Raw genomic sequence first — 140458 nt, 5'->3', positions numbered from 1 at the left:
TTTGATGTTGACCCAGAAAAAAACCTTGACAAAATTTCTTACAAATCACTATCCTATATAAACAAAATCATAACTGAAAAGATATTTTTTGAGATATTTCTATACCTTTTATGTTAGAAATAATTTCTCAACCATTATTTTTAACATCAACCATTGAGGTAAAATTTGCAAAAAAAAGTAAAAAACTCCCTTTTGTTGATGATTTTTATCCTCACAGCCAAACCCACAGTTTTCCAATAACACGACCAACCACCCCCCCTCTCTCTCTCTCTCTCTCTCTCTCTCTTCTTTCTCTCTCATCGCCATCATCCAATCGTGACCGTTCGTTCAACATGGCTTCCGCGTTCTTCTCGAAGGTGAAACCCCTCTACCGGAATCCCTTCCCGTCGTCCAATTCCATGGCGGTGTGCCACCGTCACCGATCATCACGCGCCACCAAGGCCACACTCACGGAGATTGACGCCGAACACGAGGTTACCTTGAAGATGTTCGACGATTTGATTCAGAGGATTCTGGTCAAGAAGGCGACACCCGATTGGCTTCCGTTTCTTCCTGGGTACTCGTTCTGGGTCCCACCGCGCCCGTCTCCTTCCAGCGTTGTTCACTTGGCTCACAGATTCAATAGCTCCGATCAACCCCAAGATGCGCTCAACCTTGAAAGTCACCATGGTTGGCCTGACCCTAAGTACTTTCTTCAAGGTATTTGATGAATTGATGATGAATTGATGTTTTTCTTGGTTTTTTGGATGATGGGTTGTTGTAAAGATTGTTGCTTCATTTTTGTTTCAGTTGGTTTTTGTATCTGGGGTATTAGGGTAGATGAGATGATTTGGGTATTTTTGTTGATTTGTTGTTAGGAAGGTGTGGCAATTGTTGTTGAGATTCATGGAATGTGAGGTAGGTTTAGATTTGTGATGGAGAGTGGAGGAGAGTGGGGTGTGATTGAAGGGAATGGAATGGAATTAGATATTTAATGGTGTTTCATCTATAGTTATCAATAGCGCGACGTCGCGTAGTGTAGCGGTCACGGCAGACCGCGAAAGCCAAAAGCGGCCTTCCCTTGTATGGTATTTCATTTTTGGGGGTCATCCGCGATTGACTACTATGGTTTCATCTAATTTCTTCAACTCAAGAGGGGAAGAAAAATGTGGGGATTGGATATGGAACCAGGAAGAATGGATAAGGGGTGAAAATTAATCACCATAGGAAAAATTAACAATGGCCAATTGGAGGAGGTGGTATAGAATTTTCAAGGGAGGCGAATACAAACATTTGAGCACTCTCTGTTGAGGATAACTTTTCTCTTCTAAGGCTGCTACCTCAATATTTATAAACCTGATTCCACCTTGATTGGATTGAATTGTGTTATATGATATTGCGTTCCATTCCGGCCCATCATATTCTAAACAATGCAAAGTAATCTCTATTGAGATTTCGTTCAAGTCCATCTCTTTATATCGATCCAAATTCCCAACATAAATGCTGCCATTTGAAAATTGACAAACGTCTTGTTTGAATGAAGGAGCTGAGAAAGTTGTGACAAAGTTTTAAAGAAAAGTAATAAAGGAATGAAGACAAGGGGTGCTCTTTTTATTGATTTGAGGTGTGGTGTTTGGTTCTTCTTTTTGGTATTTAGAAGTTAGAACCTGGAGTTTTGGGTCCGTGCTGGAGCAACAAGCATACAAATGGATTCTAATAGCAACTGCACATGATTTTTCTTGCGGCTTGACTTAAGTGCAACTCATCCTCTTATACCTCTAGCAGCATGACTTGAGTGCTATGTATTTGTGAATACCTCATGTCTAGACTTCTGTTTAATGGAAAATGCTCAAAATAGTTTCTGCTATTAGTTTAGGTTTTAGTATTGATTGGCATGGTTGTGTCATTTGCATGTTTGAAACTTGTAGCTTGGAAAATAATAACTGATGTGTTGTGTTTTCCACATTCTTGGCCCTTTACTATTAGTATGCTTACAATGGGATGGATTGTTCCATGCACTCCAATGGCAATTGCTGGCCAGTGAATGGTATCTCAGCACATGATTATTTGCTATCCAAAACACTGTATAGAATTGTTTTCTGAACATTACTTCAGAAAACAATAATTATTCTACATCTGAAGACTGCAAATGAAACAATGACAACATTTCTCGCTTTGGGGTGGGTAAAAAATATAATGATATTTTATGACTCACAAGTTCTAATAATTGTTTTCTTGTCTTTGCAACTTCAGGGAATGCACCTGCTCACAGCGGGGAATCTGGTGTCGAGCTAAATCTCCCCGAAGAGGGAACAGTGAAAGTGAAGGTTATCACATTTTCAGATAATGTAGCTAATTCAGAAGATGAGGAAGGATAATCTCCAATTAGCTATGCCAGTTGCTGTGGTAAGCAAGCTTCTTTAGCTTGGACATTACTTTTTTTTTTTTATGATGACATTATACTAGTGGAAATAATTTTCTATGTTTTTATGGGCAACATTGGAAATGCTATTGTTGATGCATGTGGGATCAAAAGAAAGGAAATTTTTTTGGGGGGGGGGGGGGGTGATTCACAACTTGTATACTTGTACTTTACAACCAGCCTTCCTTGTTAATATTTGTGCTTGATTTCGATTTTCGACAAGAAAAGTATTAAACTGAATGGGGAGAGAGATGGATTTAACAACCATGAAACATGTATAGGGATATATTAAAATGTTTTGTTGGTTTTTTAAATGTGTAATTTCCTTTTTTTCTTTCATGTGGAGTGCTCTTTTGAGGCAGAGAGTACTCCTCTGGCTCTCTGATATACTTTCTGTAGGAAAACGAATTGTCAATTATCAATTATGCAGAAGTATGAACTATGAAGAACATAAGACACCTAAAGGGTATTTATAACTGAAAGATAACAAACATCCTAGATAAATAAATTTCCTGGATAAATCCTAATTAGATACATAAGAAAATTTAGATTTCTTTTCACAAATATCTTATCAAAGATAATATCCCTGAAAGTAAGACAAATTGTAATGGTCTTGCTCTCAGTTTGCTGGTAAAGTTAGTATTTTCCGACATTCTGACGCAACCTTTTTTGTGTGGAACTGAGCACTTCCCAAATTGTAAGACAAAGTAATGCTTCTGGCAATCATATGATTTTGTTGATAAGAATCTTGCGTGATTTATTTTGAGCACCCTCTTTAGATTGTAACTATTTGCATGCCCATATAATAATACCTTGCTGAACACTGACTATGTAGGATTTTCATGGTGCAACCTAAGCTTATGGAGAAGTCCAAAAACACCAAAGGAAAAAACAGAGGAGGAGACAGAGAGGGACAATTTGTGCAAATGGAGATTCCCGCTGATACAGCACTGGTGGTAGTTGTGGAATTAACCCTTCTCACTCTACATGGTCTCAACTTTGGTTTTAGTTTCAAACCAGTATATGTTGAATATTTGCAACGTTGTTATGTTGAGTCCTTGTAGGGTGAATGTATGTATTTATTATCCAACTAATAAAGCACAAACTTCGTAGAGGATTAGGAGCATGTGCTCAGTACAATGCATATATTTCATTGATGTACATATAATAAGACTTTTGTTGGTAATTTTTGCATTGCATTGAAGTTATATCGAAATAGTTTCCCAGTGAGTGGCTGCGGGGCATGCAAATAGTCAGTGTCATGAATCAAGAAATCCTTTACACACAATTTATCAATTCTGTTATGCTCCCTTTGTGTTTAGATTTCAAGTTTTACTTTAAGGTGTAAATCTATCTCAAATGATTGGGTGTGCTGGGATAAACAATTTAATTAAGGGCTTATAAGAATTAACATTTTTTTAAATGGAATTAACATTGATTCATAAGTTAATTTGATAAGCTTATTAAAGTAAGAGCTATGCTATTCATTACGAAAAAGCAAGAAAATGAGTTAGAGTTATGCTATTCATTACGAAAGCACAGAGCACAATCGTTTTGTAATGTTGAGAAATGCAGAGAGCACAATAATATTTCTCTTAAAGTAATCTCAAGATAAGTTATAGGAAGTCACAAGCGTTTATTCTTTATTCATAACATAATTTAGATAACTTATGAAAATACGTGTAAATACGTGTAACATAACTTGTACGCTATTATTTTTTTTGTAAGCAAAATCTTGTACCTAGTGGCGGATCCACAACCAGGCTTGGTGGGTCCATTGCCCTACCTCAAACAAAAAAAAGAAAATATTTCTTTGGATCAAGTAAGTTTTTGGGTAAAAAAAATGAGAGAAAATGAAAAATTTACAAGGTAAGACAAAATTTAGGGACTCAATAATAAATTTGCCCCAGCTTCCCAAAATTTCTGGTTCCGCCACTTATGTTACCTACATCCAAACACCTGCATATGTGCTTATATTAAAAGATTAGTTCAAATAATTTCCTCCAAAACGGTTAAAACAAAATGGTTTGGGTGAATGTAATTGGAAAATAAATACACTATTAGTGAGCTTTCATGAAATGTCTATTGCCCTAGTGAGGTGAGTCAACAAAATTGGGAATGGAATGACTCGTGCCACTTTTGGTTTTGTTTTTGACTTGCAAGTAATGAAACAAAGCTTATTATTTGTCTTTAGAAATTTAGCTAGGGATAGGGACATCCCTTGCTGATAGTGGTGAAATGCTCATACAATTTGCGGAGATACAACATTATACACATCTAGTGGCATGTTTGGTTACATGGTGAAATGGTCTAGAATTAATTCTCATAAGAAGTTACAAGTCTTAGCTTTTGAATAAATGTCTTGAATGATGTGTAAATCGTGAAACCACATATGCTCTAAAGTATGCATGTGAATCACAATGTCAAGAGGGAATAAATGATCTTTATGTAGTAATATATGAAACAACTTTGACTATATTTCCACGTTCATAGTTTATATAAGTGACCTTTTTTCATTTATTTGTCTAGATAATAAGAATAAAAAAATTACATATCTTGTTCACTGTTCAACAATTAAAGAATTTCATCAACAGAAGGTGATGCTACACAGGAAAACAAAAGAAAACTTTCTGTTTGGTGTGGGAAGCTTTGAAGATGAGAGGGTAGGTAGGTTTAAGTAGAAAAAATGAACTCTACATTAAATTGTAATTTCCTTGTTGAGGCAAGGAACTGTGAGGATAGCTAGGCACAGGTAAGGGATCTCCAAAAGGATTGTTAGGATCCCCACTCTGCATCTGGTGAGGGTATTGGGTATGTTGTGGGTGAGGGACCATCATCATGTTGTGATGTTGTGGTTGGAACATCATGTGTTGTTGTTGTTGTTGAGGCTGCTGGTACATCATTTGGTGTTGTTGCTGTTGTTGTGCCAGTAATGCTAATTGCACATTGGTTGGAGGTGCTATGTTGGAGGACATTGCAAATGGATCATGCTGCTGATTATAATGATCAAATGGATTTTCCACAGGCACTCCCCCATGTCCATAACCAGCCATTTGGAGTTGATGTTGTCTCCTTGCATTATCATCTTCATACAAACTGTCTAGTAATAGCTTGTCAAAACCACCAGCCTGACTCACCGAAAAAAGAAAATGTCATTTTCTTGCAATGAGACATGTAACTTGGAATTCATATTCCTTACAGTCTGAGAATCATGAACTCGGTGAAGTCAGGGAACTACAACCGTCCGATCAAGATCCTACCATTTAGATATAAAGAGACTATTATAAGGTATAATGACCTCTTTAAGTCTGAGTCATCTGTGAATAAGATCGGATGGCTGTGGACTCTTGACTGCCCCGAACGCAAGATATCTTGAGAGCAGGTTCAACACTCTCTCTATGAATGGTCTATTTTTTTACTCTTACCTGAATGCAAAATTATAGCCTATGTTGTCCTTAATATCCATGAATCATTGATCTATATGGAAATTTGGTAGTACAACTATTTTCAAACAAACTTACATAACATAGATAACTTACTTGAAAGTGTATTTGTAACTTATTTATGTTGAATGGAAATCATGCCAACTCATCACAGATCTGACTGGTTATGTTATATTTATACAAATAAATAAAGATAGGATCTGCAAACTCAACGAAGATAAGCAATTCGAATTAGTAAGGCAGAGAAACAAACCATTTTGCGATCTGGTGCTTGATTGGTGTGGTTACTTGGTGCTGTGACGAGTGCAAGCTCCCAACCAGTTGTCCCACCAATGCTACTTAAAGCAAGATTGTTTGGATTATGGCCTGCATAAAACTTTCAAAATCTTAGAATTGGATGAGGAATCAAACAAGTAAACTTTAGTCCATGAATTCAGGCCTGATTGATACATAGGTCGGTGTATTTGAACTTTGGGAAGACATGTACTAAAACAATTAATATTTATTAGAGCGTGTTTGGCTGTAGAACAAAGAGCACTTATTGGATCTTATTCAGCGGTTTTTTAGTATATAAGCTCCAATAAGTGCTCTTTGGAACGTATCCAGACAGGTTAATCAATCATCATTTATCAATTACTTTAGGCCTTACCATCAGGTGGTAAGATTGCAAGGGCCATAGCATTGTTTTGCTCCAGTTCTGCAGCTTTTGGATTTATTTCATTTAGACCCTACAGAAAGGTGAACAAATATACTCTATCAAAGTCAACATCATAAACACATGAACATTATTATTACCAGATAACCAAAACATACCAGCAAATCTGTATCATCAGTTGATATCAAAGGAGGAGGCTCAACCTCCTCCTCTTCCTTTGGTTGTTGTTCTTCCTCTGCTATTGGTTCTTCCTCCTTAACCTCCTCTTCTTCTTTCTCACTTTCTTGAGGCTCTTCGGGTTCATTGGATTCTGATTCTTCTTTCGGTGATTGATCATTTTCTTGATACTCCTGGTGTTGAGTGGAATTCATTAATGAACTAAATTATACAAATGTATTGTGGCTTGTCTGAAAGAATACCTATTTAAATTGATGAGAACAAGTTCTCTCATGGATTCAGATTCCTGTAGTCAGGGATAACTATATCTGTATTCACACAGTCACGCAATCTGAGCCGCCAGATTAAGAACAGTCGTTTCATATATTTCATCAAGATCTAACGGTAGATAAAAATTTAAAATCCGAACTGGCCTATCTTGATCGAGCGACTAAGATTGGATGACTGAATGTAGGGAATCCACTTCCATACTAGTTCATTGAAGATTTTATACAAATCTAAGAATACATGTAATACAAACGTTTTCTTAAAGAAACTTGAACATTACTTTTTCTTACCAGTCTCTTATTTACAGAGCCTGTTTGGGGTGCTTCTCTAATGTATTCCTCCATTGTGGCAAGGAAAGAGGGAGGTGGCTGTTTATTGAAGTAAAAGAGCTCTATGAGATTCTTCTGCCCATTGTATCACATGAAGTATACACTAAGAAACAAAAAGAACCTGTCTCAGCATTGGAAATTGGAAATTTCTAGCAAGATCCAAGCCTTTGCAGTACTCATAAAATTCAGCTAGATTTTCAGCCTGCATAGTATTAATAAGAAAAACCATCAGTTCAAAAAAGATTCAACCCACATTCAATTGCAACAAGAATGTCTCTAAAGAAAATAATCAGTGTAAACCTGTTGGCCAGCTCTTTTATAAATATTTAGAGCTTTCACCGCGTCATGTCTTGACATATCGAAGAACTGCAACTCGAATCAGTTAGTACAATTTAAAATTCATGTGAAATGATCAAATAGAAAAATAAACTGACATGACACTACCAAGTCCACAAGATTGATGATTCCATCATTGAGTGCACAATATATCTTGAAGCTCTCCTTCAATACCTACATGACATCACCAAAAGACAAAAAGAAGTGACAAAAAGAGACACAAGCCTAACTACAGAGATCCCAGAAAAATCATCAAAATCTATTTCTTTTCAGGGAATTAGAACTGGTGTTGGGGATGAATTAGGCTGCAATCATTTTGAATTTCAAGATATACAATTCCAAAAGGGTAGAAATTACATAATGTGATTCATTAAGCCATTGTAATCTTTAATTCTTTATCTCTTATCAGAATCCATTTCTTCAATGGAGTGATATGATCTAGTAGCAATAATCATATGACAGGATTCTAAAAGCTCTTTATTGGAAGATACTAGTTTAATTGCATATATGACCACATGACTACATGTATCCGTAATTATCTAGTCATACAATTTCCACTTAATATAAGTCTTAAGCTGCTATTATGTGCTAAGAACAAATAATAAACATACATACCAGGGCCAATGCATACTGCACTAGATAATTGCTGTAAGCACATCCTTCAGGCTACAAGATATTAAAACAAATTAAATGTCATCTTTAAGTCAAGAATAAACAAACATAAACAAAAGTGTTATCCCACTAAGTGATCACATGATCCAAGCTTAGGACCGGCTATGACACTGCATAGGACACAACGAAACACATGTACCGAATCTTTCATACCTGACAACCGATTAGACGATATAGAAGTTGCTGCAATGCCGGTAGCTGCTCCAAAAGATCTTCAGCACCCGCTGACCGAGTTCTACTATGTCCCTGTTACGGCATGAAGTTAGTAACATTCTAAACATAGAAACAAGAAGCTTAGAAAATTTTGTGATCATGGAATGTCATATACTTTAGTTGCAGCTGGTGATGATTTGATTATACGCTCAGATTCGATGTCATATTTAAGTATTCTAAAACATTCAAGTCTTTCTTCTAAGAATAGTGCGTAGGTTCGAACCCAAGCTGAACAATCCCAAGCTGCACAGAGAAACTCAATTAGTCATGAAATGAAATGATGCTGAATAACAAAAGAGTTTATAAATAATCCACTGACTAAATTACCTTGAGGGCTTGAGTCATCTTTGAAATTGGATATTTGGAAAATATGTCCCCTACGTGTGTAGTTTAGAATCTCTTCTCTGAAGGTAGGATCACCTTCTCTCAAAGTCCTGTGAATTACTATCAATGTCTTTATAGCAACCTGTCATTTTATTACTCAGTTACATGGTGAAGAAAACACTTTATCATAGTAAAATTGTGTCCAGGTTCTATCTAAATCATACAAGGTGGATGCTAATTGATGAACATGTCATATCTTAATAGTTTTGAAATAGAATCAGAACCATAAGACGACGATTCACCCTACTAGCATGTTTGGATTAACTCCTCTTTCCTCGTAATTAATTAGGAATTCTAGAACAAAAGATTCTCCTCAAAATTGATTACGCTTTAGAATCGATTGTAGAAGGATTTCATGACATGCACTGCATGATACCAAATAAGCATGCATAAAGAGGAAAGCAAATAAAGCAAAACCTCCAACACCACTGTTCAAAGACTTCTAATGTGCTACCATGTTCCTATTAATTTGTTTTGAATTTTGGATTATCATTTAGCTCTTAGTATTTTCAAAAGAAAACATGTCAAACTGCTAAGTGTGAAAAGGATTTACTATCCAACTTCGTGTCTTGCCAAGCCTCTTGGAAAGTTTATGAATGCAATATGCCACATCTGCTCGTGGTTGGTGTGCTGATGTCGCATAGAATATTTCTGCAAACAATTTGAGGCAAGTTTTATATATATAAAAAAGAGTGTTGGAGAAAATAAGCATTGCAATTTAGATCAATACCTTAAACTTCACATTATTGTAACCATTTCAAATTTTTAGTGAAATAATAGCAAGGAAAATGAACAAGCATAGCTTGATAATTTGAAGCTTTGAAAAATGAATAACAATTCAGAGCTTATGCAAAACAAATTTCATGATCACACATAAAAGGTATAAATTAAATTTAAAAATTTGAGAATCAAAGATGACTAATGAGGTATATCAACTTACTTCGAACATGGCGTTCTTTGGGAGGATATTCCACATGATTGGTAGCCTTTACAATTGCAATATCCAACTCCTTCAAAAAAAATGGAACACCATCATCAAAACATAAAAAATGGAAGAATAAGAAAGCAATTGAAAAAATTACAACAATGAGCTAGAGATTGATCATATATAGATATATGTTCATGCATATGTATAAGTTTGTATATGCGAAAATGGGGATCAAAATCACCTTGTATTCGCTATTGACTTTGGCAAGGCCAACCTTGGTAGAGTCCTTAAGAGCTCCATAGGCCTTTCTGAAGCTCTGAAACGTTCCCATTACTCATGAAAAATTGTTTTGTTTTATGATTCTGATGAAGGGAAGAGAGAAAGAAGGAGAAACATGCAATAATGTGCTTTTGTTTCTTCTTGTTAATTTGTTCTATTTATGTAAGGGGCATTTTGATACTTTCAGATTGTGTCAGGCTTAACTAACTTGTGAAATTTGACGAGAAATTAGATCACATCCAAGGAAAGTGTCAGCAGAATCAGTTGATTGGTTTTCTAAAAATAGAAAAAAAAAAACGCGTTATTTTTGTTTCAAATAAGCTTACCAAAATACATTTCCTCTTGTAACCAAAAACAAATAAGCTTACCAAAATGACATTTTCATATATATATATATATATATATATATATATATATATATATTTCACTTTGATGGTATGACACTTTTGATTGCTTTGTGGTATTTTTGATAATTAAGAAAGTGATGATTTATGATTTTTTTTTGAAAACGATTATTTATGAAATTACTCTCGCATATATTGAGGTACACAAAATTTTTTTTATAGAAGAAAGTGGATTTGGAGGATTTTGTGCACTTCTTGTTGGCATGCAGGGATGCTTGCTTTATATATTCAAAATGTGAAACACTCAAATATATCTATATTTAGTATTTACACTTCAAAAGTATTTCAAACTATTTTGAAACTACTAGAATGCCATTATGGTCCCTGGATGTGTTTACTTATCACAATCTCATCCTCATACTTTGAAAATGTACTTTATGTGATTTGAATGTGTAAACATCGGGCAAGTTAGTTCTTGAGAGAGTTTTTTGTTAGGCCCTCAAACAAAAAAATCCAAATGGCTTATTTTTTCACGCAAGCGTCCTACGTTGCATGTTTTAGTTTTCCCTCCCAAAAAGCACGGTCAAAATTGTTACCAAAATCGGGCAAATTATTCCTTGCCACCTTCCTCTAGAAAACTTGCGTCTCTTCCTCTCTAACACATCATATAAGCAACCAAAAAATCTTGGAGAGGAAATTGAAGAGGGGTCTGCGAACCCTAAATTCCAACTCCATGGAGGAAACCTCAATTTAGAAAAGGATACTGGAGATTGGGGATATCATGGTGGTCAACTTTGTGAGGGAGGACATTGATTATGATACATTTCACATCTTCCTCTTAGAAGTCATGGCAATAGCTCATGGTTATCAAAACTTTCAAAACATGTGGAGAAACATTGGAGCATATGAAGATGGTTCTGTCAGAGACATGATCACACTAGCTAAGTACAATGGTGGGGACCTTGACACATACTTTGAGCATCCTGACTTTGAACCACTTGTAGAGGTGCTACCACATGGTAAGAGCTCTTGAATTTGATGATTTGACTGAATTCGTTGTGCTTGGTTCACGAAGTATCCACCTTACAAGGGATTTTGTGGCAGACAATCCAAATAATGAGTAAGATTTCTCTGTTACACTTTCTTTTCTCGACTTATATCAAAGTTTTGGAGGCTAGGTTTCTTGCTAAGCTTTGGCTATCATTCTTGTTGTTTTAAATAGGACCTTGAAAGCGAGTTTTCCATCTCATTTGATGTTTTTTACCGTAAGTTAATCAACATGTAACCCTATAAGACATCTAACTTGTATGTCATGTTTGGTTTTCTGATTTTGTAAATCACCTCCATTTTCTATTTTAAGTGAAAATGAAAACAGGAAACACACAAACCAAACAGGCCCTAAAATAAACTACTTTATTATGAGACCTACATAGTTTAATTTTAATTATTATTGTGCATACGAAAACACTTACAATCAGCAATTACTCTTTAGGGCGAGACAAGGGGTTAGAAAGAACCAAATTTTCTTCAGCACTATGGCAGTACTTAAGAGTCATTTTCAGTTACACTTTCTTTCCTCTCCTTACCTCAAAACTTGAAATTCCTCTGCTAATCAGAGTAAATTGACGAAGGGGTTCATGACAAATGGTTTTGGCTCCCAAACGCCGACTGTGTTTTTTCAGTTAAAACTTTTTACTCTTTTTTGCAGGGTCCCGAAGCACTTGCTCAAGTTCTTGGTTTTAGCCATGTGTGGCATTTTGCAGCGCCTTCGAATGTGAAGGCTTTCCCATGGAGGTTCTTACTGGTAAAAATTCCTAGTCGATTAAATCTGTGGAAACGTAAGGTGATTCAGTTCTAGAGTGATACTATGTGCAAGCTATGTCAGTCTGAGGTGGAGGTCAGTGTTCATATCATTTTATCTTGTCCGGTTGTTCTTGATATTTAGCAGTAGTGCTATGTTTGGCTGGGGTTCTAACAGTGCTTCTAAATGTCCCTAAAGATCACTTACTTCAATTTTCCTTTGGCTAGAATAAGAACCAACAGAGAGGGGCCTTCTCGATTTGGCTTTCAATAGTGTGGTCGATTTAGTTGTTGCGCAACAAAGTGGTGTTTAGCGATGGCAGGGTGTGTATGTTGTCCTGGAATTGATTAAGTGGAGGTCGTGGCAGTAGTTAAGGGCTAAATTTGGTGGGCTTAGCTGCTTTTGTTTGAGTGGAGTTCTCAACTTTTACTGTGTTTGCAACTGCTATGAATTACATCTGCAACTGTCATGACCATTGCTTTTCTGCCATTATACGGTGGGAGTTTGTGGTGACTATTTGGGTTTGTTGGATTGTCAAAATCAACATGGTGGATTATGATAAGGGTGTGTGTAGTTTTTCAGGGGTTGTGTGTGTAGCCTCACATTGTCATGTTTATTTATTATTTGCTGGTTGGGCTCTCTAGGTAGCATTTCCTTTTACTACATTATGTAGGTTTGGCAAGTCGAGTTAGTGTGTTTTGTTTTTTTTTTCTTTTTCCTTGTATTTTGGGATGTCGTACCCTTTAATGCTTGTTTGGCTTATAAAAAAAACCACCGCCTTCTTCTTAGTTTCCTAAATGACAATCAAATAAAGTTTCCTAATATGGAATCCTCACTTCAAACTCTTGCTGCAATTGTCGATCTTCCCACCACTTGTCTTTAATTTCATATCGTTATGTTTTCTACGGGTCTTGTAGGGGGTCGATGCTGGTAGTATATAGGGATAAAAAAGGTAGAAATAATGGTCATGTCTGGAATCCATTTATAAGTTCCCAGAAAATCAATTCGTAATTAAATTTTTGTTCAGTGGGTGCCACGAGGGGCTTAATTAGTTTTGGGTATAATCGATCAAAAGATGAGTTTTTGGTAGTTCTCATAAAACTATGTAACCTCCTCCATCTTGCTAAAAATAAAATCACCATTATTTCCTTGAGAAATTATGTCCGGGATTACTTTGACATCGCAGATACTGAGTATTATTTTTATAAGTTCAACTTAGACTATATTGGACAGTTCCTATGTGACTCTCTATATTGGTTGAAGACTAAGAAGGCTACAAATGTTCTTGTCGTTGTTCGGAAGCTAGGACTTATTTAGAGATTGCTATTTCACCTGATTTAGCATAAGAGTTTGCCTGTAAAAGATTTTGTTTGAGGGTTTTCGGAGGAAAGCTGTGTATTTGTCACCTAGATTCTCAGGGTCATAGTGCGGGGATCTTGGTCATGACTGACGACTTCGGAGGGCTTTCAGAGCTTTGTTTTATCGGTTGATGAAATTCCATCTAAATGTTTGATCCTGATAAAATTCATTGGAGAATGAGAATTAATAAAACCAGATGATGTCATTCCAATGGCCGTGGTGAAATTTGCATAACAAAGAGTGAGAATATTTTAACATTGAAAAATATTTTCTTATGTAAACAAAGAGTCTACTATCAATCCCACCACCTAATGTGGTTTTCAGGTGTTTTACCAATGCTTCATAAACTTGCTTATATTTTGGAATGATAAAACAGTTAGACTTCTGCTCATAAACAATGTTAAAAATGTATGGACGTTGATGTTTTTTACCTTCAATAAATTATCATATAACTCTATAAGACGTTGGGGAATGATTTTTAAACACCCAAAAATCAATATTTGCCCACCCAATATCCCTGTACAATTTTCTGGAAATTCAAGTTCCGGAATCTAATTGTGTTAACTTATGAAAGTTCAAGTTTTGGAAGTGTAAAATTTTTTTGCTTCCGAAAATTCAAGTTTCGGAAGTATAATGAACAGAAAAAAACAATTTATACTTCATTGGAGAAAAAGTTTATGTGTTGTATTGTTGTCAAGTAAAGCACTTATAGGAATTTATCATAAAGTCAATTACGTAACTAAGGGAAAGAGAGGAAATCATGGACAATCAAGAATACAAAATATGTGGCACTAATTTACAGAGATATGGAGATGATTTGTAATTTCCCGATATAAGCACAACTATTATTTCCTAATATAGAGACACCATCTCTAATACTTTCAGCTTCTGGTAGAGAATTATTTGCTTCTAGAAGTTCAAGTTTCGATGTGAAATTCGTAGAAAAAAAACACTTTTGGATGTCCATGTTCCTGAAGCCTTTTTTTACTTCCGGAGGTGTAAAGTATTATGTTACAGTGTAAATGTTTAAATTTAAGGGTATTGTGGTAATAAAACTTAAAACAAATGTTCGCTAAGATATGTGTGTACATAGATGAAATTCCTATGTTCTCTCCCATCCTTTCTTCTGGAGTATGAGATGAAATTAAATTTTTACACTGAAGTTGACAATAAGTTGAACACAAATGCTCGCTACAACTGAGATCTAGAGTTGATAAAAGGTGATGCAAAACTTGACAAACTCTGGAATTACCAAATGGTTCTGGATCATCGTTATAACCTTGATGAGTTCCTTAAGAAGGAGAAGGAAGGGAAGACGAGACTAAATTGTGATTTTTTTTTCTGGTTAGAGATCCAATCAGATTTATTCGAAACACAATACAACACAAAGATGAGAAATTGGTGGCGAAATTTGATGGGATTAATGGATCGACTCAAAATAAGATAGTTGCGTACTTTACCAAATGCTTTCCGGATCTCTTCATGAATGTTCATACATTTGTTGGCCAAATCTGGAGGAACGATGATGATATTAGGTCCTATTTTAGCTCTAATTTGTGAATGGAATAAATCAATTTTAAAAGCATCACACAAGTGATCTTATTTCTTAAATGTAACGTAGAAGCTTCTATCTTCATTACCTTGCTGTATATATTTTGATAATTTTATGTATTGCCTTTTTATAGTAGATAATTGAAATTTAAAGTTTTCCTTAAAAAAAAAACTTTAAAAATGTGTGTACTTATTAAATTAAGGTGTGAAAAACTCAATACCCTATGACATCGAACTTTCATGTCATGTTTGGTTTTCTACTTTTGTACGGGAGTCATTTTCTGTTACACTTTCTTTCCTTACATCAAAGCTTACGAGGCTAGGTTTCCTCCTAAGTTTTGGCTCTCGTTCTTGTTGTTTTAAATGAGACCTTGAAAGCGAGTTTTCTCTCTCATTTGATGTTTTTTACTTTCATAAATTAGCATGTAATCCTATAAAACGTGTAACTTTCATGTCATGCTTGGTTTTCATGGAATCAATTTTTATTACACTTTCTTTCCTATGCTTACATCAAAGCTTAGGAGGCTAGGTTTCCTCCTAAGCTTTGGCTGTCGTTCTTGTTGTTTTAAATAGGACCTTGAAAGCGAGTTTTCCATCTCATTTGATGTTTTTTACCGTAAGTTAATTAGCATGTAACCCTATAAGACATCTAACTTGTATGTCATGTTTGGTTTTCTGATTTTGTACCTAGGGAGTCATTTTCAGTTACACTATCTTTCCTCTGCTTACATCAAAACTTAGGAGGATTGGTTTCCTCCTTCTTGGCTACATTATTCACATTAATACTTTGACGCTAACTATTTGAGTGTGATATTTGTGGACAGGGTCCTTGTTGAGAAGGAAAAGAAGAAGACCAAAGAGTCAGAAGAACTGGCAGAGCCAAGATTTTTGTAGAGCACAGGCAAGGATTTTCCAAAAGAAATACCAGTGAAAAAGTGCCCTTCATGTATTTTCTTTTCTTTATTCAATTTTTATAATACAAAATTAATTCTTTATAATTTTTTTAAGTAGACTTTAAATGGTGTCTATGATTTATACGGCTGAGAAGCTTCAGACATTGAGAGAAATGGTACTTGAATAGAGTCTCAAATGCAGAAGAAGCTGCGAAAGCTCTCGGCTATAATAAGTCACATCTGTTGCAACGTCCCATGAGAATTGAGTTCTCAAAGCATAGGGATTATCTTCTATCCAACACCAAGAATACAACTGCTTTTGTGATTGGTTTTGAAAGATCTCTAAGTAAAAATTAGGTTAAAGTTAGTCTTTGTGAACATTTCTACCTTTCTGAAATCAGAAGAATTACAATTGTGGAACACAAAGGGTATGCCTTTGTGGACTTCTTGAGCAAGAGGGACATGTACAGGGCCCTAAAACTTGATGGGTCAGAGCTTGACGGGTATAAACTGAGAATAGAAGAAGCAAAATCAATCAGGTGATACAACTTTGGGTGAAAAAGAGTGGTTTTAATTTGATTTTGATTTTTTGTTTGATTGAATGGATTTTGGTTCTTCTAAGAAATTCAATATGACCCAGGATTATTGATTTTCAAAAAAATGTTTGGTTTTCTGATTTTGTACCTAAGTAGTCATTTTCTGTTACATTTTCTTTCATCTACTTACATCAAAACTTAGAAGGATTGGTTTCCTCCTCTTTGGCTGCATTATTCACATTAATACTTTGGCGCTAACTATTTGAGTGTGATATTTGTGGACAAGGTCCTTGTTGAGAAGGAAAAGAAGAAGACCAAAGAGTCAGAAGAAGTGTTAGAACTAAGATTTTTGTAGAGCTTAGGCAAGGATTTTCTAAAAGAAATACTAGTGAAAAAAGTACCCTTCATGTATTTTCTTTTCTTTATTCAATTTTTATAATACAAAATTAATTCTTTCTACTTTCCATTTTGACCTTGGATTTTCAAATTTTTAAGTAGACTTTAAATGAATGCCAAAACTTATAGTCCTTGTCACCTTAACAGAAGATCTCATATAATGGTTATAAAGCCTTTTTTTAGAGAAGTGAATCAAACAAAACATTAACCATAAATTCATTACCTAACTTGACTAACCAACATCTAAAACCCTACAAAACATGAGAAAACAGATATGATAGAAGCTATAAAAGTAATATACTAAAACCGCAAATCTTAATAATATATAAAGCCCATCCACCAAAGTGGGTCACATTGTTATTTAATTTCCACATGTTTTGATTCTATTGGTTGATAATATTGAATTTCCAAATGTCTAATTTTGATTGGTATCATATTGTTGACATAAATCATGGAGATGAAAACAAGGTGGCAGTTCCGTAAATAAGTAGAGTTTTAAGTGAAACAGGTTCTAAACTTATAACATGAGTCCATGATCGTGAGTTCGAATCTGGCTGAGATACAAAAATAAGAATTTTGACATTTGGTCCATTTACACTTTGCAGTCTACATCAATAAAAATATTCTTTTATACATTTTTTTTTGACAGCATGTATTTTTTTATATTGTTTTTCATGCTGTCATCGATAAAAGTAATGTGATTAGAGGACTATTTATACTGTTTTTGGTGTTGTCAATATATTAAATATGTATTATAAGTAGTATATTAATAAATGTATAGTACACAACAGTATTAACAATATACGTATTTGACCATCAAAAAACAATATACATATTTACTTTTAAAAAACAAGATACATATTTGCTCCATAGAAAATAAATATACTTTTTTCCAAAAAAATAGACCTAAACCTTTGATAGAGAAATATATTTATATTTATATATTAATAGAAACACAAAAATAGTTAATATCATTAAATACATATTGTAAAAAATCATTTACAAATTGTTCAATAATGAATAGACAAAAATATTATCCTAAAAAATATACAAAAAAATTATCATTATCCAAAAAAATTGAAATTTATATAAATTATTCATTATTTATTATATTCATTATCTTTTGCTAATATAATTTCATAAGAAACTGACATTAGTAGGTACATACCAGAATGTGCTTGAAGAAGTAACAATATAATAAAATGAGGCCCCCATTTGAGTTGTTGAGAAATGGAGAGAGGGTGTGATTGCCCATGTTTACTTTGTACTTTTCACTGTGGAATTCATATATGTAACTTTTGTACAAAGAGCTGTTAATTTGTTCAGATTTCAAATGATTGATTCTGAAAATATATTTAAAAGATATTTTTTTGGAAGATGTAAGATCACTTCTCTATTAGACCCTGAGAATTTGTGTTGAAGATAGTTAATTTTGGAGAGTACAATTGTTTTAGGAAACAAGGTGGTGTCTATTTAGTAGGAGCTGCTCCTGATGGTGTTTTTGGGGTTCGAAGTATTTCAGTTCCAAATTTGCTGGAAAATAGATTGATTAGAAATTCTTCCTCAAGTTGTTTAAATGAAAATGGGTTTGGGATGATTCTTTTCTATTATGATTATAATTGATGTATCAAATGATGTTTCACATTTTGTATATTTAATATAATTTCAATATATTTTAGAGTACAAAGACCTGGTGGAAAGGAAAATTTTAATGAAAATATTGTGATGTTAAAACTAACATGTTAAGCACATGTCATTGACTCTCGAGCTTTGCTCTTTTTTTTTAAAGTACCTTGACATTAGACAATTTATAAAGAGATTGGTTTTGACACCATATTGAGCTAATTCTGATGAAGAACTTGAGCTTTTCAAATCAAATTTGTTTTTCCACTACAAGCATGCTTATGTATAAATTTTGCGATTTGAGAAAACTTATTATTCGTGCTAATGTACTATAGAATAGAAAAGAATTTTATTGCTTTTTATGTCAGGAAATTTTCAAATTAAATTTTGTTTTATAGGAAATCGTAATGGCATTAAAGTCTCAATCAAAGAACTAGAACAAGAGAGAAATAAAGAAAGAATAAATTAAATTGAATAATCATAACATTAATTGAAATTTAATTTTGAAAATATCAACTTAACTACTTCACCGTCATATTTGTTAAAGATTCCATTTGTAACCCCAAGATAAAGAACACTTTAGTTAGTATTAAGAACAAACTCTATAAGGAAAAATAATAAATTTGGACTAACATGAGTTTAAGAAATTCAAAAGTGAAACTAAAAGCACCAGTGTATCACTTTCATTAACTAAAAGTAGGAAAAGAAATTCATCAAACAATATAATGTACTCTTATTTTTGTACAAATTACAGGGTTAAAAGTTCCAACGGGGAGGTACATTTTAAATGAAATTACTTTCATGATAAAACTAACATAAAAAAAATTCTTATAGTTTATGTACATTCTTTATAATTTTTCAGATAGTTTTAAGAGTAAATATAGAATAAGTATGAACGCACATATTAGAAAAATCGTTAATATCATTCCAATCCCTTTTTCATTATTGTAAAATAATTTTAGAAGTAAATTTTACATGAAAATACTAGAAATGTAAATTTTAAGAAAATCTCACTGCTTTGAAATATAATTTCATGTAAATATAGTTTTCTTTTATTTTTGTACAAATTGCAGGATGAAAATATCTCACAGAAGAAACATTTTACATGAAAGTCTATTCCTATTAAAACTATTAAAAATTATTTTTTCATAATTATGATATAATGAAAATGTAGTAGTAAAATTATGTTATATGAGGATTAGAAAAAAAATTCAATGTATATATATATAATTATTAAGTTTAAATTACATTGTTAAAAACTTTTACCATAAGATATATTTTCATGTCAAAAATAATTTTGATATAATTTCAATGTATTTTTTTAATTTTTCAAAATATTTATGTAAATAAAACTATAGAATATCTCCAATGCATGAATATGTAAAACTATAGAATATCTCCTATGTAAATATTTATGTAAATATTACTAGATATGTCAGATGAGCTCATCCCAATTAGTCTTGACTCAATAATGGAATAGATTAAATGTACATATCTTGACCTTCCGCACAGAATGAAAAACCCGCAATTCTTTCAAGATAGAGTAATATTAACCCCTACACTGGAGGCTGTTGAAATGATAAACACTTACATGCTTGGCTTGGTAGCTGCACCAGACCATGAATATCTGAGCTCCAACTCTGCCTTGCGATCTTATGAGCATTCTGAAATCCGAGGCGAGTGGTTTCCCACATAATTTTTGAACGACACTAAAAGTTAAGGAATGTCAAACCAAAAACTATTATTAAAAGTTGGTATTCCAATCATGCTTTTGAGAAATATAGACCAAGCAGCAGGTTTATGCAATGAAACCAGATTAATTGTTGATGAACTTGGTGAACGTTATATTGGTGCAACTATTATCACTGAAACCAATGCTAATGACAAAGTGCACATTTCAATAATGAACTTGGTTCCTTCTGATCCAAATTTACAATTAAATTCAGAAGAATACAATTTTCAATTGCAGTATGCTTTGCGATGATCATAAACAAAAGCCAACGACAAACACTATCTCAGGTTGGGCTCTTCTTTCTGAGGCACGTCTTCACTCATGGTCAGTTATATGTAGCTCTCTCTAGAGTACGCTCAAGAAAAGGTCTTAAACTTTGAATACTGGATGAGTCAGGCAAACAACAGATCAGTACTATAAATGTAGTGTTTAAGGAAGTTTTTGGAAATGTTTGATGTGTACAGCACAATTTCATTTATTTATTCTATTTTTCTCTTCATATATTTTTACATGATTGACTTATGTATAATTTAAAAATTACATATATCTGAAAACTAATTTATTTATTACAAAATTCTAACATAAAATTCTGTGCAGCGCACGAGTTATCGTACTAGTATAATCAATTGTACAAACTCATAACAGTAAATTATTTAAATAGGCGGTGTCAACCTTAGTAACGACCAAAGAAAGAAAAAAGAAACAGGGCACGCAGCAAAGACAAAAGAGGAAGAGAGCAGGGAAAAACCATGGAACATAGCAAAACAGGGGAGAAGGGTAGAGAACCGAGGTAGCAACCAAATTTGTGGTGCTTCATAGTATCCTTCAGATTTTAGTGATGCGCAATTTAGTGGTGCAGCCCTGTATAGAGAAATTTTAACACCACTGTCAACCCCATCATTTAGGTCTTGATATCTCTCCTAAAACTTTACTTTTGCTAAGACAACTATTATTATTTCTCCAAAACTAATAGAAACTTTTCTATCACTTGTTTACAAGCAGAGGCGAATCTATATGGAAAGGATATGGGGCATTTTCCCCACCATAATTTTACTTTTTCTTACAACTATACTACTACATAATAAAATATCATGAGTAAAATACACTCACCCCCCTCAAGATTTGCAAGAATGACACTCCACACCATTCTTTTTAAAAATCTACACTCCACCCCATTTTTAATAAAGGCAAAATTTAGTGACGAAAACAAATTCGTCACTACTAAAAACTAATTACTAATTAGTAAAAATTTAAATAAATTTAATGCATATACACTATCATACATTAATTTATGAAAATAATTTTACTGAATTAAATTTAAAAAAACCATCCACTCTGTCCGTTAAGTCCACGTCTCATCTATCTTCAAATCATATTTCTCACCACAAACGGCCACCACCAAGCCTTTACTCCCTTTAACACGGCTCCACTGTCCCACAATGTGAAACCCCATGACACCACCATGCCTCAAAGTTTTGTTGCGACCTGAACCCCAGAACGTGAATCGCACATCCCTAAAGCCACTTGTTCAACTATTTCTTGTGAATTTCACCCCTTTAAGTTGTGAGCGAACGCTCTGTTGGTCTAAGATATTGTTGGATTTTGTTAAAAATGATGCTCCACCGCCTCGTTGGGCTCTAATAACCTCAAATCCACTTCATATTTTCATAATTTTGTTTCTCTATTTTCTTCACCAATTTGTGTTGCTTTTTTGGCCTACAACCCAATTTTGAAAATTGGAGGTATAAGGAGATTATTTTGATTAAAATTGAATTATTACCAAATATGAAAACACAAGCATGTTTCACTATGTTCGAGATATAGTTTGTAAATCGGGCAGGTGTGTTATTGCATAATATGCATTGTGAATTTACGGAGGAAAAACGCGATTGAGAGAATGAGGAGGATTGTGATGTTTTCATTTTTAAATTTATTGGATTATATTGAATTTTTTTTTGAAATTATTGATTAACAATTTAAATAATAACTAATTATTAATGAAGAATATTTTTCGTCACTAAATTTTCCTCTATATAAAATGAGGTGGGATGTAGATTTTAGATAAGAATGAGGTGGAGTGTAATTCTAACAGACCTTAAGGGGGGTGAGTGTACTTTACTCAAATATCATATTTATTTCCCCCCACAATAAAACAATTGCCCCCATAGCTTTGATTACATGCGTAGATTAGTTGCCCCCATAATATATTCATTCATTATTTTAAATGTGTTGTCACTGTTAGAGTTTGATCAGAGTAGATTTAGGTTTGACAAGTTACTATTATATTACATGTTTAGATTTATGGATTTGCAGAGTATATAATGAGTATAGTTACTAATTTTATAATTAGAGCTAGAGGAAGTATGAAAATTCGTATAGAACAATTATGATATGTATTCAAACTTTTAATAATAATATATTATGATTTTAAGACTGTAAATTTATGTGTAAATTTTGCCCCCACAACATCAAACTTCTGCAGCCGTCACTGTTTACAAGCATATATATATATATGCTAACTCTGTAAGATATAACCAGACTGGAATAACTTTCTAAGAAAGATCCCTTGTTTAGTTTAAGAAAATCATAGTCACTCATCTCTAGCATGCTTAATTTGTCATGATCAAATTCACCCACATTGCATATTGGTTCTGATTATAGGTACAATGGTGTGGCTTTAGATCAGATGGATGCAACAACTCAAGCTCAACAAGCGAATGGGTTTATTCCTGGATGGATGCTTTGAGCAAAGCTCAGTGTTTATCTGGCTTATATCAAAGCATACACGCTACAAAAGGACAAAGCCATGTGCTTAAGGTTGCAATGTGTAAATGCTACTTTGCTTCTATTGTTATAAAAACAACTGCTAACCCTTTGGCCCTGGTATGACACTCTTAAGAAATTTATAATATTAGTATCATTGAGTATTTTTATCAAAAAGTATAGGCCATATGTTAGCACAACCAAAGAACCCTGAGGATAGTGTGAGAAAGTAACATCATCACTTTTTTCACTACTAGACGAGATTTTTAATTAGAGGGGATGAATTGTAAATCCCAACTTTTAAAGATAGTTATAAATTATAATTTATTCAAACACTCAAACACAATACTTTTTTTTTTACAATCCATCAAGATAATAATATTATCAACATAATATAATAAATTTAAAATCAAAGTTTAATCGTAATTAATGATTTTTTAATTTTCAAAAGTACCTAAGTTACAAAATCTTAGGTACAATAGAAATAGAGAATAAAGGTTAATTTAAGTGAGCTTCTTCAGATACTTATGGCTTGATTAGAACACCTAGTGATCATAAGATTTAATAATTTAACTCTTAAAAAGAGTTTACATTACAAGACATGTATAAAGAATCTACAAAAAGAACCCAACTACAAACAACTTACATTACCTGAGATGGTGATGAAGGCATAATGGCAGCTAGGGTGAAGAGGAGGACTCAGACCTAGCCGTCGTGGAGAACATACCTGAGTCGTCGTCGTGGAAGATATCAAAAAATCAAAATATTATGGAAAGATAAAAAAACCATAAATCAATTCGTGAAGATTTGAAAAAAAAAAACTAAATGAGAAAAAATAAAACCTAAATCAATTAAGTCTTAATTCAAGATGAAGATATCTCATTTCAAACAAGAGATGAAGATATCTCATTTCAAAAAAGAGATGAAGATATCTGAGTTTGAGCCGTGGAGAGTAGGGAGGTCGCGAATGCCGATGATTATAGTGCCTGTGATTTCTACAGTTGAGAAGCTTCAGACATTGAGAGAAATGGTACTTGAAAATGGAGGGTGTTTCATATGCTTCAGCAGTTCATGGTGACACCATCCTGAACAATTTCCAATATTGATTTATCAATCTTTATGCCCGCAAGCAAAAACCGATTTTGATTACTAAATAGAGCTAAAGAAAATAACACAAAATTACCTTGAAACTAAATCAGAGAAGGAAAATTAAAAAAAGAAACAGTTTTGTTGACAGGGCAGCAAAGCCCTTATCTTACTTCTACCTACCCGCGCTGAAACCCAATTGAGTAAACTGCTCCTCGATTCCCACCCCATTCCTATTCAGTTTTGAGGATGTATCTTGTTTCAAACACAAACGTAAAAACCTATTTGGCAAATACGAAAGCAGAAAGAGAGCATTCAAGTTCAAAGCCTCAATTATTTTTGCTCCTGTTTCCTTTTCGTAGTCTTTTGCTTGTAATGCTTTTCCAAATACATGTGAGGATTGACATAGAAAATTAGGGCATCCGAACTCCATTGTTTTTTCTCAATACTAAAAAATAGATTGTTAAAAAATAAAACCGTTATTTTTTATGTCTTTTTTGATTCTAACTTGTCTAGATACAAATCCTTTCATTTTCTTTATCATGCCCACCATGATGTCAAATGTTTTGATATAGTTTATAGTAATTTTTGGGGTGTGTCTTCTGTTTTATCTCAAGCTGAATATAAATACTTTGCAACCCTTATTGATGATTATTGTAAGACCCGGTTTTATTAGTTATTATTACTTAAATTATATTAAGTATTACTTTCTGTGAATTATTTGTGATATGTGCTCGATAGTACTAGGGATGCCTTAGCGAGGTAAGGTGTTTGATATAGGTGACGTTAGACCTTAGTAATATCTGAGCGACGACATACACTGTATTCCGAACGTTTTGACTATAAAATTGATTACCTTAGTAATTACAGTTATTTTTAGGGCAAACGATTCCCCAACTTTGTCGAAGAGTTGGCAATTCCCGACGTCGTAGAAGATTTTATTTAAATAAAATGTTTTTTTTTTTACTTCAATGGTAAAATTTATCCGATTATTTTTATGGACCAATTAATATTTTGTCCAAGGTTTTATTAAACATTTAAAATGAGAATATATTTTGATACTTAAGTGTGTGTGTGTGGCGAATATTTTTTTTTTGAAACTGTGTGTGTGCCCTGTTTGAATCATCATAATAACTAGTACTAACAAAAATTTAGATGTTGCATGGATTAAAATAGGCTCGCTTAGCAAAATAAATAAGGCAGTTATGGTTTCATCTAATAGGGATTCCATTTCATTTTAAAGCACTTCTACCAGCAAGATACAACATTCAATAATGAATATACCATTCCCTCACTCATAGAGAAAGATGAAATCTGGCTACTTGCAAGCTATTCATGTGGAGGAACCAAATCATCAATCAACAACAACAATACTCTATTGGAAAAAATGCACAACACAATTATGAGATTGATTCTTCACATATCCTTGAATCTTGATTCTTTATCACAATCATAAAATTGGACAAATGCACAATATAATTAAGGAAATGCAAATCCAAGAGCAAAAAACCTAATATCCCTCTCATCTTGCATCCTCGTGAATAAAAAATACACTTCTCATAAAATAAAAGCAAAAAGGACACAAACAAGCTCTCAAATTAGCAGCAGAGTTGGACCCCCAGATGCTTGAATGAGAGAGAGAGAAAGAGCAAGCAGACAAGTGCTAGAAGCCTTGAACGAGAGAGAGAGAATGGAAGCAAGAAACAAAAGATGAAGGGTAGGGCAGTTTGGCTTGCTTTTTTTTTTTGCCTAGGCTGCCCTTGTCTTTTTTTCCTAAAAAGGGCCCTACGCCCCAAATAAATTTTTTTTGCCACGAAGCGTGGGCAAGTGCCTAGGTTGGCCGAGCCCTGGATCCGCCCATGGTCTGAAGGGGTAGCTAAGTTGCTCCCCGAGTTGATAGAGAAAATTTCGCTTAAGTTACCAGTAAGGTCTCCCATTTTGATACTTCTCCACACGCTCATTCCCACCACCACCTTCTTCTTAGTTACCATAACAACACCCAAATAAAGCCTCTTAGCCCAGAATCCCCACTTTAAACTCCTACCGCTGTTATCGATCTTCCGACTTATCATCCTTCTACTATACCTACGAGTCTCATACAGGTTCGATGCTTGTAGGATGTGTCGATAAAAATGGTAAAAATAACGGTGATGACCTTGTATGAAATCCGTCAACAAGTTTCCAACAAATCATTCCACAATTATTACAAGCTTGATCTTTCTCATTGTGTTTGGGCCCTAATCTCCTTGGGCCAACCTATTGGCCTAGAATTTTTCACCGGGTTAGCAAAACCGGGTCGGGTCACAAGCAGAAAAGACTATAAACCACATGACACAAACCAAAACTACCCATTTTGCAAAATCGACATTCATTCGCAATCGAGAAATCGAGAGAGAAGAGGAATTTGGGAATCGCGTTAGGGTTTGGTCAACAATGGCGATGAGGAGATTCTACAACGAGATCAAGGGGAAGAAGGTGACTGAGATTCCTGAACACGTGAAGCCGATGCTGTCCTTCAGCTACATTCGGAACTCCATCAAGCGAGGCTTGGACAATTACTGCGAGAAGTACATCGAAACCAGTTCCCCTGAGCCTCTCTTCCATGTCTGCTATGGCGGCATGATCTTCTCCTACCTTGTTAATCTCCCTAAGGAGCGCCGCCATCTCGAGCACATGCAGGCGCACGCTAATGCTCATCATTGATTCGAATTCAGGTGAGGTTTTTTCCCCTTCTGTTCTTCGTGGATCTGCGTTTTTTGTGATTTTAATTTCATGATCCATGTTTCAAATTTCAATTTCTCTGATACCTGGATTTGATGAATTGTGGTGTTGTAGCTGTTGATTGAATAGATTTTGGCATTTTTCAGAATTTGTTATACATGTGCCTGTTACAATCATGAATAATTTGTTTCTGTTTTCATTTCTAGTTTATGTGTTTTCATTTGTGATTATAATTTGTAACAATGATTCGATGTGTTTGTTTTAGATCCCTAGTTCAGAATTTTGTGTAGGAGATGATGAAAACAAAGAAATGTTAGGGGATTCTATACTATGAAACACTGTTGCAGTCATTGATTTGAGTTTTCAGATATGTTTAATAGTTCTTAGTTACAAGTCTATCCATGGCATTGCACCTGAATTTTATTGCTTGTGGAAAAACTTAGAAATTTGTTTGCTGGTTAAGTTCTTGGTTAGTTTGACGCTACAAAAGAAATGATGTAGGGGAATAATAGCTTGCAAGAACATGATATCACAAACTACAATGTAGGTTCAAATATAAAATGACATTATAATATTTGAGTAATTTAAAGAATTCACAAGTAGAAGTAGGTTTTATTTCATTTGAATAATTGCTACTTGTAAAAGAACTCTCTGGGGAACTGATTGTTGCCGTAGTTATAGGCATCACTGTCGTACTAACTGACTTAACTGCCATGGAAATTGTTGTCTAAGTTCTTCCATAAGCAATAATATTGGGCTACCATACTAATCAAGAAGTTAACTACCATACAAATTATTGTCAAAGTTTTTCTACAATTATTATTGGGTTGATGCCATGAATAGACTTGTTTAAGTAAGCATTGTGAAGTAATGTTTTAAACATTAGATCAGTCATTAAACGAATGAAGACAATGTTTCATGGTTTATTGGTCTGATTTTTTTTTATCAATATTTTGGGATGTTGACATCTTACATAAGTTGTTTTGACCAACATCCTAAAATGGAGCCTTCAAATAGTTATTTTTAGGGGCAATTATAAATTCCAAAGTAACTACCCAACAAATTAGTTTTTCTTTATGTTTCAACTGTCAACACGTCTCATAGTTATTCTTTTAAAAGACACTTTACTCTAGCAAATTCTAGGTCAGTTATTACTCATGAAACATTACCACGACTCTATTGGTGTCAATGGATAATACTTGTTCTTAACTCTGTATTTACTCTATGCTTTTAATTTCATCTGTTTCATATTTTCCTTTTTTTTATTGGTTGGTTGATACATTTGCCTTTCTTTTAGCAGGGTCCTGGTATTTGAAATGGAGATGATTGGCTTGCTTTATCTTTTTTGTTTTAAAAACTGAAAAATCAAGGCAGAAGGACACTGTCAGCTTCAGTGTATTTCATTGTTTATGATAAAATAAGTTCTATTTGATACAATACTCAATTTCCTTGCACTTAAATGTTGTTGAATGTATGAAAGAAGAAGATACATTTTCACTTGGTTCTCGCGCTTGAGCTCTCTTGATGTGATGATTTTATCTTCCAACTGCTCATTCAGTTGGACGGCTTTCCTTTATGCTTAGATTTTGTGCCAGAATTGATTTACTTGGCAAAAACTGAATGTAGGTTTGGTGCTATTTGCATTCGAATCTAGCACATCATTTTGACTGAACTGATCGTGTTCGATTCAATAAAATAAGCAGCTCATGAGCTTCACACAACTGAAAGAATGTGTTGTATGACATTCTGTTTTTCCAAACACCTCATCCTCATATCTCTTACGGCTATTTAAGTAATCTTACATGTGCAAAGTGAAAGGATCATTGCTATAAACCTTTCTTGTTGGATGTCTGAAATGAAGTTCTGCCAAAGTTTTTTAGAAGTCAGGCATGGCGTTTTGTTCCTTATTAGTTATTTTCACCACTCCCGTCAATTGTGAAGAATTGCTAGAGATAAAACCAAAGACCAATTTTTGTTTTCGGTCAGTAACCAAGGACCATTTGACACTAATGTGAAAGAAGAAAATTTATCTACCAAGCCCAAGGACCTTGTTCATTTGAGACTACAAGAGTGTCAAAAAAATATATCTTATAACCATTAAATTTCTATGTACCTTAAGTACCTAATGTGAATTTTTGATGAAATCCCAATACCTTATAGACTTAAGATCACGATTCTCAATCCGTAAGTTTCATGATTTCATTTCGACGGTTGATAATCTCAATCCGTAGTTTCTTTCATCATTATAAATAAAGCACAAAAATAGACTTTTTTTTGGTCGCTTGGTCGCATAACACCGGTTTTGTAGACAATATTTCAACCAACATGAACACCAATCCGTTAGTTAAACGGAGTTTGGACATTCCTTTCCTGTTTCTGACGACGAGAATAAAATACAGGCACTAATGTTTTGGATTGGAAAACACAACATTTTAAAGATTCCACAATGCTCTATTTTCCTTTTTATTTGGAATATGATCTTAGATTCTGCCCAAATCTTTTTTTTTTTTTTTTGCAAATCTCACACGCACTCAAGCCACCTTGAATTTGTTCTTCCATCTAAATATTATTATTTTTACTAAAATTAATCGAAGTACGAAGCAGTCACTTTTGTTTTGCTTCCTAAAATAACCACTTCAATAAATGGTTGAGATTCGGTTCTCAACTTTTGCGATTGGAAAAAAATTCATTAGTCAGTCTCTTACCACTTAATACAGTGTGACGGGAGATTAGTCTGATAGAATGTGGGATACAAACTCAAATGTGATTGGCTGCACACAACTGACGAGTGACAAACAAAACAAATTTGTGGGAAATTGATTAGTCTCATCCCTAAATAGCAAATTTGTTTATTTTTGTGGTAAAAATGCAATTTTTGTTAAAACTGACTAACAAAACAAAACAAAACAAAAGGTGAACACTTTCCTGGGACTGTGTAAGACACACCAGTGATTTGGGAAGAGATACGAAGCGTAAGAAGCTTAACCATCGGTGACGCTTCGGATGCCGCCGGCACACCGGTGACTACCCTGTCAACATTGGGAATCTAAGACCCAATTTCACATTCAAAAGGGTCACTTTGTTTATACCGTCTTCCATTAAGTGGGAGCTTCAGAACTGTTCAAAGTTCAGATCTTTATCCATGTTTTGTCTTCAATTGCAGGTTAGTTTTCGTTTATTGCCCTTAAACTCATGTGGGTATCTCTTGTTTTGGCTTGGAACTTAGTGGGGTTTAATAAAGTCATGATCTTGGCATGTTTTGTCTTGACCAATTTGTCATAGTAATCACTAGACTTTTTGTAATTTCTTGTTTTATAGATTGAATCATTGTTCTGTTAAATATTAATGAAATTGAAGATTAAAGTGTTCACTGTTCAGTGTCTTAGAAATCATGCCATACATGTTTGTAATGCTTGAAATTATTGCTGGTTGGCTCATCTGTATGCTTGGTTATGAATGTTGCATCTGGCTATTGGTGAGCTGTTTCTGTATTTGATATGGTCTACTCTAATCTAAAGTTGTTGAAATTGTCTATTTTTGCGCTATTGAGGATTGCTTCTGGGGTATAGTAGAGTAGGTCATCACTCATCACTGCCCTGGGGTTAGTTTACTTCCCCTTACTATTCCTATCCTTTTCGAAAGCTGTAGTCTTTGTCATCTTTGTATGATTCTGTATCTTAATTAGTTTACTATGAGTCTAAATCATGCAATTTTGTCATTCTTAGTTTTTTTATGTATCATTTTTTCCTTTCATTTTGGTGGATTAGCATTAATGAAATAAACATAAGCTCTGCAAGACTTAACAATACAACTGCAGTTGCAGGAAACCTTTGGCGTTTCTTTCCAAACATGTTTAATATGTATGTTGAGTGTTGACTGCATATGGTCATATTGTCATTTGCAATCTAGTGAAATTTTACTAAACCATGAGGAAAAATTCACCTGTTTTCTGTTGAGAGAAAAATGTTATGCCGTTATGCATTCCTCGGGAAATTTCAATTTTTATTCTTCTAATGAAAAACTTGTACTCCTCTTACATTTTGGTCCTCACACGACGTGCTTATTTGCAACGATGTGGAGAAAAGTATAGAAGAAGAAAGGGGCTGAACCTTATGTGTGTATCTGTTAAGTGTTAACTGTTACCAAAACCCCTATATTTTGTTTAATTTTATCAGATGCGTGGGTGTTACAAACTCACAAATTATCATTTTCATTATCTTACTATTTGCTAATATTATGGGGGTCCATACATAAAGGTCCTAGTCATGTATCTAACTTCAGTGGTGTATTCTATTTTACTGCTCATGTTTTTTAATTAATAGGGACTGCCATATTCTGTGCGTTATAAATGTTCTTTCATGGTATATCTTTACAATGTGTATGAAATAAACTAATCCGTGTTTCAATGTACAATTCATGTTCTGTATATCGGACTTTCTTTACACAAAAGATCTGTTTGTGCAGGAATAATTAGTATGAATAATTAAGATGCAGGGTACTGAGAAGTTAAATGGCATAGGATCTACAAAATCCAGTAACTCAGAGGAACATGCTGAGTCAAAGGTAGATTCATTGAGATACAGAACAAATATAACAAAATGCCGAGGGAAGAAACAAAAACTGAAATCAAAATCTCATAAACTCAGCGGTTGCTTAAGTGCATCAGGGAGGACAGTTACCAATTCTTCCATCAAGAGACAAGTAAAGGATTCTTCTAATAAAAAGATTATTAGACAAAGTCTACATAAAACTGATGGCAAATCTTCACGGATGCTGTCTTCAACAATGATACAAGGAGGAAAATCTTCTCTTGGTTCTAGAAAGGAGGGCAAAGATGTTGATGGGGAGGTAATGGTTCAAAAAGTTAAAAGAAAGAGAAAGAAGAAAAGGAGACAGGATGATGTTGATCTTGATGATGCTTCACGCTTACTGAGAAGAACAAGGTACCTCTTAATCAAAATGAAGCTAGAGCAGAATCTTATTGATGCTTACTCTGGAGAAGGTTGGAAAGGTCAAAGGTATGGGGATTTTTTTTTTCTCTTGCTTTTTATGTTTACAATTGTTTGATAAATAATATACAATTTTTGGGTTGTGCCCTTCCCTTCTTCAAGTTTCAGGAGAATCTCTGAATGGATTTTTATTATTATAAGTAGGAAAAATATTTTCTACATCACATCAAGAATTTTTAATTATTCACATCAAAACAAAACAGTCTGGTGTCTAAGTTAGGACCAACTGTTGTCTCATGTTTTCTGTGGATCATTGCCTCAGAGATATTTTAAGGAATTTTTTTAATAATTCAATTTGTGATGGAATTATCAACCTCTATGGTGTGTTATTTGATTTATTTTATGGTTTTAGATTTTTGGGTATAGGGAGAGGAAAAAGAGAGAATAGAAACTGAAACTAATATTTACTTGATATGAGATGGTGTGTTGAGTGATATTACAAAAGATAAAAGTACTGATCCCTATTTATACTAATACTAGTCTGTTAATCCTAAAAATACCTTGACAGCAATGCAAGGTCATCTTAAAGGTAATTAATGAGTTTTTAAAACTCAAAACTTTCCCTTGACAGATAGTTTTGTGACTGATCACTATTCTCCTTTGTTTTTACTGGAATGCCTGTCACAGTCGAGAGAAGATTAGGCCAGAAAAGGAGCTACAAAGAGCCAAGAAGCAGATTTTGAATTGTAAACTTAGTATTCGGGATGCCATTCGCCAGTTAGATTCTCTTAGCTCATTGGGCAGCATTGAAGATTCTGTCATTGATCCAGATGGATCTGTTTATCATGAACATGTGAGCAAGTATCAAAACTATATATACTTCACTGAATTAAGTTATCTTTTTGCATTCTTTCCTGTTCAAGATTTGTTAAAATGCTTCACACCTTGTGTTTCTGTTTTTTCCCCCCTCTAATGGGGAGTCATTTATGGCAATGTTCTTATGTTTAAAACCTGGATATTTATTTTTTTCCATTTTTCTTTTATCTAGATATTCTGTGCAAATTGCAAGTTGCGTGAAGCTTTCCCAGATAATGATATAATACTCTGTGATGGCACATGCAATCGTGCTTTTCACCAACGGTGTCTCAACCCTCCTTTGGATACTGAAAATAGTGAGTTCTTATTCATGCATTTCTACTTGTTCAACATGTGCTGACTCTTGATTCACAAAACAAATTGTTTAACTATAAATTGCAGTTCCTCCTGGAGACCAAGGCTGGTTCTGCAATTTTTGTGAATGTAAGATAGAAATATTGGAGGCAACAAATGCCCATCTTGGGACTCAAATCTCCTTGGACAGTACTTGGCAGGTTTTTTACCCTAATATTATCTTACACCATCAAATTTTCAGATTTTCACTTCCCTCTTGATATCTTTATTCCTAATGGTCTATGTAATACTCCCTTTTCCAATCCCCACAAATTAAGGATGTATTCAAGGAGGAGGCTGCTATACCCGATGGTGATAATGCATTACTGAATCCAGAAGAAGAATGGCCATCAGATGATCCTGAAGACGATGATTATTATCCAGAGAGGAAAGAAGACAACCACAGCATCAAAGCAGAAGGAACTGATGATAATGCATCCAATGATTTAAGCAGTTCTTCCAGTCTAGGGTCTTTGAATGGTGAATGTTCTCCAGTAGATGAAGGCACGGGTCTTGAATATTATTCTGTTAATTGCTGCATAGATTCTGATGATTCTGGGGAAATAGCATGTGGCCGTAGGCAGCGTAAATCTGTTGACTACAAGAAACTATATGATGTGAGTATCAAATTCTTATTCATCATAAGCATATGTTCTCCAACTAAATTTGATAACCTTAGCAGTAATACAGAATTCACAAGTCAGTAGTGACCTTAAGTTTATACCTCAAAATTTAAGTTTATACCACAAAGTGTTTTACATCTCTGATCAGTCAAAATCATTTACTAAAAAGTGCTGCCTATTGATAAAGTGTATAAGCAAAGGAAAAAACGATTGATAAGAACCTTTGGGAGACCCACACCATGTAAGCTAGCTCTTGTAGTTGGAGTTAAGGCCCTATAAGCAGCCAGAGGCACCGGGGTTCGGTGTATGGTGGGTTGTTATGATCTAATCGCAAGTTAAGGGACTTGAGTTCCCCATCAGATGTATAGAATTATGGTCTGGGGTTAAGGCCTTGGGCTCTGTTAGAAGTCCCACATTGGCTAGAGATATGGCATAGATAACCTTTATAAAGGGTAGAGCAACCCTCAACTCTAGAGCTAGATTTTAGGTTGAGTTAGGCCTCCCAAATTCTAATAGGCTCTCCAACTATATCGGCTAGCTGTTGTGGTATGGTTCTTATCAATTAGTATCAATCTTCCTCCTTGTTTCTCAGCCGCAAACGAGTGTGCAGGTGTTGTTGTTGTCATTGCAATGTTGCCCGGGAACAGTCAACTGGCTAGTGCTAAAGTGATGAACTCAAGAATCAACTACTGTATTATTGAGAAAACAGAGTATCAACACTCAAGAATTGAGGTTGAACTCGAGATTACAACGATGGAAACTGGAATGCAACACTAACCCTAGCCTCTGGAATTCGAGATCCAGAATCTCCCAAATCCTAACCAACTCGATAACTCCTCAACTGAATGACCCAATCCCTATTTATACTAATTGCTAGCTGTCTAACAGAATTGTATTGCTGACATCAGCATAACAGCTAAGCAGCTATATTAGAAGTAACCTTCTAAGGCTTACTTCCCTTATGTTTCCTAGTATATACCTTTGTAAACCTAGACTTAGGTATTTTAGGGATAGAACTATCATCAATACCCCTCCCCAGAAGTACCACCTTGTCCTCAAGGGGAAAGGTGGGAAAAGCTTCATGAATCTTCTCAGCTGATTCCCAGCTATTCTCACAAGCAGGAAGGGACTGCCACTGAATAAGCACTTCCACAACTCCCTGGGTTAATTCTCTGACAGCAAGCACTTCCTCCGGTTCCACCAGCAGCTCATGGTCCTCGGTCAAAACAGGAGGCAAGTCCTGAACTTGGAAACCAGTACCAATTGCTTTCTTGAGTAAGGAGACATGGAAAACTGGATGTATGCGACTGGTAGGAGGCAAATCCAATCTATAAGCAACAGTACCAATCCTAGCAGCCACAGGAAAAGGGCCATAAAACCTAGGACTGAGCTTCTCATTAAGCTTCTTAGCTAGGGATCTTCTTCTATAGGGCTGAAGCTTGAGATAAACCAAGTCCCCCACTTGATATTCAACATCCCTCCTTGATTTGTTAGCATATTTCCTCATCATGTCTTGGGACTTCAAAAGATTAGCTCTCAAATCCCCTAATAGTTCATCCCTGTCAGCTTGTAACACATTCACAGCCTCCAACTTAGAAGGAATTGTAGTGCCATGGAGTAGCAAAGGAGGGTCCCTCCCATAAAGAGCCTGAAAAGGAGACATTTTTGTAGATCTATTGTAGTTGCTATTAAACCAAAACTCAGCCCAAGGTAAGCAAGTAACCCACTGTTTTGGTCTAGAGCCAGTCAAGCATCTAAGATAAACTTCAAGGCATCTATTCACAACTTCTGTCTGGCCATCAGTTTGGGGATGATAGGCAGAGCTATACTTCAGTTTAGTCCCTGAAAGTCTAAACAATTCTTTCCAGAAGCTACTCAGGAAAACTGAATCCCTATCAGAAACAATAGTATTAGGAAAACCATGAAGTCTCACCACTTCTTGTAAGAAGGCAGCAGCTACATCAGGAGCTGTGTAGGGGTGACTGAGAGGAACAAAATGTGCATACTTTGTCAACCTATCCACCACCACTAAGATAGTGTCCTTCCCTTTAGACTTAGGAAGCCCACCAATGAAGTCCATGGACACATCAGTCCACACTTGAGTGGGAATAGGCAAGGGTTGAAGTAATCCTGCAGGAGACAAGTTGTCAACCTTGTTCTGCTGACAAACCTCACATTGAGCCACAAAATCCCTGATGTCCCCCTTCATTCCCTCCCAATAAACCACTGCAGCCAACCTCCTATAAGTTCTGAAAAAACCAGAATGTCCTCCAACCAAAGAAGCATGGAATTCCTTGCACAAGATAGGAATCTTGTTAGAGAGTTTAGGCAAAACCAACTTGCCTTTGTAATACAATCTGTGGTCTCTCAAGGTGTATCCCCTATGAGAATCAGGATCCACAATCAAATCCTGCATAATAGCCTGTAATTTATCATCTTGCATGAGTTCAGCTTGCCATTCCTCTAGATCATTAACCTTAATGACTGATAGTGCGCAATAAGAACTTCTCCTGGACATTGCATCTGCTGCTGAATTGTCCTTCCCAGGCTTGTATTGAATCTCAAAATCATAACCAGCCAGCTTGGAAATCCATTTAAACTGTTCCTCCCCCAGCACTTGTTGTTCAGTAAGGAACTTAAGACTCTTTTGATCAGTTCTGATTATAAAATGCCTACCCATGAGATAATGCCTCCATCTCTGAACAGCTCTCACCACAGCCATCAATTCTCTCACATAAACTGACTTGGCCTGACTCCTATCAGATAAGGTTGCACTCCAAAAAGCCAAAGGTTTGCCTTCTTGAGATAAAACTGCCCCTAAACCAGTTCCAGATGCATCAGTTTCCAGGACAAATACCTTGGAAAAATCTGGAACAGCAAGGGAAGGTAATTCAGTGAGAGCTTGCTTCAAGGCTTCAAAAGCCTTTTGTGGTTCTGCTCCCCATAAGAAGCTGTCTTTCTTGAGTAACTGAGTCAATGGCCTGGCAATTTTGCCATAATCCCTTACAAATCTCCTGTAATATCCAGTGAGTCCTAGGAAGCCTCTTAAACTCTTCAAATCCTTAGGCACTGGCCACATCCACATTGCCTCAAGTTTCTTTGGGTCAGCAGCTACTGTTCCAGCAGAGAGTATATGGCCCAAATACTCAATTTGTTGCCTGCCAAACACACTTTTCTTTCCATTGATCTTTAGATCTTGCTGCTCCATCAATTGTAGTACTTGAGTGAGGTGAAAAACATGTTCTTCCATAGTGAGGCTGTAAACCAATATGTCATCAAAGAAGACCAAAGCATACTTCCTTAAGACTGGCCTCAGAACCTCATTCATTAGTGCTTGGAAAGTGGAAGGAGCATTAGTAAGTCCAAAAGGCATTACTATGAATTCATAATGCCCTTCATGAGTCCTAAATGCTGTCTTCTCTACATCCTCAGCCTTCATCATGATTTGGTGGTAACCAGATTTCAGGTCTATCTTGGAAAACACCCTAGCTGGGCCAATCTCATCCAACAGCTCATCTATCACAGGAATAGGAAATTTATTGGGCACTGTCACCTTATTTAATGCCCTGTAATCCACACAAAATCTCCAGCTTCCATCTTTCTTCCGAACCAAGATCACCGGGCTGGAATAAGGACTAATGCTAGGCCTTATTATGCCTGCATTCAACATCTCAGCTACAAGCTTTTCTATCTCATTCTTTTGGTAATGGGGATATCTATAAGGCCTGATATTAGGAATTTGAGCCCCCTCCTTCAGGTGTATGGCATGATCATGCCTTCTATTAGGAGGTAACTCTGTAGGAGAGGCAAAGAAAGTAGGGAATTGCCGCAAAACTGTCTTTAATTCATCTGGTGTCTCCTCAGCAACTGCTTCTTCTTTCTCTAGCAGCTGGTAATGTAACATATATCCCTCCCCTTGCTGCTGTATTGTTTTGACAAAAGAGTTCATGGATACCTTTTTCTTCAAAAGCTCAGGTTCCCCTCTTAACTTCACTTTCTGGTTTCCTAACTTGAATTGCAGGGTGAGCTTCTCAAAGTTGGCCTTAATATCTCCCAACCCAGCGAGCCATTCCAGCCCCAAAACCACATCTACTCCTTTCAAATCAAAAAGATAGAAGTCCTGTACCACTTCTATGCCTTGTATCTGAATTCTTACCTGTTTGCAAACTCCTTTTCCCTCCACCTTATGCCCATCCCCAACCTCTACAGTGTATGTGGAAGTGGTTGTGACAACAAGTCCCAATTTCCTAGCCATAGCTCCTGAAATGAAGTTATGAGTTGCCCCACAATCTACAAGAACTATAATTCTGGTTCCCAACAACCCTCCCCACACCTTGAGGGACTTTCTTGTGGAAATTCCCTGTATACTGAGCAATGAGAGACGCTTGTACTCCAACACTTCTTCTGAATTTTCGAGCAACAACTCATTTTCCTCCATATCAGCTCCCTCTTCCTCCTCAGCCAGCAACATGACTCTAAATTGCTTGTTTTTGCACACATGATTCTGACCAAACTTCTCCTCACACCTGAAACATTCTCCTTTCCTAATCTTTTCCCTCATCTCCTCACTTGTTAGCCTCCTAAATGGGTTGCCTCTAGGTGTTTTATTAACAGACTTGTCATTAACACTTCCACTAGAGGAATTTGATCCCTGTGTTACTGAATTTCCTCCACTCTTCACACCAGATTCAACTGTAACAGTTTTATGATAAGTTGAAGGTTTAAAATTGGACTTGTAGGAGTTATTATACCTGGCAGAACCATTGGTTCCAGCTTTGCTCACTGCCATATTCTTCTTTTCCACCATCAAAGCCTTCCTTACCATAGCAGCTAGTGTGTCAGGTTCATAGAGCTTGATTTCTGCTGAAATCTCCTCCTTTAAGCCATTGACAAATATGTCCATGAAGTTTTCTTCACCCACTCCTCTCAGCATTCCTGCAAACCTTTCAAACTGCTCCACAAACTCCTCTACACTCCCTTCTTGCTTGAGTGCCAAGATTGCTGCAAAAGGATTTGAAGCTGCTGCAAGTTGGAACCTGGCTAGCAGTGCTTCCTTGAACTTGTCCCAAGTTGTGGCAGTGTTACTGGTTTCCCACCATTGATACCAGCTAAGTGCTTTTCCATCCAATGCAACCATAATTGCTTGGACCTTTTCTTCTTCAGTAGCTCCCTTAAGCTTGAAGTACCTTTCCAATTTCTGAATCCAACTATAGGCATCTTCATCTCCTTGGAAAACTGGAATCTCCAATTTCCTCCATCGCTCAGTGTGAGAAACCTCAGAACGCAACTCATTCACTGTATCTCCTTGAACATCACCTTCACTCTCTGTTCCTTCGATCGTTTTCTCTTCCCCTGTTCTGCGATGAAATTTCCCTGTGCGTTCTTCGCTCCCTTTCTCACCGTCACTCTTCGCAGCAAGATTCTCCACAATCTTCTCCAATGCGCGAAACCGCTCCTCAGTTCTTTCGCGCTCAATCGCGCGCTCCCGGCGCTCTTCCTCTCGAATTCGACGATCCTCTTCTCTGTCGCGACTCATCAACTCGATGAGTCTCTCGATTGCATCAACACGAGACTCCATTCTACTAGCAACCATAGAATGGTACCACAGCTCCTGGATGGAGCTCTGATACCAACAATGATGAACTCAAGAATCAACTACTGTATTATTGAGAAAACAGAGTATCAACACTCAAGAATTGAGGTTGAACTCGAGATTACAACGATGGAAACTGGAATGCAACACTAACCCTAGCCTCTGGAATTCGAGATCCAGAATCTCCCAAATCCTAACCAACTCGATAACTCCTCAACTGAATGACCCAATCCCTATTTATACTAATGGCTAGCTGTCTAACAGAATTGTATTGCTGACATCAGCATAACAGCTAAGCAGCTATATTAGAAGTAACCTTCTAAGGCTTACTTCCCTTATGTTTCCTAGTATATACCTTTGTAAACCTAGACTTAGGTATTTTAGGGATAGAACTATCATCATAAAGCTTCTTTTGTGTCTATATATTTTTAGGAAATGTTTGGGAAGGATGCTCCTCCATGTGAACTAGTGAGTGAAGATGAAGACTGGGGTACTGGCAAAAGAAAGCGAAGAGAAAAAGAGTCTGATGCTGTTAATACTCTCATGACTATGCATGAAAGTGAGAACAAAAATCCCAATAATGAGAATAGTGATGGAATAAGAGAGGGTTCTTCAGGCAAACCAATAAGAAGGTCTTGTTTCAGGATTCCACATGATGCACTTGAGGTATTACTTGTAGCTATTCTTTTTGTCATCTTTCTTTACAGTTGCTGCTTCTCTATATTCCAGTTGAGAAAATATATAAATAATTATGTATGCACTAATTTATTTCCATTAAATGTTTTTGAAATGCATTGTGGCAGAAGCTTCGCCAAGTTTTTGCGGAGAATGAGCTTCCTCCAAGATCTGTCAAAGAAGGTCTTTCGAAAGAGTTGGGAATTGATGCTGCGAAGGTTATGCCTTACAACCTCTAGTCGTATTTCACTTATATTTTATCATTTGGTACACATTTCACTGCAAATTTCATGCTATCTATCTCCCGTCCACATACTTGTTTGCATTGCCTTTTGGTCTTGCTGATGTCAAACAACTCTTTGATCTGTCCAACCTTACTGCCACATGTTTGAAAATGCAGGTTAGCAAATGGTTCAAAAATGCACGCTACTTCGCACTTAAAGCAAGAAAAGTAAGTTGACCGCTTTGCTTTTTCTCTCTATGTTTTCAATATATGCAAGTCACATTGTTTCTTTCCTTCTACTCTTTATCTGTTTGATTCATATTTTTTCAGAAATTCTGCCATATCTCTTAGAATGATTATCACCCCATCTAGACATCCTTTGATGGTGGTAAATTTGTATACTGCAAGTCGCTAAGATCTATAATAACTTGGTCGGCTAATAGGTAGTGCTGGATGATTTGAAGTAAAATGGAGGTTGTAGATTAAGATAAAGATTCCTTTGCGAAGTACAATAGGATTTTCCTTATTACTGGGACCTTCAATTAAACCAATACCGTGGTTGAGATTTAATGTTTTAGTAACCTTTTTCGCTTTTGCATACAATGTCTTAGATGAAGAAGAAAGTAACCATAAAAAGCATAGTAAAGCAAATGCTTCACAATATCTCTCAAAGTATTTTATTGCTTTGGTAGTTGCCTTTGATTAGAAGCAGACTTGTGTTAGTTTTAAATCCTATAACAAGGAATCTTTTTATGTTAGAAATTCAGAAACTGTTTTGTCCATGGAATTTGCAATAAAATCTTACTTAAGTGGATTTTGCTCAGTATCAAGCAGGAGGAGAGCAACTTCAGAGTTTCACTTCTAAGACTCCAAAGGATTCTAGATCGCAGAATGTGGATAAAGATGAGCTTTTGAAATCAATGGCCTCCAAAATTACTGTGACTCAATACCAGAAGAATGGTAAAAATGTCACTGGCAGAGAGAAAATAAAATCATGTAGCAGTCCTTTGAAGAAAAGACGACTACAAATACCTCCACCCTTAAGAGAAAACGGCAACAAGGTGCTTTTCCATTGATCTAAATTTCATGTTCTCTGTGCATTTCTGTGCTTGATATCATTATCAACATTGCTGCTATATAAACTTCTTCAAGGAACAGAGAATTTTTCTTGCAGTTGACATGAGAAAAGGTGGCCTAAATTGTTGGAAGTTATATTAATAAATTGTTTTACTTTCAGTGACCAATTTAATAAAAACTATTAATGTGTCTTCATCTAATAGTTTCACCTTTTGAGATAGTTAGTTCTGGCATGGTATCAGAATTTTGATCATTGTTATCTCCATCACAAAACCAAAAAGGCTTTTGTATGAGAGGGTGTGTTAGAGATGTAATATAAAAAAAATGCTTTTTGCATAGTGGGATCATGACACTTTCATGTTTTGTTTTTCAGGGTTCCATGGAGGTCAATGATGATGTTAGTTTAAAGAAACTGTTGAAAGAAAAGAAAACAAGGGTCAATTTTATATCTGAAGGAGACTCTCAGGCAGCAGAATTGGAATTCGAAAGGATCAGCAAACTGAAGGCTAAACTAGATAGTATGAAGCAAAAATTAACTGAAGTTCAAAATCTCAGGGCAAGTGGTTCAGATAAACTCTGTTCAAATGAGCCATCTGTTATATATGTACCTATAGCTGAGTTAAGGGAAAAAGTGGAATAATAATTATACACACACATATATATATATATATATATACTCTGTTCAAATGAGCCATCTGTTATATATGTACCTATAGCTGAGTTAAGGGAAAAAGTAGAATAATAATTATACACACACATATATATATATATATATATATATATTTTTAGCAATTTTTGCTCAACAGGGTAATTATATATATAATGATAATTAGTTTGATGTTACTGCCCTTACATTGCACGATGAAAATGAAGCAACTGTTTTTTTTTTTGACGGTCCATCATGTAAGTGACTTGTTAACTTCAAATTTGTGAATCAAAATGGCGGGCAGAAACATTAGTTGAACCAAATTATTTGACAATGAAGGTATACATATACGCAATCAATCACTTCTCAATAAGCACTTATTTCGATTTAAGGCTGAACCTAAAGTTATTTAGAATTTGATCGCACTATGTTCAATATACATACAACTAGAAATAATACCCGTGCGTTGCACGGGTTTATTTACACTACTTTTTTTAATATTGTATAAAAATTATTATAGTGTAATTAAATTACTAAATATAAAAATTATTTTTTATTATAAATATAATAAAAAACCGTGTTGAGACATCAAAATAATAGTTTTGGTGTATTAAATTGCTCGTACAAAATATCTATTTCCGTAAATAAATAATATCACTCAAATTTAGTAATTGATATTTAATAATTAGCATTGAATTAATTTTAGAAACTTTGGTTGTAACATATTCTATTGTTTTGGGTTCTCTGTTTTGGGTTTATTATTGTGGTTTCAATTGCAGAGAGACTGATTTATCATATATCTGGTTATAAACAATGATACTCAGTTAGAGAGAATATTATCCCTAGATGTTATTCTGTTTTTTAATCATAACTTATCCTTAAAAAATAATTTAATAATTTATTTATTTAATCATTTGAAAAATCCTTTAAGTGAATTTGAAATATTTTAAATCAAGTAATAAGGTTTTAATATAAGTTATAATAACATTTTTTATACTTTTTTTTTATCAAAAATGAAATAATAACTTTAAAAATTATAACTATAATGAGTCATTTTAATATTTTAGAATATTATTTAGTAAACTTAAATTTATTCAACTTTTGTTATAATTATTTTTCTCTATTATTCTTCCTCAAGTTTTTTTTTTTGAGTAAATTCCTCAAGTTATTTTTACATCTATATAATAGATAAAAATCATATTTAAATAATCTTTTTCAAATAATACATACATTCGGTATAGTAATAATAAATACCATATAGAGACATTTTTTAATTTTCAAATATTTTTTTAACATTATTTATTAATAAAGAAATAGTATTAAGTTTTATTTGTTATTTTTGAAAAATTTCTCAACTTATGATTAATAACGAAAATTAAAATAATTTTAATTTTAATTTATAATTATTACTAACAATTAGTAAAGAATATAAGAAAATTATTATTAAAAATATATTATTGTCATTAATGTAAAGGTGGTCAATTTCAATTATTATTATTTTAAAAAAAAATCACCTCAAGTTGTAATAAATTATTAAAATTTAAATAATTTATTTATTTAATTTTCAATAAGAGAACTTGAAATTTTTTAAATTTTAATATTTAATTTTAAATATGGGAAATTGAAATGCTTAAAAATTAATAATTAATATAATGAATAATAAAGTGGATGTAGTTTTTATTTTAGTTTTCAATTTTTAATTTAGTGTATTTAATACAAAAGAAATTTATTATTTATTTATGTATTTAATTTTATTGTTCAAATTTGCTTTGCATAAGTATATAGAAGATTTTAGTAGGTAGTTAAATAGATTATTAACTTAAGAAATTTTATTTAATTTTTAATTTTATTATTAAATGTATTAATATAAAAAGAAATGCTTTATTATTTAATGCATTTATTTTCCTCTTGTAACAAAAAAAAAAAATTAATGCATTTAATGTAAAGGAGTGCAAAAACTCAAGTCTCCTTTACATATGTATATAGATATAGATACTATATAGAACTCAACCAAAGAGCTGTAAACTAATGAACTAATATGCTTAATTGCACTTTTAGTTCAACATTCTCAATTAGCAAGCTTAACAACCAATTTGAGTAATTGAAAAGGTTGAACTATATCCTAAATAGAAACTGATTAAGCTCGTTAACTGAAAAGGTTGAACTAAAAGTGCAATTAAGCTTATTAGTTAATTAGTTTCCAGCTCTTCGGTTGAGTTCTATATAGTATTGTATATTGAACATAGTGCGTTCAAATTCTAAATAATTTCAGATTCAACCTTAAATCGAAATAAGTGCTTATTGAGAAGCTTTTGATTGTGCTTATATGTTAAGCTTACTCAATTAGCAAGCTTAATCAGTTTCTATTTAGATATAGAGAATGAAACGACATATTTTTATAATTGTGAAGAGGCTATATTTTCTCCATTTTCACATAAAATTCAAGATTGTTATCGATATTATAAAATTGGGTTAAAAACTATAACTGTCCCTGGACTTTGAACGATATTTGAAAACCGTCCATCGCCGGAAAATTATCTGAAAACCATCCTCAGACTTTTAAAAATAAAATAGACCTGTCCCTCCGGCCACCATAGCTCCGGCGATCCCCTTATGTGGCATTCCATGTCATTTAATGAGTCTTAGGTGGAATTTTTTTATTTTAAATTAAATTAAAAACTAACCTAACCTAAAATTAATCCTTAATTTATCACTTTCTTTTCTGTTACAGAAATTTATCATCTTCAACAACATCATCACGTTCAACATCTTCATCATCTATTTCTAAAAGAAAACATCATCATCTATTTCTAAAATAACAACTTCATCATGAATTTTAAAATAAATCATCTTCAATATCTTCTTTTTAAGATTAAAATTTAACGAAATCATTAAAACAGCTTAAAGAAACAAATTCATAAATCATCATCTTCTTCATTTGAGCTGAACTCCAACCCCAAAACCCAGGAAAAAATACCCAGCTGAACCACCACTGCAACATCTTCAACATCAAACCCAGAACCACAAATCAGAAGCCAAAACACAGATCGAAACCTAGAAACACAAATTGAAACAAATCAAGCTCAGAAACCCAAAAACCCCAACCCAAAAATCCCAACGCATGTATAACCCATACAGAGCTACCACCCCCAAACCTCCTCAGATCAAAGAAGCAAAAAAAACCCAAAAGAAGAAGTCTCCCTCCGTCATTCTTCAGATCTGAAACCAAACTCTACAGTTCCTCCACCATTATCCAGATCTGAAGTCAAATCTCTCTCTTTCTCTTCAAACCCAGCCAAATCCCCCTCTTTCTCTTCAAACTCAGCCAAGCCCCGTGCTTTCTAGGTCGGCGTTTTGAGGTTTGTTGGTGGTTGGAGATGGAGGCGCGATATGGGCTAGGATTGGCGGTGGCGGCGCGGTGTGGTTGTGGCGGCGGTGCGATGTGGTTAGGGTTGGGGGTGATGACGTGTTTTGGGGATGTTGGAAGAAATGAAGCCATGAAGAAGAAGAAGAAGAAGAAGATGATGATGATGATGTTGTTGTTGGAGACTTTGAGAAAATGAGAAGAAGATGAAGAAAGAAGAAGAGAAACGGTAGATGAGAATGGATCTGAAGGAGATTTTGTTTTTATTAATTTTTTAATCATTAATAATCTAATTTAAAATAAAAAATATATGAATTTATTTATTTACATGGCTTCCACCTGGAGCTCAGCCCACACGTAAGCACGGTGGCCGGACCTATGGTGGTCGGAGGGACGGGTCCAAATTGTTTTCAATAGTCCGAGGATGGTTTTCAGATAATTTTCCGGCGAGGGACAGTTTTCAAATCTTGCTCAAAGTTCAGGGACGGTTATAATTTTTAACCCTATAAAATTTGGTTCATTAAAATCATCTCAAATTTTAGCATGAAAATTTATGAGATTTTTTTTTCCTTAAGCTCCATAATTCCTTTTAGGCCAACCCGATCATGTCCCATATCAGCCCGATACTAGTTAGACCTGAATATCTTTGAATTATTTCGGGTTTGTGAACGGGTTAGGGTTCACAAAATTATCCCGGTTAATCTTTCGGTCGGGTGAGGAACAAGCTTAACCCGTCACGCGTACGTGCCTACGAGATAATCACTATACTACTATACTCTTCTTCTCAACTATACACTAACCAAGACCTCACCTTGACCTTCCCTCCTTCTTTCTCCTCACAACCTCGCTCATGGCCACCGCCGAACCTACCCCGAACGGCACCCCCGCCACCGCCACCGCCTCGAATCCACTTCCATCTGACAATTCCTCCGACGTCCAACCACCCACCGCCGACGCTGCCGCAGCCACCGCCCCATCCACTCAAGAGCCCGAGACAGAAGCTGAAGACGCCCCTGACACCACCGCGGACACTACTCCACCGGAAAAGAAATGGCCAGGCTGGCCAGGGGACTGCGTTTACCGTCTTGTCGTCCCTGTGGGCAAGGTGGGCAGCATCATCGGCCGCAAGGGAGAGCTCATCAAGAAGATCTGCGAAGAGACTCGAGCTCGCGTTCGCGTCCTCGAGGCTTCCGTTGGCACGCCTGATCGAATCGTAAGCCTCGAATCATCGAATCGCTCCCAATCTGTATCTCTAGGGTTTTGTTCTTATTTTTCCTAAATTTTTCTTCTGAAAAATAACATTTGTTTATTGCCATTTTCAGTTTCAGCTCTAATTATGCGCTTTTTTCTCATTAAATGCGTGTGTTATAGGCTTATAGTTGGAATTTAATGCTTGTTTTAGTTAGCTTTTATTGTTGAACTTCAATGTTATCATAATTTGATTTCTACGTGTGGCATGTGTTTGGTTTATGATTCTAATAGGTACTCATATCAGGGAAGGAAGAGCTAGATGCAGCTCTTTCGCCTGCAATGGATGCGGTTATAAGGGTATTCAAGCGCGTCTCTGGGCTATCGGAAGCTGATGGTGAGATTAAAGGGTCTGCTGCTGCTGCTACATTCTGTTCTATCCGTTTATTGACGGCGGCAACACAGGCTATCAATTTGATAGGAAAGCAAGGTTCAACAATTAGAGCCATACATGAGAATACCGGCGCTTCTATTAAAGTACTGTCAGGAGGTATGCTTCCTATCTTGTTATCGAACTAGAAGCCTATAGGCTATAATGCTCCATCTAAAGCTTTGCAGATCTTTTGTGTATTTGCCTATATCGATTAATATTATGTACGTAAAGCATGGGAATCAAGCTGACCACATAATTGTAGTGAGTCTAACTCAACCTAACATAGGATCCACCAGAACCTACCTATGAATTTTTAGAACTTTAGTGAGTCTGACTCTACCTAACATGTCGATGCGAGACTTCTTTGCTCTTCTAACAAGTGGTTCATATCTAAAGGAAAATTTAAATAACAAAATAAAGGCAGAACATAATCCATAGTACAAAATAGGGAAAAGAAACTAAACCTCCTGGAACTCCCATATGGTTAAAAACGATCTTCTATCTCCAAGGAAGAATCTCATTTGCAATCACCTCACTTCTTCTCGGGAAGCCTCTGCAATAGCTCAAAGAGTGTGCTTAAATGCTTTTATGAGCATTAGAGTTGGATAGAAATAGAATTCACAAAGTATGAAAAATATTTATTGGAATCCTTCAAGGAGGGCTTTTGTGTGAAGTGGTTACCCAATAAGTCCAAAATGTGCAACAATAATGACATGGCCATGACCCAACTTGAAACAATTATATACACATTGATGTGGTTCTGTTGCACAGTGACAGGGTCATCCAACAAAGCAACACGGCTGTGCTAGAAAGCGACAAGATATTACGTGCTATCAATGAATTTGTATGATTAAAGAGTGATTTTAGTGATGTTTCTATGCTAACTAAGAAATAGCTGTTAATGTTAGCTATTTTAATTTGTTTATTGTAGTTATGCCAACATGTTCATCTTGTCTGGAAAGACAGTTTTTCTTTTATTGAAGCTGGATTGATCCTCAAAGATTTTGTTAATATAATCAGTCTATTGATAAATTTGAATGAATTAATGCGTTCTTTTGGTGATACCATCGACTTCCCTTCATAGGTTTTGGCTCTTTGAAATATCACTTGTGTATGTTAAGGCTTAAGAGTCATAGGTTTAGGGCAACGAAGGAGGAGGAAGCAAATGAGAGAATGATAGCTTAAGTTATAATTGAATGTAATGGGTTAAGATACCATAACCTAATACTCTTATTTATACTATTAGTTAGGTGAAGCAATAAGATCCATAGCTTAGTCAAATAAGAAAACAAATCAAGACAAATATTCTAATATAATCTAAATGTATCCTGAATGGATTCTAACTGTGTACTTTTCTGGCCAAGAAAGAAATGTCTAGTCACTATTAAAGTTAAATTGCTTGTTTCATATAACAGGAAATACTTAGTGTAATTTGAAATTACAATTCTTCTATCACTCATATTGTATAAATGCTATCTTGTACAGTGTAGTAATCATAAAATGAATCTCTCAAATCTCTCGCACTCTGTTTTTCTTCACTGATCCCAAGTAAATTTCCATGTAATGTTGTTTCATTGGAGCTGCGAACCCATAGTTAGGCATCAACCTTATAGTCTTAAACATTGATTTCTTTGCACATCAACGCATGCATAGATGTATATTATGAATTGATGTATTTTATTAGTAAATTTAATTATGCCTACAGAGCATTCTTATATGTTTTCATTGTAATTTGTAAATAAAGGAGCTTTTTGCTGCTAGAAATCTTCTTGTGGCTCTATCCTTTTTACTTTTGGGTATAGTATTACAGTTCCCAGATTAAAATATGATCTATTCCAGAATTTCTGTTACGGATACTTGGTAGAACCCTATAGGTTAACTTATGATCTCTTAAAGGACTATTCTATTTCTAAAACTCGATGCTAATGTTTATGAATGTATCTTTTCCCTTCTTCCATTAGAGCATGCCACTCCATTTGGCATGCAGTGATTTCATGTTTAGTATTTTTTTAATGCCAAATTATTTTTATGAAGATGAGGTGCAATCTTTTGCTACTGCGGATGAGAGGATCATAGAATTGCAGGGAGAAGCCTTGAAGGTCCTTAATGCGCTGGAAGCTGTGGTTGGCCATCTGAGGAAATTTTTGGTTGACCACAGTGTTCTTCCCTTATTTGAGAAAACTGTAAGCTCGTTATTTGCTTAATTTGAAATTAGCCGAAAAATAAAAGTTTTAGCCCTTTAGGTGTCTGTCTGCTCCTCAATTTTCTATGCTATAGGATTGTTTGTGTTGCCTTTTTGTTTTGTCAATAGCTACTTCACCGGAGTTGCCATTAACACATGTGAGATTGAGTAGTTTTGCTGCACTTGTAATTTTTCTAGTTCTAGATGTCTAGGGTATGTTTTGTCTTTTCTGTTTTGAAGGATTTCTTGTTCTTCTAAAAATTGCAATTGTGAGACATTTTTGTCCTCTCCTTCCATCATTTTGGCTGACATTGGATTGTCTGTTATCAATCTCAGAACTATATGAAAAGTCAACTTTTTTGTTTCTTGGTGTGAAGGACGTTAGTTGTAGTGGTTGCAACAACTGCAACACAAATGTTCCAGCTTCCGTAGTAATTGGAGGCCACTCCACACAGCACTGACACTCTGCAATCATCACCCTCACCAAACTATAATTCAAAGTCGTTTACTAATCGAATTAGAAGAACACTAAACAACATTAGATGTACCTTAGCAAACTAAGCAGCACAATTTTTTTAATGCATTCCTTATAATAAAACATCCAAGATCGCAAAATGTTATATTCATCCAACTCCAAGCATCATGAACTGCAAGAACATTAATTCACCATTTTTTCTGACAAACTTTTCAAGAAACGATGAGGGAGAACTGTTATTACAATTTTTTTTTTGCATTCCCCTAAGTCTCCCTTTTCTGCCTTTGCTTCCCTAGAACAAAAACCACCACCATGCTTATGATGATGGTGATGGTGCTGACGCAGCTTCCCCTTCAGTTTCTTCCTCATGTCTTAAGCATCCTCTCTTGAAGGGCTTCCATGGTGTTCCGTGCAGCAGTTATGAGTTTAGTGATAAGCTGAGCTTGTTGTGGATGGAGGATGGTGAGCGAGGTGATGCAATTGTGACTCTTGTTGGCCAGAAGATGTGATATTAGTTGGTAGTAATTCATCTGGTAGTTCTCCAGCAGATGGAATAAGTTGCATGCTTGCATCAATAGGTGTTGGTCACGATCAACTCTTCTTATGCTTACCCATGGCTGCATCAATTCAATTCGATTTTTCAGGGCTAGAATAACATCCATGTTGGCGATGTTGCTTTCAACTAAGCAACTAATTGTGTGAAGTGTGCACATATAGTAAGTGTAACTTAGCCAAGATGATGGAAGGATGAACATCTCTCAAAGTTGTAATTTTTAGGCACCCAATAATCTGTTTTTTCAAGGGACTAATGTGTCAATCCATGTTTTTGTCTGGGATAATATTGGGGTTTTATTATCCTATTTTATTATAGGATACTTTAGTTGAAAAGTTCATATTTGTGTGTTCAGCTATTACTTTATTTTGGCAATGTAATAAATAATTGAACATGATATAAGAAAATGGGTTTCTGATTTTTTTGCTGCATATTTGATTTATTTATGTGTTTCCTCTTGCTGTTCAAGTACAATACGCCCATCGCACAAGACCGTCAAGCAGAGACCTGGTCTAACAAGTCATCGCTGCACACTACTTCACACAATAGCATATTTTCTGATATGCCGCCTTCAGCAAAAAGGGATTCTGTCTTTGTGGACCGTGAAAGTCAATTGGACTCTTTACTTCCTTCCTCCACTATGTCTCTCTATGGCCAAGATGCTTCACATTCTAATATTCGTTCTTCAGCTCTTAGTCGTGTTGGTGCTCCCATTGTTACTACGGTTAGTTATTTCAACTATTTGCATGTTTCTCAGTGTTGCTTTACTTGAAATTTCCTTGAGAATGTGACTGATATTTTGTCGGATTTTACCAACTGTGCCTAAAGAATCTATAAATTATTGTTAGATATAAAACCATTCATGAGTCTTAACATAGCGCCTTAAGCTTTTGCCATGGTTTTAGATAGGATATTGGAGACATCATGACCAAGGGGTCAAGAGTGGAATTCTTGCTGCTCCATTCTTTTCAATAAAAGTTCAATTTAGGCACTGACAGATGTGCTGAAAAGATGCTTGCTGGGGAGGGTGTGTTAGATGTAAAATTATGTGGGAGTTTTCACTTATTAGCTTAAACTTTTGAGATAATTGGTTCTCGACAATTATTATATTTTACAGGATTTTATGTAGGATTTTTTACGAACATTTTACTGGTCTAATGAGATGGGAATGTAGTGAAATCATAAGAGAGAAAGTTGTTATAGTTCAATTTTTATAAAAGATGATAGAGTCTTGTTTTAGGTGGTATGTGTGTGGAGAAGTTCTGGAAAATCACAGGTATGGAGAGGAGACTCGATTGAGGATAGTCTATTAGAGTTAGTCGGTAAAGGGAGCCTAAGGAAAACTAAAGGTCAACCATCTTAGAATTTGGAATAGGCCTAGCTTTACCCATAAAGCTTTGGGGGATGAGGATTGCTCTATCCTATATAAGGGCTTTTTTTGTCATATATCTAGTCAATGTGAGGCCTTAAAGCACTCCCTCAAACCCAGATTTGGACATCTGGAAAGCGGGATTTGCAAGATTGGACATTTGCGGGTGGCCTATAGCCTTATATATGGGTGGTCTCAAATAAATGGATCTAGGACAGACTCTGATACCATCTTAGAACTGCCCCAAAAGCTAACGTAGGGGTGAGGATTGCTCTACCCTATATAAGGACTGTTTTGGTCATATCTCTAGTCAATGTGAGACTTTAACAAACCTTTAAGAAAGAGTTAGATTTAAAATTATGTATGATCTATAATTGGATTTCAGATATGATATGATATTATGGTTCCGTTGATGTATGTAGCCGACTCCATCCAGTGGGAGAACGTGTTGATTTTTTTGATTGGTCTAAATTTCAGGTTCCAGATGACATTTATTATTGGCTATTCTTACCTGCACTTTTGCACCTCTTAAATCACATGATGATCTGCTCTAGGCCAAGTTACTATCTGTGCATTTAAAAATTTGTCATAGCCTATAATATTACATGTATTTGAACTTACGCAGTAAGCATAAAGTATTTAAATATGTTCTCTCATAGTCTTCCTTATGCTTTGTTTCCACATGTCAGGTAATACAAACAATGCAAATTCCACTATCCTATGCAGAGGATATCATTGGTATTCAAGGGAAAAATATTGATTACATTCGCCGCGCTAGTGGAGCCATATTGATTGTGCAGGAGAGCAGGGTGCCTGATGAAATCATTGTGGAAATAAAAGGCACCTCGTCTCAGGTTCAACTGGCACAAGAACTGATTCAGGTACGTGAGAAAGATTTTTTGATGTGGGGATTGAAAAAAAGTGGAAAGGAGAATGATAGTGAGACAAAATAATTCAATCCAGTTGATAGGCATGTATGAAATGAATGATATCCTACTGCGTGACTATTTTGTTTTGAAGTTAGTAGTTGGGTTTTCCCTTACTTTGGCCAATCCTTTTGGAGTTAGTTTTCGCTTTATCTATTGAAAGATAATAGATATTCATGTAGGGAATATGGTGTTGCATCGAACAAATTGAGCATAAGGTGTGAAATTTTTACCTTATATTGATTAGGCTGCTTCCCATCAGGGTATATTTGTATTGGAGCAATTGATTAATTTTTGCTTTTGCTCACAAAATTCCTTCGTTTATGTTGCAGGATATTATAAACAGTCACAGAGAACCTGTTGCTAGCAGTTATGGCAGGTTAGATGCAGATCTGAGGTCTTCATATTCTCAGATGAGCACTGCGCCCCGCTTCTCATCTTCGATGTCCTCACAACCATACAACACAGGTTATGGAGCATCCGGTTTAGGGGACTACAGTACTTTCAGACTTTAAATCGCTCTCTGTTCAAGGGCACTCCATTTGGCGGACTAGTTTCTAATTGGGTCTAATTGGAGAGAGTTAACGGTTGAATGGACTATGAAGCCTTTCAAAATCCAGTTTAGATTTTGTGTTATCTGATATCATCTATTATCATGGGTAGTTTTTGAGGTGGCTACTCGTTGAGAGTTGCCAAAAATGTAATGAAATATTAGGCATTTTAATGATGTTAGTTTTCTTGTGTAAATGCGCCTGTGAACTGCTTGGTGGTTGTTATTTTCGGTTTGCCATACCAAATATTGATACTTACAACGAACTTCATTGTTTGTATTTGGTCTCTGCAGTGTTATTGAACTAGCAGTGGACACACAGGTGTAACTAGATCTTCTAAAGCAACTTGTGGAACAATAAAAAGATCTTCTAACATTTTCATGAGGCCATAAATACAGTCCTCCCATAGTTAATTTAAGAAAACTTTTGCGCCTTCTCGTATACATAGATAACCATCGGGATGATATATTGATATGTCCACCATAAATTCGTTGATCCCTTCATCACAAGCAAGGAGCTTCATAACTCTTCCCACATATGCGTCCCACACATTGGCATGTGTTCGCAATGGCAGGAACGTGACACCCTGAGCCTTCCTCGCATGTTATGCAGGAGGCAATTCTGGTTCCAAACCTTGACCCAAAGGTTTCACCATTTCATACTGGATCCATCTGAATGAGACTCTTTTTTGCCATTTCCTTAGCCAACCACCACATTCATGTTAGTACACTGCCATGTATGTGGTCATAGAATGTCATTTGACTGATCCCATTCAACTTTCAAGACCTACCATCTAAGTTGAGTTCATCACTAACCATGACGTGTTAGGCTTCAATCAAGTCCACAACAAGGTTGAGCTTTCCCCAATCAAGCTCCTCATTTGGGTTAGGCTTCACCTATTCAAGGTGTAAGACATGGGCCACTCAATTAGGCTTCATAGCTAGAGGCATTGGTCTTCGTCGAGCCGTTCTATGTGTCAATAAGACGGTTTATGTAAAACTCACCCCTATGTGGGGAGGACCTTATAGAGAAACTATATCAATGAGTAAAGGAACCTACCGCTTAGAAACTCTTGAATGAGAAGAAGTCCCTGCCAAATAAGATATTGTAGTTAGTCTCGACTTTGGAATGTAATTGACCCAATAAGATATTGTAGTTAGGCATCGACGATATGTTTTCTTGTCACTTACCAACTTAATATGGTAAGTAGTGTATTCGTTTGAATTTTAATAGCAATGAACATGATTTAGGTTCCTATCACTCACTTATGCATTTTTCTAAATTACTGAAGCGGTTCTACTAATCCTAGATCTCAAATAAGAACTTTGCATTACGAAACTGGTCTACAATCATTATAGGTGTGTAAAATGACTAGATAATATGTAGTCTTTGAGAAAAACGCTTTGTGGTACCAAGGGACACACCTTAGTAGGGGAAATGTTTTGAATATGCATAAGGTCATAACTCACAAAAGCCACTAATAGAGCTTTCTATCTCCATTAAGATATATGTCTGGCCTATTTAAACTTGATCTAAACCTATGGTCTTTACCATGAAGTAGACCTACTAGACAATAAGAAGAAGGCCCGTGAGGTCAAGAAACAATTTATCATTTTCTTGCTTGGAGTAACCAAACGAAGTTACTAGGGGGAAGGAGAGAACTTTTAAGTTGGGGCCCCACCTTAAGGCAGGAAACAGACTTTATAATCTAATAATATATAGTTTGAGACTCATTGAAAGCTTAGGTGTCAATAATCTACAGCTTCCACAATTGTAGGGACATGTGTCAAGCTAATAAAACTCATGAAATAATATATAGTCAAGCTTCACAATATTCACCTACCTATATACTATTTGAAATTCAAAATATAGAAGGAAAGAAAAAACAAACGTAACAAACCTATACTTCAGTGGTCAAAAGTTTTGATTTTTGAATAAAAATTCTGATAATATAATATGAGATTATAATTTCTTTAATTGCAATATTCTAGAATATATACTAACCTGAAAACAAAAACGTGAAACATCTTCTCATCTTGATTTTAGTGGATTTCAAAAACTAACTCTTGAATTTCTGGATTAGTTTAGATTTAGTCAAGTAGAAATATTTGAGGTTAACAATGCACCTGGTCTTATATTCAATCATCTTTAACTCATAATAAAAGAGGGAAATTTAAAATACAAAATTTAAAATAATTTAAAAATAAAAACATCATTATAAAAAAACCATTATCACAAATTTCAGAATTCACGTTCCCTATCTCACAAATTCTCACACAACTCTCTTTACTTCCCCCTCCTTCCTCTCAACCATGACATACCTCATATCAGATGTTTGTCTTTCAAAAGCAACAAGTTCCTTCGCTGCAAGGATATTACGTATGTGGACTCTACCTTCCTTTGACAATCCATCAGACATAGGTACTATTGACATGGTATTGATGGATCATCAAGTATATTTACAAACTTTACAATTTTTTTCTTGGTAAATTTTCAAATATTTCTACATATAATTTTTTTTTAATCATTTACAGAGTTCGAAAATACAAGCATCAATAAAAAGGCTCGGCTGTCATTGAGATCTTTAATGGTAAACTCATGGAAGGTGAGGTATACCAGTTTAGTGGTTTAGCTGTTTCGGGTAATATCGGAAAGTACAAATCAACACGTCACTCCTGTCGTCTGAATTTCCAAGAAAACACTACAGCTGTCGTGATTAAGAAAACACTACAGCTGTCGTGATTAAAATATTGAGGTATACCCGATGTTTGGATTCTCATTCATTCCATATTCTGAATTGATCAACCTAAGTATTGATACATCTTTTCTGGTTGGTGAGTGCATCTTTTCTAGATATTTTCATCTGTTTTGATTTTTTAATATTTATTTTTTAAATTGAAAACACTATTTTAAAATTTAAAAAAATTAACAAGATTTTATCTGGAAAAAAAATTGACTCTTTCATTCACGGAAATTTAATATTTTTTCATTTATATAATTAGTTTTCCAAAATATGAATTTTAAATTAACAAAAAATTAAAAAAAAAAAATCTGACGCCTTTTTAGAAAAATAGACATACAGTAAAAAAACTCTTTTATTTTCTATTTTCTTCGGTTTCGATATTTAGATATTTACTTATCTTTTTAAATTGAAAACACTATTTTTAAATTAAAAAAAAATATTTGAAAAAAAGAATCAACTCCTTCTTTTACGGTAATTTAAAATTTTGAATTTAAAAAATCTCTTTTTATAAAAAAAAATGTACATACGGTTATAAGAAAGACTATTTTTTGAAGGCTAATAGTTAGAAAAGTTAGAAATGAAATAAAACAAAGTTAACATTAACTACTTTATCTTTTCCATCATTTACAGATATAATCGGATTGTTATCTGGTCAACCTCGGCTCACTCATTATGGAAAGGAGAAGACGAAGATTCTCAATATAGATATGTTAATTGATGGGTAAGTATTTGGTTTACCAATCAATAATTTATGTTCTTAATTTCATCCATTTACAACATAATGACTTCAAATTAGATATATTTATTTAATGCAGACATAAAATGGAGTGCGCATTGTTTGGTGAATACGCTGATGAGTTTAACACATTGCTTCATAATGACACTTCTCTCAGGCAAGTTGTCGTTATTAATATGGCAAGAGTTAAATTTTATAAGGGTAACAACTCTAAATTTATTTAACATCTTAATTTTATGCAACATATAGATAATGTGTTCTTTATGGTGATTTTATACAAAGGTAAAAATGTACTGCAAAACTCAATGTATGGAACAAAGATATTTTTCAACCCTGATATTCCTGAGGTCCTTACTATCAAGCAAAGGTATGTACATTGCAATATTCTCTTCCTAACAGTACCCACCATGCTCATTAATTTTATGCTGTCTCAATTCATTCTTATTTTAAGCATAATGGTGAATCAAAGTCTCACACCATTCAACAATCAACTCAATGATCCAAGCCAATTGAAACCAGAAGATGACTTCTTACGCCTGACGCCGAGGATGGATATTGAGCAAATGAAGGAGTGCAGAACGGTAATAAAATTAAATGCGCATTGATTGCATATGTTTAAATATTAAAATTTCATATTTTTTACCTTTGATTTCTTTGATATAACTCTACCTTTAAATTTAAATTTTTGAAGGAAAAGTATGTTGTGTTCCAAACAACAGTGAAGCATATAATTGACCCAGATGATTGGTGGTATGCCGCTTGTGTTTGCCATAAATATGTTCATCAACGTAATAAGTTGAACTTCTGTGATTCTTGCAATCAACATCTCTTCATTGTATACCCAAGGTAATCACCACAATAGATGCAATATCTTTTTAATTAAGTTGAACCCATTACTCATGCATATCTAGGATCCGCGTAATTATAAAGCTCTTAATTACTGTGGCACCTCCTATTGTATAATGGAATTTTTTTTTAATTCACTTTCATCTATTAAGAAGACGAAATAGGCTAATACATGTGTTAAAAATGACAACTTATTCATTTTTAATATTTGTTTTTGCAGGTATCAGATTAAGCTTCGTGCGATCGATGACAAAGATTCTGCTGCGTTAGTCATTTTTGATCGTGAGGCTTCTATAATGCTAAATAAGTCGTGTGCAGACTTGATTCAAATTCTTGACAAGGTCCGGTTTCACAAGCAAAATCTTAATCCCTATATCTAATACTCTTATTTTATGTTATTTTTTAAATAGGCCACTATATGATTGAACAACTATGTTATTATTTTTTTAAGAATGGTTCACTACACACTCCGCCAAATGAAATACTTCAACTTGCTGAGAAGACATTCCTGTTCAAAGTTGAAATAAAGCAAAATAGAATGTCAAATTATGAAGCATGCTACCCAGTTAAGAGGCTCACAGATGATGTTGGACTAATCCAAAAGTTCATTGAAATGACTCCTAATCAGTTGGTATGTGTACATAAAATTAAAAATAATAATTAGTGTTTTTTGAATTCATATCTTAACTTCAACTTTAACCTTATTCCTTATTTGTACCACCAGTCAGGAAAGGTTGTTGCATCACTATCAGACATTGAAGCAACTCCTAATACCACTTCTGATCTGAACAATTCTTCCTCATGATCTTTTGATTACTGATCCATCTGAACCGTTGCTCCAACTTATACAGTTTGTTTATCCAGATATGGTTTCTCATCTTACAGATCCAACCTTTTATCAAGAAAGAGCTATATTAGCCCCCACATTAGAATCAGTTGAAAAAGTCAATCAATATATTTTATCTTGCATTGAAGGGGAAGAAAAAGAATATCTGAGTTGTGATTCTGCTTGCAAGTCTGATGAGGACAATGATGTTGAAGCTGCATGGTTAACCCCGGAGTTTCTACATGAAGTAAAACGTTCTGGAATTCCAAATCACAAATTGGTGTTGAAGGAAGGGGTGTCTGTCATGCTTCTAAGAAACTTAGACCAATCCTTTGGATTATGTAATGGAATTAGACTTTTAATAGAGGATTTGTGCCCAAATGTGATCGGTGCGACTGTTGTGAGTGGAAAAAATTCCGGAAAAAAAGTTTACATTGGTAGAATGAGTTTGATTCCACAAGTCTCTGGTCTTCCATTCAAATTTGAAAGGCGACAGTTTCCATTGGCTGTTTGTTACACAATGACCATCAACAAGAGTCAAGGGCAGTCTTTGAGCCATGTTGGATTATACCTTCCTAGACCAGTATTCACTCATGGTCAGTTCTACGTAGCAGTATCAAGAGTCAAAAGTAGAAAAGGGTTAAAAATCCTAATACCGGATGATGAAGGAGAAATTAGCACTTCAACAACAAATGTTCTCTATTGGGAGGTCTTTGAAAATATTTGAGGTTTGTTCTTTATCTAATATTTTTAGTCAATTGAAATTACTTTGTACTTTCAATATATCATATAATATGTTGCTATTTCTATTTGGTACTTGAATGATGAGATTCCAATTCTATTGTGTGATTCATTTTATTTTTGTTGTTTGATATTATGATTGAAGGTTGCAAGAGATATTGTGTGGCAAAATACCCATGGAGTCTTTCAGCCCGACAGATAACTGTGTTGGTAATAATAGTTTTACTTAAAAGCTGTTAGATGATTTATACTACTGATTCTGATAATTTATTTGAAGTACATATTGCATTCATCTTATTTTGTAATAATCATATTAGTCAAATGTTATGATATTATATGTTCCTATGATGCTTGAGCTATTACGTACTGGGAATACAATTGTCTATCACTACATACATGAAATTTCAAGCTACTTAAATGTGCACTAATCTGTCATGTGACTACAAATATGTTATTATTTTAGTAATATATTGTTTTTCTCTTGAATAAATAACTTTAGTCATAACCAGTTAGTGATGTAATTTTTATGGTGTCTCATTCTTTGCAGGTGGAAACTTATGAAAAAGAAAAAATGTCACTTCATCGAAAAAAAAATCAAAGGCATTTTTACATTGCTATTATTTATTTTATAATGAATTTTCCAGTTCAAGTGGTTTTCACATTTTAAGGATCTTTCCGAATCTATTTGTTATGTAATTTGGTTCATTGCACCTCTAATTAAAATGTTATTTCAGACGTGGGTTATTTCAGATTTCTACGTTACGTCAATTTGGGTGAAATTTATCTTATATTTTATTACTTTGTTTTTAACTCATGGTGATCAACGAATGCAAGATTATACCTATGAATATAATACACACATGATTCTGTGTATGATAGTGTCTTCTCTAAAACCAAAGTAAAAATTAAACATAACCAAAATATACCAGAATGTAACTCGACTCAGTTAAAACAAAAAGACCATATAAAAAACATTATTTATTGCTCTTAACTTCATTTTTATTTCTTTTTTCCATATTATTTCATCCGTGCGACGCACGGGTTCGGATACTAGTAAGCACATAGGCCTTAGGGGCTTGTCATGCTTCGGGTGTGTAAAAGAGATAGCGATAATTTGACAATCTATTTCTTTTCTTTCTCTCTCTTCACTTATTTATCGAGAAAATTAATAAATGAATTAAGAATAAATTTGAGAATTTAATAATAATAAATGACAAACATAACTAGTAACTAAAATAAGTAAATAACTATCATTTAAAAAAAAAACTAAAATAATTATTTTTTATTGAGGTAAATAGTTACTTGGTTAATATAAAAAAAACACACTTTCAAACTTTAATCTTCATTCAAAATTGAAATTTTTTTTGCTTTCCAAATATTAGACAATCTTCCATGAGAAGGTAAATGATTTCTTTTGTACTATTTAAGAAGATTCCATAACTCGTGTTAAGGAAGTCGTTGGTTTCATCCTTCACTTTCAGTCAGGGTGTTGAGTTTTGACTCTTGATTCCAGTCACATGATCAGAATCATCTCCCATCCTTGGCGGTTACTCTTCCAAATTCGAATTCGCGCTCACTGAAACCCGACTTCAACCTCATCGCCGCCGTACCAGAGAGAGCGCACGCTGAAAATGACGACGGAGCAGACGAAGTTCAGCGTGCTCTGCAGCCTATTCACATGGACGCAGAGAACCAAGTCGCCGGCGAAGAAGCGTTCCAAGTTCCGCAAGTTCCTCGACTCCTTCTGCAGAGACGCTAACTACTTCCCCGCCATTCGCCTCATCCTCCCTAACCTCGACCGCGAACGCGGCTCCTACGGCCTCAAAGAGTCCGTCCTCGCCACCTCCCTCATCGACGCTCTCGGTATGGCTAGGGATTCTCAGGATGCTCTCCGCCTCATCAATTGGCGTAAAGGCGGTGCTAAAACTGGTGCTAGTGCCGGCAATTTCGCACTCGTCGCCTCTGAGGTTGGATTCTCTTCTCTGAGCATTTTGTATTGTGTGAGTGCATAGGGTTTTGGTGGCGGTTTTTGTTGTTGTTGTTGAAAATTGAATGTGAGTATTGTTGTTGGTTCTGAGGCAGGTGCTGCAGCTTAGGCAAGGGACTGCTTCTGGTGGTTTGACGATAAAGGAGTTGAATGACTTGCTTGATCAATTGGCTTCGAGCGAAAACAGGTATATGGCTTTCGCTTTGATTGTTTCCGCGCTTCATTATTGTTTCTATTTGTTCTTTCGTTATTGCGGTTGCTTTTGCTGTATGTGTGTGATTGTGTGTATGCCTAAGGTCTGTTGATAGTGCTAGGGGATGGAAGTGTTTACATCATCTGAAGTTGTGATGGATGGGGAAGAATCTTTTATTATTACTATTATTGTTACTAATATGAAAAATAGGCGAGGAGTAGATAAAGAAAAAATAACTTTGAAGTTAAATGTTGAATTGAAAGTTTTAGTTCACCCTGCAAAAAATTGATGCTGCAAGAATTTCTCTTTAAGTCATTCTTTATGATTGTTTGTGAGCATTGAGGCGTTCCAAATTAGTCCAATATCAAACAACTAGAAGGAACTGAGTCTCGGGTTTAAGTCTTGTATGGAGAAAAACTTCGTAGAGAGAGCTAGCCTCATCGCGCTGTGGATGTTCCTGGCTCGTACAAGATTGGCTTTCGTGGAGGATAACTGTTACAAAGTGTTTCTGAGCTCTGCCACGTGCTAGGACTAGGATATCTTTTTACTAGCTATTGGATAAGTTCTTAAACTCATCCCTGGGGGTCTACTATGAGGCAAATTGGACACCGAATTGACTATCATGAAACTCTGGCTTCTGGGTATTGAAGAAGCTAAAGCATAATGTTAAAAACTGAGACAGTTTTTCTTAGAAGCAGCACCAAGTACTGTTTGTTCTGATGTTTCTGAAGAAGATAACAACATCAATAGATAAAACCTTTGTCCCACTTTGCTTACTAGGTGGGGTTTGGACCAAATGACACCATTGTTTTATTCTTTTAAGAGGATCTGTTGTTGTTCTCTTATATGGTTCTCTTGTTTTTCTTAAATGAATTTTCTCTAACTTGAAAGAAGTCATTTAATGAAAATTCAGGATCAGTACACTATACTGGAACAAGACTTATTCTTCCATCTATATAGTTAAGTATGGTCATTGGAAATCTATTTCCAATCACTTGTAAGTTGTTTATGCATCTCTTATCTATGGAAAAGACTGGCAACTAGCTCTAGCTCCAGCTGTCTAGGTTTTCCATCCTCCCACAATGCCTCCTATAAAGAGCTAGGTTCAAATGAGAGCGCTGCAGTCACTTCCCTTCTTAGAGAAGCAAAATAGCAGTATTGAACTCTCTTAATATTCAAATTCCTAATCCAACTTGTTATGAATTATGATAGTTTGCAGCAAATTTCTTCTCCATTGACAAGACAGAGTTCTTCCTTCCTTTCCATCCAAAGATAAAAATAACAAATAGTAATAACTAAGGAGAAGAATGCTTTTTACTGTAGTTTTTACTTAATTCTTGTATGGCTTGACTATTATTACAGGGCTGAGAAGAATCTGGTTCTTTCTACCCTTATCAGAAAGACAAATGCACAGGAAATGAAGTGGATTATCATGATAATTCTCAAAGGTGTTTCTCATTTACGCCTGTAAATTGATTTAATACATTTAATGAGCTTTGAGCATGTAACTAAATTTTGTTGCAGATCTAAAGCTGGGAATTAGTGAAAAAAGCATTTTCCATGAATTCCATCCAGATGCCGAAGACTTGTTTAATGTTACATGTGACTTAAAATTAGTTTGTGAAAAGCTAAAGGATCGGAACCAGCGCCATAAACGGCAGGTTAGTTGTGATTTAGAAATTAGTTTTGGAACTCTACAGCTTACAAGTTACAACGATGGCAATTACAACCTTTAATTTTTTAACTCGGGCTCTAAACAAGCCAAGATTGAGCTGAACACTTGCATTGTAATGCTAAACTCAGAAATGAATAGCCAAAACGGTGTGTTCTCCTCCTGATTTATAATTCTCATAATACAAGCTGATATTCAGCCTTGTAAATCAGCTGAACTGTATGTATACGTATATGAGAACAGAATAACATTCTCTTGTAAGACCTTTGAATGGCCACAAGTCTAACTCTAAGTTGGCTGATAGACCTAACTCCTAAGTATTTGTGTAGGACAATGGACCTAAACCTTTAAATTGACCACCAAATATATATTTTAAAAAATTAGAACAAAAATTCAATACATCAATAAGTCCTTATAAAGGGTAGAGCAATCCTCACCCATGAGCTAGCTTTTGGGGTAGAGTCTACCTAGATCCGTTTATTGGATGTGTGTAGTGCAATCCTCACCCTTGAGCTAGCTTTTGGAGTAGAGTTAGGTCTAGCCTGATTTCTAATAGTCTGAAAGACTTTTTAAATAACATAAAGCCCAACATTTTTTGTTACATAGGCTTTCACTAAACTGTTATTCTAGCTTATTTACTGAATAGTCCCATGTCTGGTCAAGCTAGATCTAATGCAAACTCGGCCATAAGCCGCCTTACCTTTTCCCACCCTTGAATCTTGAGCATTGTTAGGGAAAATAAAAGATAGTAACATAAATGGAAAGTTTTGTAACTGCTCATTACTACTTATAGTCTTATATATGCATGGCTTCTTTTCTTTTACAGGATATTGAAGTTGGAAAAGCTGTGCGCCCTCAATTAGCTAAGAGAGTTGCTAATGCAGCTGAAGCATGGAAAAAGGTTTGCTGCACTTAGCCATTTAATCAATCATTTATGCCTCAACCAAATCACTTGTCATACTTGTGTCTTTTCTTTTGGCTACATAATATGGAGATGGGGGACGTTGGCCACATTTAGGCTTGGTAAACCTGAAGTTGTATGCTACTTGACCCTCAGGTTGATGACTTGTTCCCTTATTTGATTAGTATAGGAGTCTAGTATTTAGCCTAGTTTTGCTGTAAATAGGGGTCTGTGCTTCATCTTCTGGTTCACATCATTATACCCCAATGTCATTGTTAAAGAATATCATTGGAAGTCTCCTTTCTTTCTTTACTTCCTTCCCTACCTAAAACCCATAATTTCAACATCAATGACCATCTATTCCATCTTATATTGTGGCAACAAGATTATATTCTCTTTTATTCAAAGTGATTTTCAACACAATGAAGCTGAGGGCTGTAGCAACTTTATTTTGAACTATTCAATAGAAAGTGCATGATTTCATGCATAGTGAATCCATTAGTTTGACCTTTATTACTCACTTGTTTTTTTGTATGTTTCCTCTTTTATTTAGCTTCATGGGAAGGAAGTTGTTGTTGAGTGCAAATTTGATGGTGATCGCATTCAAATTCATAAAAATGGAACAGAGATACATTTCTTCTCAAGGTAAGTGCAAATGTGTATTTTGTATCTGAATGTTTTTTTTTTTAACTTCAACTTGTGCCCCCCACCCTCCAGACTTTCTGTGCATTGGTGTGTGTTATTTCTGATTTTGAAACCTTAGAATGCTCAGTGAATTGTTTTATATTTATATGGCAACTTATACATCAAAGTAGCTAGCTGAGGGAACATGTTGTGGCTATTGTTCTTTGATTTTCTGGATTCTCAACAAGGCGGAGATTTCTAAAAATGTTATGCACTATATTTTTTTACATATTCTTGCCACGGATAGGTCTTGTTGTTTACATTTTCACCCACTATTGCAGGAACTTTCTTGATCATTCTGAATATGCACATGCAATGTCAGCAATCATAATACAAAACATTCTTGTAGACAGGTGAGCATTTATATTGTGTTTCATACATTGCAATTTTGTTTGTTTTGAACAATTTCTATCCATTCTTTTATTCTTGCTAGTGGGAAGGTGCATGCAACTATAATTTTGGAGGAGGGGGGATGTCTGACATTAAATATATAATATATAGGCAAAGGGGTTGATGTGGGTTTGGTTCTGTTTTCAAAATTAAAATATCAAGAAATCTGATACTAAAATGACTAGAAATTTCAACAATACTGCTGGTTGGGTTTCCTTTCTTCCAATTTCAGTATCTGTTTTATTATGTTTACTTTTGGGCACAATATTGCTTAGCATTGATCTTTGTTATTTTCCCTTCTTCATCATTAACAAAATTTCCGCATTGATATAAAAAATGCAGACAAACTCTACTGTTATAAAAACAGGATTCCTTCACTCTTGCCTTTTTTTATATAATTCCTTGAATATGCGAATACTATTCCAATACATGAAGTGCATCCTTGAATAATACAGTGATACTTATATTATTTATTTATTTATTTATTTTTCCATATGATCTTATTTAGGTGTATCCTTGATGGTGAAATGTTGGTCTGGGACACATCCTTGAATCGTTTTGCTGAGTTTGGCTCAAATCAGGAAATAGGCATGTGTACTTTAATAAGGCTTAGTCACTGTAAAGCTTTAATTTTCAGTAGCGTTTGCCTTTTAATATTCTTTGTTCTTGGCAGCCAAGGCAGCAAGGGATGGACTTGATAGTCATAGAAAGGTTCTTTACTTTCAATCTTCTTTATTTTTATTTTTGTATTAGAAAATATCAAGTTTAATTTGAACTTTTTCTTTGTCCTTTCTTGATGCAGTTATGCTGTATCCTTCTCTCTGGACAACTCAAGTATTAATTCCAACTATTAGGAAATGCGATATGATTTTGGTTTCAATGGTAAAATGAGCATCTAATTCTGTATGTTATGATAAATTTCTAATGCAAGAAACATTTATATCTAATATTCCTTGACTTGAGAATGGTTAGATGTTGCATTTGATATTCTTTATTTTGGAGATACTAGTGTGATTCACCAAACTTTAAAGGAACGGCATGAGATTCTTCGTAGAGTCGTGAGGCCAATGAAGGGCCAATTGGAAATTTTAGTACCTAATGGTGGTATCAACAGTCACCGTTCTTCTGGTAAGATTCTCCTGGGATGTGTCTTATTGTATGTACTTTAAGAAAAAAAACATGTACTTTAAGAAAAAAAACTTTTTTCTTCTTGCATGTTGCAATTATTCAGCTGATCCATAAATTGGATTTGTTTGCTTACTACTTGATTAAGTATTCTTCTTGTTTTGATATCATATTATTATATTATTGTTTTTGTTGTTGCTATCTAGTCTGGTTGGTGCCTCTTCAGATCTGGGAATAGGAGGGCTAACCGCATTTGTTACTTACCTTACTGATTATAATGTCCATGTGGATTCAATTATCTCATATCCTTCACTCCAGCTTTAATGCCACATCGCTTGAATTGAATTATTTTGTGGACCATATAAATGAAGTCTTGAGACATGTTTCAAAGAGGGGAGAGTATTAGGAACCCAGAGAAGAAAAAATGAAAGATTGATTGAAAGAATAAAAAGAAAAGACTATTTTACCGAGATTGAATACAAGCTGGAGGATAGAATTATCAACCAGCTAACTGTTACACTAACAGTTAACTGATACTTACTCTTTTTCTTTAACTAACTAACTGATCATTCTGCTATCTAACCATAACAACTATTGGCTAGTTAGTTACACAAACTACCTCTTCTTAAGAGGTCTAATTCCTATCACAGTGCCAAACGTAAATCTGTCCCTGCTTGTAAGGCATACTGTTGGCGCTTTATGCTTTGGATGAGCCTTGGCTCTGTATTAAATAAATAAATTCAGCATTTTAGTCGTAGAGTTTTATCATTAATGATACTACATTTTATGACCACCTCTCATATCTTGCCATATTATTGCAATGTCAGTCCAAATTATTATATATATTGTTTTGGATGTGCAGCTTCTTGTCTCAAGTGTGCATCAAGAGTTTGACTAGAAATATGCATATCTTGGATACTCTTTTTACTATCTGTATCCACATTTGTTAATTTTCACATTATTTTCTCTTCATTGATGCAATAAGTTAGTGGATTCTTGAATAACATTTTTGCAACGTGTTTATTGATTAAACGACCTCTTAACCATGTTTTTATGCAGGTGAACCATGTTGGTCATTTATTGCTCATAATGTGGATGAAGTTGAGAGATTTTTCAAAGAAACCATTGAAAATAGGTCAGCAAATACCCTAATTCATTTTGCCACCCAAGTTATGTATGGATATTTAAAGCCCTCAAGGATTTGGACTATGCCTAACTCTACCGAAAAAACTAGATTAGTGGTGAGGATTGTGCTACCATTCATAAGGATTTATTTGGTTGCATCTTAGTTAATGTGAGACTTCAACACTCCCCCTCACACCCAGAACTGGACATCTAGAGTGTGAAGTTTGCAGGACTAAACATTTGAAGGTGCCCAAGATATAGGATAGGCTCTGATACTATCCTAAGAATTTGGACTAGGCCTAAATTTACCCCAAAATTTAGCTTAGGGGTGATGATTTTCCTACCATTTTAAAGATTTATTCGGCCATATCTCACGTCAATGTGGAACCTTAACTAGATTTATGTATTCATTAGTCTTTTGGGGCATCCCAAACATCATGAGATTTAGTATTTAACTAGTTTTCCTATTATGCCTTGGGTCCTCTTATAAATTACCTGTTTTTCTAAATTCTAAGAGATTCTAATACATGACGATTAATTACTAAAAGTACAGAAAAGAAGGCATTGCACATGGTTCTTAAGAATTTTCATTTTTCTCCTTTATTTAGAGATGAGGGAATTGTTGTAAAAGACCTCAGCTCCAAATGGGAACCTAGTGATCGCAGTGGAAAGTGGCTGAAATTGAAGCCTGAATACATTCAAGCTGGTTCTGATCTAGATGTACTCATCATAGGTATATATGGTTTTGGTTCTTGTATTTATATACATCCTGAAGCAGCTTGTTTAACATTGTTATTTTGACTATGCTGTTTTTGACAATTTGTAGGTGGCTACTATGGCTCTGGACGACGTGGAGGAGAGGTTTGGTCATTTCTCCTCAGCATTTGAATTTTTTAAAAAATTATTCGTTGGATCTTAGAATGAACTTCTAAGGGCTTGCTTTACATTTCAGGTTGCTCAATTCTTGGTTGGCCTTGCAGAGCGTCCATCTCCAAATACACATCCCAAGCGGTATAAATGTTTTAGCGCTTACATTACACGTGCTTTTGGTCCTATTTGAACAATGCACTAGCTTGTTTTATATTATATTTCATTAATGGATTTATATTATATTTAAAAGATGCTTCTTCACCCAATAACCCTTTTGGGCTTGAAGTATGAACAATGCGCTAGCCTGTTTTTATTTATGTGCATAGCTATCTATGCATCGTTCAATTAATCAGGTACTTCTTTGTGTTGCAGATTTATCTCCTTTTGCCGGGTTGGTACTGGACTTTCTGATGATGAGCTTGATGCTGTAATATCAAAACTAAAACCTTACTTCAGGTAGGTTATATGCGTGTGTGTGAAAACATTCCATGCGGATGCGGTGACATTTAGTATTAGTACTTTTAACAAATATTTTCAACAATTGGTTTGATTTCTGCGTCCTCTCTCTTACAGGAAGTATGAATATCCAAAGAAGAGGCCACCGAGTTTTTATCAAGTTACTAATCATTCAAAAGAAAGACCTGATGTGTGGGTTGATAGCCCTGAGAAGTAATTATTTCACCTTTTGTCTGAACGCTGAAGTACATGTGACTTTCATTTTCAATGTTATTCAATATTTACGGTTCTCTTCATGCAGATCAATTGTTCTGTCTATAACAAGTGATATCCGAACTATACAATCTGAGGTGTGTCCTTGAAAATACAGTGTCTATCTGATGGTGAAAAAATTGTTGTCTACATAATCTTTCTTTTCTCATGAACTGCACAGTTTTAACCCAAATTACTTTATTGCAGGTATTTTCTGCACCTTACAGCCTGAGATTTCCTCGAATTGACAGGGTGAGATACGACAAGGCCTGGCATGAATGCCTTGATGTGCAATGTAAGGGATTTGCCAAATAAGATTTACATGTTCGTTGATGGTGTTGTTGTAAGATTGATTCCTTTCTTTTCCCCCAATTTCAGCATTTATAGAACTTGTGCATTCCAGCAATGGTACCACACAGAGGGATACAGAGCATGGCAGCAAGCAGGACAGTAAATCAAATCGCATCAAATCCTCCAGACGGGGAGAAAAGAAAAACATGTCTATTGTTCCTTCCCATTTAATACAAACTGATGTTTCCAGTGTTAAAGGGGGGTCCTTAATATTTTCAAATATGATGTTTTGTATCCTGGAGAATCTTGCTATCTACTAATCATCTGTCCAACTAACTGACTGCCAATTTTTGTTTTCTATCTATATATTGCTTTATACATATGTCTTCATACTTATTTCCTTGTGTTTAAAATAATGTATTAAGCAAGTGTTCAGAGTGCTTTCGTGTTTTAGTTCTTTGTACTGTACTAATCATCCAACTGCTGGAAATCTTCCACCTTTTATGTCAATCTTTAAAATAATGGATATAGTTTCCCTTGACATGCATAGACTTTGTAAATGTGCCTCCATGTCATTCTCTCGAGTCCTTGCACAAAATAATTGCTGAGAATGGGGGAACTTTCTCAATGAATTTGAATAACTCAGTCACCCATTGTGTTGCAGCAGACAGCAAAGGTTCTTTCTCACTCTCTATCTCTATCTCTATCACTTTCTGTGTTCGCGTGTGCTTGAAAATGACAGATTTATTAGCATTTAGCTGAATATCTAATAAAAGCATATTCCTTTAGGGTTTAAATTTGAAGCAGCAAAACGCCATGGTGATATCATTCATTATACTTGGGTATTTGATTGCTATGCACAAAAGAAGCTTGTCCCATTACAACCAAAGTGAGTATCATACCTGAATATGAAATTTTTACATCCGTTAAAGCTCTTCTGATTGTATATTGCTTTCAATGTTTCCTTCAAAAGGTACTTCCTGTTCCTATCTGAACTGACAAAGAAGAAGTTACAAGAAGAAATCGATGAGTTCTCGGACTTTTACTATTTGGATCTTGATATTGGAGATATCAAACAGGTAATAGCATTAACACACTTTTTCCCCTTTTTAAGGAACTGAGTTATATCTTCCTTTCCTTTTGTGCACCATAGACTTTTTGTCTTAAGGTGGGTTGCTTACATCATAATTAGTAACTCCACGATTGATTTGCCGTGTTCTTTTCCCTTGGTATTTAACAAAGTCAATCTAGTTCATGCCTCAATAAATTAACCCTCCTTCATCTTTTTCAGCTTTTAAGCAATATTCATAGGTCGGAAGATGTCAGCACTGTTGATCATTATAGGAAAAAATACTGCCCAAAGGATAAGTGGTCTTTCTTTTGCGGATGCTCCGTTTATTTCCACACTGTAATACCATCATTGTAAGATACAGTGACATGCAATCAAATATTTTTTTTTAACTTAAGCATATATTATGGGATTTAGGATTTTAATCATGATTATTATTTTCTCCAAGTTTGCTCTGTAGCTATCTGCTTATTCAACATTTTCATGTAGGAAAGAAGATTGGCAATTTCTATTGGGACTTTCTTTGAGGAGATTCAAGCTCGAAGTTCTCATGGGTGGTGGAAAAGTTGCTGATAATATTAATTGTGCTACTCATCTAGTGACTTTGTTTGTGCCAAGATGTCATACTAACTTTTGGGAAGAAATTCAGAGTAGGTAAGTTCTGCATTTGCTGGCAACTTGTCATGTTGAATGTTAATTACAGGATAGCTATAGTTAATTTTAGATTTGCAAATTTTTGTGCAAGTTGTCTTATATATGATTTAAAAAACTGACCAACCAGTTTGACCAGAAAACTAATTGATTAGCTCAGTTGCTGGTCTAGGACAGCTGTTAGAACACCAAAGATAAACTCAATAATTACATTTCTGACACAGAAATCACACACTATACAGCAATACACTCTGTCCCCGAGACTAAGATCTCCTACGGAGAGTACTCTCTGTCCATTATACATAATATCAACATCCCATATCCTATAGACAACCCTACTATAACATATACTCCTAATAAATTACTGCCGGTTGTCATTAATCAGTGCTGCCACTAATTATTTCCTAATCAGTGCTGCCACTATTTATTTCCTAAGGCTTAAAAACACATTTGGTCCCCCACGAATGCGTTTTGTGCAAAATGAGTCCCTAAACTATTTTTTTAGCATTCTCAGTCCCCCACGTTATGCTCTGTTACCACAGTTAGTCCTTCTGTTAGATTTTAAACGGTTTTTTCATATGTGGAATTTTTTAAATGACTTGGAGGGTTATAAGGAAAGAGAGGGAGATTATTAAGAGAGAGAATAATCATGTTCATCTTCATCACATACAAGGACCCTAATTTTTCCAGATTTTCTTCACCACCATCTTTTTCATCTCTTGGTCTTCATCATCTTCGGTAAAATTTCAGAATAATTTAGAAGCTCAAGACCATCTAACTTCTCAATATTGAAATCCTAGATCTCAAAATTAAAAACCCCTAAGAAATTCAAATCCATCAACCAGGAGAAAGAAACAACCAGGAGGGAAAAAGAAACAAGGTACAAGAAACAAGAAACGGGAAAAAAACAGGACAAAAGTAGAGCATCCACAGGCTACCACGCACAAAAGGAGCAGCCCAGCCCCTCCCACTCTCACACAACCACCTCACGCATCCACAACTGGGAAAATCTTCAAATATTCTTCATCTTCAAACCCAGAAGAACTCCTTCAACTCAGACATCCCAACCATCCAAACCCAGAAACCCAACCCAGAAACTCCTTCAACCATAAAAATCCAGAAAAGAAACCTAGAAAATAACTCAATTCTGGATGCATCCATCCTTTCAATCGAACCCATGGCAGATCTATGAACCCGAGGTCGGGATCTTGTGCATCCGTCCTCTCAATCTCTTCCTCTTCTCTCCGATCTGATGGGTGGTGGTGGTGGTTAAGCGTGAGATTTAGATAAAGTGCAGATCGACTCGATTTAGGGTGCGAGAAGGGAGGAGTGGTGGCGGAGCGCCTGTGGCCATGGAAGAAGATGAAGAAGATGAAGATGTGAGGTGATCTGGTGCCATTTGATGTGCCTGCTAAGGAGGTGAAAATAAATCACGTGATCCTCACATGCTTTCGTTCTTGGCCCCATCTCACTCCTACTAAGTGTCCATGTCATTAAAAATTGACACTTAGGAGAGATCCGTTTGATTTCTGACGGAAAAAGGCTGAAGGTCTAACAGTAGTAACAGAGGAAAACGTGGGGGACTGAGAATGCTAAAAAGATAGTTTAGGGACTTATTTTGCACAAAACGCATTTGTGGGGGACCAAATGTGCTTTTAAGCCATTTCCTAATTATAGTGCCCAAGGAGATCACAAATTTTACATAAGAGGAAAATATGGTAACTGTTGAGATCTCCCATATTGACTAAAGATATGGTCAAATAAGTGTTTATAAAGGATAGAGCAACCTTCACCTCTAAGCTAGCTTTTGGGTAGAGCTAAGCCTAACCCAAATTCTAAGATGGTATCATAGTCTATCCTAGATCCGTTTATTGGAGACTAGCCATATATGGGGCCACCAACAGATGTTCATTCTTGCAAATTCCACGCTCCAGATGTCCAACCCTGGGCGTGAGGAGGTGTGTTGAGAAGTCTCACATTGACCGAGATACGACCAAATAAGTGTTAATAAAGGTCTAAGCTATCTTTTGGGTAGAGCTAGGCCTAATCCAAATTCTAAGAGTAACCATTTCAAACGGTTCATGTCTTTTGGTTTCATTGTTTTCATCTTACCAAATGCTATTGGGTACTTAGTATAGTAGCAAGGATGCCTACAGGTGACTGCCAAGAAGACAAAAATGTCTTAATTACTTACCTACCTGTGTTTTATCATCTTGGCTTGTTGTAAGTATTACCAAAATAAAAAGGCTAAAATTAACAATATTGCACAAATTTGTCACTATCTACGCACAATGCTGTTCATACATGGCTTGTCTTGTTGGTAATCATGGTGGGAGTTTTCCCCCTTCCTCAAATGTTATATTCTGTACATTATACCACGAATTGTGTCACAAGGTTCATTCCCAACAGAGTGAAATTCTGTTAAGAATTTTTTCTCTTATTAGAAAAATTCATGGATGATAAATACTACCCCTCTTTCTCCTCATCGGGCTTTGTTTCTTGGGGCAGTTTCACTTCAGTAGAGAGAAGAATTCTTCGAAGCAAGAGGTTGCATATAGTTAAATCGCAGTGGTTAGAGGATTGTTTGAACAGTAGCCAAAGATTACCAGAAGATGCCTATAGCTTGAGACCCGATGGAATAGAAGAATCAACTACTGAAGATTGGTAAGTTTATGCATGTGCAGCATTTACAGTCTCTGACTTATGTGGATGGCAAGTATGAAATTTGTGTGAATGTAATTGCTTTAATACTTTTACTCATTATATGTTCCTCACAAGTTCTGTCACCTGTAGTTGTGGTATTTTTCCGTCTTTTTTTTTCTTTGGGTGGTACTGCATAACATCTGTCTTTGACAGTAGATTGTCTTTTGGGGTTGGAAAATTTTAATAAATTCATGTTATGCTTAGGCTTTCTTAGTAGATTTGATACAAATTACTGAAATGGGGGATGGATACTAGTTGCTAGGTTAATTATGTCATTTATAAAGAAGTGGAATAGAAAGACCGATAGCAAATATGAGATAAAGCTTTGCATATTAGTAGAAGACGTTATTGTGAACCATGGTCTAGTATATTGCAAACATTTTTTTTAACTTTCTAGTGTACTTGTGCTGAAAATAATGGTCCACCATGCAGCAATTGCAAGTCTAGTGTCTTTAACTATAGTCAAATGTAGTTCTCTCTAAGAACTGTGCACTTGTATGGTTCCTATATTTTTCTTAGCATTTGATTGTTTTTTGCTATCTGTTGTAGTGAATATGACTTGGCGTTAGACACCCATCTGGTTGGAGATAATGTAGAGGACCAAAATACATCTTTCTCTGACCTTGAAAGTAAACATAGAACTGCAAAAGCTGCTAATGAACCAAGTTTGGCTTCGGTGTCCCAGGAGAAGGGTGGCGGAAGGAAAAGAGGAAGACCTGCAGGCAGAGGTACCAAAAACGTAAAAACAGCCGGTAACCAAGCTCCCAGAGGCAGAGCACGAGCACAAGTTGCGAGAAAGCGGCCTAAAATATGTGAATATGAATCAGATGATGACAGGGATTCTCAACAAATAAGACCACAAGGGCAAGACACAAGAGAAGGAGGTCTTAATTTTAATGAGAAGCATTTAGAACCCCATGAGACCAAGAAACCTGAAAATGTTCAAGATACTGAAACCGTTGAAAGTTCTCAGCAAAACGAGGCATTCAAGCCAGAGGATTCGAAGGAAAGAGAATTTGAAAGAATATTTGTTCCTGAAATCGAAATGACTGATAGGCACAATGGCCATAACAGTCAGGTGAGTGAGAAACTTGAAATTTTGGCAGATCCCGTGCAGGCCATGTTATTTGACATGATTCCTAGCCTTGCCCCCAAGAATGTTGAGCAACCTACGGCGAGTCATCGAGAAGAGAAGCTTCCTTCCAATGCAGATTCAACTACTGCTACTACTACTAAGAAAAAGAAGGTTAGCTACAAGGCTATTGCTGCCGAGCTGCTCAAGGACTGGTAGAACATCAATTTACATCAATGTATTACTAATTTCTGAATGTGTGCCAAAAGTTCCTTTGTTAGATCAAATTGATTGTTACCCAAGTGTTTCTGTTTTGGTCCGTTATTGTTATTCAAATGTTAAATCAGGTTTTCTTTGATCATGGACTTGTATGATTAGTGTGGTATATCTTAGAAAATCATATGTAAGTTTTGTATTTTTACCCTTAAATTATAGAAATTTACTCTCCTCGGTCCCCTCTTTATTTGTTCTTTTTTACCATGTCTCTGCTTTTTTCTGTTCATGCTGGATATGTTTAGATGAAAAATGAAGGGCTAAAGCCCTTAGCTTTTTCTCCATGCCTGAGACTTGGGTGGAGCATGTTGATAAACTTCTGCCAGAAAAATTTACTCTATAAAATGATTTTAGGATTTATAAATTATGGTCGGGTTGCCAAGTTGTTGCAAGGTTTTGATTCCTCCATTTTTAAATTCAGCTATTTCATTTTTAAATTAAGCACCATCAGAATAATGAAATAGCTTTGCCAAGTTGTTGCAAGGTTTTGATTCCTCCATTATGGTGATCAATGATGCTTGAGTTGTTGCAAGCTTGTATTAAACACCAAATTATGCCTTAAAAAAACCATTCACATGGATGCAGCTCAGTTTACTATATAGTATATGGGAACGGAGGGAGTAATTTGGGGTCACTACTCCTTCGACGACTGACGTTGTCACCATCAACGACCTCCACAACTTCCTCTTCTGCAATGCCATCATGGTTGTTTGTATACCAATGGTGAGTCGGCTCGGCGCGGACCCTACCCCTACCCATCATGGTTGTTTGTATACCAATGGTGGGTCGGCTCGGCGCGGACCCTACCCCTACCCGCAAACTTATCATGGTTGCCACCACTAGATTCCACAACATAATCTCTATTGCCACCAAAAGAAAGCAAAAGCAACCATGGAAGTCAGTTGTACATTAGCATTCCAATGTCAATCACCAACAAAGGGAAACTTATTATGAAATGAAAGATCGATAAACCAATCGAAAATGTATTGGGAGAGAAGAGTCTCAAGACTAGATTCCATCCATCATTCCGAATAGGGAAATGATTTTCCGGACTTCAGTATAACGTCGATCACCTTTCGACACATGTAAATTGTGAGGTTAAAAACCGCCACAATTTGCAAAGTATATAAAAATGAAAAAATATGACGGTTTTGAATTGAATCCAAACTGCCACAAAATTGCACATTATTTTACAGGGCATTTTCTTTTTTCTTTAACTCTTCGTGTTTAGCGACATTAGTGACAGATTTGATAAAATTGTGACGAAACTATTTTCCAAATAATTAGTGACAAAATTAGTGACGGAAATTTCGGTCACTAAATATTTCATCACTAATTTCGTAACTAAAATTTTCATTTTGTGTATCTCTTGTGCAATTTTGGTCTCCTTTATTTAAAATGAGCAATTTTGGTACAACAAAGATCTAAGCGTGACAATTGGGTTCTTCAGTCAGTCTTCGTTTAATTTCAAACAAAATATTCTTATTTGGATTCCTTTTTACTAATTTTTTTTTTGTTATAAGAGGAATTCTAAAAAGACAGAAAACTACGGATTATCGTCTAAATACAATGACACAATAATACTAGAATGAGGAGTAGACCAAGTTCTACGCTGAGTCCCTTCCCTCAAAGCTTCGCGAGCCATGGAATCAGCAGCATTGTTCCTCTCCCTTGGAACATAACGAAACTCAACTTTCTAATCCCCCGACACTCACGTCCGGATTCTTGTGATGGTATCTCGCGCCTAGTAGGTTGAGACGTCAACTGCAGTGTCAAAGATATCAACAACCCGGCTGCAATCTGAGAAGCATAATACTGATCTGAAACCCAACTCCCAGGGGATTTGGGTTTGGCGCCCCACCCCTTAGGCTACGCGCCCCAGCCTTTTTTTTTATTCCAAAATTATCCATCGGTAAATGATTTGCCGATGTCAAAATACCAATCGGTAAATCATTTCCCGTTATTGTTCCTCAGTATGAACACCTTTATCCCATTACCCAGAACACGAAGAACAATATCGGTTAATCATTAACCGATTCGTATATTGATATCGGTATATCATTTACCGATTGGTAATCTGGCAGTTTGATCACCTTTTCACCATTACTCCTCCCTCCACCAACCCCTCCACCATTACTCCTCCCTCCAACAACCCCCCACCAGCCCCCCATAACTCGCCCAAACTACCTTATTCTACCATTACTCCACTCCTCCCTCACATTTCACCTTCCCACCACCACCACCATCTCCACATTTCCACCACCACCACCACCAACACCACCACAACCAAGGGAAGGCTTTTAACTTCTGGTAAGTGGTGTTAGCTTTGGTACTTTATTTATAGTTAGTTTAAGTAGTTAGTTGTTAGTTTAAGTAGTTAGTTTAGTTAGTTAAGTTGGTAATTTAGGCTGCTGTATCGTGAACTGAATCGGTAAATGAATTTCCGTTAATGTATCAGATTATGATTTACCGTTATAGGGTCGGTTATTGATTTACCGTTTTTGTTCCAGGGATGACAGAGTCCTTTTTTTTTTGTGAATCATAATTGATACATGCTGCTGGATTGGAAAATGATAATCCAGAGGAGCAACCATCACTAGCTGAACCTCCGATTATATCTATAGATGTCTCTCATTTGTATCATACTGATCAGGTACTCATTGCACAAATTTTTGCATGCTTTGTTTATGCTTTGTTTATGCCTTGTTTTATGCCTTATGCCTTGTTTATCCTGAAACAGCGTTTCCTTTTGAAAGATGATCTTATGAAATGGGTTCGCGACATTTCTATGGCAAATAATTTTGTTTTGGTGACAACAAAGTCTGATAGTGGTGCGAAGGGAAGAAAAGAATATGTCATTCTGGGGTGTGAGAAGCATGGTGCGTATATTCCCTATAGAGAACCGGATCTTGTTGAAGGAACGTCAACACAAAAGACAGGTTGTCCTTTTAGGCTAAAAGGACGACGTACGAAAGATGATAAAGGTTGGTGGTTGAAGGTGATGGACGGTAGACACATCCATCTCGCAGCTAAGTCACTACTTGGCCACAATTACGCTGGTCGACTGAATAGTGAGCCGAAGGAGGACGTGATAAATCAGGCTAAGACTTGGGTTCCACCTAGAAAGATGTTGGCATCCTTGAAGGAAAAAGATCCTTCAAACTTGATTACCATCCAACAAATTTATGGTGTTTGCAAGTGGTTCAGACAATCCGTTCGTGGGTCACTGACAGATATACAATACTTGCTGAAGAAGTTGGACGGTGAGAAGTATGTTCACTTCGAACGAAATGAACCCGGATCGGAAGTGATTAGAGATATATTTTGGGCTCATCCGAATGCCGTCAAACTTTTCAACACATTTCCATATGTAGTGATCATGGATTGCACATACAAGACCAGCAAATACAAACTACCCTTGCTTGAGATTGTTGGCCTGACCTCCACGGATAAAACATACTCAATAGCATTCTGTTACATTGGCAGTGAGACCACAGATGACTACATTTGGGCATTGGAGTGTATGAAGTCTCTGATTTCCGACCAATCCAGGTTGCCTAGAGTGATTGTGACAGACAGAGATCTTGCCTTATTGAGTGCTGCTTCACAAAGTCTTCCCACCACCACCCATTTACTATGCTTGTGGCACATCAACAAGTGTGTTTTGGCAAAGTGCAAATAGTATGTTGGCACGGATGATTTTGCTCAAGAGGTTATGGACAAGTGGGCCGAATTGGTAGATGCTCCAACAGTTCCAGAATTTGAAGCTCATTGGATTGAATTGTTTAACATGTGCAAGCATAAACACAAGTTGAAATTTGCCACTTATTGTTCTACTACATGGTTGGTCCACAAGCAGAAATTTGCCAAGGCATGGACAAATCATGTGATGCATTTTGGAACAACAACAAGTAACAGGTACAAAAATTATGTTATGACTTGTTATATGTATTTCATTTCATAGATTATTACAGTATTAATTCTTACATGTGCGTTGTTGGTTTGCAGGGCTAAAGGTGCACATGTCAGCTTGAAGTTGATGTTGCGGAACAGTAAGGGTGACCTGGCCACATCATGGGATGCGTCGCATAGTTTGACCACCAATCGTCACACTGAGATAGTAGCATCGTTTGAGCGCAGTATGAATAAAATTGATCACCTTTTCAAGACCCCTTTCTACACAAATATTAGGGGATTTGTGTCAATCAAATGCCTGAAACTCATTGATGCTAAACTGACAAGAATGCGAGCATGCGGCGGCAGATGCGATTGCTTATTGAGAGAGACTCATGGACTACCTTGCGGTTGTCAACTTGCAGGTTACCGGTCAACCACTCTCCTGTCAACTACTTCCAATTATTTATATTTGTGATTCAATGTAACATGTCTGTGAACTTGCAGATTATGAGAGGATTCCGTACGAGGTCATTCATCCATTCTGGAAGAGCCTAAGTTGAGAGCATGTACCTGTTGCAGATACTGGCAGCTCAGATATTTGCGGACTAAACCATGGAGAGATGCACCCATAAGTTGAGGCACTGACACGTTATTTCCATTCTTTGGATACTGGAGGGCAGAGTATGGTAAGGAGGAAGCTTCAGGCGATATATTGTCCTGAAAGGAGTACACTATGTACTCCTGAGCTTCGGATAAAGTCCAACCGCACTGCTAAGTTGAAGGAGAGCAAACAACCCAAGGGTCGAGCAATAGGATCCTTGACTCGTGATCCTTCAGCGTTTGAACTTACTGACAAGAAGATTAAAGAGGAAAAGAAGTCTTCACAACCAGCAAAGAGGAAGAAGCATGTGAAGAAGTCTGATACAAGCCATTTCATGTGTAACTTTCCAGCCTTTCTCCATCCATATATTGACACAGTTACAGATGTTGAGGATGATGGTAACTGTGGCTATAGATCCATTGCTGCATTACTGGGGCATTCCGCCGATCAGGACGGTTGGCCTTGGGTTAGGGCTTCATTGATACAAGAACTTGAGACCAATGTGTTAATGTATAATAGGATGTGGGGCACATATGTTGTTTATGACTTACATGATTGTCTCACTCTTCCTATTGGTGACCCGGCCACCCCTGACAAATGGTTTCAACTGCCAGAGATGGGATACCTTGTTGCCACAAAGTACCAATTGGTTCTCGTATCCTTATCCTCTATGGGTTGTAACACATACTTTCCACTGATAGGAGCCGGCCCACGAGATGAGCATACTGTTATAGCTATTGGACATGTGATAAATCACTGGGTACAGGTATATTTTGACCAAATACACTAATATTTTAGTTGCCTACTAGCTTGTCGATTAATTTTTGTATGTGGAAGTTATCTAATTTTATGGTTATTCTCTAAAATGCAGCTCCAATTAACTCCTGGACATCCTATGCCGACTATTGCTCCCCAGTGGGATTGGCACGCTGATCTTGCCTCCAAATACTGGCGCAACCTATATGGTCCACGTTTAGGCATGTATGATGCACAATTCCAAGCTTGGCTTGGTGCTTTTAGTGGTCATGCGGACTATGTGGACATCACCACAGATTGAATGTTCTTGTATTGTGTAATATTAATTTGTAAACTCTCTGTAATTTGGTAGAATGTGGCCCTTATCACAGGTTGTGTTAATGATGAAAATCTAGACATCATCGTAGATTGGCAGGTTCATGCGTGTACTTTTGGTAATGTTAATTTGATGTACTTTTGGTAATGTTAATTTGATGTACTCTTGTCATTTTCATTTTCATTATCCTCCACCACCAACCCTGACATTACTCTCAACCACCAGCCCCAACCACTCTTCTACCATCCACCAGTACACCTTAAATGTTTTGACCGCACTTCTGAGCTATAAATATCTGTTGTGTCTTGCCTCTTCTACTTACTCTTCATTCCTCATCTTCCTGTCTATTGTGTCTTGCCTCTTCTTCTTACTCCTCATTCTACACAATGGAACAAGACCCAAATCCATTCCTCCGCCATTGCAAAGGTCAAAGCAACAACTCTGGCAGCTCTCGTCCTCTCATTCCTGGCCCGGCTGGCGCCATCCAGGCTGCCATGTATGCCCGTAGATCCACCCCTAACACACCACTCATTCCGACCCAGGAAATCGTGAGGCGTGTGCTAGATCATGGATCAACCGAAACCGATCCTGATTTCAACTCACATGCTTGGCTATCAGCCCTGCAAGAGTGGGGAATAGCCACTCCGCTGGGCTCTCTGACAGCGAACGTTGAGAGGGTGGAGAATGTTGTTGCTGTTATCAAATCTTGCACTCCCAATGGGTTTGGAGATGCGAAAGTTACCCTCAAGGTATGTCTTGTCCTTGCTTTTGTAAGGCCTTGTTTTTGGTCCCCCTTGACTAACCGTTCTTATTTACTTCTCAAACGATTTCAAAAATTTAGGACCCCACGGGTGCTGTTGATGCTAGCATCCACCGCAAGGCCTTTACTCACAGTGAATTTGCGAATGACATAACTGTTGGATCTGTTCTCGTTCTCCAAAAGGTCTAAAACCTAAACATGAAACTTGCTTCATTTTTTGGACAGTTAAGCATGGTTTAATTAAAGTATACATTTCACTTGCAGGTTGCGGTGTTTGCACCTAGAGGAACTGTTTGTTATCTTAATATAACATTGCCCAACCTAGTGAAGGTATTCCCAAAAGATTGCGGACCCCATGACTTCATCGATATCACAGAGGAATAATTTTGTTTTCGGTGTTGCTTATGTTTAATTTGGTTGTGTAACCGTTTAACTTATTGTCATGGATTACTACATGCTTTGAATTATTTATATGTTGTCGTTGTTTCTGTTTTTTTCATTATAAGAGTCATAATATTAAGACTAAAAATATAACACATGTAAATAAAACGAGGCAAGAGTCATAACATAACATAAAAAGTCCTAACATATACATAATAATGGATCCCACATAACAAGTGTAATAAAATCACTCTCCCCGACCCCGCCCCCTGCGACCTCTGGGTCCACGAGCTCGGCCTCCACGAACACCCTCTCCAGGATCACCCTCTCCACGAGCTCTGCCTCCACGAGCTCCGCCTCCACGGGGTCTGCCTCCACGAGCTCTGCCTCCACGAGCTCTGCCTCCCGCAGCTGCGGCTCCTCGAATAGCAGAAAAGGAAACTCCCTGGGTACCAACGAAGGAACTCCGTCGAAAGAGATCGAGCGCCCTCTCCGTGAGGATTCAGGGCTGTGTCCCTGGAGCAAGAGCACCTGGCACCTCCAGGGACTGCTCCAACAACTCCACACCCCTACGTATGGCAGACTGCATAAAAATAATATACAAAAATAATTTCATTAACAAAAATCACAATTGAATGAATAAAAATAATATACAAGTTTAGAATCCAAACTTACCACGGCACTAAGCTCCTCCCTCCTATCCTCAGGGATGATGAACACATGGGACACTCTGCTATACAACCTCATGTAACCCTCCACCGCCTCTCCCGGATATGTAGCAGGTATCCCCTGAGGGCGGAGGTGCGGCTCAAACTCAGCATAGGCAGCATCTGTGGTCTCAGCAAGGGACCCCGTCGTCTGGATCTCAGAGGGGTGTCGAGAGATGTCCTGTATGAAGCCAAACTTGCGCATAACCCGCTCTGGTAGATGTCGGCTCACAGACCGGCCGTAAGGTGTCCTGATGTAGCCGGAATAGAGGGCCCTGGGATCCCGCGGTCGAACATCTCGATGGTCCTCAAAAGGGGTCCATGTGATATCATCCACTGTAAGCTCATCGAGCATGACTCGTCTCTCATCGAGTCCGGAATGCGCGATCCGAGACGTGGACCACCGCTGCGCTCTAGGCTGGTCCTGTGTGTAGCCGGGGACCTCCGTCCTGATAATGACGCTGTTGGATATGTACTCATACGCCCATGACAGCAAGAGGGAGGTGAACCCACCGATCTGCGCTGTCTTCCTGCGGGAAGCACGACTCAGCTGTTCGTACAACGATGCCAGCGCAATCGCACCCCACGCGTACTCCGACACGCGACCGAGGTCCTCAAGCATCCCGATCCAGTAGACAGTAGTGTGGTAACCACCACTCTTGCTGGCAAAGAAGGTGGCACCAAGCTGGTTCACCATCCAGATCCTAGCAGCATCCTCATAGCGTCCCTCTACAATGAAATGAATTAAGTTAACAGTTATTAATAATACGCTAAAAATAAATACAACTTAATAAAGTAATGATTAAGACATACCATCCATAGCAGACGTGTACATGGTCTTCAGAGTAATGAACCGAATGTTCTGGCCACCCGCCGCCTCAAACTCAACCAGATAATCAGCAACAGATCCTCCCAGGAGCTGGGCGCAGAGCGCTTCAACCTCATCTCGCTCCCCTCTGCTCGGAGTGTAGAACCTCGACCCTGTGGGAAGATGGAGAAGAGCCGACACATCGTCCATGGTGATAGTCATCTCCCCGAACGACATGTGGAAGCTACTCGTCTCCTCATGCCATCTCTCAACAAGGGCCAGTATGACAGCTGGGTCTGTCTCTGGTAACCAGCACCAAGGCAGGTGATACAAACTCGTCTGCTGCAGCAGCTGTCGCACATGTGTGTGGGCCTTTGAATCGCCATCACAGGGGAGGTTCCATACCTTCCCCCCAACAGTGGCCACCCTCAATGTCCGACGGTCCACGTACCGCGGGTCTGTGTGAAGAAGTGCCTGCCACGTCCAAGGAGCCTTGTGGTCAGGATAATGCGCAAGAAGCGAAAGATCCTCAGGCCCCTCGGGAAACGGTTCCACCCTGTGGATGAGGTCGTCATCCGCACCGCCCTGTGCCCCCTCCTCTGGCACCACATCAGCAGCATCAATCTCCTCCTGGAGAATAAGAGGCTCCTCCTCCTCACCACTGGCCTTAGAAGCAGTCTCAGAAGCAGACTCCTCGCCACTGGACTCCGAAGAAGACTGCTCGCCAGATGAGGCCGGAGAGACCGGAGTAGGATGAGGCTAAGGCTCAGCCGGAGTACCTGACAGAGCTGTAGCAGATGGACCACCTGACGAAGCTGTAGCAGACGGACACGGAGACGGAGCCCCGGCCGGAGTAGCAGACGGAGACGGAGACGGGGCCGAAGCCTCAACCGCCTGACTAGCTGCTCGATGGTCGCCGCGCCGTGTAGAAGCATGCAAGCGCTCGTGGCGCTCCCGCCCTTCATTCTCCTATGAAAAGCAAACAAATTTAACATCAAATTACAACTTGAACAACTTTAACAGTTACAACTTGTACAAACATCTCTCATATAGCATCAACACCCTTTCTAATTTGTCAATCTAGATAACTAAAATGCAACATTAAGGAAGTTCCCTAGTTCTAATAAGTCGATACCATCAACACCCTTTCCCAGTGTCATGACACTAAAATATTTGAAAATTTGTACAAAATATTCAGCCCAATAGATGGAGGAAAACTAAAAAAAACTGGCTTAAAAAAACTGGCTTCAACTGGCTTAAACTGGTTTACAATCGGGAAATGTTTTCCCATTACAGAATCGGAAAAACATTTTCCATTACAGAATCGGAAAATGTTTTTCCGATTTTACAGTAACCCAGAACTGGAAACGACCCACTCGTGCCTATGACCGTTTCATGCCATTTCAGTCAATAAAACCTACCTCTAATCAATAATCAACTACCCTAGTGGTCAACATTCACCTAATAATCCATCAACTACCTCTAATCATCAATCAATGTGAGAGAATCAATAAAAATCAAACTTACCTTTTGAATGTAATGGAATGGGAGTTCCGGTGCTTTGAGGAAGCTTTGATGATGATGAGACCGAAGCTTGGAGTGGTGGAACGCAAGTTTGGGAGAGATTTGAAGAGGGAGTGATTTGGGGAGGGAAATGAGTTTTGAAAATTATGTGTTTCAAAACCTATCTGATGCTGTTATATCAATACGAATCGGAAAATGATAAACCGATACGTATTGAAAAATCATTTACTGATATTAATCTAGAGGCTTTCCGGTAATTTCCCCACTTTAAGTGGGGCGGGAAGCCTAAGGGCTGGGGTGTTAAACCCAATTCCCAACTCCCAGGCATGGAAAAAAAAAATAAAAAATAAAAAACTTTTCAGTGTGTTCTCTCGCGTATTACTTGCATTTCACTCATAACACTGACGCGATTCGCTTCCTCACTATTCCACACGATTCCTCTACTTCGCGGAATGCAACTTTCCCCCTTTGAAACGCGTTTCTGTATCGAGCTCAATTTCCCCTCACTGTACGACGCTATCATCTCCATTTCTTCTTGCTCGTTCTCGTTTTCCTCTGATCTCTGATTTTTGTACTGTTCGGTGTTTTTCAGTGAAGGAGGAGGCAAAATTGCATCGGTAAACGAATTGAAGCTAGAGGAAGCAGGAGCACCACCTCTTCCCTCTTGTGACTGCCACCTTCACCGAGGTATGATGGAGGAGTTTCGTTCATTTTGTTAGCTGAACCCATTTTCGGGATTAGGGTTTGGTGTTGTCCCCTGTTATCTGTTAGTTTTGTTTTAAGAATTGAGAATGCAGCAGTTACTTTTTTGCAATCTTAACCACTCTGAAGTTTGGATTAGGGTTTGGTGTTGTCACCTACTCTTGATTGAGTTAGACATGACTTGTGATGTTTCTAATTTATGATTGCTATGTCATGCAAATGGAATGCACTTTTAAGATAAGGTTGCTGCATTGCATTGTTTGGTTGAGTGAATCGATTTACGGTGTGTGTGGGTTGTGTATTTTCAACTTTTATGTTTGGCCACTAATCAATAGAAATCCCTTCTTGTTGCTGGTTTATGGAAAAGTGAAAGCCATGAAAATCAAAGGCCTGAAAGATTCATATCACACATGCAATGAGAAGGGATTTCTGTTTCAGTTCCTCCACCTCTCTTGGAGGAACTTCCGCATCCTCAATATCATTCCTTACCCATAATTGGTAAACTTGTGCCTTTGCTTAACTGAAAGGGCCTTGTCAAACTGATAAGATCAGAATGGAAATGCCATAATAAGTAGCCAAGCCAGCAGTCTAAGAGAGAGAGAGAGGGAGACTAGAGAGGGAGCTAGGTGTGAGAAAGGCTTCTGTTTGTGGAGTGCTTGAGGTGTTGGCTTGAAAATCTTAAAAAGATTGTTGATCACTTAGCATGTGACGAAGCGAGAAAAGCGGATCCTTGAAACATAAAACGGTCACATTTCAAACTAGTTATTTTGAATGATTTATTGTCAAATTAGTTTCTTATTGAAGCATTGTTTTTTACAGGATCAAACTACATTTTATGGCTAGACAAGTTAACCGCAGGTTTGTCGATGAACAACATCATGATGCATATGTGCAGCCTTATTATATACTTCAATTAATGCATGAAGAGACAACAAGTAGATTAGTAGACAACATGTTCGACAAAATGTGTCTGAATTGATTGGATTCATTTTTACCTCTCTTTCAGGTTGGAGACCATGACTCCTAAAACTCAGAATTTGACTCAAGATGATTCTTCTGGAATTCCACGTCCAATTACAACGCTTCCTACTGGAACAGTGATTCGGCAGACCTTTTATGTGTCCGATCCCAATGATCCTGACAAATCTGGGCTTGCTATCCGGTTAGCCTTCAAGAATATCAGTAAATCGAACTGCTCAAAAGAGATTTGTTGTATGTGGGGCTCTATGGTGGCCGACATGGCCCCGCCACTTACCGGAGAAGTCAAAGAAGCATTGAAGAAAATTGGTTTGGATCCTTTGGAGGAGAATTTGACAACCAATCATACCCAATGCAGCGAACTGCCTGACATGACTTTGCCTGCTCTTCTTGTCACTGCCTGACATGACTTTGCCTGCTCTTCTTGTCACCTTTGGCTGCTGTGTTCTTGTTCTTTTCAAGGATTTTGATTATTGGGACAATTCTACCTACGAAACTTTCATGACCAAAAGTATTCGCCAGCTACAAGAGTCGGCTGGACATGACACGACAATTCCAGATGTCAAAAATCCATTTAGTTTGAAGTATGCGAGGCTCATCAGTAATACATTGGGTGAGGTTCTATCTCTTAGAGCACGCCTCATTAAACATTTCGGGGCAACCAAAGGGATCGACCTATTCACTGGTGTTCACCGCTGTCTCCTGGCCCAAATTCTCTGGTCCCGAATGGAGAGTTTTCGTCTAATTAAAGACTGGCTTTTCAGGCCTGATGAACCTTCGCGAGCTATTAGGGATAGGCGTGTGTCTGAGGAGGTTGAACTTATGCGGAAGGCAATTGAGACTTTCGATTCTCTTCTTGATGATACTTAGGATGATACTGAGGCTGCGCTGTGTATGCATAGTGAAAATTCTGATTTGCCGACGATGCTGAAGGGCTCCCAATTCCGCATCCTTGCTGCTGTTGCCCACGACCTTGACACTAGAAATGCTGCCAAGTCCACAGTGAAATCACCTGCTAAGTCCACAGTGAATTCACCTGCCAAGTTCACTGCTGCTCTCACCAATGTTCAAACCAATTTGGATGAATCGTTTGCTGGTACTGAGCAGCCGGTTGGCGCTGCCACTCCTTCAGGTTTTACTGATGCCAATTCTTCCACTCCTGAGCAGCCGGTTGGCGATGCCACTCCTTCACGTTTTACTGATGCCAATTCTTCCAGTGATCCACGTTTTAGTGATGTTAATTGTTCCCTATTTGCAGCATAGGCAAAACTTGTGAAATCGTTATTGATCATACATTGGAAGCGACAACGCCAATGAGTATATACTGGAAGTCTCATTAGGCAGTTTCTTGAAGTTCTTTGCATTTTGACAGTTTTTTGGTTAATTGTATGAGAAGTTTAACAATACTTTGATGGAATATGAATATATTGTGAATTCTTCTTACACTCGTGTGTACATAAAATTGTTTGAAAATAAGTATGCTATTCTATGCTTCCATGTAGACGATGTGTTCATATCTAAATCTAGTTTAGAAGTATTGCACCTTTGATGCAATGCATGCTAAATCTAATGAGTGCAAGGACATATATATATATATATATATTTATATATATATTTATTGATGTTGCATATATAAAATGAGTTGTTTCTAGCATATTGATATTGCATATGTTGTGAGAAGATTAAGGTCTCGTTTGGGAAAATAGCTTAATTAAGCGTTTATGGTCATAAGCGCTTATTTATAAGCTATTTTTAAGTTATATAAGCGTTTATTTATAAGTTGTTGCATAAGTTCTCCCAAACACCTTACACAGGCGATTATGCTATCATAAACTCAAATAAGCTCTTTCAAACGGGTCTAAGTCGGCATACTCATGTGCTTAGTAGTGATTAGTGAACAACGAAATGCACTAAGCCGTTTAAAAACATATTTGAAATGTGTTGGAGTTCAAATTCCGCTAACATTCCTTGAATGTTTGAAGGTATTCCGTAATGCAAAGTAGGTGTAGGTCTGAAATACAATGATGTGGAGCAGTGTTTAGCTCTTGAATATGATCATGAGGAGCACTAATTACCTCTCCAACTCTTATAGCCAAATCAACAATGGAGTCAGAATTTATGGGTCAGTTTGAATGTGTTTTGAGTTTTATGTTTTTAAAATCTGTTTTGTAGAATAATTTTAAATAACTGTTTTCTAGACCAAAACAACAACAAAAACTCGTTTGGTAATATTTATTTGAAAACAAATTTAGAGATGAGAAAATGAAAATCTTGTTTGATGAGTTTTTTTTATGTTTAATGGCAAAGAAACAAAAAAAAAACAGGAAAAAGGAAAAACCCTACAACCTCACAAAGGTTGTTCCTAGAGAGTTAGCTAGCAACAAATGTTCCAAGTCAGGAGGGGGTCCTGTACAAGGAGAAAATCTAAGTCTTGTCTTATCAAAATATGTCTTCTCTTTTCTTGTTAATTCCGTTCTATAATTTTTTTGAAACAACATTAAAGCTTGGATATTTTTAAATACAACAATTTATGCTTTTCAATAATTTATTATTAGGAAATAAATACAGAGCGACACTTAACGGTGTCAATCGCAGTTGTAAAAATTTCTTTAAACCTCTAATGTGAGAGTTCAATTTCTAAGAGTCGTACTCTTGGGGAGAACTTTGACTTCACCAAACTCAAATTGAAGAACAATTTAACAAAAAAAAAACTAAATGAGCATAATTTAACTCACTTTGATTTAAAAAATAATAATTTTTTTTAAAGCAAAAGAGTATATAAACACTAAAAGAGTATAATTTTAACAAGGTGGGAAGTGTCAAGTGCTTGAATTAAGGGTCTGTGTTCTGGGAATATATTATTATGGTTGTTTTTTGGATTTGTTGCGTAAGCGTTCTAGTGCTATGTGTACTCTTTTTCCCACATGAGGTTTTTATCCCACTCTGGGTTTTTCCTAGGGAGGTTTTAACGAGGCACAAACACTAGTTGGGTTTTTGCTTTCTTTGGTTGGTGTGCTCAAATGACTTATCCATGAGAGGGTTGTTCTCATGAATCATTTGCTATTAATAAATTTCATCTTTTGTTGTCAAAAAAATAAATAAATATGAATATTTGTCACACAGAGATTTGAATAAATCAACATATTTTGTCTATATTTATTTATTATATAGTAAAAATGTTCTACGGGGAGGAATATATTATATAAAGTACTTTTAAGTTTTTTTTTACGTTACTTTTAAGTTGAAATTAATAGAAAATATGTTTTAATATAATACTTATTTTTTTTTAGACTTTTTAAAATAGGGCTCTGATGACCCTTGTTCAGTGGTGTTTTTAGGGTCATTTCTTTCTTTGTTTTGAGTCTTTTTGCTGAGTCTCATGTAGTGTTTCATGCATTCTCATGCATTTTTATCTTTCTTTGAGTATTTACTTCGTTTTGGTAATTTTGTAGTTTTATAGGGAGTTTTCTTGCATTTTAAGTAAGTTTAGGACTTGCATGGTTTTATTGTGTTAATTGAAGGATCTCTTGTGCTAATAAGCTCTTTGAGCTTCTAGAATTTTCCTTGGCTTGTTGGTTAAGTTTGCAGATCAGAAACTGATGGATGAGGAAGGCCAAGAAGCTTGGAATTGAAGGAGGGCTTAACGAGGCTTGAAGAGGAGTTACAAGGAGCTGAAAAGTCTGTTCCAGCGAAGCTTGAGCGCCTAGGCGCTGGGAATTGGCGCCTAGGCGCCAGACACCTCCAGAGAGCATGTTTCTGGGCTGGAATTGGCGCTCAGGCGCTCTGAATTGGTGCCTGAGCGCCCAGACTCGACTGTTTTGGCTATAAATTGGTTTTTAGACATTTCTCTTGGAACCTTTTGTCATTTTATCATATTTTCATAAGTTAGAAGAGAGGGTTTGAGTTCTGGAGCTTGAGGAGCTTTCTCTAAGCCCTATGTTTCAGGTTTCATCTTTATCTTCTTGTATGGGTTTCATAACCATGTTTGGCTAAACCCCTTTTGCTTTGGATTCTTTGTAAGACTTATGATGTTTTAATCTTAATTCCTATTTCTATTCATGATTCCTCTGAGTAAACCCTTGAATCCCATATCCATGCTTTATGTTTCAAGTTAGAACATGTGCTAGCTTTATACTTTTCTATAATAGAACGGAAGTTTGTTATAGATTAGGGACTTGTTGTGGGATTACCTCTTCTATACTTGCTACTAGGAATAGAGGAAGGGTTGGGGTTTGTTGGCCTGAATTGCATGCTTAATGTCTTTAGCAAATGTTTAGGTTATCAAGGAATTGTGCTTATCTTTTGGCTTGAGAGGATTGTCTATGCGAGGCATCGATAGATGATTGATTAGGCTAGAACATCAAGGAGAGACTCAGAGTTTTATGGATAGAATAGGTTGATTAGAACTGAATTAGTTAAACAAGAACTCAAGGCATGCTCACCATTGTTCTCACACACTTATATTTCAATTGCTTGTTAATTAATCACCAAAACAATCAACCTTTAAAATTGAATTTTACTCGCTTTACTACCGTGAACTCGAGGCTTAAACTGAATTCTCATACCAATTCTCTGTGGTTCGATAAATTAAAACCGGGTAGATTCTGTACACTTGCAGATTGACCAACAGGCTCCACCAGGAAGAATACATTAAAATATTTTCAAGTTAAAAATAACAAAAAAATTGAATTTCTTTATAATCCGTGCTGCCACTTATTATTTCCTAATTATAGTGCCCAAGGAGATCACAAATTTTACATAAGAGGAAAATATGGTAAATGTTGATATCGAATATTGACTAGAGATATGGTTAAATAAGTGTTTATAAAGAATAGAGCAACATTCACCTCTAAGCTAGCTTTTGGGGTAGAGTTAAGCCTAACCCAAATTCTAAGATGGTATCATAGTCTATCCTAGATCCGTTTATTGGAGACTAGCCATATATAGGGCCACCAACAGATGTTCATTCTTGCAAATTCCATGCTCCAGATGTCCAACCCTGGGCGTGAGGGGGTGTGTTGAGAAGTCTCACATTGACTGAGATACGACCAAATAAGTGTGAATAAAGGTCTAAACTAGCTTTTGGGTAGAGCTAGGCCTAATCCATATTCTAAGAGTAACCATTTCAACAATGGTTCATGTCTTTTGGTTTCAATGTTTTCATCTTACCAAATGCTATTGGGTACTTAGTATAGTAGCAAGAATGCCTACAGGTGACTGCCAAGAAGACAAAAATATGTCTTAATTACTTACCTACCTGTGTTTTATCATCTTGGCTTGTTGTAAGTATTACCAAAATAAAAAGGCTAAAATTAACAATATTGCACAAATTTGTCACTCTATCTACGCACAATGCTGTTCATACATGGCTTGTCTTATTGGTAATCGTGGCGGGAGTTTCCCCCCTTCCTCAAATGTTATATTCTGTACATTATACCATGAATTGAGTCACAATGTTCATTCCCAACAGAGTGAAATTCTGTCTAGAATTTTTTCTCTTATTAGAAAAATTCATGGATGATAATTACTACCCCTCTTTCTCCTCATCGGGCTTTGTTTCTTGGGGCAGTTGCACTTCAGTAGAGAGAAGAATTCTTCGAAGCAAGAGGTTGCATATAGTTAAATCGCAGTGGTTAGAAGATTGTTTGAACAGTAGCCAAAGATTACCAGAAGATGCCTATAGTTTGAGACCCGATGGAATAGAAGAATCAACTACTGAAGATTGGTAAGTTTATGCATGTGCAGCATTTACAGTCTCTGACTTATTTGGATGGCAAGGATGAAATTTGTGTGAATGTAATTGCTTTAATATTTTTACTCATTATATGTTCCTCACAAGTTCTGACACCTGTAGTTGTGGACTTGTGGTATTTTGCCGTCTTTTTTTCTTTTTTTCTTTGGGTGGTACTGCATAACATCTGTCTTTGACAGTAGATTGTCTTTTGGTGTTGGAAAGTTTTAATAAATTCATGTTATGCTAATTCATTGTAATATAATTCATTTATTTTAAGCTTTATTAGGTAGATTTGATACAAATTACTGAAATGGGGGATGGATACTAGTTGCTAGGCTAATTGTGTCATTTATAAAGAAGTGGAATAGAAAAACCAATAGCAAATATGAGATAAAGCTTTGCATATTAGTAGAAGACGTTACTGTGAACCATGGTCTAGTATATTGCAAACATTTTTGTTAGCTTTCTAGTGTACTTGTGCTGAAAATAATGGTCCACCATGCAGCAATTGCAAGTCTAGTGGCATTAACTATAGTCAAATGTAGTTCTCTCTAAGAACTGTGCACTTGTATGGTTCCTATATTTTTCTTAGCATTTGATTGTTTTTTGCTATCTGTTGTAGTGAATATGACTTGGCGTTAGACACCCATCTGGTTGGAGATAATGTAGAGGACCAAAATACATCTTTCTCTGACCTTGAAAGTAAACATAGAACTGCAAAAGCTGCTCATGAACCAAGTTTGGCTTCGGTGTCCCAGGAGAAGGGTAGCGGAAGGAAAAGAGGAAGACCTGCAGGCAGAGGTACCAAAAACGTAAAAACAGCCGGTAACCAAGCTCCCAGAGGCAGAGCGAGAAAGCGGGGTAAAATATGTGAATATGAATCAGATGATGACAGGGATTCTCAACAAATAAGGCCACAAGGGCAAGACACAAGAGAAGGAGGTCTTGATTTTAATGAGAAGCATTTAGAACCCCATGAGACTAAGAAACCTGAAAATGTTCAAGCTACTGAAACCGTTGAAAGTTCTCAGCAAAATGAGGCATTCAAGCCAGAGGATTCGAAGGAAAGAGAATGTGAAAGAATGTTTGTTCCTGAAATTGAAATGACTGATAGGCACAATGGCCATAACAGTCAGGTGAGTGAGAAACTTGAATTTTTGGCAGATCCCGTGCAGGCCATGTTATTCAAGTTGTTGCAAGGTTTTGATTCCTCCATTTTTAAATTCAGCTATTTCATTTTTAAATTAAGCACCATCAGAATAATGAAATAGCTTTGCCAAGTTGTTGCAAGGTTTTGATTCCTCCATTATGGTGATCAATGATGCTTGAGTTGTTGCAAGCTTGTATTAAACACCAAATTATGCCTTAAAAAAACCATTCACATGGATGCAGCTCAGTTTACTATATAATATATACTTGCGAGTCACGCTTTGTATTTTTGAAGTGGGATTATGTTTCACAATACTTGAAAAGCAGAAGAAAATAAATTAGAGATTCCCAGGATGTGAAATGCACTTTTATTATTCTAGATTTCTAGCCATAACATTTGGATACTCTAACAACACATGGGGATGAACAAGGGGAATTTGCAAACTTCCCCTGGTAACAAATGATGAGAACATTGAGATGTGAAGAAAAGAGAAGAAAAAAAAACACATAGGACTTAATGACACAAAATCACAAACCCACATTAAGACCACAAAGCCAATCTTCCTGAACTTCTTTCAATAGGATGAAGATCTTATGTTCCGTTTGGTGTCATTTTCCTTGTCTCCCAATAAAATTGTGTCGTGTAGGCATGAATATGAACCTTGCACGAGCGACTTTAAGATGCCATGTCGTAATTTAATTGGTAGGACATGGAATGAGACACTAAATAGAAACAGTATTTTTCAGTCCCTTTTACTAGATGCTCATAGGGCTTAGAGGATCATTAAGTGCTGCAATGGCCGTTTGGATCTTTATCTGTAAAAGATCTTTCTCTTCTTCATTTGCCTGGAAAAACATGAAGAAAAAAAAACAACACAAAAACAGGTTAATATTATATACCTCTCAGATTGTTGTTATATATTGTTGGTTGCATTTGCATATCTTCTTCTGTAGAGTGCAGACATCATGAATATAAAAATTGTTCACCAGCACTTTTATCTTCTCCAATTTGGTAAAGATCAAAGAAATAAATTATTTTATCACCTATCAACTACTTCTAGATCTACTTATCATTACGTAATATTGGATTTAATAATTTCAATCCTAATTACTCTGATTAGGACTTTCTATCATTCCATTTAAAATAGTTTATTTTTCCAGCTCAAGCTGAACTGAAAGCATTGCTAACTGATGTGACAAATATCCTTTAATAATAATGTGCATGATCTTTTTGAGATTGTTTTCAAACTTTATAAAATTTTCTAATCGAAAGATTTTGTGCAAATTAACCCAAAGAAAAGTCAACAGCTTTGACAAACATCGATGAATAGTTGAAAACGTAGCATATAATAATGATGATCATGATGCTACATTTGAAGGTGAAATTTTGGCATGTGTTAATTATTTTCATGTTTATAATGTTACAATACTATTGGACAATAAAAAAAATTAAATTTGTCTTGAATAATTTCTTTGACGTGTTTTATTAATTTGTTATAAACTCGAGAAAAAAGAGAGAAGAAAATGATAAATGGAGAGAAACTAATAAAAATAGAGTTTAATGGATATGCACTGACAGTGTAAAATAGTTTTACACAGACATCCAATTGAATTCCGCCAAATCAGAAAATATCTTATTCTTTTAATTAAAATTAAAGTCAAATGTAATTATCTCTCTTATGTGGCATGCTTTGATTGGATGACTGTGTAAAACTATTTTACACTGTCAGTGCATATTCATTAAACTCATAAAAATAGGCCTATAAAATAAGGAATCCAAGAACAAATCTGGAAATGTTATTCATGAAGATGAAAACACTATTTATTTTTCTTAGTTATGTCACAATCTTAAATGTCTAATAAATTTTTTTTTGGTTACAGGAGGAAAAAGTAAATGTCTAATAAAATGAGATGGAGGGAATGATATATAAACAATCAAAATGGAATGAATTTTTATTCTTTTATTATTAACTAAGGTATTCCATGGTTGATAAACTCCACTTCCAGCGCACTAAGTGCTAGAAAACTGATCAAGATTTTTTTTTTACATTTGTTGAGAATAAATCTACATCAAGCCTTGCCCTCGATTGAATGATTTTTTTTATTAAATATAAATAAAATATTACGAGTCAAGTAATAGACAAGTCATTTTAGTGACGTAGGAGTGAAAGTATCATGACAAAGCTCTTACTTATAATAAATAGAAACTAATAATAGCGACACGCAATGCACTTCACATGTTTAAAATTGGGCAAAGAAAATATATGTATTATAATATACATATTATAGATATATAAACTACATTTTAGAAAAGAAAAGGTTTATCTTTTAGTTCTTATCACTTATGGTATGACTATCTTCAGCGTAAACTCTAAAGAATTGTTCATGTCATACTCATTGTAATTGTATGATATGCTTATGATTTTAAATTAGCATTGATGGGATTGCAGTCTACAATTAAGTGCCGGTGGATAAATAAGATAATTTAAATAAAGATATATAATAGAAAAAATTAATTAAAATACAAGTTAATAAAAATATCTTTTTTTTAATGACCCAGTGACCGCCGACCTGTGTTCATAGTAGCAGATTGTATATTGGCTTATAAAAATAAAGCAGATTGTATATTGGTTCACCGGTTTTTTAAGAAACCACCAGAGTAAGACTGGTTCAGATTTCCTCTTGTAACAAAAAAAAAGAGTAAGACTGGTTCGCGTGGATTCAGTTTGATAGCCGACTCTCGGTTGTAATGATTTTTGACTAAGTCAAAATATTATATGGTCAATAGTTGTAAGATTAATCATTTGTTTCATTATCGTGCACTAAAATAATTTTTTTTAGTTTTTAAAATTCTAAAAGAATATTTTTCAGTAATAAAATTTGTTCTAATGATTGTTTGGAAAAATTTATTATGTTCAATCTTAATTGAAAGAATTTAAATATGGATAGATAAAATTAAAAAAAAAATTGAAAATTTACTTAATAGTTAATACTAACTTGATTTAATTTGATTATACATGTCAAAGACTCAAAGCATAAGAATCATGCACAAGCAAAATGTCAATTATTTTAATTTGTACCGGGATGTTTAAGTCAGATAGGACTATTATGGACGACAAAACTACTTACTTTAAATATTTAACGCAATTGCATTCATGAGGACTCGAACTCGATACCAGTTTAAAAACATCATACTAGTTGTTTATTGACATGTTTAGTGGTAGCTAAATGACAAATTCTGTTAGTGGATTGTTTAACTCATATCTATGGAATTATAACTCCACATCTTAAGGTAGTGTTCTGTACTAGGGAGATCTGACGTCGGAAACTGACAGAAAGTAAACCCTAGCGGAGTACTAAAAATATCACAAAAGGAATATTCTCATTAAATGTTAAAAAGGTGCTTTTTACAAGGGGTTGACCTCTCCTTTTATAGAGGGAATGATCATAACGTGGACTTTCACTGTACTTGGGCCTGACAACCGGGGCCCAAGCCTCTATACATATAAGACAAAACTAAAGGAATCTTCCAGCTGGCGCGTGGACCCATCCAAAAGAAGGGCGGGCTTCGACGTTGTTCCACAAACCCCGCGATGGCTGCTTTCGTTTATCTAAATGCTTGATTTGGGCGGGAATAAGGGATACTTATGTCCCGCCCAGTCCACATGCCCCCAAGACATGAGACTTAAGTAAGTTGAGTCGAAATGTCTTTATATGCTGCTTCGTCGCCTGCTTTTACCATTTACTTCGTTCTACTGATAATTGTGTCGCCGTTCCTTCCTTTGTGTCCCGCCCAATCCACATGCCCCCAAGACATGAGACTTAGGTTCCTCGAGTCGAGACGTCTTTACAGTATATCGCCATTCTTCGTAGTAATGGGCCTGTCGTCGCATTCTTGCTTATGAGTTCTCGCCATTTTCATGTTTCTTTATATGTCACCGTTTTTATCTTTGTTGATACATCGCCGTTATCACACCCGTCAATCACGTCTTTTCAACTGACGCACGTATCCTTCTTTTCCGGGATTTTGTTATCATTTGCCATAAATGCAGTTGTGCGTCTCGAGGAGTTATGTCTTTTCGTTTCATACCTTTTCAAATTTCAAATCCCACGATCCCACGACCTTTCACAATCTTTCCCACTCATTTTCTCTCTTCCTTTTTCTTCTATAAATACCCTTTTCACCTTTCACTTTTCACTTTTCTGGAAACCTTCGTTCTGAAAACTTTTCATCGCAACTTTCCCTCTCTTCTTTGTTCTCCGGTGAACCTTGCTCACTCCGGCCGTCGTCATTGCACGGTGCTCCCCCATCGCCGACGTTCTCTTTACTCAATCCTCCGCTTCTTCCTCCGGTGAGTCCGTCCCCTTTCTCTTTTCTTGACACTGTGTGCCTTCTTCTTTTTTTTTTTTGTGTTTGGACCTGTTCATCTTCTTTTTTATTTTTATGAAATTACCCAGTATGTCGACACAAAACTTTAGCATTTCCTCTTTAGAACTCACTTCCCCTTCTACGGAGGGGGAAGTTTCTGCCCCCACCGTTATCGAAATTCAATCCTCGCCTTCCACTCATGAGGATTCCGGTCCCGCCGGCTCCGTAGACTCAATTCTCTCCTCTAATGGAGAGTTGTCTTCACCTGAATGGCGCTCAAACGCGCATTTAGTTGAAGATAAGTGTCTCTGGCGTTCTATCTGGAGCAGCGTTGGGAGCATTAATTCGCTTCGGATATCTGCCCAAGGGTTTACGAAAATAAACCCCGCCACCTCCAATAATGAAGACCTTCAGTTGAATGTTCTTCCATGTGGCGAGGATGATTGCGTTCTTTTGCGCAAAGAGCCAGCCGATGGATCGCCTAATTTCTTTTTTGTTTATGATTATTTCTTCTTAGACTTGAATATCAAGCTTCCATTCTCGCCTTTTATATGTCACATTCTTTCTTTTCTAAATGTGGCGCCTTGCCAACTCCAACCCAACGCCTGGGGTTTTATCCGCTGCTTTGAAATTCTTTGTGAACATTTGAGTTTCACTCCGACCTACCCCTTATTTTTCCTTTTTTATAAGTCAGTCACCACTAAACCGACTTCGGTGAAATGGGTTCCCCTTTTGGCCCGTAAGAACATGAGCCGGTTCACCGCCCTTAAAAGCCATTACAAAGTATGGCAGAAAAAATATTTCAAAGTTATGGAGTCGCCCGAGATAAAGAACTTGTTCCGAGATTCTGACAATAATCCCTTCTTCCCTTTTTACTGGACAAAAAACCCTCGCCGGAAAATATCCGTTTCATATGACGCCTTGGATGAATCTGAGCAAGGCATCGCCGATTACCTTCGCACACTACCAGTAATCTCTGGTCATGACTTGATTGAGGCGTCGAAATCTGGCACTTTAAATCAATTTTTTAGTAAGTTTATAATCTTGCACATAACTTGCCTTTCTTTTTGTGCATGTGCTTTATCTAACTAATACTTTCCATGTAGCTACGATGGGAAAAGGCAAGGTTGACACTAACCCATTGAAGTTGAAGGACTACCTCGCCCAGTCTACTGCGGCGGCCAAGAAAAGGGTCGCCGATAATGAACAGAAGAAAAAGAATGAAGATGCCTCGGGCTCTGATAACGTCAGGGACCCCAAACGCCAAAGAACCTCAGGCGCTGCTGGTGGTAAACCTTCTCATCAATCAGCTGGCGAGGCTTCCAAAAGGCAGCCTGCAGAGAAAAAGAAGGGACACGACGATGTCCCGCCACCTCACCAGGATTCAAGCTTACTGATTAACCGCCCACCAACTCCATTTAGCCAAGCTGGCACTAGCTCAGCCATTGGTGGCGAGGCTCCTCCCCCCTTGCTGAGTTTAAATGATCCTCACTTCAACGGGTTGGACTTCATGACCCGTACTTTTGACAATCGGGTCCACAAAGATATTTCCGGTCAAGGTCCCCCCAACATTGCTTCCTTGGCCATATTTCATGCACTTTCCGCCGCCAGCACTGTGGCGGGAATGGCCCAGTGCGTGAAAGAAGTGATTTCAGCCAAGAATCGTCTCGAGAAGAAGGTAGCCGATTATAAAACCGCCTATGAGCGAGCTAAGGCTGATGCTGAGACCGCCAATAAGAAGCTGACATCTGCTGAGGAAAAGTGCACTAAGTTAACTGCTGATTTGGCGGCTTCTGACCTGCTTCTTCAGAAGACCAAGTCTCTAAAAGAGGCCATCAATGATAAGCACACTGCTGTTCAAGCCAAGTGCCAAAAACTGGAAAAGAAGTACGAACGCCTGAATGCTTCCATCTTAGGGCGTGCTTCTCTTCAGTTTGCTCAAGGCTTTCTGGCGGCCAAAGAGCAGATTAGTGTGGTTGAGCCGGGCTTTGATCTTTCCCGCATTGGGTGGCTGAAGGAGATCAAGGATGGTCAAGTGGTTGGTGATGACGACATTAGCCTCGACCTCCTTCCTCAATTCAATGATGAAAGTGAGTCTGAAGAAGAAGAAAGTGATGGCGGGGATAGGAATGAGCGGAACAAGGATAAGGATCAAGAGAAGGAAGACCCTCAAGTTGGAGCAAGCCAGGGAAACGACGCCAACAATGATAATGTAGCTTGAATTTGTAATTTGTTTTTATTTTGTTTAAGTCAATTTTTTCTTTGGGCCTTGCCCTTTTGTTTGTCATCATTCTCAATCATGTAAGGGCGTCGCCCCTTTTTCTTACCTTTAATGAAGACCGCTTTAAGTTCAGTCGTTGTTATCTTGAGTTGTTACCAACTTTTGTTGTTACTTAGGTCTATATACCTTAGTCGATTTTTCGACGAGGCTTGGTTTCTAGTGGCCACTAGAATTGCCAAGGCTTGCAATATTGGATGGCGATACTTTCTTATTCCGAAAGGTTTATTCGCGGTATTATATACCTTGATACGATTTACTTTGCATAAACTCGTAATATAAATTAAAAAATTAAAAAGTAACTTCTGTTGAAATAATCTTCATTTCTCTTTCATACATGAGAACAATTGTCTCCATTCTTTTTACATGCCGCCTCATTAAGAACCTCTCCAAAGAAAGGAAAAAAGAGTGCGGCTTCATTCACCTTTGGTTGTTTCTATTAACTAAAATACTGCTTTAGATGAGAGGCGTTCCATGTTCGTGGAACCTTTTGACCATTTAGTTGTTCCAACTTATAAGCTCCTCCTCCAACATCGCCTACAATCCTGTAAGGCCCGCCCCAGATGGGTGAAAGTTTGTTGTGTTTATCGGGTATTGTATTTTTTCGGAGCACTAAGTCTCCTACCCTCATTTTTCTTGGCACTACTTTCGTTGAGAATTTTCTTGCAACCTTCACTTTTCCCGCCTCATTCCTTATGTGAGCCTCACGTTGTTCCTCGGGCAGCATGATTAGATTTGCTATTAAATTTTCCCCGTTGTCATTCTCATTAAACCGAGCCACTCGCCAATTTTGGTTTTCAATTTCCACTGGGAGCATGGCGTCAGTCCCATAAGTTAAACGATACGGGGTTTCCTTTGTGCTTGACTGTTCAGTGGTGTTGTATGCCCAAAGAACACCTGGTAGTACCTCCGCCCAAAGCCCTTTTGCTTCATTCAGTTTCTTCTTTAAACCTTTCAGGATAACCTTGTTAGCCGATTCAGCCTGCCCATTGGTTTGTGGATGTTCTACAGAGGCAAATCGCATCTCGATTCCCATTTCTGTACAAAATTCCCGGGTAACACTACTTGTGAATTGTGTTCCGTTATCCATTACTAATGCCATCGGGACCCCAAATCTACAAACAATCCTTCGCCACAAGAAGCTCCTGACCTTGGCGGCCGTGATAGTTGCCACTGCCTCGGCTTCTATCCACTTAGTGAAGTAATCAACCGCCACGATGATATACTTCATTTGTGCCTTCGCTACTGGGAATGGTCCCAAAATGTCAGTCCCCCACATAGCAAATGGCCAAGGCGCCATCATGGTTGTTAATTCTTCTGGCGGAGCCTTGTGTAAGTCAGAGAAGACTTGGCATTTTTCACATTTCTTAACATATTCCAGACAGTCCTTCTTCATTGTCGGCCAATAAAATCCTGCTCTCACAATTTTTACCGCCAAGGATTTCCCGCCTATATGGCTTGAACAAACACCTTCATGGACTTCCGCCATTATTCCATGGGCGTCCTTGGTGTCAACGCATTTGAGCATAGGGGACATAATTCCTCGCCGATACAACTCACCATCCACCATTGTGTAAAAACTGGCTTCCCTGCGTTTTGCTCTAATGTTCAGATCATCATCCTTTGGAGGATTTTCTAAGAAGATCTTGATTGACTCCATCCAAGAAGGCTCGCCCTCACTTACTGACTTGACTGCTTTCAACTTTATTTCTACCAAATCAATGCTCGGGCGAGGCAGGGTTTCCTGAATGACTGTTTGGTAATTGCCCAATCTCCCTGTGCTCGTCAATTTTGCTAACACATCTGCCCTCTCATTTTGTCCCCTCGGGACATGTTCTATCTTAATTTCTTTGACCCCCATCATCAATCTGCGCACCACTTCCAAGTATTTGGAAAGTTGCGGATCCTTTACTTGATACTCGCCTTTCACCTGTTTAACCACTAACTGCGAATCTCCCTTGATAAATAACTTTTGGACCCCCAGCTCAATGGCTAGCCTTAAGCCGGCGATCAAAGCCTCATACTCAGATTGATTGTTGCTCGCCTTGAACTCGAACTTTAGAGACTGTTCAATGATCATTTTGTCTGGACTTTCAATTGTTATCCCAGCCCCACTTCCAGTGTTATTAGAGGATCCATCCACAGATAGGACCCATTCTCCTTGAGTCTTCTCGCCTTCCGTGGGTGTTAATTCCGCCACGAAGTCGATCAAACTTTGAACTGTGACTTGGCCCCTTGGCTCATATTGTATATCATATTCTGACAATTCCACTGACCAGCTAACCAATCGCCCTGACAAATCGGGCTTCTGAAGTACTTGTCTTAAGGGGACATCAGTTTTAACTTTAACTTGGAAACTTTGGAAATAAGGCCTGAGGCGCCTCGCAGTTTTCAGAATCGCCAATGCAGCCTTTTCAATTTTTTGGTACCGCAACTCTGCCCCGTGTAAAGTGTGGCTCACGAAATATATAACTTTCTGCTTTTTTCCCTCTTCCTGGAGCAACACTGTACTCACCGCCTTGTCAGTAACTGCTAGATAGAGCACTAATGGAACGACTGGTGTTGGCTTGGAAAGTACTGGTAATGTGGCCAATGATTCTTTTAATTTGGTAAAAGCTTGTTCGCATTCCTCTGTCCACTGAAACTTTGAATTCTTTTTTAAGCATGTGAAGAATGGGGCCGCTTTGTCACCCGCCATTGGCAAGAAACGTGATAAGGCGGCCATTCGTCCTGTCAAACGTTGAACTTCTTTGACACTTGTTGGGCTTTTCATCTCCAATATCGCCTTTCCCTTATCAGGATTCACTTCTATTCCTCTCGATGTCAACATAAATCCCAAGAACTTTCCTCCCTGGATCCCAAAAGAACACTTCTCGGGATTCAACTTCATTTGATATGTTCTTAATTGAGTAAACGCTTCCTTAAGATCGCCGCCATGATCACTAGCCCTGGCGGACTTTACAATCATGTCGTCCACATACACCTCCATATTCCTGCCCACTTGTTTCGAAAAGATTTTATCCATGAGCCGTTGGTACGTAGCTCCTGCATTCTTCAAACCAAAAGGCATTGTCTTGTAACAATAATTCGCCTGATTGGTCATAAATGCTGTACTTTCCTCGTCCGAGGGATGCATCATGATTTGATTGTAGCCCGAGTAAGCATCCATGAGACTTAAAAGTTCATTCCCGGAAGCTCCATCCACAAGCTTATCAACATTGGGAAGTGGATACGAATCTTTAGGGCACACTTTGTTCAAGCTTGTGTAATCCGTGCACATCCGCCATTTCCCATTGGCTTTTTTGACCATCACAACATTGGCGAGCCATGTTGGATACTGCACCTCACGGATGAAGCTAGCCTTGATCAGTTTCTCAGTTTCTAATTGTACAGCCTTGTTCTTTTCTTCACTCATTCTTCGCCTTGGTTGGATGATTGGGGTCTCCCCTGGTCGTATGGCCAGTTTGTGAGTGATCACGTTGGGGTCAATCCCTGGTACGTCATTGATGGTCCATGCAAAGAGATCCAAATTGTCACTCAGCAGGGTGATCAATCTTTCTTCTTGCTCCTTTGTTAAACTGCTGCCAATTTTTAAAAATTTATCCTTAATTTGTACTTGCTTGGTTTCCTCCAAAGGTTGTGGGCGGAAATCATCAGCATCGTCTCTTGGATCCAAACTAAATCCTTCTTGTGGAAAGATTTCCGTGATTCTGTGACTTTCTTTGGCGGCCTTACGCCCATAGAGCGCCACACTTCTTAAATAACATTCTCTTGCTGCGTTTTGGTCCACATGTAATACCCCAACCTTTCCATTGCAGGCTGGATATTTAACAGTCAAATGAGCAGTTGAAATGACCGCACATAGCTTGTTGAGGGTGTCTCGCCCCAGGAGTACATTGTAATTGGCTCTGCACGCCAAGACCAAGTACTTCACTTGAAATTTCTTTACAAACTCTCCTTCGCCAAAGGCAGTTGGTATTTCCACATATCCCCGCACAGTGACACGGTCCCCTGTAAATCCTACCAAGGTTCCTTTATACGGCCTTAAGTCTGATTCTTTTAGCCCCAGGCGATCAAAGGCATCTCCATAAATGATATCCGCCGAAGACCCCTGGTCTAAAAACACTTTCTTCGTCACATAATTGTTAACCCTGATTGTTACCACAATTGGATCGTTGTCATGGGGAATCACATGCGCAAAGTCCTGAGGGGTAAATATGATAGGGGAGTGATTCACCCCACACTCGCTTTCGCTTGCCTCATGTACTGAGTGTACTGCCGCCACATAGCATTTTCTAGCCTTACTTGAAATTGCACCCCCGCCAAATCCTCCTGCAATAGATGAACATTCCCCAACAGGATCACCCAACTCTTCAACTATCTCCTTGCCTTTGCCTTTGTCCCCTTGGGTGATCCTAGCGACCTCTGGCGTTGCTGTGTCTTTAACGAAGTTTGCCAAATGACCAGCCTTAATCAAACGATCAATTTCCCGCCTTAAGTTCCAACAATTATCTGTCGTATGTCCCAACGCTTTATGGTACTCGCACCACCTATTGGTATCCACATTAGCTGGCGGCCGCCGTGGTGGTGGCGGGTACTGTACAACGTTTGTCTGCCCAACTGCCCTTAAAATGGTACTCAAGGGTGCATTCAACTTAGTGAGTGGCGCTGGAGTTGGCGGAGCACCATGCTGACCGGTTGTGGCTGCCGTGGGACCTTGAGCATTTTTGTGCCATGTATTCTGAAATCCGGGTTTGGAGTTTTGATATGGTCCCGGTCTTGGTACACGGGGGGTTTGCGCTACCCTGGTTTCCTTCCCCGCCTTGGGTTTCTCTTGTGAAACACCGCCAGATTGAGATTGCTTGCGCCCTTCCTCTCTTTCTTGTTTCTTCTGATCATCTTGTTCAATCAATATGAATTCCTGAACACGAGCACGAAGATCCATCATATCCTTCGTCGGTCGCCTCGTTAGGTCTCGATTCAGATCTCCTGCCCGAAGACCATTTTTGAAAGACGCTAGGCAAACATCCGGATTGTCTTCCTCCAATTGAACCGCCATTTTACTAAATCGCGCCATGTAGTTCTTGAGCTTCTCCCCTGACTGTTGATGTATGCTGATAAGATCAAACATGGTTGCCTTGGTAGTTTTATTGGCGGAGAATTGAGTTAAGAACTTTGTGGACAAATCAGTAAAATTGTCGATAGAGAAGGGCGGTTGACGGATGAACCATTGCATCGCCATCCCCTTGAATGTTGATGGTAACAACCTACACTTCACCTCATCTGTTGCTCCTCCAATAACCATTTTCGTATTAAAGTAACGCAAGTGTTCCATGGGGTCTGAGTCGCCTGAAAAGGCGTCCAAAGCCATCATTTGCAGATGCTTTGGTATGCCCACCCTTGTGATGGCGGGAACAAAAGGCTGGAACTCAACAACGTCTTCAGCCTCGAGCCGTTGTTCTTGCTTATAGTCTTGTCGCCGGGTTAAATACTCCACCTGGGCTTGCAATTGTTCATTCTGACTTTGCACTTTTTGCAAAGTATCCAACATTTGTTGCAAGGCCGCCGGAGTGATTCCCGTCACTACTTCTGGTGCTTTTCTCGGAACGCTGCTTTTGTAGTCGTCCAGATTCACGTATTCAGGCGGTGCTGATCGTCGCCTGACTCCTGGATCTGATCTAGCGATCAGATCTGAAGGTTTTCCCGGAGCAGCCTTCACCAACGACACCAGTGATTGTGCCACCGAGTGAACTCCTTCCGACGAAGCCTCCTGCTCCGGCTCTTGTGGTACTTCGTGATTGTTGTGTCGTCCACCGCCGCGGCCACCGTAACGACCACCCCCCCCTCCGGCGATGATCTCGGCGGCCCATGCCACACGAACGGGTTTCCATGGATCTTTAAGCTCACCGTCTACGTCAAGTTGTAGATCGAGGTAAGACCCACAGACGGCGCCAATGTTCTGTACTAGGGAGATCTGACGTCGGAAACTGACAGAAAGTAAACCCTAGCGGAGTACTAAAAATATCACAAAAGGAATATTCTCATTAAATGTTAAAAATGTGCTTTTTACAAGGGGTTGACCTCTCCTTTTATAGAGGGAATGATCATAACGTGGACTTTCACTGTACTTGGGCCTGACAACCGGGGCCCAAGCCTCTATACATATAAGACAAAACTAAAGGAATCTTCCAGCTGGCGCGTGGACCCATCCAAAAGAAGGGCGGGCTTCGACGTTGTTCCACAAACCCCGCGATGGCTGCTTTCGTTTATCTAAATGCTTGATTTGGGCGGGAATAAGGGATACTTATGTCCCGCCCAGTCCAGGTAGTAAGAAGATTTTTTATAGGGGTTGTGTAATCTTCCATCAGAGTGATTTTACGGTTTTACCCCCACCATAAGTAAAAAGTTTGAGTATAGGGGAGCATAAAACTTGGGCAGGGTTTCTTATGCTTGAATTAAACTGAGGTGGAAGTTTGGCGATATCATCATCATATCATATGTTTTTTTTTGGGTAAGCCAAATCATTCATATCATATGTAATAATTGAGAATAGTTAAGAACAAGGAAAACAATAACAACGTGCGCGTCAAAGTGGAAACTGCTGTAGCTCAAGGTCAGAGAGTCACAGCAAATACAGTATAAGAATGAGAAGCACGTTTTCAAATTTCAGGTCTCTTTTAATTTTTTCTTTCTCTTACGTACTCCATTCTTCCAAAGTTTCATTTTGTCCCTTTTTCATGATACGAAATAGACAGGACTGTGAGAATTGAAATTGATCGAGGACCATGTTATTACTAGTTTAGTTTGAATGTGATTTTGTTTTTTCATTGTCCAAATAAATATGGCATATAGTTGTAGGTGAGTTGAATGATATCCTAGTAGAGGGCTTGCCAAGTGCAATGTACAAAACAACTATGGGTATTATGTTACATCAAATCCAGTTAGATATTTTGAACACCAAATTAAAATCATTAGAGAATGACATGTTTGGGATAAGGGGGCACTATTTCTTCAATTTTCCCTCTTTGTCCGGATAAAGGATGTGTGGTTTGGAAATATCATATGAAAAAGGCGAAATTTCATTGATAAGTACAAAAGCGCGCGTTACCTAATTTGTATTTTGTTTCCTTCTATTTATATTTTATAAAAAATATGAAAATTTCTTTTGTCACACTTTTAATCCAACTTAAAAAAGAAGAAGAAAGATAACAATGTTTTTGTTATTAATTTTGTATGACTCAGAATGCATAAATAATGCTATTTTATGATTATTGATAAAATATATTTTCATTTAAAAAAAAAAAGATAAAATATATTATCCAATCTTGGGTCCCATGTTTATTTGAAGATTAGCTTTCCTCTTTAACACTTTCCTATATGCTTGAAGATTAATTTCTTATGTTAGAATAGGGAAATAGTTTATAGGAAAGAAAGCACTGATACATAGTTTAAACTGGAAAAAGGGAGGTAGAATCTTCTTTTGTTTCGAACTTTAAAACATATATGATATTCATATGTTCGTTTCCTTGATATTGGATTTCTCAAATATGGTTTGCATAGGCATGTAAAAGAGAAAAGAAAGTGGTAGCAAAGTTTAGAATTTTAAAAATTGAGAATATATATATATGTTCTTCTTTAACTTTCTTTCTAATAAATAATTTTAAGATTTAATTATTGTCTAGCGTTTCATCTTATAACAAAAAAAATACTGTCCAGCGAGAATTCCTCTCCCTATTATTGAACTTTGTTGTTGGGTAAGGGCACATACCCACCCAACATGTAATTTTTAATTATTATTTTATTAGAAAATTGAACTTTATATTGTTTGATAATTGAGACTCTAATATCTGTACAAAAAAAAACTCTAATATCATATCAAATAACTAATTATTTTAAAAATTTAAGTTATTGGATGACCAGATAAATAATTTTATATTATTATTTTTAACAAGAACACATTATTTGGTCCACTTAGAGCACTACAATTTTTTAGTAATTTCTCTAGTACTTATCTTAGAATAGAGGGATATCACACCCTTTAGATTTATTTATTTTTAACAGTATTATACCCCTTAAACTTAATTTGCTATGATTTTTTTTATAATAATTGTTTATAACTTATACATTTCATTTTTTATACTCTAAATAATGAATTGGGGAGTTCCAAATTTAAAAAGGACAACGCAACAACTCTAAATTTTTTCCTCACTCGGTTTTAGAACATGCTGGTTTACAGGCATCATAATTGCCCTTAATAAGTCTAAGTTTTCTATTAATTAAGTGAGGGGTGTTCCACACTTCCACTTTTGTTAAAGTGGTCTAATAGTTTACACTTTACAGTAACAAACAAGGCATGTAGGTCCCTAACTCTACATGTAAGTTTGCATGTTCTTTTATAATTTACTTTGTAAAGCATTTTACTCATCTATTATTATTTAAGGAAATTTATTGTGAAGCCCGGATCTCCCGTACCAACCAAATCTAATTAAATAGAAACAATAATAATGAAATAAAGAGGAGAAATTATAATATCACAACTCACAAGTAAGATTCTCTTATCTATAATTGAAGTATTTAATGAGATTAATCTCTCATCTCACAGTAATCGAATTTAGATCCTCTCATATATTATGTGAAAGATTTAGACTTTTAATTACTTTTTTAATGAAATTTGATGGTCATATTTTCGGTATAATTTTAATTTTTTCTCTCCATATATTCATTAAGAGCCCAAATTTCATTAAAAAAATACAATTAAAAACTCCGATATTCCTATAACATACACGAAGGGATCCAAATCCGTCCAACTAATTACATAAATAACGAAGAGTTAAATCGCTACATTAGTTTAGTTACTTGTGAAAACTCCATATGTCATATGATGTTAAATTTTGTATTTTTTTTTTCATGTGAGACACTTTAAATTTATAAAAGGTAACATAAAATTTAGGGTTAATCCTCTAATTGGTCCCTGTGGTTGTGTGGCCGTCTGAAATTAGTCCCTCCCGTAAAATCTAAGTCCTCGCGTTTGAAAAAGTGTGTGTAGCAGGTCCTCGCCGGAAGGACTAATTTCCACACACTTTTCAAACGCGAGGACTTAGATTTTACGGGAGGGACTAATTTCAGACGGCCACACAACCACAGGGACCAATTAGAGGATTATCCCTAAAATTTAGCATATGACAACATCATGTGATGTGATGCGATCTAGGAACCCTAATTGGTTGGAAAGTGAAACAAAAGGTGAAGACTGACCTCAATGAAGACTGTCTTCAAAAGCCTGCCTGAAAACGAGGTGATATTAGCTGTAATTATCTTCAGCTTCAAAGATTCGAACACCTCACACAATTTTACCATTGTGTCTGTCCTTTTGCTGCATGTCAAGCTCACAACAACAGTTTTCTCTCCCATGTATGTAACCCTGAGCTGCACCCCCACCAGATCAAAACCAATTATATATTATCTTAGAAATTTCACAAAGAATTTTTTTTAAATAACAATATTAAGTCTACAACAAACATGAATACCCCCACCTCACATCAATTTTATACTCTCAATAATACAAGAGAGAGAGAGAGTAAGAAAATAACCTCAAGGACTTCAATTGGGGTATTTCTAGAAGGAACAGAGTCATATAGCTGCTCTGTTCTCTTCTTCTTGGACCTCAGCAACACAGGCAGCTCCTGATCAAAGTCATAGCTTGGATTATTCATATTCTTTGGGATCCCAGATTCAAGCTCCATTATCTCAGCTTGGATTATCTTCTCTTGCTCATGCAAGTGCTCTATGTACTCAATTGCATCCTTAATAATTGAAGCCTTATCCATCTGTGAAATTGACCCACCATTCCTCATCATCATCAATAATTACAATTAATGAAGAAACCAAATTAATAATTATGAGTTACTTAATTAATCAACCACCAAATTATGTGAGGTGTATATACCTTGCTAATGTTGGGGACCACTGATCTAAGTGCAAAGAGTCTTTCATTGAGCTTCTTCCTCCTATTCCTCTCTGAAACAATGTTCTTAGATGCAGCAGATGAAGCAGCGCCATCAGGGGAACTCGAATCATAGTAAGATAAAGCTTCATCCAATCCCCAACTAGCATGACAAAATCACAAAACAAACACCATGTCAATATTAATCATCACTCTATGATTAATTTCACTCATTGATTATCAATAGATGTCAGTAGTAAGTAATTACCTGTCTAGCTCTTGGGTTTGGAGGAACATGTTGGTCTCCCAGTAATGCTTGTATTCCTGACCAATATTCTCCATGAGGATGAAGCTGTGGGAGATAAACACTGAGAGAAAAACGGAGAGTGAAGAATATGATATATGAATATGATGATGCTTTTTTCTTGGTGCCAGTGAAGGTGATTTATTTTTGTTTGCTTTTTTTGTCTTTAGTCTTTGATGCTGTGAGCACTCTGAGAATTATTTATAGGTGTAATATTGTGATGGAAGAGGGTGATGGTATTTAGTCACGTGTGGATAAATGGGATTAATTATTGTGTTGTTTGTCCTTTATTCTATGGTCAGGTCTTCGGGGTCTGATGTTTGCTGCTTCCTAGAAAGATCCAAACCGTTCAAACTTTAAGGTAAGATTGTCTAATGAACCCGCGTTTGTGACATGATATGTAATCATTCATTTATGGTAGTTGTGTATAATTAAATAATAGTAATAGGTTGGGAACCAATTATTTAGCCTGTTCATAGAAGTAAAAGGGTAAATTATGATAAGTGTTGTGACAGGAAATAGGAAATGTAGAGAGAAAAATGAAAATAAAAGAGAGAAAATAATATGTAAAGGAAAGAGAGGAAATGATATGTAAAGGAAAGAGAGGAGTGAGTATATCATAACTCCCCGTTTTAAACCCGAAACTCGCTTAAATTGACAAAATTTTAAGTGTTGCGGTTGGGTCGGTCTACCTTGCAATGGGTGGAAAATTTTGGTTAAGGGTTAGAGCGTTCGGGTATGATGTGCGAGTTGTTAAATCTTTTTTTGGTGGTGAGGTGACTGACGTAGACATGTTTCAAATGCGGGTCAGACCCAATACGAACTCAGTCATACCTAATCACTTCACACTTGATATACTCATTGTCAAGCAAACAATTATCCAAAAGTTGAAGTTGTTAAGTAAGGGTACATGAATGATTGTATATTATTATTATTTCTAACACGTCTCCTCACACAAGAGTCTGTTTGGACTTGAAGCGTAGACAATGCACATATTCATCTATCATGTGCTTTAAATTAAAATAATTGGGAACGACAATGATCGAACTCTAGATCACTTGTTCATAGAGACTCTGATACCATGTTAAACAATCAATCATCCCAAAAGTTTAAGTTGTTGGTTAAGGGTCACGTGAATGATTTTATATTATTATTTTTTATGTTCATTCGGTCATAAAGAAACCCCTAACTAACGTCAAACACACTCTCTCTCTCGTAACTCTTCGATCTTCGACACCGCTTTACCAACCTAAAAAAGCAAGCAAAAGCCTTGTCTTTGAAAATTGTCATGCTCTTTATCTCTATCTTTGTGGTAGTGTTGGCCCGGTTGATGGGAGGGATTTTAATGTTTCAAAGAAAAGGGTTTTATGTTAAATGTTAATTTGGGGCCACTACTCCTTCGACGAATGACGTTGTCACCATAAGTCACTACTACAGAAAAGGCCTTTCGTCACGGTTAAAACTGCCCATTCGTCACGGTTTAACCGTGACAATAGAAGGCGTGACAATTGCTCAATTGTCACGGTTAAAGGCGGAACCGTGACAATTGATACGCCTGTTATCACGGTTTGCAAAATGTAACCGTGGCAATAGAGGCCACCTATTGTCACGGTTACCTACTTAACCGTGACAATTGATTAGCCTGTTATCACGGTTTGTAAAGCGTAACCGTGACAATAGGTTCCCTCTATTGCCACGGTTCAGTAAGTAAACGTGGCAATAGGTGGCCTCTATTGCCACGGTTCCACGGTTATAACCGTGACAATAGGTCATACACCTGATCTATGAAATTGCTACAGAATTTTTGATTTTTTTTTACCTGGTGTGTGCATAAATTTTAGTACGTTTATATTGAAAAATAAATTGCATAAAATCACCAACATTCACATATTCTAGCCAAATTACTCAAATATTCTAACCTTGAATAAGAAAACAATACATTTACACTAATTTGTCCAAAACAATATTAATTGTTGTTGAGAACATACTCTCACAAGGAATTAAACCAAATAGCCCACACTAGCCAGTACAATACACTGCTTGAACCAAATACTCTAAAAAAACATGCAGTACAGTTCCATACCATAAGTAGCCCATACTCTCACAAGGAATTAAACCAAATAGCCCACACTAGGCAAAATTCTTTAACACATAAGTAGCCCACTCTTCTTTAATTTCATTTAGTTGATCCTCATCGTAGAAGCCAAATTGACAATCAGAGAAGTACTGCAAAATGATGGTAAAAGTAACAAAATTTAGAGTCACACTTAAAAATAGGAAAGTTCCATACCGCTTGTGGAATTGTAGATTTTTTGTGCGCAATTATCTCCTTTACGGTCCATACCTACGTGGTGGACAAAGGTTAATGTCTTCATGCTCAAAAAACTATTTAGTTTGGGTGAATATTTAACAATCAATAGCAAATAGAAGTTACAAATAAATGAAAACACACATAAAGAACCATGGCTCCAAATGTTATTTCTAATGCTTATGGACATCTAACTTGTATCACATACTTCAACTTGCAGTGCTTACAGATAAAGTATTCAATATGAGTTAACGGCTGAAAAAAGTAGGGTGTAGAGGAATGACTGAAACCTGGATATTTAGAATCTGGTCCTCTAAGTCAGTGGCAACCAGCTTGGCTCTTCGATCTTCAACTTCGAATAAATCTATTCAAACAGAGCCAAAAGCAATAATTAAAGAGAACCCAACCAGGCACTGAAAAGTCTTCAAACAATAAGGGAAAATTACAAGTTAGAGCAGATAAATATTTTTCATAATTTGAAAGAAATATTATCATCATTAACACAATGCAATACTATTGCTAGCTGAAAAATCCAGGGAAACTAAGTAACTTTACCTCTCAAATTAGTAACAACATTGGTCCTTGAACATATAGTTTCTGACTTGCAGTGAGTGTTCAAACAACAGTTAAGGATATAACTTATCAAAGCTATGAACATATGTAATCAAAGTTAAGGATATATCTTATCAAAGCTATGAACACATATAGTTTCTGACTTGCAGTGAGTGTTCAAACAACAGTTAAGGATATATCTTATCAAAGCTATGAACATATGTAATCAAAGTTAACAATTGCTTCTCCATGTCCATAACAATATGTTTAATCAAATTCTGATTAAGAATTTTATGCATTATCTACTATTGCTGCAGTACCACCATTTGATGGCCATCCAATCCACTCTCTGATATCACCACTTCCGAATCCTTTCAGGTATTGAAGCATATATGAATGTAGGAATATTGGAATACATAGATCATGGGTTGAATTAAACCCTCTTTATCTCAGATATGACAACAATGAAAGTGATCTGAAAATATATGACGGATGTTTTACCAATGTTCAAAGCACCAGAATGAGAGTTTCCCTAACACAAATTGTAAGGAATAAATGTGCATCCAAAAATAATCCATCTTAATTAAATGATGGGTTGATCATTTCCATTCCATCACACTACATGATTGTAACATTCTGAAATTATTTCACAATTTCATACTTGTATTAATTATAACTACAAGTAGCTATTCATATAACTGATACAATGATGATAGCACACTATAATAGATACATACATGTATATAGAGAGAGAAAGGTACATGTGCTCTGTGACGGTGCTCGAGAGAGAGAGAGAAGTGTGCACGGTAGCGAGTAACGACTTCTCACGGCAAGGTTAACGTTCCCTCTATATCCTGAATAAAAAGGTAATTGTAGATAATTTTTACTCAAATAAGCCATGTTTCTTAATCAAAAGGGTAATCAAAATATAAGCTCCAATTTAATCTAAAGGGTGATCAAAATATAATTGCAGAGAAAACAAACAGCTAAAACTAAGCCAATTTAAACCCACCACCTAATACCCAAAACCTCCAAATTAAATTTAACCACACCATCTGTTATGTTTCCTCCTAAAGACTACAAGGGCATATCCAAAGGAACACGGGCAAGCCACCAATTGACATTCCACAGTAGACAGATATATCAGCACTTAATTTTCCTAGATATACAACTCCCTGATTGAAAAAGTAAGTACCTGAAGATGAGAAGTATTTCACATCAATCCACTGCCAAAGATGTTAAAAGTGTTGTCAGAGTACATCATAGTCATGAATGGAATTTTTTTTATCCATTTAAATACTAACCTTGGACTTCAAACATCTATCACAGACACCAGTAAGCCTAGACCAAGTAGCCGGCCTGATAAAAACCACTGTTAGTAAGCTGCCAAGATAACAATCGAACAGAGAGGGAAGAAGGATGAACTAAAGAGAATGATGTGATATTCATGTGATCTGTCTAATGAAGAGAGTCAATCCTGCCACCAGTCCCTAAAATTGATTGCTGGAGAATGTTTGGTGAACCAAAGGAGTCCAGAGCTGAATGAATGGATCGCTAATACTTGAATTGATATATTGGTTTGGTTTAACAATTTCATTTTAGAGGCTCAAGCCTGACAATTTGGATTTAAAGAGAAATAAACTGGTCATCTGATTCATGATAGTGATCGGGTGGTCAAAAGGGGGAGAAAGTTTCTACCCTGATAATCATAATAAGATATTTCCCTATCTTTTGTTTAAACTAAAACTCCCTATCCTCAAAGTTCGAACTAATTCCATAAATAATAATGGATATAAGATTTAAGAAATAGAAAACTGGATTTACAAATAATTAGAAAAGCTGCAGATTGATGGATAGTGATACAAACCTTAGATTCTCATTACCACCCACAGAAAAATTCCATGAATTGGAATTTCTGTTCCAAGAAGATAAGCCAAAATAATATGTTAGAACATTGGAAGCAGCTTATAATAGAAAAGATTCTATGGACATTAAAAGCTTAGCATTCTTTCAAAAAGTAACCAACACAATTCAGAAATGACAACATGACGAAAGGGTGCCACAAAATGATACTTTATGCATGATAAATCTGTATGGATGAATCAAACACAAATAACAAGCATAAAAGGTAGAATGCCAACACTAAGTGTTAGAAATCCTAAGTTAGAACCACACAACACCACAAAACCTTAGGCTTAAGGCAATGGGTGTGTGTGTTCAATACTATATAGATCCTAGATATACAACTCCCTGATTGAAATAAAGATCAAATTTTAAACACTAACTAAATAAGCCCAGGATTTGAAATAACTTGGAATGATTTTAGATATTACAATTGAATGTTTCTTCCCCCTTGATCTCTAACCCAATTTCTTTTCTGTGATTTTGCAGTTGGAACAATCAATTTTACCTTTCACTCTTAAAAGGGCACAATTCAAATGATACTCACCAAATGAAAGAAAATTGGAAAAATAATGACACTTTCAAATCATTTACTAACTGCAATAACTAAAAAAATATCAAATAGACAAAGGGAAAAAAATGAAATCAAAAGATTGCAACTCAAAAAGTTAGAAACAATTATGACTGATAAAACAAGTAAATTAGAGGGGATCATAAGATTTCTAAGTTCTGAGAATGTTACCCCCTCGCTAGAATTTTCCTGAGACAGTTTTTTGGCCACATGAGGGACAGTTTAAAAGAAGCCTAAATTAACTAGAGGTAATGCAGGACCAAGAAAAACCCTAAGTGAAACTTAGCTACAGATGAACTATTTGAGTTGGTTTACAGGGGAAGCAGAGATGGATATTACAGCAGCAAGCACTAATTAGGGAGTAGCAGAGATGAATATTAGAGAGAAAGGTACCTGGGCTTTGCAATGGTGCTCGAGAGAGAGAGGTGCGCGTGACAGAGAACGGCGTGAACGGAGAACGGCGCGAACGGCGAACGGCGTGACGGAGAACGGCGAACGGCGTGACAGCGAACGACGAATGAGAGGGAGCAGGAGAGAGAGACCGATTGAGAAGCCAGATATTGGAGAGAGTCCGATTGAGAGCGAGAAGAGGTTAGGGTGGTAGGGTTTTTCTCAGGAAAAATTGGAGGGGGAGGCTAGGGAAAAATAAGAGCCATATATTGTCTGTGTTTAAAAAAAGCTTATGTTGTCACGGTTCCAAAAAAATAATAATAAAATATTATTTCATTTTGTCACGGTTCCGTTTATAACCGTGATAATTGAACTTTTGTCACGGTTCCGCCTATAACCGTGACAATTGGGGCGTGGCAAAAGGTCAAATCTGTAGTAGTGAGTGACCTCCACAGCTACCTCTTTTGCAATGACATCACGGTCATTTGTAGACCAATGACAGGTCGACTCCGCGCGGACCCTACTCGCAAACTCATATTGCCACCACTAGATTCCACAACATCCTCTCTAATTTGCCAAACCAAAAGAAAGCAAAAGCAACCATGGAAGTCAATTGTACATTAGCATTCCAATGTCAATCACCAACAAAGGGAAACTATTTTGAAATGAAAGATTGATAAACCAATCAAAAATGTATTGGGAGAGAAAACTCTCAAGACTAGATTACACTCATCATTACAAATAGGGAAATGATTTTCGGACTTCAGCATAACATTGATCGCCTTTCGACACATGTAAATTGTGAGGTTAAAACCCGCCACAATTTGCAATGTATATATAAATGTAAAAATATGTCGGTTTTGAAGTGTATCCAAACTGTCACAAAATTGCACATTTATTTTGCGGAGGTTTTCTTTTTTCTTTTACTCTTCGTGTTTAGCGACAGTTGAAAACCGTCGGCTGTCGCTGATATGTTGTAACTTGGAACTGTTTAGATCCATTTAGCGGGACTGATTCAAATATATTAACAAAATGTGGCCGGTTACAAAGAAGACCCTGACCAATCAACAAACCACAAAAGAAGAAGAGTTACCATTTTGTAGCGTGAATGAAAAACCACCTTAATAAGTCCCTCTCGCTCCAAGAATAATGTGCTAGCAGCAAGAAGATATTTATGAATATTGAAGTCAAATAATCTTTCACTATCAGATAAACACTGGCCAAAACCTGCACACAAAAACTAATGAATTGATAACTAACCTCATATATATGAACAGAAATTATTAAATTTATAATTATAAATGTGTGTTTACATTATCACACTGATGTTTTCAATTCCAACGACAATATGGAGTCATGCCTTTGGCTCTTTTTTTTTTTTTTTTTTTTTTTTTTTTTTGATAGGCAATACCTTTGGCTCTTACTTGTGTGAAATGCGGCGCGAGACTAATTGTACCGTTTATACTAACTAAGCCAAGCCAAGCCAAGCCAAATGCAAAGTGTGTTGTTGTGCACAGGTTTGCAACTGCAACTCGTGATCTTCCTTTGCGCAAATGACTAGGAAATTGGACCACTAATTCAACTTTATTTAACCAGAGCATTAATGTTGTTCATATTACCCTTTAGATTCTCATACTGATACTATTCCAACATGCGTCATATAATGCTTTTGCTGATTACATGCTACATGTTGTTGGGCTTCTTCCTTTAGCTAGGTATCCATTTGTTAGATTCTTCATTTGGAGAGTATCATAGTCTCATAGATTTGATTGATAAAACTTACTTATACATATACATATATATATATTCTGAAATAAAATATGGTTTTACCATTCCAACCAAAAAAATATGGTTTTACAATATATTTTATTAAAAAAATAGTTCTCACTGATAAAAGAAATGCCCTGAACTAGTTTTCAACTTTGCTCCCCAAAGATAATGTATATAAAGGCTTTCTAATTATTATATATATCTAGCTATGTCCTTATTAGACTATAAGTGACAGTATGCCTAACCTTAATTCATGGGCGGCCATGTTTGTATTTTTCAAAGTTCTCCAAGTCCAACCACAAAGTCAAGAAGAAAACTTACACTAGAAGCACCAAATAGAAGAAGAAGCTTTACAGGATAAAACTGTAAAGTCTGAAATCAAATAGGGGTTTACCTTTTTTTTGAATGAATAAATAGGGGTTTATCTGTTTCTTTTTCCCTTTTAGTTATAGAGGTGTCATTTTATTTTCAGTTTATGTCTTAATTTTAAATATTTAAAAACTATATCTATATACTTTTTTTACAATGGAAAACTAAACAGAGCTAGGCAATAACATCTTGACACAGCAAAGGCACAACGCTAGCAAGAGGAAGTTTCCAAACTTGCCACCTACAACGAGACCTCGTCGCATACGTACTTCGCCAAAGCATCTGCCACCAAGTTACGCAGCGGACCGACACATGCCACCCGCGATGAAGCACCTCTCTAATTTGATGAATCATATCTCTCTGCCAATACTGACTCACAGCCTGAGTTTCCATCACCACCTCCACCATTTCAACACAATCATATCCGAGAAACACAACACCTTGCAGTGCCCAAGATCTCATACATGACCTAATCCTTCGTAGAGAGCTCACAACTCAGCGGTGAGCACATCCCCAACGCCCCAAAACACAGCAAAACCCGACACCCATCTCCCCTCCTTATCGCGGAGCACACCCCCTCCACCGATCACACCCAAACCTGGCACCGTACTCCCGTATGTGCACAACTCCAATGTGCTTGCCTCCATTGCCCCATTGCCTCGCAAAGCAGTTCTTGTCGTGTAATTCGAACGACCCCATCACTGGAACTCCACCACCGCAATCTAGACCTTCCTTAGCACCACCTCCCGCAGCCAAGAATATATATATATATATATATATATATATATATATATATATTGACAAACGAATTTTCCACCACAATATTAGATTACCATAAATTCACAAATGTCCCCGAAAGAGTTTAAGGGATAAGAGCTGGGGGACATATAAGGGGAATGAAAGGTCCAATGCTCAAATCATTGAAGGAGAAATTTTGCTGTTCAAAAATAAAATCATAAACTTGCAAATACCCAAAAAAAGAATTAAAAAAAACCTAATTAGTAGCATTATATGTCACGAAGCCAGTATAAAACGATAAGCACCAGGGATTTTCACCCACTAGGAATGGCACATGCCAGTTATCACTTTTGTTATTGTGCAACATCCTTCGCACTTCTTGAAATGCGTTGCATGACATTGAAAATACCTCATGCCACCATTGCCTTCTACGACGTCTTTTCCACCGAAGCCTTGTCAGAAAGAAAAAGGGGATCCATATGTTGATGTTACGTCTTCTTTGCAGAAAAGTACCTTATCTTGGAACACACTTAATTATATATCTCAGCAAACACCAAACATGGGGAGGGTAAATGGAAGCGGCACCCTATGTGTTCGATGTATTTTCTCAACCTGATTCTCTATCCTGGATGACGATTGCGGTTTGTGAAGATGTGACATATCCATAATAGTGAGATGGCTAGAGGTGGATGATGAGTTGTCGGAGATAGGTGACAAAAGTGATGGAGGAGTGAGTGAATATCATGTTAAGAAAAGGAACATGTTTGAAATTTACAAAACATTTTAATGACAGTAAACTTATATCTCAAACTATTTAGTGACATATGTGTTTTCCAAGTGTTGCATATTAGACAACACACAAGACTTCCTCCCTCGTCGATGCATTGAACTGAGAACCGATCAAGTGACCAGTACATTTGAAGGAAAAAACCGATAAATCTCAAAATTAATGAGAACGAATCAACCCAAACCTATGTTACAGTATTTGGGCTCAAAAGTCAGAACACGATCCACAACAAGAGGCCCAAAGAGCAAGGCCCAATGTTTGAATAATCCAAAATGAACGAACTGTGAAGCTGTTACTACGGTTGTTCGTTGTTAACGACCCTGTGATGAACACGATCTGAAAACAGAAAGCTAGCAGCAACAATGGTGGATTATTCTCCAACACCAGAAAAAAACTGCAAACACTCTCTGCTCTACCTCACCGTCGTACTCGCAATTCTCCACTTCACACAACTCCATCTGCCACGCAATCTCTTCCTCGGCGGCGAACCAGTGCGCCGCACGAAGAAGATCTCCGACCTCCCTCTCCGGTTCCGTTCCGACGGAACCTTCAAAATCCTCCAGGTGGCTGACATGCACTATGGAACTGGAATGGTTACACGGTGCAGAGATGTGTTAGCTTCTGAGTTCGAGTTCTGCTCCGATCTCAATACTACAAGATTTTTGAAGCGGATTATTCAGGCTGAGAATCCTGATTTCATCGCATTTACTGGTATTTTTAACTGATTTATTTGTTTTCATTTTTGTGATTTTGCGGTTTTCATAATTTTGTTTTTATTTTCTTTTTTGTGATCTGGTGTTTTGTTATTTAGGTTTCCGAATTTTGAATGTGCCAAGAAAAGGAAGGAAAATTGTAACTTAGTGAATAGGAGGAGATTGTTCAGGAAATTGAAGTCTATAAAAATTTGTTGTGTCGCACAAATTTGGGAACTGTATGGCAATAAATGTTGAGGATTGTTATTTGGTGAGATAGAATCCAGCATGAGAAAATAACAAAACTGATGTGGTTGAATGCACTTTGTCATTTTGTGGAATTCAGGGTGTTGTTTGTCAAAAGAAATGATTGTCTAATCAATAACAATTGTTTGTTCCCTTTAGTTCTGGCACAGCGATTTCCTTTATTTGAAGAAACTAGCAGACTAGTAAATAGTAATTGTTTGTTCACTAGATAGAAGTAAAGAAGATGAGAATGGAATTGGGAGGTTTATACTATGGAATCTCCATTTCTCATATTGACTTGGAGCCTTGGAGGATGAGAAGCATGCCAAATGAAATCCAATAAATAGGTTCTATGCTAGGATGTAGTATACTGACTGTTGTTGAGAGGGAAATTCCAAATTAACTAGAGATATGACCAAAATAACCTTTATATATGAGAAGATAATCATCATCTCTCGAGCTAGCTTATGGGTAGAGTTAGGCCTGACTCAATTTCTAATATGGTATATGAGCTTATCCTAGATCCGTTAAGTGAAGACTACCCATATATGGGTCACTCACAAATGTTACCTACATATACTCTCCATATGTCCAGTCTTGGGCGTGAGGGGTGTGTTGAGAAGTCTTAGTATGTGATTACTTCATGTTTTAGCACTTTCTGGACAAGCCTTTTTCCCTTTCTAAATGATTTAGCAGTAGTAGTATTTAAAAATTTCGGGCTGGAAATACATTCTTCCTGCTGATTTCTGCATAAAGAAAAATATACCATTAGCATTTCTTTGTTCAATATCTGTAAGAAATGACTGAGTTAAGCCTTGCATGAACTACTGGTGGCTCTACTGGTGTTTGATAGGATCTTTATTATACTAAATTATTTCTTCCCATGATTGTTTGTATGTTTTCTACTTGTGCCTAATTAACATGGATCCAGTCACTGTGAATAGGAGATAACATATTCGGATCAAGTACCCCTGATGCTGCAGAGTCTCTGTTCAAAGCCTTTGGTCCTGCCATGGAATCAGGACTTCCCTGGGCTGCAGTTCTTGGAAACCATGACCAAGAATCAAGTATGAATCGTGAAGAATTAATGTCCTTAATCTCCCTTATGGACTATTCAGTCTCACAAATCAATCCTTCAGCTGATGGTTTCACCAATCCTACTAAAATTGATGGCTTTGGGAATTATAACCTAAGAGTATATGGTGCCCCAGGTTCCATGCTGGCAAACAGCACTGTTTTGAATCTATTCTTTCTTGACAGTGGAGACAGGGCTGTTTATCAGGGAATTCGAACTTATGGATGGATCAAGGACTCACAGCTTCACTGGCTTCGTCATGTTTCTCAAGAGTTTCAGGTAATAGCAAAATTTGAAAGCTCATTCTTAACTAGCTATGCAACCTAACCTATGTTTCCCACATTTAGGTTCCATTAACATCTCGCAGGTCACACACTAACAGGGACAAAAGCAGGATCATCTTCACCCTACTGATGCTACTTCCCCACTTGAACCGCCAGCACTTGCATTTTTCCATATCCCAATCCCAGAAGTTCGGCAGCTATTCTACAAAGAGATAGTAGGCCAATTTCAAGAAGGCGTGGCATGTTCACTAGTGAACTCGGGGGTCTTGCAAACGCTTGTCTCGATCAGAGACGTGAAGGCTGTGTTCATAGGCCATGACCACACCAATGACTTCTGTGGAAACCTGGACGGCATATGGTTCTGTTATGGTGGCGGCTTTGGATACCATGGCTACGGGAAGGCCGGGTGGCCAAGGAGAGCAAGGATTATACTGGCTCAACTTGAGAAGGGAAAAATGTCATGGATGGGGTTGCAGAAAATCATGACTTGGAAACGCCTTGATGATCAGAAGCTAAGCAAGATTGATGAACAAATCCTATGGGATCGATAGCTCTCTAGAGTCTAGATGACCAATTGACCATGCTGCACATTACACGTATTTTACCTGTATTTTCTCTGTGTTTTCCACGGTTTTAGTAGGACTGCAGCATTTTTTCTTCTTCCTTTTTTGTTCAGTTTTATGTTGTATACCTATTGCAATCCAGGTTTATGAGACTGTTTAGCTCTAATTCTTCCCTATAAAATATCATGCTAAATAAACATTGAATTGGTGGTGACCGGAAGAATTTGTAAAATCATGTCTTTAAACTGTTGTATATTGATAAAGACAATCAATCATCGTCTACTTGAGTTCCATGCTTGTTTGTAGTCTTCTCTCGCTATTTTAAGCTATATATGCTTAGGTTTTTTTTGGGTCAATTCAATTCTATGTTTTGGTTGATAGAGTGGAAAAGGAAAGCAAATGCAAATATTATGCAATGATAAAAAGAGGAAAGCCCAACCATCACTATAAACTATAAAGGCACTATCCTGTTGACCAAACATAAAAAGGCACTATCCTCTATTGAATGAGGAAACAAAGTGGTAACTTTCACTATCCCATGATTCCCATCCCACCTCACTATATTTTAATCCATTATGTACCAATGGAAGTTGGCTTATCTGATTCATTTGCACTCATTATAGTTGTATTAGGTTGGGATACAAGGATCTCATGAGTCATGAATAAGTAATTTGTAATCTGACCATAGACTTTGGTTTGACACTTAAATTTTTTAAAAAACTGACTTCTCTTTGCTGGCCCCAAACACTGCTACCAGCAACCAAGCTAATCATCTTTTATCACCATCACTATGACTACAATCATTACTATCATGTTATAGTATTATTATAATTTCTTCTTTTATTTTATCCATACCTCAATTTCAAGCACACCAAATGCCACAAGGTATCATCTTTAACTCATTATTACACCAACATGTTAGCTTAGTTGGTAAGGATAGGAGACATACAACACTTTCATTCAGAAGTTCGATTCCTGTTGTTGTCGATATAAGAATTGTATTGATAGACGATTTTTAAGTATCTTTGTAAGCGACATGTGGTCTCGAAGACATGTCCTGACCCGTGGTGGTGACTGAAGCCGAACTCACCTAAACTTACTTTTATGAATGTGAAAAAAATTAGCTCATTGTTATTATTATTTATTTAACCTGACGAAGAATTTATTTAGAATTTTATTTTAATTTTTTCATAATCATATTTTAGTTCAATAATAACAGAAGATGTAAGGAGGAGTGTAACAAACAAAAAAGAGATAAAGAGGATAAGAATTTGAATTTGAATTTGAGAAGAGCGAGAGAGAGCGAAAAAATGGCGGCAACGAGTGACGAAGAAATGGAGTCACTGCTCTCCGCTTTCGATCAGATCTACGAGGTACGATCAAAGCGAACACCTGAATGTTGAAGTTCAATCATCGACCTAAACCTAATGCATGGATTTTGATTTCTCGTTAATCTTGATCAGGATGTTAAGATCGGCATTTCAGAGCTGCAATCGCTGCAATCCAACCACAAAACAGAGTTGAAGCTTCGGGAATCTCTCCAACTCGCTTGCACCACCCTCAAACGAGGTTCGTTAATCGTTCATCTTTCATTCGCAGATGATTTTGCCCTAGTATTCGATTTGTGTTGCTAATTTCAACATTCATTTTAAAATTTGTTGCAGAAAATGACGAATTGGTTAAACTCTACATGGATCCCATCAAGAATGTTGCTGATCAGGTTCTTCCCGTTAACTTGTTTAATTTTCTCCAGTTAATTCGCTGTTTGAATGGTTGAATGAACAAAAATGGTTTGGAATTTCGTGAAATTGTTAACTAATGCTGCGAATAACATCGGAAAGATATTGTTAAAGATGATCGCATTATCAATAGTATCCTCAATTCCTCATAATTTTGTTTTTAATCGAGCTTAATGGCGTAGTGTGATCCATATAACCGACCTCACTCAGTGGGATAAGGCTTTTGTTGTTGTTGTTGTTAACTGATGCTGTGATTCGACACGCGCAGCTTGATTTCCGCACAAAATGCCTGAACTTGAAAGAGGAGTTAGAAAGATTAAATAATCAAGTTATCTCTAAAGAAGATGTAAGGACTTGTTGCTTTCAAGTTTTCAATTTGTCTGCTATATAATTTGATTATGCAAAAAATTTAAGTTATTGATATATTAGAACTACAATTTATAGAGAGCAATGAGATTTTTGTTTTTGGAGCAGGGACATAGGGAGGCTATGAAATTGCTTAAGCAAGAATATGAAGAAAAAATTGCAAGTTTAGAAGCTCGAGTTAAGTGAGTATTCATGGTTCTGCAAAAATGTGTTTGTTGCTTAACTCAAGTTTTGGTCCTTCTGTTGTTTTTTTGTTGGAAATTCAAGTTCTGCAAAAATGTGTTTGTTGCTTAACTCAAGTTTTGGTCCTTCTGTTGTTTTTTTGTTGGAAATTCAAGTGTAAATGATTTAAGAATGGGGTAATTAAATTAGGAATGTGAGTAGAAAGACTTGAATACACATTGTTGTAAGATATTGGATCATTATTGTACTTTGTTGCTTACTGCTTAGTCTCTTGTTGGGAATCTTCATATTTTGGGGCAACCCTAGTTGAGTGCCCAAACAATTGATCTTATTTTATTTATCTCAGTGAATCTCTGAATGAGGAAGCAACATACCGAGCTACCATTAATCAACTCCATCAAGATTTAGCATCGCATAAAAGTCATATGCAAGTTCTGGCGAGCAGGTTGGACCAAATCCATTTTGAAGTGGAATCAAAATGTGAGGCGCTTTGATTACCTGTAAATGTATGATTTTCCCTTCCATGAGGTTTTAATATGTATTTGGGTGAAGAGGTCTGAAGATTAGTCTGCTTTGCTTATCATTGCTTGACAGATAATGTTGAGATTCAGGATTTGAAGGATTGCCTTATGATTGAGCAGGAAGAAAAAAAAGGGTTAAACAGAAAAGTCCAAAATTTAGAAAAGGAATGTAAGTGGTGATTGATTTGCCAGATTCCCTTGAACTGAATCTCCCAATCCTTCCAGCAACCATAGCTATTATACTTAATTCATTGCAATTCGTTCTTTTTATAGAAGACCAGTTTATTGTTTAATTTGAATATTTTCATATTCATATTCCATCACCTAAATATTTGTTATTTTTCTGTTTCATGCAGTGCTGATTTGTAAATCAAAGCTGGATGACCAGCAGCAGGACATGACCTCAAATTGGCAGGTGGAAACGCTTAAGCAGAAAATCATGAAACTGAGAAAGGAGAACGAGGTCCTGAAAAGAAAGCTATCTCATTCTGAAGAGAGCAAGTGATGTCGGGTGAGGATATGGCATCGGCTATTTACCAAGGTAGAGGTAATATACCTTCTAAGTAAAGCAAACAAACGTTTCTGCTTAAGAGCTTGGATGATTTTACAAATAGTATTAACAATGAACTTGGTAAAAAGGTTTTAAAAAGTGAAACATAAGATTTTTGAACAATATTATTTTAATATGATAATCACAATTCTTGTATCCATAGTTCATAAAGTGTTTTTAATTGTTACAAAAGAAAGAATTATAATGAAAGATACAGTAGAGTCATGACAGTTATCTACTCAGCTAGATGCAAAGATATAGATGGATATGAACGTATAGGAAAAATCTCATAAATACACTTCTTTAAGTGGGAATATATCTTTTTTATGTTGAAATTTCATAGGCAACATATGAAAATTTACATGTCATCTTCTTCACCAACAACAACAACTAATATGGATAGCACTACGCCATTGTGCTCGATAGAAAGCCAGATTATGAGAAATATATTAACAATGAGATCATTTTTAACAATATCTTCCCGATAACGTTTCCACCCTTGATATATAAAAGTATTGTGTCACTGAGATTGAATGAGTAAAATGACTATACCCTCTCTAACCCTACTCCATTCTCCTTCAATGATTCAATCTATTGCTTGTCTCTGTCCATTTCACTTGTTCTCTTCAATTAAAGTTCAAATAAGAAGTGAAACGAGAATGAGGCAGACTTTTGACTCCATTTCTACGAATTCATTGCTTGAAGCATTTTTCTCACTGACACCCTCAACTGGAAATGTTAGTGCTGAAGAAGTCATTTGAATTTATGGGCTCCAACGACCTATTGGAAATTTTGCTTTTGTGCTTAATGCATTGTGTCTTTTTTGTGTTTCCACTTCTTTAACGTGGTGGGCTTTAGATGGTAAAATTAGATGCTAAATAATGGAAATTCCTTAATTACCTTTGACACTTTCCTATTCTCAAGCATTGCGAATTATCTACATTTATGAGACAAATCACATTGACGTCATGATATTTGGAATTGATTTTTTCCCCCAAATCAGTGGGAGTACATCATTGAAATTGATTTTTTAACGTTATAAATAATGGTGATTTAATGACCATTATAACCATATAGCATTTGTGATCTGCATATTGCTGGTGGAAAACAGTTTGAGTGTAATATCGGCAGTTGGATTTTGCACCAGAGTTCGTCTGAAATTGGCTTTGCCAGACACAGCATCTCAAACTCTTTTTCCAACATGCACCTTGTTCTTTTGGCTTTATGAGTTTACGTATGCACATGTTATTATGATTGTGGGAAATTTGGCACTATCATGATCCAAAATCTTAGTATTCAAGTCTTTCTACTCATATTCCAAATTTAATTACCCCATTCTTAAATCATTTACACATTTTTTTTTTGGTCAACAAATCATTTACACTTGAATTTCCAACAAAATAACAACAGTAAGGCAAAGCCAACTGGGCCTGGGGGCAGTTGGAAGCGTTTTATGAGTTTACGTATGATTGAGACCAAAAGAGTGCAAGAGTGCAAAACGTTAATAATGTAAACATTCAAATGCTTAAGACAATATTGAAATAGAATCATCTTTATTAATTCTTATCTTGATTTAGAATATACCAAATAATATCTTAGCAGGTATATTGACAAATGCACAAATTACCAAATGCAGCATTACAAGTCCCTGTAGCCCCTTTGAATCTCCCTGCACAGTTTGAATTGCACTGACCACTGCAGGGTCCAATCTCAGCTAGGCATTTCCTTACAACTGGGCCTGGGGGAAGGGGAGGCCCACAATCATAATAACATGTGCATATGTTGTCATTGCAAAACCCTTTTCCATTAGTGCTGCTATGTTGGGATTTACAGGTTTGGTCACAATCTGGAAATGAACTACCACATCTACTCACAAGTTCTGAGCACCTACCTCCTCCCATTGTTAATTCCACTGCATTCCCACAACAATTCGTTAAAGAAAAAACAACAAATTGAAGGGAAAAAATTATAATGAGATCTCTTAGCCTCTATAATTTGATTTGTATCACTATATTAAATAAGAGACTTACCCATGGCAACCAAGATAAAAAAGACAAGAAAAAGAGAAGAGTTTGAGATTTTGTTCGCCATTAGAGATATGCCTCTTATCAATTTTCTTTTGAATTGATTCTTACTGTGTTTTATGTTATGTGATATTTATAGATGCATAGAACATTGAGTATTAATTACTCCATAAGGCAATGTTTTGTAACGTCAAGTCAAAGTTTTTTTTTAAAGTCAAATCAAAGTTATTATCTTGGGAAAGAATTCGTTGACTATTACTTTTATCATCTACATTAATTTGAAATAATTTCTTAAATAATTTTCCAAGATATTTTCTTAAACAGTTTCTAATTAAAAATATTCATTGACTTTAATGTCTTAATAATTTCTTATTTCTTTGTACTGTGCTTGTTTACCAACAGGTGGTTGGTTCATGTGGTACATACTTGATTCCCCTTAAGCAAGGTCTCGAGTTCCAGTCTCGTGGATGGAAAAAACCTCTGTTGGGAGAGTTAGCTCCACCATGATGTGGATATTCCGGGCTCGAACATGATTGCCTCCGAAGGAGGACACATGTCTTATACAAACAAAAAAAAGCTTATTTTCTTTAGGAATACCTTCCACAAGGCTTCCTAAAGACCTAAAAAGACAAATTATAATGGACACCTTATATACACGTTACTCATTATGCAAACTTAAGGTTTCGTTGTGCAAGAAAAGTTAATCAAGGCCACACACCTTCAGCGAAAGCAAGGAGGTCAAGGCAATCTCATTTCAGGAAGAACATAAGGTGTCGTTTGTGGGGAATAAAAAACATAACTTCAATTTTAATCATGATGAGGAGTTCATGATGTGCTCCGCTTGAACCAAGAGTTTCCAGGTCAAGAGTTACTCTCTACGTCAATTGGGTTTGGAAAGGGCCATCTATGCGTCCTTCAGTAATGAAATTTGTGCTTTGAATCTGTCACAAGGATGGCTTGAACAAATGGATATGGATTTATTTCAAGGAAGAGTAAGACTCAAGGGACTTGTGAATTCTCAGAGGACTTGTAAATTTCTTTGTCAAATGCACATAAGTCATGAGAATCATAGACACTAGCAATACAAATGCTCTGCTTTGCAAAGAATTTTTGTCCACCTTGAAGGGGTCTTGGGCTGGGTCAAATCTCTCTCCCCTTACTTATTTATCCTTTGTGGTGAAGCTTTTTCTGCTTTGATCCAGAAATCTATTTCTACATCTGCTTTGCATGGAATTAAAATTGCTCGTTCTGCACCTGTAATTTCCCATCTTTTGTTTGCAGATGATAATGTTCTTTTTGCTCGGGCTACGGTTCAGGAAGCAGAGTGCATAAAAAAAATTCTTGCTACCTATGAACGTGCTTCTGTGCAAAAAATTAATTTAGAGAAGTCTATGTTATCAGTTTGCCGAAATGTGCCGGAGAACTATTTTTGTTGATTTACAACATTTGTTGGGAGTTAAGGCTGTTGATTTACATAAATGATGTCTCATGCAATACATAAACGATGTCCTTATTAAGGATGCATGAAACGATGTCTCATGCAATACATAATTGTTTCATGCATCCTTAATAAGGACACCTCCGACCAACTTAAACGAACCCCGAGCCTGAGTGGAAGAATTTTGTCCCAACAACGGAAGTGGAACATTGATTACTGCATGGATAACTTTTGTCATCCCTTTGTCACAAGAAAGTTTTGGAAGAAAGAAAGGATCCTTATCAATGCGTCCTTCAGTAATGAAATTCGTGCTTTGAGTCTGTCACCAGGATGGCTTGAACAAATGGATGTGGATTCATTTCAAGGAAGAGTAAGACTTAGGGGACTTGTAAATTCTCAGGGGACTTGTAAATTCCTTTGTCAAATGCACATAAGTCACGAGAATCATAGACACTAACAATAAAAATGCTCTACTTTGCAAGGAATATTTGTCCACCTTGAAGGAGTCTTGGGCTGGGTCGAATCTCTCTCAACTTCTTCAGTTGAAAATTTGGAAAGAATTTCCTCAATTTTTCTTCCGAGATTTTTTCAAATGTATTAAGGGGAAATCTTCCAAACGAGGGCGATCGTTTAGGAAGGTATATATCAATAAAAATATGAGGTAGCGAAGGGGCGAACCTTTGAGCGATTTTCTTCCTCAGTTACATAGGGAAGTTGCCGCAATCCCAGGATGAGATCGAAAGCAATCCTTGAGTTGTTAATCAATTATGTATTGCATGAGACATTGTTTCATGCATTCTTGATAAGGACACCTCCGACCAACTTAAACTAACCCCAAGCCTTGGTGGAAGAATTTTGTCCCAACAATTAAAGCGGAATACTGATTACTGCATGTCACAAGAAAGTTTTGGAAGAAAGAAATGATCCTTATCAGTCGGGAAGGAGATTCAGAAATTATCAAGTCAGGACTCCTAACATCCTTGAAGAAAAAGAGGTTATTAGTTGTGCAAGAAATTACAATTTTTCGTTAATAATTCCAGCTATATATGATCGTGGGAATGGAATTTGAAGAAGTTCTAGTATATCGAGGAAGCACTTCAGATTTGATGTCTTACAGTTATTTCGTAAGAGTGAGATATAGCTCTAATGATTTGACTTCTCTTATGACAAGCTTGACCAACTTCACATGGGGAAAGTATAGTGCCAATGGGGGTTCGTGAATATTGTGAGATTTAATTGGACAAAACTAAGCACATGTTAACTCTAGTACATCGATTCTCATGTTAATAGACTATTTTTTTGGGTTACATATGGAAAACTAGACACAGCAATGCGATCACATTAGAAGACCCTGACACCGTTGCATCTCAAGCCAGCATCAGCTACAATAGACTCAATATAATAATTGTTATAACCAATTATACTCAAAATAAATCATGTCCTTTGTTCATATGACACAATTATCCTTATTATTCACCACCAAAGGGAATCTATAGATCCCAAAACCTTGCCCATCCTTTCGAATAGACCACGACAACAATAACAGTGGTCATCATTACTGTTGTGTCGATGCATTATAGAGCTGCAAAAACGTACGTTCATTCTGAACACAGACAACAGCAGATCTAGCTTCAACAACAATCACTGTAACCATCATTGCTCATCAACCTGATCCTTTTCTTATTACCATTAATTAGCCTTACATGCAAATGCCAAATCTGAGTTAATAACCTTAAAATTTTCCACTATACTCTCACAGTCAAAGTGTGAGAAAGTGGTGACACATTAAAGGGGTTCATCATATCATAAGAATCAATAAAGAAAGAGGAAATTTAGAAGATCAAGCAAAGGGACATTCCTTCTTCATTCCTAGCTACCAAAAAAGAATAAACAAAGGCTAAAAGCAACCACCCACCAACTCAGCTGCAATGATGACACTAAGAATGGAAGTGGAGTCTTTTAAAGGGTCACAATAATTAATGAAAAAGCAAATTATAATGACAGAAAAGGATCATTCATAATCAATCTATAGCTTCTTAAGATTTCCATGCAAATCTTAAGGTAGGTACAACATGACATGTATTATTATTATTTCTCCCCTTGATCTAGATAGATGACGATATGAGCAAAAAGTGAGAAAGTAGAATCTAGTCCTATCTCTTGAGAGAAGTGATGTGTTTTGCACTGCAAAGAGAATCCATGTTGGAATGGAATTCTTGAAAAGGCGAGCCATGAGAGAAAGAGAGAGTTTAATGTGTCAGCTTCGAAGGGCACGCGTTCTTTCAAAAACTTGTTTGCTTCTTGGCGGTGAGAATTGGCTTAATCTCCTTTGGCATTTTCCCATGTTCCCCTTAAGTCAGAGCTTATTCTCTTCTCTATATTAATTAATTTTACACAATTTCTTTCACTCTGTTCATGATATTGCAGTCTTTTTGGGGTATTAACACTCAATTCTATGACACCCTAAAAAACCTTCTCTTCAAACTTCTTTTTCCCTTGGTGGGAATTCTTTGATTCTTTGCATGCCTTGTTGGATGAAGAGCACAAATAACAACAAATTAAGGCAGGAAAAATCAGTGAGATAATTTGTGAATTAGATATATTCTGCAAAAAGCCCAATATATCATGCGCGCAGGGAACTAATCCTCCGATTTGCACTGTGTTAGGTCAATGAAGCTCAATCTCATGCGTGAGACTTAATTCCTTACTATACTCTTTACTATCACAGTGTGAAGTTTAATATATAACCTATTATAGAGTTTATAGCATAGGCGGCAATGTTGAACTTTTGAAATACTTCATATTTTTCCAACATTGGACATTGGCATGTTTGAGATGAATGGAATTTGTTACTAGCTTAGGCATTAAAGACATGGATCAAAATAAAGATACGAAAAGCTTTTTTTTCTTTTTCTGATTTGATCCTTAACCCAATGATTTAAATACATCAACGTCCATCTCTTATTACTGAATAGAGCGGGGTTCAAGAAAAGGTGTAAAGGGTAATTGAAGCTTTTTGACCATGTATACTAGTGGTGTCTTCACTATATATCAACTTTATGTACTAGTACTAATTCTTAATCAAATGTTGTGACTGCTAAGCTTTTTACCTCGAAGTTATTACATAAAAGTGCTGTTTGTTGATCAGGTCCATAACGACTCAAATTCCCTAGCTACTACTTTTTCTATATGGCTGGCGAGTGACGGATCCAGGAGTTTTAACTCGTGGGGGTAAAATGTGCATGTGATCACATAAGTTTTAACCTAAGATTAAAAACATAATATACTATTATTAAAAATTTAAATACATCATATAAAATTTTCATTCTTAAACACACTTGAATTAGTTTTTCATATCTAAAATCAAAATTTATTGTCACCAAATGATAGCTCAAATAATAAGAGATGATGACATATTGGGTTGAGAGGGAGAGGTCCAGAGATCAATCATTGGAGAGAGTAATTTATCTTTTTGATGTAAAAAAATTAAAATTTATTACAAAAATATAAGGTTTAATTTCAACACAACTATAAATGAATTAAATGAAGATTCATTTTAATAAATTTGGAAAAAGATAGAAAAATCAAACAACTTCTACTAAAATAATGATATCAATGTTAAAAACAAATAGACAATAACATTATATAGAGAAAGAGAAAAATAGATAAATTAGAATATATTTAAAACAAAAGTAGATAAATTTTAATTTTTTAATGGTATTCAATGTATAAATATACGTACAATTGGACAAAGCCATGGGACACATTTTCTTTACGGTAAGTCATGGGGGCAACTTTTTTACACAGGGGCAATCATATCAAAAGTAATATGTTTTGTTTCAAATCAAACAAATAAATTTGGAATTGAAAATCAGGTGGGGGCATTTGACCCCATGGTCTGTATGTGCATCCGTGCCTGTGGCTGGCTAAGATTACACTACACTTTTATGTATATGGGTTGTTGTAGCCTTCTAAGCTAGTGAAACCAGATAGGGGCTTTAACAGTAACTAAACTCCGAGGCACAATGAAACGTTCTTTTCAATATCGGCATTTTCTGCTCTGGAGAAAAAGAATGGTGTGTTTTTATCACAGAGCCAGGGACGATGCATTACACATTGTGAAAACCAATTGCTTATCATAAAAGCTAGTCTGCAAGAGTTTCTTTCTTATACATTATCCATTATGTGTGTGTTTTGCTCATAGTTAGTAGAATTGGATCTGAACAAAATTGGATCGGGCTAGAATTTGGATCCGGCTAGAATTGGATCTAATAATTGGAACGTAATTTATGTTTGGATACAATCAAGAATTGATTTCCGTCACTAAATTAATTATTATACATATGAATGATATTTAAATTAATTTTATTAAATTAATAAATGTCACACTTCAAGCAACATGCCAATCCGAGTGACAACTTGCAAATCTCATTGGCAACTAGCTAGTGGCAAGTTGCCAATCCTAGTGCAATTTCGCAGTCTAGATGGAGAAACTGCCCCAGCACCAATTCACCCAGAGGTACATGAGTTTCAAAACTCGAATCACTCTTAAAATGGTACCCAAACATATGCAAATAGAGGGTGATCCGCATTTGGGGGCTGGGACGTGATTCTACAAGGTTGGGACACAACCAAACACACCCTATAATTAACAAGAAAAACATTTTCAAATTTTATATACGAAGCTGAATAATTATAATTAATTATTGATATTTTATAAAATTCATAGTTTTAAAAATATATAAAAAAATCAAATTTATATAAAACTAGAATTTCTTCCTATAGATTGTCCATCATAATTAGCAAGAAAAAGAAAATAGCAACTATGGGCTTGTTTGATTGCAGTTTTAGTTTTCAGTTTTTAAAAAAGTTTTCAGAAACTATTTTTAGAAACAGTTTTTAGAAGAAGAAAACAGTTTGAATAACATGTTTTCAAACATTTAGAAAACTGATATCTGAAAACTAAAAACTGAAACTGAAAACATCTTTTAATTGTTTTAGTTTTTTAGTTTTAAAAACTGAAAATGAGAACTATTTTCAAAAACAGTTTTTGAAAAACAGGTCGTACCAAACAGGTTTTTAGTTTTTTAAAACTGAAAACTGTTTTGAAAACAGCAAACAATCAAACCCTAAGTGTTTGATTGTAAAGGCAGTTTTGAAGAAAGAGTTACATCGCATAACTCTTATACGAGTTTCATTCTAGTGGATATTGTTAAATTTGTAAATGAATTTGGTTCTATTTCTTTTTCACATGTCCGTAGGAGGGAACGAACTCGTGACTCATTATTTGACCATGTTCTCCTTATGTTATGAGATGAATTCTTTTTTTGAACCAAAAAATAATATATTAAAAAGAAGAGGATACATAAGTCATTACATTAAGATGGACCAAATGGAGAGCTCCAACTGAAATGTCCTTCATCCAGACTCTAAACCAGTATTGAGGGATTATTTTGCCAAATACAATAATAACGTTACTAACAAATAAATAGAACATCAAAATAAGAAATCAAACAACTATAATCACTAATAACAGAGTCTAGACAGGAAGCACCTCTAGAAGGCATTTTCGACCTCTCAAACAACTGAAGACAATCAGTTTCAAAACAAACAACTCTAAAACCCAACTCAAGCTAGAGCCATCGAAGGCCCAAAGCCCCCACCACCAGCTAAGAGAGCCTCCGTCGGAGGAGAGGTTGTTGCAACAAGAATGTAACCAAACTGTTTGCATGATATGAAGCTCATACCTGCAAAACTTGAAGAAGAAAGAGAAGCATCAAAGTTCACTTTGACGCCGCAAGGGTCAAGTTGAAAGATTTTAAATTCCTAAACTCAAGACCACCCTCCGCCTTCGGGGGGCACAATCGGTCCCATTTTATCCAATGCATATATCTCTTATCCACATTCCTCCCAATAGAGCCTGCTAATAAGTCCCTTTATTTCCTTACATAAACCATATGACAATATAAAACATGACATAACATAAGAAGGAATAGTCTATGCTACAACCTTAATCAACACATCCCTCCCTCCTTGAGAGATAGCTTTTTCCTTCCAACCCTTAAGGTTTCCTTTACAAAATTACAAATCTGAGCTTTTGACTTAACGATGATTTGTATTATCTTAGAGGATGAACTCTGATCATCTAATTTTTCTTTTTGTATTATGCGTGCTTGCTCTTTTTTTTGACTCTCTTTTGGACGGCTAATAATTTTCAAATGCTATTTCATTTTTTTCACGTAAAAAAATAATATGTATGCAAGTTTTTTTTGAAATAATATGTATGTAAGTTATTATTGAATAATTTCAGTTGGAAATAAATAATCAGATTGTTATACATTTAATTTTGTAGAAAAATGAATGTAAGAAAATGAAAGAAAGCACTCATAAAAATGAAATGAAATAAAAAAAAAAAAATTTTGTTATGGAAGAAATTTGGTAAGAAAATAGGGTTTGGTTTCTACAGAACGAACGAACGAACCTTCTTCTTTCTCCTCATTCTGCACATCGCTTCGCTTCTTCTCAGGGTGGTGTGGGTGGCGGCTCCGATCGATCGATCGATCGTTGTCTGTTCTTCAAGGTAAATTCTGGTCCTCCTCTTCTTTTACTTCTCTTGCCATAATGATGATCTGCTCCTCTTCTTCTCGTTAACTCGATCTATCGATCCATTCGTTTTCATTTCTGTTGAATTCAGTGAGAAATTTAGGGTTCTGATTTTCAATTTGCTGATCTGGGTTCTGTTGCTTGCTGCAATTGGAAGTTGCGTGAATGAGTGCATTTTGTGCTAACCGTTTACTACTGGGTGTATTTGTATTGAGGGTTCTGAAAGAGAGGTTCATGTATCTATCTAACACTTTCAATTTCATTTGGCTATGGTGTGCATTGAATCTATTTTCTGGAATGGGTGGATACATTTTTAATCTTGGATAGGTGACACTCTAGTTTTTCTATCCAGTTTGTCCTAGTTGATTGGGGCAGGTTTCTAGTCTTAGTTGCATAGCCATGAAGCTGGTTTACATACATAAAATTCTGGTTTGGTGTATGACTTTAATCGCAGTTGATAGTGTATATCTTTGGTGGCTTAGGTGTATTAGTTGGGTTTGGCTGGGATATTAGTTGATCAGATATTGTGGTTTGTTTTCTGTGTGTTGTAGCCGCAATTTTTTTTCTCTCTGTTGTTTGCTTGGTTTAATTTTTGTAAATTCTTTGTATTTGGATTCAAGCACCCCTTGTGTTTGCTTGAATGCACTTTTGGCTTGTTAAAAACTAATTAAGTTACATTTAGGCTTAGCAAGTTATGTAAATTAGACTTATATTTGAAACTCTGTTTTGGGTCCAGACTATTATGAATTGTATAGGTCATATAAAGTGAAGTTTACTCATCCGTCAATATCAGCTGTGATGCAAGAAATTGTTTATGAGAACATGATTGTCTGTATCTATTCTGAATTTCTTTTTTGATCGCAATATTATGGACTCATTCCTCTTTAGACCCTGAATTTGTTTATGAAAATATGATTGTATCTATTCTTTCCCTTGAGATATGTGTATCTATATCAATTAAGTGGTATCTATTTAAATACATTTTGCATTTGTCATGGATTGAACTCTATCAATATCAAGCTTTGTCATTTAATTTATGAGCAGATTTCCTCTACCCATATGAATATCATCCACTAATTCTGTTCCTTCTGATTAATAGAACAGGAAGAGGAGGGAAAAAATGAGCAGCTATTTGAGTCGATCATTTTCAAGATGCAATTCAAGTTTATTCTTATGTAGTGGAAAGGCCTTACAATCTGAAGTTTTACGCTTGGGAAAAGATACATTCTTGGTGGATGCAGGACCTGGGTCCGCCAGAATTTGTATGCAAGATGAGCCTATTGGAGTGCCAATTAACCGAGCCACCACCAGGTTTGAGAATAAGGTGGGATTCGTGGGTCAAGGGGCCGGTGAATCACTGATCAAAAAGAAGATTTTGGAGAGATTCTTCATCGACCTAGTGGCCGGCGAATCACTTATGAAAGATCGAGCAACTGCAAGGTTCAATGAATTGGTGGGATCCACAGATGGAGTGCCTGGTGAACCGCTTCTCCTTCTTCCGCGAAGGTTCAGGCAAAACCGAGCTTGGTTGGAACTGAACAAGGTTTGGCGAACGAATACAAAGGTGAAGGGCTTTATGATTGACAAAGTCAGAGGAGGTTATTCAGTAGCCATTGCAGGTTTCCTTACTTTTCTTCCATTCGGTTCTTACCTGAGAAGGAAGAAAATGAGGATATCGAATGATCGATTCACCATTGAGACTATTAACCCCAAAAGGTCAAATATTGTGGTGTTCTAACTGCGGCAGAACAAATAATAACTTGATGGGAAAAATCTGCTGGCAGGTTTTTATTTCAATTCAGTTTTTTTTTTTCCAATTCCGAAGCGAAACCTAGCGTCTCTGGATAACTGTATTTGTTGCAGTTCTCTCATTACATTACTGGCCACTTTATCATTGTCTGATTTTTCGTTTGATCACATCGAAATTATGTATCTACTTGTTGTTTTTTTCCGTTGTTTTTCCGTGGGAGCTCTCCTAATCCTCCCCGAAAGCTATGAGAAAAACTTAAACTACTTCTATCTGTTTTCTTGTCGAAAACAGCGGACTATTTTGAGATGTTAGGTAATGAACAGAGAATTTTTGAACATGCCCAGAAACAATTAAACATTTTTTTTTTGAATAAAGTCACTTTTTGAAACAAATATATGTATTTTGGCATTTTTCTGTTCTGTAAACTCAACTATATGGCTGCATGTCTTACATGTTAAAATAAAGCCGAAAAATGGGAAGCAACAACATGATTGAGTTAGAATGGACAAAAGGGAGAGACAAATTGAAAACAACATCATCTCTCAATTGTTGTCGAGGTCACCCCCAACTGTCCTAGATGTATAGGACATGTTTCTGAAATTGATTCAGTGATATGAAATAGTTTCATGACATTCATTCATTTGTTCCATTAATGCTTACATATTCTTATTCTCTCTGCCGTATCGACCATATTGAATTGAAATGAATAATACACGGAATCTTTCAGAGATTTCATTCTCATCCTCTCTTCCCTTTTCTCTTGTATATATGTATTCATATGTATGCCCCACTTTTCTTACACAAATTTGCATTGAGATGAAAGAAAGTTACAATGCTAACGTTTGTGGTACATAATGCATATTGGCCTTGGAAATGATGATTTTGTATATGTTCTCCTTAATTAGTCACGTTGCTACTTTCTTTCTATACAAACATCAACAATGTAAAGATTATTGTAACCCGAAGAATTATTGTATAGAGGATTTGAGGTTCTCTTCAAACATTTTGTGCCAAATATTTTCGATGAAGTTCTCTCTCGAACACTTTATATTGCTTCATTGAATAACTTCGCCAATTGGTCACAACTAGAGTTTAAGATATATCTTTGACGGACTTCTCCCCCAAACATTTTATATAGTTCCAACTAATAGTTTCGTTGATTGGCCACAACTAGAGACTACTGTTTTGATGTCTCCGACACATTTCATCTGGAAACCTTCCATGGTTCCGACCCATAGAATTGTTGATCGACCACCACTCGATTTAAATTGCTCTAGAAGTCTCTAAGACACACATAACACAGTATATGTCGCCCCGACCCAACAATGAACTGGGCTGAGATATTCTTCACAAACTGACTCAACAATGAACCAAATTGAGGTATTATGACCAAGTCGACTCAACAATGGACCTACCTAAAAAATCATCCGCGGGCAACTCTACAATGAATTTGACCGGGTCATCCCTTCATATATATCCAACTCGACACATACCTTGATCGGTATAATATTCCCAAAATGACTTGTGAGTACTTACTTGGCTTGATATACTCACCTCAAGATCCAGCAATGAGCTCAGAAGATACATATCTTCCAAGTCGCCATCATCCTAAGTAGTAGACGAACAACGCAACATAAATTACTGCATAGGTATACATGGCAAACAGAAGCACTTGGCTAAAACCACAAGCAAAAGAGAAAAGCTATGATCTCCCAAAGTTGTTCCCACCTAAAGCAAGTCAAACCATGATACTTGAGGTCGTTCACCATGCTCCAGGATTGGCCTGCTCTAGGTGTGGGCAATCCCTGCCATTTATCTTCCCCAACACTAGAGCAAACATAGTGGATTAAAGGGTAGAAAGCATCACGTGTTGAACACGACACCGACTCGACCTTAAATCCCTCGACCCTAGCATCGAAGTTCAAGGAATCTCCACCGTCTATAACCCTGAAACCAAGACAGCCCAAGAGCCTGCCGCAAAATACGTCACGCTTGGTTCAGTAAACGACGATGACATAACATAGGAACCCTTCAACCTTCACCTCTTAAGGGGTAGAGGTTAAACTTATCAGGTATGCGTTCATCCGAGGTTGAATTCTCTATTCTTTTCTCTCCTTAGTGACTTGAGCATCAAAGTGTCATCACTGGTACCATCAACGGGAGCCCAATACCGCGACACGAAGGTTGCCCAGAATGAAGTGAAGTCTAGAGCCACTGTATAGTAGTCATCATTGTTCCCTTGTTCTTGAAGTTACTGATTGATAACATTTATCCGTGTTAAAAAAGTTACTAGTCTAAATTCATATTAATGGTCAAATTAGTTCCTGTATCGATTACCAGATTTCACTTTTATCCCTGACCTGAAAATTTTCAACAATATACCGTTGTGTTTATGGCTTTGGTCATCGTCAGAGGAAGAGAGCTCTAGCGACCTTGCTAGGACACAATAACATATAATTAATTAATCTTCCATTCTCATTTAATCCTGATCTTGAAATTTAAAAATCAATGGATAAGATTTGGGTGAAGGGGGCCCGAGGAGAATTGACAGGATTGAGTAATTTTTAAAATCATTGGGTAAGATTTATTGACTATGCAATCTTATTATGCATTTGTACGTTGAAATTGAGTACCCAATTATTCGATTTTATCACTCACATCATCTTGTATCGTTAACAAGACAATATTCCAGAACACAACTATGACCTTGAAAACAGGGTGGAGAATGGAGATGGGAGAGGAAAAAAGTCACCTAAAATTTCTGACACCAACATTACATAACTAACATGAGCTGATATTAACTGAGATTCAAACTTAAACTTGCTGGCTTCAGTTAACCTTTTCAATTTGATTACAGCATCACATCACATGCCATGTTCCTTGAATTTAATTGTTAAAAGCTAAAACTCATTAATTCTCATTTATCCCTCAATGTGTGTACTTGTTTCACCCATGTGACCGATGACCAAGTAAAAATGTAAGTACAAAAGTAGCAAAATGGTGTTTGTTTATGCACAACAGCACAGGCGCATGCTAGTGAATTGGTACAAAGGAATTGGAGTTTGCAAGTGTGCAGACCCTGAATACAATAGGCATGCAACAAGAGGAACCATATTGAGCGATGGGTCTATTCCAAGACCAGCAAGCATTCAGTGAACAAGAAAACAAACACATTATTTCTGAAGAAAACATACATCACGGTCTTTTCTCTGAAATGTCTTTTTTCCATCCCAGTAAAAGCAAGCCATCACAGGCAGAGTTTGTTTGTTCTGAGTGTTTTTCTGACCTATTTTTGGTAC

The 140458-nt window shown here is 36.6% G+C and overlaps 18 protein-coding genes across 23 annotated transcripts; 14 read left to right on the top strand and 4 right to left on the bottom strand.

The window, feature by feature from the left end:
- Positions 1–215: 215 nt before the first annotated feature.
- LOC130724475 (uncharacterized) lies at positions 216–3617 on the top strand. Its single transcript, XM_057575701.1, has 3 exons — positions 216–699; positions 2233–2385; positions 3237–3617. The coding sequence occupies exons 1-2, from the start codon at positions 333–335 to the stop codon at positions 2355–2357; spliced, it is 492 nt and encodes a 163-aa protein (XP_057431684.1). The 5' UTR covers positions 216–332; the 3' UTR covers positions 2358–2385; positions 3237–3617.
- Positions 3618–4908: 1291 nt separating this feature from the next.
- LOC130723610 (putative clathrin assembly protein At5g57200) lies at positions 4909–10199 on the bottom strand. The gene is made up of 15 exons (XM_057574716.1): positions 10047–10199; positions 9818–9887; positions 9431–9528; positions 8821–8959; positions 8609–8736; positions 8434–8526; positions 8224–8274; positions 7717–7782; positions 7573–7638; positions 7394–7474; positions 7234–7311; positions 6658–6849; positions 6494–6572; positions 6098–6210; positions 4909–5529 (listed from the first exon to the last, which is right to left on the bottom strand). Exons 1-15 carry the CDS (start codon positions 10134–10136, stop codon positions 5095–5097), a joined length of 1779 nt encoding a protein of 592 aa, XP_057430699.1. The 5' UTR covers positions 10137–10199; the 3' UTR covers positions 4909–5094.
- Positions 10200–26510: 16311 nt separating this feature from the next.
- On the top strand, positions 26511–28386 carry LOC130725879 (uncharacterized). 2 transcript variants are annotated; one of them, XM_057577068.1, is made up of 2 exons: positions 26511–26882; positions 28187–28386. In XM_057577068.1, exon 1 carries the CDS (start codon positions 26602–26604, stop codon positions 26869–26871), a length of 270 nt encoding a protein of 89 aa, XP_057433051.1. In that variant the 5' UTR covers positions 26511–26601; the 3' UTR covers positions 26872–26882; positions 28187–28386. The 2 variants fall into 2 exon arrangements, with proteins under 2 accessions (XP_057433051.1, XP_057433050.1); XM_057577067.1 differs by having other exon boundaries at positions 26512–26882; positions 28190–28386.
- A 1408-nt stretch (positions 28387–29794) lies between these two features.
- On the top strand, positions 29795–41928 carry LOC130722013 (pathogenesis-related homeodomain protein). Of its 2 annotated transcripts, none has more exons than XM_057572598.1 (11): positions 29795–30052; positions 31384–31907; positions 32526–32691; positions 32887–33010; positions 33096–33208; positions 33326–33664; positions 39696–39929; positions 40067–40156; positions 40339–40389; positions 40986–41222; positions 41612–41928. In XM_057572598.1, exons 1-11 carry the CDS (start codon positions 30032–30034, stop codon positions 41876–41878), a joined length of 2166 nt encoding a protein of 721 aa, XP_057428581.1. In that variant the 5' UTR covers positions 29795–30031; the 3' UTR covers positions 41879–41928. The 2 variants fall into 2 exon arrangements, with proteins under 2 accessions (XP_057428581.1, XP_057428582.1); XM_057572599.1 differs by having other exon boundaries at positions 31354–31907.
- Positions 41929–46007: 4079 nt separating this feature from the next.
- Positions 46008–53300, top strand: LOC130722379 (RNA-binding KH domain-containing protein PEPPER-like). The gene is made up of 6 exons (XM_057573085.1): positions 46008–46461; positions 46731–46986; positions 48904–49052; positions 50549–50803; positions 52138–52329; positions 52707–53300. The coding sequence occupies exons 1-6, from the start codon at positions 46099–46101 to the stop codon at positions 52887–52889; spliced, it is 1398 nt and encodes a 465-aa protein (XP_057429068.1). The 5' UTR covers positions 46008–46098; the 3' UTR covers positions 52890–53300.
- Positions 53301–55523: 2223 nt separating this feature from the next.
- LOC130725586 (uncharacterized) lies at positions 55524–58055 on the top strand. The gene is made up of 9 exons (XM_057576804.1): positions 55524–55566; positions 56299–56389; positions 56484–56605; positions 56687–56771; positions 56856–56985; positions 57096–57250; positions 57471–57591; positions 57702–57881; positions 57975–58055. The coding sequence occupies exons 1-9, from the start codon at positions 55524–55526 to the stop codon at positions 58053–58055; spliced, it is 1008 nt and encodes a 335-aa protein (XP_057432787.1).
- Positions 58056–58116: 61 nt separating this feature from the next.
- Positions 58117–58803, top strand: LOC130725585 (uncharacterized). The gene has a single exon (XM_057576803.1). The coding sequence runs from the start codon at positions 58117–58119 to the stop codon at positions 58801–58803; it is 687 nt and encodes a 228-aa protein (XP_057432786.1).
- A 1454-nt stretch (positions 58804–60257) lies between these two features.
- On the top strand, positions 60258–74738 carry LOC130722525 (DNA ligase 4). Its single transcript, XM_057573273.1, is given in 26 exon segments — positions 60258–60784; positions 60900–60991; positions 62360–62445; positions 62522–62658; positions 63496–63570; positions 64124–64215; positions 64536–64607; positions 65153–65232; positions 65318–65407; positions 65608–65772; positions 66829–66904; positions 67503–67627; positions 67721–67755; positions 67847–67905; positions 68137–68220; positions 68338–68433; positions 68522–68570; positions 68680–68767; positions 68851–69054; positions 69314–69439; positions 69553–69652; positions 69737–69842; positions 70055–70185; positions 70322–70486; positions 72992–73147; positions 73736–74738. Coding segments are annotated over 26 exon segments (3567 nt in total). The 5' UTR covers positions 60258–60448; the 3' UTR covers positions 74478–74738.
- Positions 74739–79363: 4625 nt separating this feature from the next.
- Positions 79364–80086, top strand: LOC130725584 (uncharacterized). Its single transcript, XM_057576802.1, has 2 exons — positions 79364–79795; positions 79901–80086. Exons 1-2 carry the CDS (start codon positions 79364–79366, stop codon positions 80084–80086), a joined length of 618 nt encoding a protein of 205 aa, XP_057432785.1.
- Positions 80087–80440: 354 nt separating this feature from the next.
- LOC130725583 (uncharacterized) lies at positions 80441–81050 on the top strand. The gene is made up of 2 exons (XM_057576801.1): positions 80441–80850; positions 80943–81050. The coding sequence occupies exons 1-2, from the start codon at positions 80488–80490 to the stop codon at positions 81048–81050; spliced, it is 471 nt and encodes a 156-aa protein (XP_057432784.1). The 5' UTR covers positions 80441–80487.
- A 327-nt stretch (positions 81051–81377) lies between these two features.
- On the bottom strand, positions 81378–81996 carry LOC130726707 (uncharacterized). Its single transcript, XM_057578003.1, has 2 exons — positions 81918–81996; positions 81378–81825 (listed from the first exon to the last, which is right to left on the bottom strand). Exons 1-2 carry the CDS (start codon positions 81962–81964, stop codon positions 81444–81446), a joined length of 429 nt encoding a protein of 142 aa, XP_057433986.1. The 5' UTR covers positions 81965–81996; the 3' UTR covers positions 81378–81443.
- Positions 81997–84482: 2486 nt separating this feature from the next.
- Positions 84483–87406, top strand: LOC130724376 (uncharacterized). 2 transcript variants are annotated; one of them, XR_009014488.1, is made up of 4 exons: positions 84483–84789; positions 84874–84968; positions 85803–85841; positions 85990–87406. XR_009014488.1 is itself a non-coding variant. In XM_057575584.1 (3 exons), the coding sequence occupies exons 2-3, from the start codon at positions 85819–85821 to the stop codon at positions 86363–86365; spliced, it is 399 nt and encodes a 132-aa protein (XP_057431567.1). In that variant the 5' UTR covers positions 84570–84789; positions 84874–85818; the 3' UTR covers positions 86366–87406. The 2 variants fall into 2 exon arrangements, 1 of the variants encoding a protein (XP_057431567.1); XM_057575584.1 differs by having other exon boundaries at positions 84570–84789; positions 84874–85841.
- Positions 87407–90834: 3428 nt separating this feature from the next.
- On the top strand, positions 90835–93063 carry LOC130722402 (DNA ligase 4-like). The gene is made up of 2 exons (XM_057573113.1): positions 90835–91686; positions 92318–93063. The coding sequence occupies exons 1-2, from the start codon at positions 91415–91417 to the stop codon at positions 92964–92966; spliced, it is 921 nt and encodes a 306-aa protein (XP_057429096.1). The 5' UTR covers positions 90835–91414; the 3' UTR covers positions 92967–93063.
- A 135-nt stretch (positions 93064–93198) lies between these two features.
- LOC130722403 (transcription factor bHLH35) lies at positions 93199–109925 on the bottom strand. Its single transcript, XM_057573115.1, has 5 exons — positions 109703–109925; positions 109438–109597; positions 109082–109318; positions 108747–108917; positions 93199–93690 (listed from the first exon to the last, which is right to left on the bottom strand). The coding sequence occupies exons 1-5, from the start codon at positions 109774–109776 to the stop codon at positions 93601–93603; spliced, it is 732 nt and encodes a 243-aa protein (XP_057429098.1). The 5' UTR covers positions 109777–109925; the 3' UTR covers positions 93199–93600.
- Positions 109926–119418: 9493 nt separating this feature from the next.
- On the top strand, positions 119419–122278 carry LOC130725921 (probable inactive purple acid phosphatase 28). 2 transcript variants are annotated; one of them, XM_057577115.1, is made up of 3 exons: positions 119419–119836; positions 121008–121460; positions 121543–122278. In XM_057577115.1, the coding sequence occupies exons 1-3, from the start codon at positions 119488–119490 to the stop codon at positions 121971–121973; spliced, it is 1233 nt and encodes a 410-aa protein (XP_057433098.1). In that variant the 5' UTR covers positions 119419–119487; the 3' UTR covers positions 121974–122278. The 2 variants fall into 2 exon arrangements, with proteins under 2 accessions (XP_057433098.1, XP_057433097.1); XM_057577114.1 differs by having other exon boundaries at positions 119420–119836; positions 121008–121417; positions 121521–122278.
- Positions 122279–123251: 973 nt separating this feature from the next.
- Positions 123252–126471, top strand: LOC130723933 (protein At-4/1). Its single transcript, XM_057575084.1, has 8 exons — positions 123252–123358; positions 123449–123554; positions 123650–123705; positions 123993–124070; positions 124199–124272; positions 124620–124753; positions 124868–124963; positions 125151–126471. Exons 1-8 carry the CDS (start codon positions 123296–123298, stop codon positions 125297–125299), a joined length of 756 nt encoding a protein of 251 aa, XP_057431067.1. The 5' UTR covers positions 123252–123295; the 3' UTR covers positions 125300–126471.
- Positions 126472–126880: 409 nt separating this feature from the next.
- On the bottom strand, positions 126881–127483 carry LOC130723934 (putative defensin-like protein 180). The gene is made up of 2 exons (XM_057575085.1): positions 127375–127483; positions 126881–127256 (listed from the first exon to the last, which is right to left on the bottom strand). Exons 1-2 carry the CDS (start codon positions 127433–127435, stop codon positions 126940–126942), a joined length of 378 nt encoding a protein of 125 aa, XP_057431068.1. The 5' UTR covers positions 127436–127483; the 3' UTR covers positions 126881–126939.
- Positions 127484–135226: 7743 nt separating this feature from the next.
- On the top strand, positions 135227–137341 carry LOC130724245 (ribosomal protein S1, mitochondrial-like). Of its 2 annotated transcripts, none has more exons than XM_057575438.1 (2): positions 135227–135386; positions 136509–137341. In XM_057575438.1, the coding sequence occupies exon 2, from the start codon at positions 136530–136532 to the stop codon at positions 137145–137147; it is 618 nt and encodes a 205-aa protein (XP_057431421.1). In that variant the 5' UTR covers positions 135227–135386; positions 136509–136529; the 3' UTR covers positions 137148–137341. The 2 variants fall into 2 exon arrangements, with proteins under 2 accessions (XP_057431421.1, XP_057431423.1); XM_057575440.1 differs by having other exon boundaries at positions 135234–135386; positions 136514–137341.
- The last annotated feature ends 3117 nt before the right edge of the window (positions 137342–140458 follow it).

This window comes from Lotus japonicus, chromosome 6, assembly GCF_012489685.1.
Source record: "Lotus japonicus ecotype B-129 chromosome 6, LjGifu_v1.2".
Taxonomy (NCBI): domain Eukaryota; kingdom Viridiplantae; phylum Streptophyta; class Magnoliopsida; order Fabales; family Fabaceae; genus Lotus; species Lotus japonicus.
This window is presented reverse-complemented; position numbering and strand designations above follow the sequence as displayed.

What these genes read in the sequence shown, in the direction of transcription:
- LOC130723933 (XM_057575084.1), top strand. Translation starts at nt 123,296, where the DNA reads ATGGCGGCAACGAGTGACGAAGAAATGGAGTCACTGCTCTCCGCTTTC. An exon ending in TTGCACCACCCTCAAACGAG is followed by an intron (nt 123,555 to 123,649) that starts GTTCGTTAATCG and finishes AATTTGTTGCAG; the next exon opens with AAAATGACGAATTGGTTAAA. An exon ending in AGTTTAGAAGCTCGAGTTAA is followed by an intron (nt 124,273 to 124,619) that starts GTGAGTATTCAT and finishes TATTTATCTCAG; the next exon opens with TGAATCTCTGAATGAGGAAG.
- LOC130725586 (XM_057576804.1), top strand. Translation starts at nt 55,524, where the DNA reads ATGGAAGGTGAGGTATACCAGTTTAGTGGTTTAGCTGTTTCGG. An exon ending in ATAGATATGTTAATTGATGG is followed by an intron (nt 56,390 to 56,483) that starts GTAAGTATTTGG and finishes TATTTAATGCAG; the next exon opens with ACATAAAATGGAGTGCGCAT. An exon ending in TGATTCAAATTCTTGACAAG is followed by an intron (nt 57,592 to 57,701) that starts GTCCGGTTTCAC and finishes TATTTTTTTAAG; the next exon opens with AATGGTTCACTACACACTCC.
- LOC130725585 (XM_057576803.1), top strand. Translation starts at nt 58,117, where the DNA reads ATGGTTTCTCATCTTACAGATCCAACCTTTTATCAAGAAAGAGCTATA.
- LOC130723934 (XM_057575085.1), bottom strand. Translation starts at nt 127,435, where the DNA reads ATGGCGAACAAAATCTCAAACTCTTCTCTTTTTCTTGTCTTTTTTATC. An exon ending in TTTTATCTTGGTTGCCATGG is followed by an intron (nt 127,257 to 127,374) that starts GTAAGTCTCTTA and finishes GTGGGAATGCAG; the next exon opens with TGGAATTAACAATGGGAGGA.
- LOC130726707 (XM_057578003.1), bottom strand. Translation starts at nt 81,964, where the DNA reads ATGTGTTCATCATCCCTGAGGATAGGAGGGAGGAGCTTAGTGCCGTG. An exon ending in GGGAGGAGCTTAGTGCCGTG is followed by an intron (nt 81,826 to 81,917) that starts GTAAGTTTGGAT and finishes ATTTTTATGCAG; the next exon opens with TCTGCCATACGTAGGGGTGT.
- LOC130724475 (XM_057575701.1), top strand. Translation starts at nt 333, where the DNA reads ATGGCTTCCGCGTTCTTCTCGAAGGTGAAACCCCTCTACCGGAATCCC. An exon ending in CCCTAAGTACTTTCTTCAAG is followed by an intron (nt 700 to 2,232) that starts GTATTTGATGAA and finishes TTGCAACTTCAG; the next exon opens with GGAATGCACCTGCTCACAGC.
- LOC130722403 (XM_057573115.1), bottom strand. Translation starts at nt 109,776, where the DNA reads ATGGAGAATATTGGTCAGGAATACAAGCATTACTGGGAGACCAACATG. An exon ending in CAAACCCAAGAGCTAGACAG is followed by an intron (nt 109,598 to 109,702) that starts GTAATTACTTAC and finishes TTGTCATGCTAG; the next exon opens with TTGGGGATTGGATGAAGCTT. An exon ending in TGGTCCCCAACATTAGCAAG is followed by an intron (nt 109,319 to 109,437) that starts GTATATACACCT and finishes TCAATTTCACAG; the next exon opens with ATGGATAAGGCTTCAATTAT.
- LOC130722013 (XM_057572598.1), top strand. Translation starts at nt 30,032, where the DNA reads ATGTTTTGTCTTCAATTGCAG. An exon ending in TGTTTTGTCTTCAATTGCAG is followed by an intron (nt 30,053 to 31,383) that starts GTTAGTTTTCGT and finishes ATTAAGATGCAG; the next exon opens with GGTACTGAGAAGTTAAATGG. An exon ending in TGGGAATTGATGCTGCGAAG is followed by an intron (nt 40,157 to 40,338) that starts GTTATGCCTTAC and finishes TTGAAAATGCAG; the next exon opens with GTTAGCAAATGGTTCAAAAA.
- LOC130725583 (XM_057576801.1), top strand. Translation starts at nt 80,488, where the DNA reads ATGGAACAAGACCCAAATCCATTCCTCCGCCATTGCAAAGGTCAAAGC. An exon ending in ATGCGAAAGTTACCCTCAAG is followed by an intron (nt 80,851 to 80,942) that starts GTATGTCTTGTC and finishes TCAAAAATTTAG; the next exon opens with GACCCCACGGGTGCTGTTGA.
- LOC130724245 (XM_057575438.1), top strand. Translation starts at nt 136,530, where the DNA reads ATGAGCAGCTATTTGAGTCGATCATTTTCAAGATGCAATTCAAGTTTA.
- LOC130722379 (XM_057573085.1), top strand. Translation starts at nt 46,099, where the DNA reads ATGGCCACCGCCGAACCTACCCCGAACGGCACCCCCGCCACCGCCACC. An exon ending in TATTAAAGTACTGTCAGGAG is followed by an intron (nt 46,987 to 48,903) that starts GTATGCTTCCTA and finishes ATTTTTATGAAG; the next exon opens with ATGAGGTGCAATCTTTTGCT. An exon ending in TGGCACAAGAACTGATTCAG is followed by an intron (nt 52,330 to 52,706) that starts GTACGTGAGAAA and finishes TTTATGTTGCAG; the next exon opens with GATATTATAAACAGTCACAG.
- LOC130722402 (XM_057573113.1), top strand. Translation starts at nt 91,415, where the DNA reads ATGTTCATTCCCAACAGAGTGAAATTCTGTCTAGAATTTTTTCTCTTA. An exon ending in GAATCAACTACTGAAGATTG is followed by an intron (nt 91,687 to 92,317) that starts GTAAGTTTATGC and finishes TATCTGTTGTAG; the next exon opens with TGAATATGACTTGGCGTTAG.
- LOC130725584 (XM_057576802.1), top strand. Translation starts at nt 79,364, where the DNA reads ATGTGTAACTTTCCAGCCTTTCTCCATCCATATATTGACACAGTTACA. An exon ending in TGATAAATCACTGGGTACAG is followed by an intron (nt 79,796 to 79,900) that starts GTATATTTTGAC and finishes TCTAAAATGCAG; the next exon opens with CTCCAATTAACTCCTGGACA.
- LOC130725879 (XM_057577068.1), top strand. Translation starts at nt 26,602, where the DNA reads ATGGCGATGAGGAGATTCTACAACGAGATCAAGGGGAAGAAGGTGACT.
- LOC130725921 (XM_057577115.1), top strand. Translation starts at nt 119,488, where the DNA reads ATGGTGGATTATTCTCCAACACCAGAAAAAAACTGCAAACACTCTCTG. An exon ending in TGATTTCATCGCATTTACTG is followed by an intron (nt 119,837 to 121,007) that starts GTATTTTTAACT and finishes CACTGTGAATAG; the next exon opens with GAGATAACATATTCGGATCA. An exon ending in ATTCTTAACTAGCTATGCAA is followed by an intron (nt 121,461 to 121,542) that starts CCTAACCTATGT and finishes AGGATCATCTTC; the next exon opens with ACCCTACTGATGCTACTTCC.
- LOC130723610 (XM_057574716.1), bottom strand. Translation starts at nt 10,136, where the DNA reads ATGGGAACGTTTCAGAGCTTCAGAAAGGCCTATGGAGCTCTTAAGGAC. An exon ending in GCAAGACACGAAGTTGGATA is followed by an intron (nt 8,960 to 9,430) that starts GTAAATCCTTTT and finishes ATAAAATGACAG; the next exon opens with GTTGCTATAAAGACATTGAT. An exon ending in AGATGACTCAAGCCCTCAAG is followed by an intron (nt 8,737 to 8,820) that starts GTAATTTAGTCA and finishes TTCTCTGTGCAG; the next exon opens with CTTGGGATTGTTCAGCTTGG.
- LOC130724376 (XM_057575584.1), top strand. Translation starts at nt 85,819, where the DNA reads ATGGCTAGACAAGTTAACCGCAG. An exon ending in GCTAGACAAGTTAACCGCAG is followed by an intron (nt 85,842 to 85,989) that starts GTTTGTCGATGA and finishes CCTCTCTTTCAG; the next exon opens with GTTGGAGACCATGACTCCTA.